Source organism: Chrysemys picta, chromosome 9 (assembly GCF_011386835.1).
Source record: "Chrysemys picta bellii isolate R12L10 chromosome 9, ASM1138683v2, whole genome shotgun sequence".
Taxonomy (NCBI): domain Eukaryota; kingdom Metazoa; phylum Chordata; order Testudines; family Emydidae; genus Chrysemys; species Chrysemys picta.
This window is the reverse complement of record NC_088799.1, coordinates 1124179-1266370: the sequence shown is the minus strand read 5'-3', so window position 1 is coordinate 1266370 and position 142192 is coordinate 1124179. Positions and strand designations below refer to the sequence as shown.

At 50.8% G+C, this 142192-nt stretch overlaps 2 protein-coding genes and 1 long non-coding RNA gene across 5 annotated transcripts; 2 read left to right on the top strand and 1 right to left on the bottom strand.

Annotated features, from left to right (window-relative positions):
• Positions 1–9375: 9375 nt before the first annotated feature.
• LSG1 (large 60S subunit nuclear export GTPase 1) lies at positions 9376–27901 on the bottom strand. Of its 3 annotated transcripts, none has more exons than XR_010590521.1 (14): positions 27361–27706; positions 26127–26253; positions 24004–24124; positions 21691–21777; positions 20651–20737; positions 18452–18512; positions 17416–17592; positions 15939–16361; positions 15544–15645; positions 14658–14801; positions 14152–14275; positions 12637–12716; positions 10456–12008; positions 9376–9997 (listed from the first exon to the last, which is right to left on the bottom strand). XR_010590521.1 is itself a non-coding variant. In XM_005309994.5 (14 exons), the coding sequence occupies exons 1-14, from the start codon at positions 27448–27450 to the stop codon at positions 9818–9820; spliced, it is 1974 nt and encodes a 657-aa protein (XP_005310051.2). In that variant the 5' UTR covers positions 27451–27901; the 3' UTR covers positions 9376–9817. The 3 variants fall into 3 exon arrangements, 1 of the variants encoding a protein (XP_005310051.2); XR_010590522.1 differs by having other exon boundaries at positions 10497–12008; XM_005309994.5 differs by having other exon boundaries at positions 11838–12008; positions 27361–27901.
• Positions 27902–45690: 17789 nt separating this feature from the next.
• Positions 45691–49932, top strand: FAM43A (family with sequence similarity 43 member A). The gene has a single exon (XM_005309996.4). The coding sequence runs from the start codon at positions 45921–45923 to the stop codon at positions 47004–47006; it is 1086 nt and encodes a 361-aa protein (XP_005310053.1). The 5' UTR covers positions 45691–45920; the 3' UTR covers positions 47007–49932.
• A 12642-nt stretch (positions 49933–62574) lies between these two features.
• Positions 62575–126734, top strand: LOC135973614 (uncharacterized). The gene is made up of 3 exons (XR_010590520.1): positions 62575–62659; positions 115706–115834; positions 117477–126734. It is a non-coding gene; the product is annotated as an uncharacterized LOC135973614 (long non-coding RNA).
• Positions 126735–142192: the final 15458 nt, after the last annotated feature.

Here is a 142192-nt window from a genome sequence, read left to right as displayed (position 1 = left end):
CCCAGGGGCCAGGCCGTGCCAGGGCCCCTGTCCCCCCCCGCGTCTCCCGTCCGGTGCTCGGCTTGTGGGCTCTGGGGGCCGGGCCTGTCTGTACAGCGCCGAGCACCAGCGACCTGCTCCAGCTGGGGCTCTTGGCTGCTACCTGCATGGCCACAGGCCAGCGCCGTGAGCTCATCCCAGACCCCCGGGGCCCCCCAGCCTCCCTTCGGGGAACGCACTCCCGGCCCACAGGGTGTGCAGCGCCCGGGGCACATCCTCCTCTCACCGCCCCGAACAGCCAGGGCCCAGACCCGCCGCGGCTCTGGGCAGCAGAGGGGCCAGCAGCACTTCACCCTGCTGCGGGCACGTTCAGGAGCTGACACTATGGCATTAGCTGGAGCAGCAAGAGGATTTCAACATCTGGGAGCCAGGAACAGGGCCAGTCACTCCACAGCTGACAGGGCCCAGCGGTCCCCTGCTCCACTGGCAATGGCTCCTTTGAAGTAGGGTGACCAGACAGCAAATGTGAAAAATCGGGATGGGGGTGGGGGGTGGGGGTAATAGGAGCCTATATAAGAAAAAGACCCAAAAATCGGGACTGTCCCTATAAAATCGGGACATCTGGTCACCCTACTTTGAAGTGTGGCTGCTCCTTCAGCGCAGCCTTGTGTAGGAGCCATCCGGCTTCTACACGCTGGAGAAACCTTCCTGCTCTTGGGGAAACATCTGAGAGGAAGCTCCGGCACCTATTGCCCCACTTGATGGGAGAAATATTTATTAGTTTATGATACTTAAAAGCACATCAAGTGCTTCAATAGGAGAGACCATCCGGCCCCCCAAGGGCTTACACGCCAGCCATCCCCCCGCAGCAGACAGGAACTGCCCCCAGCTCACTGCTGGAACATGGAAGGCAGTGGCAGCAAGGAAGGTTTTTGTCAGTGCGGTCAAGGGATTCGATCAGGGACAGAATCCAGGAGTTTCTAGCTCCTAGCCCTTTGCTCTGCCACGATTCACTGTGTGACCTTCAGCAAGTCACATTCATCCAGTTTTCCCATTTCTAAGAGGGGGATAATGCATCTCCAGCGCCCCTCGGCCTTCGTGTGCTTTAGTATATGGGACACATTGATCGCACTAGTGCAAAACAGGCTGTGTATGTGTCATCACATCCCACTGTGGCATGGACACAGAACTGCCTACCCTTGTGTCACAGGCCCTAGATTAACAGCAGCTTTAGGAAATTCTCCTCAGCTCATGCAGAAGAGGCCTATGGTTTTGGAGCAGGAGGATGTGAGTTCTAGCCCCCCTGCCGCTCTGGAGTTTGTAGTGACCTTGGCATGCAGCACGATAACAGGAGTCCGGCTTCGTCACAGATTTGTGACCTATTCAGGGGCTCGGCAAAGCCTTGTTTCCCAGGCAGACAGTGCCCAGCAGCACTCTGGAGAAGTTACAAGTGTTTAGTTGCAGCATGGTAAGAAATGACACCCACTGCTTAGTAACCGACAGGGCTGAATTTACCTAGATTGTAGAAGCAGCACCGTGTCTCAGGTGCTGTCAGAACACAAGAAAAGGGGCAGTGCCTGCTCTGAAGAGCTCCTGAGACAAAGGGCAGAGGAACAGGACACAGCACTGAAGCGAAGCCATTGGTGGATGACCAGCGCACAGAAATAATACTCACAGATCTCAGTGCACTCAAGAGAAGTTAGCAAGCCTTATTATCCCTGTTTTCTAGGTGGAGAAACCCAGGCACAGAGGTATGAAGGGACTTGGCTAGTATCACACACTGACGCAGTGGCAGAGCCAGGAATAGAGGCCAGGTCTCCTGCCTCTCGCTCCTGTGCCCGATCCACTGCCCCATGGAGCCATGTTGGCCAGAAATCCTCTCCTTCCCCCGTTGATTACAGATAGGCCAGAGGGGTGCCAGGGATTGGGTATTGGCAGCTGTTCCTATATATAAAAGCACCAGATGTGAGAGGCTTGTCTGGGTGTTGCTAGGTGGAATCCAGGCCAGGACCTGGGCAAATACAGTGCTCAGGGTGCCAGCTATGGAGCCAGGGACCACGCGCATGGGTCCGTTGGTGCCCCTGAAAGAAGAGCTATCCCCTGGATGTTTGCTGCCCCATGCAGTTGCCCTTCCTCTGCCCTCACCAAGGACACTGCATGTCCTCAGAGGACAGATGAGCACAGTACAAACACCTGTCACTTTCAGCTATTTTGGGGCAGACCAGTCCCTTTAGAGGAGTGGCCAAAGTTTGCTCTCTACCCCACAGTTGTGCAGGGGGCATGCTGGCTGATATCCTCCCCCAGGCTGGCACGTACAGGGCCACATTTTAAAGTCCTCACTCCTTTACTTCAAGGGGAGCAAGTACGGCAGGGTTTGTAAAATGCTTTGAGATCCTTCAGCCTAGAAGGCACTAGAGCAGTGTACAGTATTAATTTTATTGCTATTTACCAGGGTTTTCCAGCGGTCGAATGAAAGAGCCATAAAAGCTTGTAGCTATATCTTGCATACGGAAGGAAAAGGTGAGGACAGGGTGGGGCCCATTGCTAGGTGGACATTGTGCCTTGAGCAAATATTGCTGCTTATTACAGGTTCCTGCCAGGCTCTTTGTTTTGCTGGTTTGTGTGACGAGCCTCTCGCACCTGGTGCTTTTATATATAGGAACTGGCGCTTGCCCTGACAGCGGCCAATGCCCAATCCCTGGCAGCATGAATGCCCTCACTTCCTGCTTTTCCACCTCCTTAACTGACAGTTCAGACCCTTCTCCCTCAGAAACCATCTGCAATTGCAAACTGAGCTTTTAAAAGACACATACAGGCAGAGGCCTGGAGTGAGGGGAGGCAGAACTCAGATCAGACTCTGCTCCGGAGCCATTCCAGAATGTTCTGTCAGAAAGTCATTATGACAGAAAATGCACTTTCCACAAAATCAAATTTTTCTGCAGGAGAATTTTGATTTTGCTAAAAGTTTTCAGTTTTCCATCAGGAAAATCAAGACATTTTCTTTCAGGTCAATTCAACCCAACTCAGACTATTTTATTTTTTAACTGACTTGAAACATTTAGTTTTGAATCACTTTAAATAAATAAATCTGAATTTCCCTATCAACACATTGCCTCATGGGATTGTAATTCAGACTTCCATTCTCATCTATTGGCTGGAGGACTACAACTCCCATACTGCAACGTGGAGTTCCCTCTGACCGAGCTGAATGGCATAGCATGGGAGTTACGTGTCTTAGGGTACATCACAGGAGATGTAGTTGAACCAGGTAGCCTGGCCTCTAGGGGAAAATGGTACCATCAGGTTCCTAACCATTAACTCTCATGAGGCAATGCACTACTATTGGGAAAAGTGGGGTTTAGTATTGAACGGACTCAAAACACTGCATGGTACGTCAGTTCACTAAACCAAAACACTTCGAGTTGGGGAATGTCAAAACGTTTTGCCCAGAAATGCTGAAACAAAATGTTTCAAGTCAAATTTTGAAACTTCTTTTCCACCAGAATCTTTGCGACGTGCACTTGCTCACAATTTGAGACAAAAACAAGTGTTCCTGTACGGCAAAATCCCAAATTTCACCCTCCCCTACTCCATCCACAGTCCCAGAATAACTGGTGATGTCTGACGCAACAGGCTTCAGAATCAACCCCACATCGTGACTATTTGAGGGGAGTGATGTAGAGCTCCGGGAGTGCTGTGAACTGTCCCTGCCCATTCAGTACATCACAGCATGACTCACACGCAGCAGATTCACTTCACACACCCGGGAGGAATATTTATTTATTTAAAAATGAAAGCAATGGGGGGGGGGGACAGAGAGTCACTGATCTAGCACCATCCCACCCCTCATACATCCACCCTCACCCTAGGATCCATCTTTGCATCACCTCATGCCTGGCAACTGCTGAGAGAAACTAAATCCGAGCTGTCCCCAGGACAAGGCAGTTGTTCTCAGCAAGGAGGAAGGGGACGACTTGGTCCAGCAGTAGAAGAAAAAGATAAAGCAAGAAAAATGTTGATTTAAATTTACTGCTTGTTTGCTGAGCTCAAAGCTGCCTGTTGTACCAGCCCAACAGCAGCATTACGTTAAACACAAGCCTGGACTATCCCCTGTATTCTTTGGGGCATTCTGCGTCTGGACTGTAGTGTCTGGGAAGTCCTTGGGTACGACTGTGCCCGCTCCTGAGTACAGTGCCAAGCCAACATCTGAGGTATAACAGAGCTGGGTAAATAATGCACGCAGCTCTGAACCATTAATAATTCATTGCATTCATTCCGCCCACATCTGCACCTTTTCTGCTCTCATTTACTGTAAATAATGTAGGGATTGCAGTTACTGGCAGGAATGTTTGTGGAAAGAGTGAATTGTTATTGTGTGCGTGCGTGAACATGCCCACCTGTATGTCTGTAGAAGTGAAGCTGGAACTTGTCAAAGTGAGTAGCTGCTGCAGAAATCCGTTTCCAGGAGTTCCAGCTCCTTGATCTGAAGAGTGTAACAATAGCACGTGACCTGTACATCTACTTGTCACAGCCTGAATTTCAGGTATTGAATACAGGTGCGGAACTGCTCATGAACCGTCTACAAAGCAAGATTTATTTGTAGAAATTATTCAGCAAATAACTTTGGCTACTGGATGAATGAAACACACACACACAGTGAAGTTATTATTTTGCTCCAAAAAAGCAGGAGTGTCTCCACTCCCGTGGCCATCAATGACATGGGCAAATCACTGCAGAGGAAGTGCCCTTTGTTCAGCTTTCATCTCTCCGTTAGTAAGGAGCATCTTAAAATAAGCAGCGTGTTCTCCCACAAAAGCCAAGCACGCGGGCATGTCCTGGTGCAACTGCCACACAGTGGTTGTGAAATGAGTCGTAACATCTTACAGCTTCTCTTGTCTTCAGCAGAAGAATGGTCCCACTTAGTATCGGAGGCAGACAGCTGCTGGAGGGGTGCACCTGTCAGACACTCCATTTTTGTAGCTCTCAGGAGCCTCAGAGCCAAGAGAGAGAGAGAGACACACACACACACAGGTCTGTCAGTCTGAAATTCATTGTGCATCTTGTGGTGCATCCAGCAGCACTTTCACTTGGGTTCAAGTTGCCAGCGCTGTGACGTAGTTAGAAGTCTCTTACAGGGAAAGAGGTGGGCTGAAGCCAAAACAGCGTTCCACTGTCAAGTACCTGTGACATTTTCATAACCGTTTGTTTACAATGGGGACAGGATTTGGACTCATTAGCAGGCAATTCACAGTCTGCTCTTTTCCCCTCTTCAGAGCACGTGATTAGCCCCTAGATTGATGTGCTGCACGAAAACCGCACTTCTCTCTTACCTTCTACAATAATCAAACATAGCTTTGGAACACCATGATCCAGAGCACTTCAACCAAGATGTCTGTCTTCAGCTCCCTCCCGTCTGCCTGAGTGGGATCATCTGTTGTTGGCGAATCTAAAGCTATTTGTAATGCGACACAAACACTTGTAACAGGGGCACTTGACTCCCATGCCCCCCTTGTGGCCAGGGATTCCTCCTCCACCTACCTTCTGGGCTCCCTTTAAGTCTTTCTGCTCTGGGATGGAGCTTGGACTCTCAGGCGGCGTCCATACCGTCCCTCTCACGGTCTCAGCCCTCAGGGCTACCTGTCTGTCTTCTATGCTCTGCAACAGGGTGCTGACATCCAGGCTGCTTCCCTGAGTCCTTGCAGACCCTACTTCATGGGCTGCCACAGGAGCTCAGGTTGCTCCCTGTGGTTCCTCCACTAAACTGTGTTTTATTCCCTTTTACGAGGCCCAAGCTTCAGGCTGTCATGTGACACCACTTCGTCCAGCACCCGTAGGCTGGGAGGCGAAGATGGGCCCATTGAACAGGGTGGCCTCTAGCTCCAGGTTTCCTGGCCTTTAGGAGGAGGCCACCCTGTTACACATGCAGTTACTATTAAGCACTCTTTGGGTTCAAGTTGCCAGCACTGGCAAGGGCAGGATAGTTCCATTTTCCCAAGCCGTGATTTGATCGTGCCCTTCACATGCCACAACCGGACTTTGAGAAATCCACTGAGATAGTTCTAGATTCTCCATGACTTTTATGGCACCGTTTATCCATAGATCTCAAAACACTTTATGGAGAGGAGAAGTATCACCCCTGATCTACAGAGAGGGGAAACGAAGGCACAGGTAAGTTACATGATTTAGCCAAGGGCCAATTGAGGCCTGGTCTACACACACAGTTGCACCAGTTTAACTAAAGGTGTGATTTAAAACACCTCTTCTCATATGCAGAGATCAGAGCTCAATGTCCAGGTTCCATAGCAACAGGATAGCCTCTGTATGAAGGGTTAGATCAATGCAGTTGTGTGTGTGTGGACACTTTATATTATAAATTTACAGGGCAAGCTAAACAGAGCTTAGCAGTTTAAACCAAGGTAGGTGCACATGGGGGTTTGCACTGGTTTAACTAAACCAGTTCAAGACTGTGTGCAGACAAGCCCACAGAGTGTGTGTCAGAGCTAGATACACAACATAGCTCTTCTGACTCACAATCCAGTGTCTTGTCCATTGGAACATCACTGCGGCATCAGCAGAGCGTTACAGGCTTCTGTACTTAGCAGATCTTGAAGCAATCACTTGAGAATAGAATCATTAACCCCTTTCACTACGTCTGATTCCCAGATTCAGTTCACACTGGAGGATAGAAAGTTCAGCACCTCTGCTGCTTCCTACTGGAGAAGCCTCATCATGGTCACCCCACATTAACAGATCTCTCTTTCCTTCCCACTCTCAAGAACACATTTGTATTAACAGGGCAGAGAATGCCACCTGTGGAACATAGCTACTCTGTGCTGCTGCTCTCACATCTGCATCGCCAGCATCACCTCTCCTTACATCTCTGACATGGAGTTCTCCACTGCACTTCAAAAGAGCCTCTCCATCCTGGAGCTTGGTTTCTTGGCAATGAAAGCTTCAAGGCAAAAACCTATTTTTAGCTGCTGTCAACTTCTCTCAGGGACCCAAGCCACAGAAATTGCATCTGAAGAAGTGAGGTTCTTACCCACGAAAGCTTATGCTCCCAGTACTTCTGTTAGTCTCAAAGGTGCCACAGGACCCTCTGTTGCTTTAAGCCACAGAAGGCTCTTCCATGTACCCATCTTTCTCTAGGGGATGCTATCTTAGAATACCCATTACACTGTGAAAAGCGACAAAGAGTGCTGTGACACCTTATAGACTAACAGACGTATTGGAGCATGAGCTTTCGTGGGTGCATCTGACGAAGTGGGTATTCACCCACGAAAGCTCATGCTCCAATATGTCTGTTAGTCTATAAGGTACCACAGGACTCTGTTGCTTTTTACAGATCCAGACTAACACGGCTACCCCTCTGAGACTTGATTACACTGAGTTTTACATTTGAGAGAGGCTCAACATACAGGGCCCTGAGCAGTTAGTTCTTTGGCCTCCCTGCACTAGGTAGTTGCTGTAGCGAAGTGTCCATTTCCACAGATGTACAATGGGGCAGTGATACTTCCCTACGTAAGAGGGCAATTCCCCTCACTACTGCCACCAATGTTCGTGAAGGGGTGTAAGATCCTCAGGTGTAAAGTGCCATCAAACAAAGTCCAATTCCTGCTCCTGGGGCAATTCTGTGCTACTGCGCGTGTGTCTATTTAATGAGCCCCACAGATTTCTGTTTTTTTGGTGCAGAAAAAAGCTTCTGCCAAAATGTTGCTGCCGTTCTGCCTATTGCCCACCACAGGGCGCTATGGTGCAAGAACCGCAGCAGCTCCCAGCAGAAAACAACGTCTGCAGTTCTGCCTTTTGCCCACCGGAGGGCGCTGCGGTGAGAGCCCAAAGCTGCAGCGAGGGAAGAGAAAGTGTCTCTTCCTCAGGCCAGGAGCTGTGGGGAGACAGTGTGGGGTGCTGGGGGGGGGGGGGGGTGTCAGACTGGGGCACATAAGGGCTAGTGTGGGAGGACAGACTGGGGCACGGGGTGAATGGGAGCAGAGGTGCAGAGACACACAGTGATGGGGGGGCAGAGCTACATAGGGACAGGGGAGTGGCTGGGTGGGGGCACAGAAACACATGGGGATGGGCAGATGTGCCTGACTGAATGGGAGAGGCTAGGGGTCAGCCAGGGTCTGCGTGGGGAAAGCTCCCTAACAATCCCTTCCCGCCCCCCGCAACAACCCTCCAAGTTCACACCCAGACTCCTTCCCAGGAATTTACTTCCCTCTCCCCATAGCTCTTCCGTTACCCCTGACTCCCCCAAGCCTTTGCTCTGCTTCTGAGGGGGGTGGGAAATACGGTTCTTCATTGTTGTTTAAATGAATTATTACTCAAGAGAGTTCTGTATCAATATGCCTAGTAAGGAATCTATTTGTCAAAAAACATTTCCTGAATCTTTTTTGTTGTCTGTATTGTTACAGACATACTTGCTGACAGGTATTTTGAAATAAATGACCAAAAATAATTGAAACTGGTGTGATTATATTGTGTTATTTTGACAAATAAAATATGCAAAATTTTAAAATATTGTGCGCAGAATTTTTAATTTTTTGGCGCAGAATTCCACCAGGAGTAAATACCTTGTATAATTTCTAGAGAACATCAAGAAACCTGGAAAAACCAAGTACTAGTTAACTAACCTCACAATGCTTTCCAGCCCTATTACTCCCGGCCAGCAGATCAGGAATGGAGAGTAATGACAGATGGACACAGGGAACTCAGTGTGCAAGCCTCGCTTGGATGGATTGCTCTGGCCTCTGACACATACCTTCGGAGTCTGGATTTTTCTCAACTTTGACAGTATTTGTTGAGCTTGTCCTGCCACTGAAGTCACACTGAATTCCTGAAGATTGAATATTTCTGTAACTAATATGGGCTCATTAGTTTGAATTATTTTAGGGCTCAATTCTGGTTTTACATATGATGCTTCTATTTCTGCATATTTTATATCTATATCTGCCCAGTACCAGACCTTCGATGAGACATAGTAAGACATGGCCACCAACAGGACATCAAATCAAATTGATTTAAGAGACTAGTACTCAGTCAGATGGAGATTGTTTTAAGAGAGAAATGAAAACCGTATAGAAGCGTGTTCCTTTCCAAAACCAACGGAACATCAGGGAAAGAAAAGCCACATTTCCTTCCCCACAGCATGTTCAGGCCCAGCTTCATCTCCAGCTCTTTACTTTGCCAGTAAACTGACAGAAGTTTCCAGAGACAAACTCTACTGAATGTTACACTGGCCAAGCAGCAAGTAGGGAGTGACTTTAATACAGATACACCATTCCTGCTGCCAGAACTAAATAGCAAAAAAATTCACGACTAAATTTTTTGAACATTAATTTATGTTCTGCCAGAATTTACCAGAACAGATAAAAAAGGGAGACAGATGAAAGTGTCTCAAATGTAACAAACTTTATCCAATAAGATTCAATTATTCAACTTCTTAGTCAGTTGTACAGGTTTTTGTTTAACCCTCCACGGCTATAAAATAGGTTTGTTTGGAAGCCAGACATACTCCTAACATGACTCCAACCACTCTCGGCAAAAGGACTGACTTTTCAGGAGCAATCAAAAGCCTAAAGTGACCTGCTTTCAGGAGAGACCAATGGCGAGTTCTCTGATGGTTAGCAGGGAGCTTTGTTTCTTTCTCCGAAGGAAGAAACACTGTGTGGCAGAGTCTGACCTCACACACCTGCCCCAGGCAGTCTGTAGCACACTCAGATTTCCAATGTGAAACCCTGATACTGGTTTATCCTTTCTGCTTCAGTGTGCGTGCATAATATGTAGGACACATTGCGGTCTCCAGCCTGGTCGCAAGCGCATGGGGCTAATGCCACAGCTATGCATCTAGGTGCTTGGTGATTCTGCGAACCTTCTCCTTTTTGTTTTTGTTTCCATGTTTTTTCCAGGGCTTTCCTCTAACATTCTCGGAGCTGGATGCAGCCAAAGACACAGGCCCGCTGCCAGGTTTATATCCCATCACGGTCTGGACACCTTTTGTCAGAGCACGGACATTCTCCTAAAAAACAAATATTTGCAAACCTGTAAGCATGGAGGCATTTAATTGTAGATTAAATTACAACATATTAATTTTAACATCAGACATAAGCCAATGGAGATGCTAGGGGGCACATCCAGAGCTGCAGAGGTCCCTCTGGCAAAGGGGGAGTGGTGCCAAGGGACAGAGCCCCAGAGGGCCATAGGTCAGACCGCTACCTAGGGGCACATTGGGATTGCAGTGGTCTACTTTAGTCATTGGGCTGTAATGGCCTTTGCAGAGCAACACTGCAGTCACTCTGCTGGGATTCGTTCGTGCTCCTGCCCACCCGGGAAATGCCCAGCACATGGGCAGCTCAGTTTGGACCTAACTGTGAACTTCTCCTGTACTGCACTGACAACAAGGGAGTTTTGGAGTAGGGTGGGAAAAAAAGAAATTCCATGTCTTTAGCAGGGACATAGTATTTTTTGTCCGCTCACTTGCAAGTGGGTGCTATGGACACAGGAGTCTGCCAGATCACCTTGGCAGGGTCCAGCGAGGCCTCGCTGATCAGGAATGCTATATTTGCCAATGTAGAGCTTGCAAGATGTCAAGCAACTTGTGCTGTTGCTCTCGGACTTCCTCCAGAGGGACCTGGAGCCGAGGGTCACGTCACTGTTGAGGGCTTGCTCGGTGCGGAAGCATTCAAAGTTGTTTTAGTTGAGACAAGTGGTACCAATTTCAAAATTCTTGTAGAGTCCTTCTCGGTGCTGAAGGACAGTGTTTCTGTCTGTGGTCCTGCCCGTTTAGGGTCCTTGGACCTCTCCTCAGTGCCAGTACCGGAGGTGCTCGGATGGTTGCCTCCTAAGTCTCACCCCTGAAGACGCTGAGGCTACTGACCTCGCAGGGGAAGACTTTCTCTGAGGCGGCTCCTTAAAGGGTGAGCTAGTGGCCCACTTCCTTTCGTCTGGGCGAGAGAGAGTGGATTTTCTCTTGGTGCTGCGTGGCAAATGAGGGTAGGCTGATGATCGTGCCGATGGTGACCGCCGCGTAGGAGAGGTTACGACCAGCCTCAGACCCTGGTCTCAATGAGAGCTCTCCATTAGTAAAAGAATTAGCCTCAGTTCCCAGTCCTTTCTGGACCAAGCCTTTCATTTGAGGCAGTGAGTACACTTCTGAGAGACATGTCCCTCCCTGAGACAGTATATGTACTGGGAGTGACCGTCACTGACAGGAATGGTCTCACAACAAGAGAGGCACCTCTTGAACCCATGGAATCTGGGCATAACCCCGAGAAGGGAGAACTTCCCAATTGGGAAGAGCGTAGAAAAAGAAACCTACGCTAAGCTAAAGAATAACGGGGAGGAAAGAGCAACAGATTTTTTTTTTTTTTTTAAAACAGGGGGAAGAAGAAAAAAAAAGGCAATGGCTAAGATATATAATGTTACAACGGAAACACTTCTGTTACTAAGGCTACGGATGTCTGAAGGGCTCTGCTGTGGATTCCATACCAGACCAACAGCGGCTGAGAAGCTCACAGCACGAGATGGGGAGGAGTGCATGTGCGCCCCAGTAGGCACCGCTACTGATCTCCGATCCCCGGCGCAGGGTGCTACCGCATCTACAGTAGGGAAACTACTTAAAGAAGAACTTCCAGAGTTCCAAGACATTAAAAGTCAACATTAACAGTCCAAAGTGCTCCTTCGCCAAGGCTTTTAAAATTCTTGGATGCTAGTTATCCGAACCTGCTGATTTACAAATGTCTAACTTTTGTAGCTGCTGTTTAACATCCTCCATGGTTACTTTTTCTGATTACGTTCTAAAGATGCTGACAAATTGCTACTAGCATAGATGTCTCTAAGGCAACTACTCCAGAACTTACCTGGTGGAAAAATGTTTTGTCCACCACATTCTCAATTTGTTTTGCGTTCAGATTGCTTTCGGACTTTTCTGCATTGCTCTGCATAGCTTTGTGCTGTGTATATCTTTCGTGCCAGTGTTGGAAGTCTTTTGGGTCAATCCCAGGAGGAGGATAGCAATACAACAGCTTACCCTGTAAAATCAAAATCAATCAATCAATGGCTTCCATCCTCGTGGCAAGAATCTCACAGCCAGACCCTGAAAGGGCAAGGGTGGGCTCCATGAGTTAAGAGAGCAAAACTATGTCTAGTGGCTAGGAGCTGCAGACTGAGTGTCAGGACTCCTGGGCTCTATTCCAGTGACTCGGTCTAACTCTAAACCCTTCTGCGCAATGTTTCATTTGCCTGGCTGCCAAATGGGTACAACATAGACCTCCCAATGGTGCCATGAGGGCTAATAAGGCTCATCCAATGAGAGGGACTATAGAAGTGCAAAGGATTATTATTGTCAAGGTTATGGGCACTGCAGCCATCATAAGGCTACTAACCAAAACGAGTTCTCTTTCCAACTATGCGCTGTATATTTGATAGATACTCCTTCCTCTCCAGCTAGCAGGAGCAGCCTAGCATGTCTCTTTCTGCCATCACACACAAAACCACCTTCCTAACTGTCATCGGCAGAGAGCTCATTCTTTTCTTAGACTCTTTTTGAGTAAAAAGCCCAGATTATAGATTTTTGGCTAAAGAAACACTTCAGCGTATCGCACTCCGTCATCCCCCAAAGGCAGAGCAGGATAGAGAACAGCGGTAGTGAGAACTTACAGTGACGTAATCTTTCAACACATAACGAGCTGATCTTGGCTGGTCTGGCTGCCCATGCGCGGTCATAAATCCTCTCATATCTGGGAGAAAGGCAGCAGAAGGTTAAAATGCAGAGACCTGTTATAGCAGACTCTCTGAACAGTCTATCAAGGGAAGAGAGACCCACAGCTATGCAATAGATACTGCTGTCGCTAGCGCAGCCCTTTCTTTTGAGAAAAAGCCCATGTCCTCTCCAAATCCCAGTCTGATGCTAGACTTGTTGGGAAGAGCGGGGATGGGAGATGAAAGCTGTCACCAGGTGTGGGGAATGCTGTTGATTGCAAGGGGCATTGAGAAGCATTCTAGTCAGAAGGAAATGCAGAGATTCGACAACCCCCCCAAAACCCAATCACTGTTAGGCTAGAGAAGATTAAACACACTAGAGAGTACACTCAGTCCTCAGAAGAGGGAGCTAAACAGCTGTTGCATTTAGCTCAGATTGACCCTGCTGACTGATTCGGGAGTGTTGGCATCAGGCACCTAACAGGAGGCGAGTCACAAACTAACTTCCATGTTCAAGATCATTGCCAGGTACCATTCAGATATGTATGTTTTATGTAAATGCCTTCTGATTAGGGTTATTTCATCTGCAGGAAGCAAATTTGCAAAGCATAGCGATATACTCCTGTGGGAATTCTGCACCACTGCCCAATGCAGAATTCCATTTTTCTCTACACAATTTGTGCTGCTGAATTGCCGGCTGCCAGTAGGGGCTGCTGGCCCAGCAGAGCTCGGCTCTCCAGCTCACAAATACAGGACACTGCCCGGGGAAAGGGGTGCTGGGAGGTTCCGGGCAAATGAGGGTTCTCAGTGCAGGAAATTCCGTACAAGCCCAGGACCCAGCATCAGGCTGTTTCTCCCTCTGGATCCCAAGGATATCGGGGGGGGGGGAGGGAGGGAATGTTTGGACTTGGGGGAGGGGGGGGTATCCTGCAGCTGGGCTCAGGAGGGTTGGGGGTGCAGGTGTCTGAGACCAAAGGAGCAGAGTTTCCCCCCCAAGATGTGCCCAGCTGGCACGTGTGACACACCCAGACGGAGGCGCCCAACAAAAGCATAACAGAGAAACAGGAACTGGGTTGTCGTAGGGGTTTCTTTAACTCTCTACTCCAAGGGGAATTTTTGTTGTTGTCTGTATTGTTACAGACATACTTGCTGACAGGGTATTTTGAAAAAAATTACCAAAACAATTGAAACTGGTGTGATTATATTGTTACTTTCACAAATAAAATATGCACAATTTTGCAGAATTTTAAAATACTGTGCACATAATTTTTTGGCATAGAATTCCCCCCGGAGTAACTATAACACATACAGAGGATTAGCCATCTACACATGGCCTCCAGCAAAGGCCTCATAGTCCAAGAAGGAAGTTTTTAGTACCTGAGACACCCAAGTGTGAAACTGAATTTAACCCTATGCTTCAGTGACTAAGTGAATTGCGGGGGAAGGGGGAGGGGTTAGGGTATCATCACTCACATCCATATGCTGTTAGCAGCTCTTCAGATGTTGGTTGGCGATCTGGCTCCTCATCTTCTCTGGGCCTTATGATATTTATTCCATAGGTTGCTTCTAAAATATGTCGTGGGATATGCTGGCAAATGTGAGCTAGTGAAGGAAGCCACAGGCCGAGTTCTGTTCTGCGTGCACGAGATGCACAGGCGAAAGGTATTCTAGGTTACTCAGGGAGACTACTTTGCTTTTCAGAGTAAAGAATGACTTTCAGATTTGATTATATAGGTTGAAAAAGGAAAGACACATGAGCCTCCACAATGAGGATTATCTTAAAAGAACACAACTCAAAAGAACAAAGGCAGAAGACGACAAACACAGGTCTATTTCATTCCTTGGGCAACTCCACTGACTTCAATAAATATGGCCAGACAGCCTCAGTTCCTGCTAGCATACAGTATATTTCACATCTAAGTGTTACCACATGCCAAACACACGTGCAAATACATTTCCAAACCCTGAGCAAAGGATATTAGAGAGATAGGTGGAACATGGTCCCTCATCTGGTCTATAGGCAAAATTCCACAGCAGATCATCTCTGCCTTTGTAGAGACGAAGGATGGCATCACCAGACCGGGACAATCGCAGAGACATAGGCCAGGCTCCACATACAGAGTCTAAATGGACAAGAAAAGCACAGGTCACTGAGAGCAGCCAACGTATGTTCCAAGTGAGGAAAGGGAACGAAAGGCAGAAATATCACAGTAAAGTTGGGTGTGGGTGAGGTGAGGGGAAAAAAGTTAGTGCGGGAGAAGATTCATTGAGCAGAAACTCCACAACACTACAGTGGTGGCATAGAGATGGCCAGCCAGAGCCTACACTCTGCTCAGCTGAAAGAAGAGCAGAAAGCCACAAGAACCCAGCTGTGTACCAGTGACTCCCGGGCACAAAGAAGAGCGACGGCTCGGAAGGCTTTTCCTTGCAGTCTGAAAAGAGTCGATCATCTCAAAGCGGGGGCAAAGCAGAACAGTCAAGGACGATACTCTTCCTTTACTTTGCGCTATGGAAGGTGCTTCTCAACCTTTAGGAATCTAAAGTACCTACTTCTGACTGAGAACCCCTTCTTGCCATGTGCTGATGGAGAGAGGAAGGCCAAGTACCACATTTACAGTGGAATATGGAAAATATTTCTATCAGAACAGAAGCTCTCATGAGTTACTCTCTAAGCTGTAGCCAACTCTATGAAAATGCTTGAGAACCCCATAGATGTTCCTAAACCACACTGGCACAGGTCAAAATAATACATGGCATTCAAATCAGAGACTTGAGAACTCCCAGCGTCTGTCACGGGGGCAAGCCACCTTGCAATCACACTTTCTTCAGCCGGAGGTGACTGAAATGCCAGCACCCCAGTGATACCTGAAAGTGCTTTGTGTGACCTGGCGTGGCAGACACCGACACTTTCTTGTTTCCAAGGATTGTGTTGATTGTTGAGCTCTTACCAACGTTAGGGTAACCCACCTGGAAGGCAGAAAGTGGATTGATAAGACAGTCATACCAGGCAAGGCATTATTAAGCTACTAACAGAGGTTTGGCACAGGGGCTAACCATCAATCTAAGCACCGTTTGAAAGCTGTACTGTAGAAAGCTGCAAGGCTGCAGTGCTTAAAATGAATCCACACTTTGAATCCTTACTGATTTCACTTGCCAGGTTTTTGTCCTCATGGGAAACGGGCCTTCTGGACAAGTGTACGTTTCACACTGCAAGGCTCTTGGACCACGTTAGCCTATTTCGAGTACAAGCTCCAACTTACCAGCCCTACTGTGATCTCTCCCTCCTTCACCTTCTTCCCAGTATGTATCGTTCTGAATATCTCCAGCAGTTCGTTTTTCTGTACCAGATGGCTGAAGTTACCGATGTGCCTGCTCTGCAGTGGCGCTGGGCTCTGCCCTAAAGCCCTATCAGTCCTGCTTTCCATACAGCTTGGGTCACTGGACTTTACTTCTTCCTCACCATCGTCTTCAGAACAGGTCCGCCAGGCCTCCTCCTCCTCTTCACAGTCCTCATATTCATCACTGTCGTCGTCATCACTACCCAGGACTCTGCTTTCAGGATGCAGAGCGTTACCCCGGAGTGTGCTTTCTGCACCGCTCTGCAGGGCTCTGTGCTCTTCCTCACTGGACCGGTCAGCTTCAGAGTCACTTGCCACCTCTGCCGCCTCCTCAAGTTCTAGTCCCTGGGTAAAGAATGAGAGTTGCATGGATGGAATAGAGAGAGGGCAGAACGTAACCAGCAGCAGTGCTGGGGGGAAATAATTATTGTACTGTACAAATCTAGGCAGCCAGATTTAATTCTCACCCCCTTATCTATTTTACAGGATTAGTGCAGACTACCGATAAGCCATGCCACACTCCTGTGTCGGCAGCAGTCTGAGGGTTTGGAGCTCAGTAGAGGTCTTCCTCGAGTGGCTTCACATCTTTGCTCAGTACTTATTTCATTTGTCTTGAAAGAGGCCTGCAAGAGCTGTGCTAACTGAACTGAAGGGGTATATTATGCCATTTCACAACAGCTTTCAGTGCACGTCTCTATCTGCCACTGAAATGCTATTTTGTAACTGTGCAGATCTTCCCAAACTTTTCTTATTGCATACCCCCTTCCAGATCTGCCAGCTGCCTACATCCCCCCCCTTCTCATCACAGATACTTGGTGTGTTCTTAAAGCTACCTTTCTCGAGCCATCTGTCCATATTTCACTGTTACGTACAGACATACGGATAGTGCAACATACAACCCAAAACCCCTAAGTTCGGAGCTCAGTTAGACTGGACAGTTGCTGGACAACTGAACCGGCGCCGTATGGTGATTGGAGGGGAGGGCTCTGTACATCAGTGTCTCTGTGCATCTGTGTTCTCATTGTACATCTTGAAGTAAATTAACTACTGTATTTTTATATAACAAATTCCCACAGAGTTTTAAAACTTTGTCTGAGTAGCCTACTATGAAAATGCAATAAATAAAATAATTAATAAATAAAAGCCACCTTTACCCAATTCCTCCCGCATACCCCCCGAGATATGTCTCGTACTCCCAGAGGCATGTGTACCACAGCTTGGGAACCCCTGCTCTAGAGTGAGGCTCAGGAGTTACCCTTCCTTAAGGAAGAGGGTATTTCCCCTCTTTTTCTGGAGTTCAGTTACACTACTGCAAGCATGACTCCAAGAAAAATCATACGTCTCAGTCTTCACAATTCACCAGACACACAACCACCCGTGAACAAGTGATCTAAGCTACCTTACGTTCAGCACTCAGCCGCATGCCTTCTGCCAAGGCTGACCAGAACACAACTTTAACACCTTCTCTCTCAAAGAACTGCGCCCAAGCCACGCGCTGCTCTCTGCTCAGCAAATCCGCCTTGTTTAGTAGAACGATGTTCTCTTTGTCGCTGCTCATTTCCTTCACGTAACATTCCTGGAGAACACAAAAGGACTAGACAGGATTCTGATTTGGAAACCGCTGCAGTCCAACATCAAGGAAAGTAAAATTAGGTCTGCTTCAACGTACCCTTCGGTAGGCTCACCAACAATTCTACCATTAGGGCCTGATTTACAAAGGATTCCGCACACAGCTGCATGTCTGATTTGCAAATGCAGTTACTGGGACTGCTTGCACAAAGTGGATATTTGCAATACAAAGGGCCAGACACAGCTGGCATTTACGTACACAACATACCCTAGATACTCGTGCGGGTGTGGCACAGAAAGGCTCCAGACCTTGGAGTACCGAGTCCCAAAGCTGAGTCTCTATTTATCAAGTCCGCAATTTTGTTGCTGCAGGACATTTTATTTCAGAGGCTTCTGTTAAATGGCTGCTGTTTCTGTGGGCTTGGCTACATTGGCAATTTACAGTGCTGCAACTTTCTCACTCAGGGGTGTGAAAAAACACCCCCTTGAGCGCAGCAAGTTTCAGCGCAGTGAAGTGCCAGTGTAGACAGTGCACCGGCGCTGGGAGCCCCAACCCTCGTTGAGGTGGATTTTTAGAGCCCCGCAACTACACAAAGCACGTGACAGCACTGCCGCGGCAGCACTTTAGCGTTGCCAGGGTAGACTAGCCCTTAAATTCCCAATATTTCTTTTAAATGTTTAGGAGAAGAGTAATCCACTGGTTTTTGATTCCACGCTGCTTTTGAGAGGCGTATAGAATATACACACACACACCTTATATGCTGTATAATCCATATAATGATACTGTATATAAAATTACACACAGTCAAAGTGAGCACTGAGACAAGGACAGTAGTTTAGAAGGACATTTGCTTCACTTAACTTACCAGATCTTGGCATCTAAATAGGAGAGGATTTCTGGCATCTACTATCTGAACCACAATGTCACTGCAAAACAAAAGGCCAATAAGCACCTTCTGCTGGCTGTTCTCTGTATAAGCTCAATGACTGCCAAGCACTGCATGAGGAGAAGGGAAAGCCCCAGGAGATCAATCATGCAGGATAAGCCCATCTGATCCCAAGTGTCGAACCTGCTCAGAACTCCAACTGAAACAGTTCCTTCACACACACAGTCCTTGTCAGTGTGCCCTTGGGAAAAACTTCCTAAGTCAAGAAGTTTACCACAATGAATATGAGTAAGACTCATGACTGTTCAGTGTGAATACCATTTATGTCAGAGATACCACTGCTATCCAATTCTCCATCCCCGCCTTGGAACCCAATAGTGTAGACTCAACTAAAACTTCCCAGGGAGGGACCACCTCAGAGATGGAGGGATAGCCCATACACGTGTTTCAGCATTGAGATTAGACTGGTTGGTTTGGAATTTTATGACGAAAGATACAGTTACAAAATGATGTAGAGAGAGTCCATTAAACATCACAGAGAGAAAAACTAGCACCAGCTACATCTGAAGGGAATGAAAGCCAGACACAAAGGAATCGTATAACGCATCACATGGGGATGGGATAGAAATAATAAAAGCTGAATATCATCCTGATAGCAATGTATTAGGACTGTGCATAGTAAGGAGAAGGAAATGGGAGACGTCCAATTGCTGAAGACTTTTGGAACAAGATTGAAACAAACACTTCTAGAAAATGCCCGTAATGTGCAAGCCTATATTGCCAGGGATATGGACTGGATGGCGTAATAGGTCTCTCCCATCTTCGAGTTTTATGATTAGACCACAAACATGAGCTCCAAGGAGAACGCACAGATGTGTACAGACCAGCACCACTGTCTAAGCACGTGTAAGGTGTCTGGATACCAGACATAAGGGCGCATACAAAGGAGGATGTTTCTCACAGCATCGGAGCTCACCAACCAAAGCCTCCTGTGACATTGAGACAGTAACAAAGAGGCTCTTTATGAAATGAGCAGATCACTGTGACCTTGCTGCTGAAGTATTTTTCAATTTCAGAAAAATCAGTAGAGATACAATCTCAAAGTTAATTACTAATAAAATTAAATGCCTAAACTAGATTAAACTGGCAGACGGCTTTGCTCCTCTGTTTCAGCTAAGCAGAGCAAACAGAAAGATTATTTCTGTGGTATGCCAGGTTGTTGTTAATGTCCCCAATAATCTTCTTCTGAATGGCAAGAGGCCCTAGACCAGGAGCCCACTCTCCACCTCACCTTAACTTTCAAGTGCTCCACTATTCCAGAACACATCATTTTCCTACCACCCCAGTGCCATGGAATGACTATGTAGGTGGGGTAGGGGTGGTGGTTAAAGCGGATAAAAGACTTTGAACAGACAGCCTAGAAGGCAGGTCCATCAGGGAATCCACTGAAAGAGGGCTGCAGGTGTTGCTGATGTCAGTGGGACTACTTGTGCTGCAAGCAAAGCATGTGCACATGCATCTGCAGCATCAGGGCCTAGAATTGTGTGTGTGTGTGTGTGGGGGGATATTTAAATTGCTTTTAGTGGCATAAAATCTCTCACTTGAAAACAAAATTAATGCAGTGTTCACAATGTGGTCCTTCAATATGTTCACAATCACTTTGTTAATTTTTTTAAATATACACAGGCCAAGATATTAAAAAATAGGAACCTAAAGTTATATTACTAAGTCCATATTTAGGCAGTTAAGGGTGGGGTTTTCAAATGTCTTTATGTGACTTAGAAGTACAAGTCACTGACTTCAGACTGCAAACTATGATTTTTTCAGTTTTCTTGACTTGGGGAAGTTCAATATATTGGAAGGTGGAGTTGGTTGCAAACACAGCACGGGCTATCTGCTTATCAATCATATGTTTCAGTTTGTGCTGTTCTCACAGTGAGGCTGCTAATGAAGCCCTGGATATGTTTTCAGCATAGATGAGCATTTTAGGTCTCAAGCTTCATAGTTACAAAATGTCCACGTTAGCCACTTAAGACTATGAAGTGGGAGTAAAGTAAAGTACTAGCAACAAGTGAATAAAAAACATCTGATTTAAATTAATAACAAAAAAAAGGCAACAATCTCTCTCTCTAAGTCATGATTTTTATCATCCGTGACACAGAAACCGATAAATGTTACCTTCTTTCAATGACTCTCCAGAGCTGGCGCCAAAAGTCTAAATTCCGTTCAAATGGGGTCAAAATCAGTTTCTCTTCTTCCTCTAGCCTAGAGAGAAACAGAGAGGATACTCCACACACAGATCTTGTTACACAGCAAACACAGCACCAAGTCTGCTTAGAATTACACCACACTCGCCTCTCATGGAGTAATCTACAAGGCAGGGACCCAAACATTAAGGTGCCCCTCCTGTGAGGTCTCTAAATAGATCTCAGCTCCTGAAGAAAACCCACCTTAGTGCCATTAGTACACAGATGATGTGATGGCAACAGGTCACAGCAAAGAAAAGCCAACTCCATCAGCAAACAAACTGGGAAAGTTCAGAGCTAGGGTATCAGAACAGATCAAAGAAATTACCCCCGTGTCACCCAGTATCTACACAGCTAGTTGGCATGTGAAAAAAATGCACTTGGGGGCCATTCCTGGCAGCTTACTCTCTGGGCCAGCTGCGCTCGGCTCTCATGGGGGGTGGGCACCTCCCATTTCTCTTGAGCAGCACTAGCCTGTAGAAACCGGAAGTGACATTGACATTCTCTAGAGACACATGCTTATCCCGCTTCCATTAAAGGGGTGTGGGTATGACATTGTGCTTCGGCTCAGAGCGTGGAGTCTGAGGGGATTCTAAATTAACGTCCATTTTTTTGGAAAAAAGGAGAAACCTGCAGTATGTAAACATGATTTATAGGTTTACTTGCTCCTGCCTCAGCGCAGGGGGCTGGACTCAATGACTTTTCAAGGTCCCATCCAGCCCCACATTGCTAGGATTCTAGGCCATATGGTCCAAATTCTTAACCTCAGAATAACCAGGGTACTTTTCGGAAACTTGCCACAAGGATGGGCCAGGATCACAGTGGTCACAAACCACCAAGGGTTTTTTCCGGTATTTACCAGGAGCAAAAGACATGATCCCTGTGTCCTTAGGGCTCTAACAAAGATATAGAAAACCCACCCCTCCTCTAATGTTATTGATTGGTTGCGTTAAGCACGAGTAGCACACTCACCGAACAAGCTGTCGTCTCCACTCCAGAAAGCTCTCTCTCTCTGCTTGCTTTAACTTCTCAGCACTGGTTCTCCTATCCCAGGACGGTCTAGAATGATCATATATTGAAAGAAACATACAACAGTGTTTTAGAATGTTTTCTTGGTTATATTTGTCCAATAAACTTCAGATCAGAAAGAACATTTGCTCTGGACAGTTCAGAGGCATTTTATTGGTTGTTGTTCTTATGTACAGATATCATATTTCTTTGTTCTCTTTAAATATGAAATCTCATTTCAAAAAGTGATGAGTGCATTAAACAGAACAATGCATTCCATGATGCATTATAATCTCTCACTCAAAAGGCCAGTTTCCTCAACTGTATTGCATAGGATGTGGGATTCGTCTCTCCCGCTAGATCTTTTTGAGTTTAAGAGTCTCTTCTATCTGACTGATCTCAAATAGTGTGGCTGAGACTAACAGTCCTCTTTAAAGAACTGACTTTTAAAAATAATCAGTACCTGCATCTTTCTTAGTGTTAAAACTCTTATATTCCAGTCAATCATCTTAACAGTTTATTCTTATGATTCTCAATTCTGCAACTGGTTCAGCTTCTGAAGGCAGTGAACTAACACCGCATGCAAGGAAGAGTTACAATCGGAAGCTGTTGCATAGGGATCCTGTTCTTGGGAAGGTCTTGCACTGCAGCATTGTAGATGAGCTAAAGACTCAATTTTAAACAAACAAGAGTACAAGAAACAAATCTATCCATAGCGTAATAGTCCTATTTGTGTTTCAAGTAAATTGTATTTATCATTTTTAAAGCTTTTTTGTGGTTGTCTCCACACATACACAATGCGCTTCGTGACTACACACTATGGCCTCAGACCAGAGCATTCAGGTGGAGGGCTATTACCCTTGAATTAGAAAACCCAATTATTTTATCATGCGACTATAATAAAAAGACTAAATTAACAGGTTAGTTAACAATTCAGTACATAGCATATATGTTTGAGCACCATGAAGTGGCTCAAAAATAGAGTATTACATACAACTAAGAATTTATTTGGCTGTTTTGCAAGTCAACCTGTTAGCTTAACTTTTTTTTAATATTTGAAGTAGTATTACAGTAGTAATGAAATGACAGAACAACAGGACATGTGTCCTACTAAAATCACATCAACAGAATACTATGTGAGTGAAATCTAAATCATTCCTCTATAAATATAGTAGCTCTGAAGTCAACAGGTTTTCTGAAGAGGGAATAATCCCCTTTTACCCAGATTCACATGATCATGAACAGCAATAATACAAAAAACCAACCAAACAAAAATAGTTCGAAATGTTCTCACTTTCCAATAATACCACCAACATCCTCATCATCAGCTCGTATCTAACCATTTCACCAGTAGACCACAAAGCGCTTTACAAAGGAGGTCAGTATCAATATTCCCATTTTACAAATGGGACAACTGAGGCACCGAGTGGTGAAGTGACTTGGCTGAGGTCACCCAGTAGGCCAGTGCCTGAGTTGGGAACAGAACCCAGGTCTCTTAAGTCCAAGTCCAGTGCTCTACCCACTAGGGCACGCTGCATACCCTAGTATGTGGCTGCTGGACTGCTTTGGTTTCGCCGGGTACATCTACACTGGAGGTGCAATGTCCAGCTCCGGGAGACATACCCACGCTCTCTTGGATTGAGCTAGCATGCTAAAGCCAGCATCGTAGCCTGGCTGCACCACGGTGGGATGGCTAGCTGCCCCAAAACCAGAGCTAGGATTTCTGATAGGACTGTACTCGGGCAGCGAGCCCATCCCACCACCCGTGCAGCCACGGCTGCGAGGTTTAGCATGCTGGCCAATCAAAGGCAGCACGGGTGTGTCTACCCAAGCTGGAAGTTACACCTCCAGTGTTGCTGTACCCTGTGAAAACCTTCCAACTCCAGTGTGGACACTCCCAAAGCGGTATATGGTATTTTGAGTTGCCTGGTGCCTCACCTTATTTAAAAAAGCACACTACCTGCTCTGCTGCTGGGCCTCTGCGCTCCAGCACTGAGCCTGGTATGTTACACCGAGAGTGCACTGCCACCCAGGGGACATCATGAGGTGCCTGGTACCCCTCACAGCACCAGTGGCAGGTTTTCTGTGATGTAACTGGTACATTCAGATCAAAAATTCAAGCAACAGGACAACATTTCAGTGAAGTGCAAATGTTAAAATAAACGTGTCAAATAATAACGGCTGCACTGTAAATCCCCATAAAAGGAAACTTACACTGGAAATGCCAATAGACTCAACGGAGGAGACACTGCAGTATTGCCCTGAGCGGGATCTTACCTTCTTGGTATACACAAAAACTGTCTGTTTTCCTCATGGAGTTTCTTGATATTTTTGGTCTCTTCTGCTGTCAGCAGGCCAGTCCTCGCCTCAGAAGGAACAAACTTGATATTCAGTTTCTCTGTTTATAAAGGAAAAAACCCTGCCATTAACATTCACACTCAGCAAGTGCAGATGTTAGGATCTGGGCTCCAATAAAAGAACGCCCATGTGAAGGTGGTGGGATTACACGCCAAGCTGGTAGGAAACCTTTCCAGTGAAAACCATTCAACTACGTACCAGTCAATGGTTGCTGGGCTCACTTGACACCAATAATTACATGCAAATTCTGACTGTGAATTTGTGCAAACACAGCATATGTGCTTCAGTTTACAGATGCTACATCAGTTGTTGACCATTACGATAAACACAGTTTGAGTCCTTTGGGGAGACTTTAACACTATTGTCAAAGTGAATTGTTTTTAATGCTAATTCAATGTTTGGGAAAGGTATGAGATTAATAGGACCGGGAGACTGAAGACCTCTAACAATAGAGCAGAAAGCACAGATGACAGCTATGTAAGCTTTCCACCCACTCCTCTGCTAGTACGCTTCAACCTTCACCTAGCGGGACAAAGGATTAGTCCCCATTCAATCCTTGGCTTCTTTGCAGATAATGCAAAGTAACGTTCCGTGTGTAGCGTGTATCTGTGCGATGTGCTTCTGGTTCCATTAGGAGATGGATTGATACCATGAGACATTCCACATAAGGCCTGCTCTACACACAAATTTGCACTGAAATAGCCAAGTTGGTTTTAAATTCACATTTTCCATTGTTTTGTATAAGTCAGTGGGTGGGCATGCTCAATATGGAATAACAGTACCCTATTTTAATTTAGCTTAATTCAAGCTTTTTCCAACTGATATTTCAAAATACACATGCCCACCCCCAGACTTGCATCAAAAGTGTTGAACAGCACCAGGGATAATACTGCTCCTTGCAGAACTCAACTGGAAACACACTTCTTCAATGACGATTTCCCATAGTTAACTACTTTTTGAGCATGGTCAGTAAGCTAGTTCTTAAGCAATTTAATATGTACTCTATTAATTTTGTATGGTGCTAATTTTTTAAATCGTAATGTCATTATGTACTAAGTCAAATACCTTACAAAAGTCTATTACATCTATTCAGCTACTTTTATCAACTAACCTTGTTATCGTATTAAAAAAAACAGATTTGTTCAACAATACCTATCTTCCATAAAACCACGATAAGGGGTACGGAACAACTTCCGTATGAGGAGAGATTAATAAGATTGTGACTTTTCAGCTTGGAAAAGAGACGACTAAGTGGGGGATATTATAGAGGTCTATATAATCATGACTGGTGTGGAGAAAGTAAATAAGGAAGTGTTATTTACTCCTCATAACGCAGGAACTAAGGGTCACCCAATTAAATTAAAAGGCAGCAGGTTTAATTAGGAGGGAGGGATAGCTCAGTGGTTTGAGCATTGGCCTGCTAAACCCAGGGTTGTGAGTTCAATCCTTGAGGGGGCCATTTAGGGAACTGGGGTAAAAATCTGTCTGGGGATTGGGTCCTGCATTGAGCAGGGGGTTGGACTAGATGACCTCCTGAGGTCCCTTCCAACCCTGATATTCTATGAAAAGGAATTATTTCTTCACACAACGCACAGTCAACCTGTGGAACTCCTTGCCAGAGGATGTTGTGAACTTCAAGACTATACCAGGGTTCAAAAAAGAACTAGATAAGTTCACGGAGGATAGGTCCATCAATGGCTATTAGACAGGATGGGCAGGAATAGTGTCCCTAGCCTCTGTTTGCCAGAAGCTGGGGATGGATCACTTGATCATTACCTGTTCTGTTCATTCCCTCTGGGGCACCTGGCATTGGCCACCGTTGGAAGACAGGAGACTGGGCTAGATGGATCTTAGGTTTGACCCAGTCTGGCCGTTCTTATGTTCTTATGTAATCCTACAGCAGCTTATGCAAAATCACAGGGAAAGCCTCAGAAGCCGCATGCTCCAGCTTTTAACATACCTAATGCCTATTAATACACAACGTATCTTTACATTTCAAATCCTCATATCATGATGGGTCTCTAGCATGGCCAAAAACTTACCAGCCGCAAATTCAGTTCCTGCAAGCTCTGCTGTAGCAAGGAATTCCTCAAGCGAGCTTTGTTCCGTCACTGACTGAAGGTTGAGGCGGCCCCAGTCATACCCATCATTTAACTCACTTGTATGTAGCTGCAAAGAAAAGCAGATGTGTTGTCAGGCTGCTCTGTAACGCCCGTAAGCACCAAGTCAGAGGCCATCTAACAGAGCCCCCAATGGCATGTTCACGCTGGGCCTAGAGGATTCAGGGCATTGGCCTGGCAGGTGGCAGTTGTTGCCAAGGACACAGACAGCACAATGGGGCCCACACTGTGATTCTACCTGTGTTCACCACACTGACCTGCTGAGGTGCAGGCTAGGAGAGACCCAACGTCACGGGACCAAGGCTCTGAGCGCTCAGCTAGTCTGGGCACCCGGGTGGGAGCACGCCATGGAGATGGGCACACCGGGGAGGGGGCTCCCCGTGGGGGGGATGGGCACACCGGGGCAGGGTAGGGGACTCCCCGTGCCCGGGGGGTCGGGGGCGGCTGGGCACACCGGGGCGGGGGAGGGGGCTCCGCATGGGGGGGGGATGGGCACACCGGGGCGGGGGAGGGGACTCCCCGTTCGGGGGGGGGGCACACCGGGGCGGGGGCTCCCCATGGGGGGGGGATGGGCACACCGGGACGGGGGAGGGGGCTCCCCATGGGGGGGGGATGGGCACACCGGGGCGGGGGAGGGGGCTCCCCATGGGGGGGGGGATGGGCACACCGGGGCGGGGGAGGGGGCTCCCCGTGCGGGGGGGGGTGGGCACACCGGGGCGGGGGAGGGGGCTCCCCGTGCGGGGGGGGGGTGGGCACACCGGGGCGGTGGAGGGGGCTCCCCATGGGGGGGGATGGGCACACCGGGGCGGTGGAGGGGGCTCCCCATGGGGGGGGGGATGGGCACACCGGGGCGGGGGAGGGGGCTCCCCGTGCGGGGGGGGGTGGGCACACCGGGGCGGGGGAGGGGGCTCCCCATGGGGGGGGGGATGGGCACACCGGGGCGGTGGAGGGGGCTCCCCATGGGGGGGGGGATGGGCACACCGGGGCGGGGGAGGGGGCTACCAGTGCGGGGGGGGGGTACACGTGTGGGGGGGATGGGCACACCGGGGCGGGGGAGGGGGTACACGTGGGGGATGGGCACACCGGTGGGGATAGAGTCCGCGGAGCCTAGTCTGGGCCTAGGCCGGCGCCCAGCGCTCCGCGAGGGGCCCGTTACCCAGGAGTCGGGCTGCCGGCTGCCCCGCTTGGCCTGGCTCCTCTCTTTCATGAGGGCCCGGCCCAGCCCCGGGCTTCTCTTCTTCCCCATGCCGATGCCTCCGCTGTCCCAAACGCTTTTCTCCTGGTCTGGTCTCCACCGGCACCCGTCCCTGCCCCGGAAGTGCTCGTATTGGTGAACCGGAAGCCAGGTAGGTGAGGAGAACCTGCACGGGGGGGGCGGGAGGGAAGGCTCCCAGGGGACCTCTGTCCCCCTTGTCCGTCCCGCGGAAAGGAAATCGGGCTCCCCGCAGCCTCAGCAGGGCCCGGCCCGGCGCCGCTTGGCAACGGTACAGGCCGCCGCGGCCGACTTCCGGTGTCCGGTGGAAACGCGTCCCCAGAGCGAAGCGTTCCGGCTTCCCATCGGTCCGATGGGGACGGTCAGTCAGCACCTCCGCGCCGGCCTCCTCCTCCATCCATCCACCCCCCTGTGCAACCTCCTCCATCCATCCATCCATCCCCCTGTGCAACCTCCTCCTCCATCCATCCATCCCTCCCTCTGTGCATTCTCCATCCCTCCCCCTGTGCAACCTCCATCCATCCCCCTGTGCAACCTCCTCCTCCATCCATCCATCCACCCCCCTGTGCAACCTCCATCCACCCCCCTGTGCAACCTCCTCCTCCATCCATCCATCCACCCCCCTGTGCAACCTCCATCCACCCCCCTGTGCAACCTCCTCCTCCATCCATCCATCCATCCCCCTGTGCAACCTCCATCCATCCATCCACCCCCTGTGCAACCTCCTCCTCCATCCATCCATCCCTCCCCCTGTGCAACCTCCATCCATCCATCCACCCCCTGTGCAACCTCCTCCTCCATCCATCCATCCCTCCCCCTGTGCAACCTCCATCCATCCATCCCCCTGTGCAACCTCCTCCTCCATCCATCCATCCCCCTGTGCAACCTCCTCATCCATCCATCCATCCATCCATCCATCCATCCCCCTATGCAACCTCCATTCATCCATCCATCCATCCATCCACCCCCCTGTGCAACCTCCATTCATCCATCCATCCATCCATCCACCCCCCTGTGCAACCTCCTCCTCCATCCATCCATCCCCCTGTGCAACCTCCTCCATCCATCCCCCTGTGCAACCTCCATTCATCCATCCATCCATCCACCCCTCTGTGCAACCTCCTCCTCCATCCATCGATCCATCCATCCATCCCCCTGTGCAACCTCGACTGAAAATCGGTGCCAAGAGATGTGGCAAAATCTCTGTTACTTTGAGACACGTCCAGCTAGGCTGGAGAAAGCACTAGTGGACAAAACGTCTCTTGCACAGCCAAAAGGAGGCGAGGGTGAACTCGATCTCTTTCACTTACCTGTTCACTTTCAATGAGTCATTTTTGATGAACTAGTAAACTATAATATAAATGCTAAGTAGAGCAATCATTCCTTCTTGGTTTTGTGTCCTTAGCAGGGGAGCGGCTAATAGAGTTGGTGTCTGGGAGAGTAAATGTTCGTGATGTAGATTGCTCGGTTCTTGGGGCAGGGATTGTCTTTTGATCACATATCTGCACAGCGGCTAGCACAGTGGGGCCTTGATCCCTGATGGGGCCTCTAATCAGGGCCAGCTCCAGGCACCAGCTTCTCAAGCAGGTGCTTGGGGTGGCCGCTCCGGAAAGGGGCGGCACGTCCAGGTATTCGGCGGCAATTCGGCAGACGGTCCCTCACTCCGCCTGGGAGCGAAGGACCTCCCGCCAAATTGCCGCCGCAGATCGCGGCTTTTTGTTTGTTTTGGCTGCTTGGGGCGGCCAAAACCCTGGAGCCGGCCCTGCCTCTAATACAGGTAATAATGATGCGGAATAACGGTGATGATTTTGTGAGAATGAACTAGGTGACTGAGTACTTAGATTTTTCCTCTCGTTTCCACTACACAAAATCAAACTAAGAAAGACACTAAGTAGAGATTCGGGCCCTGCTTATCCCATTTAGAAATAGAAAACGAACCTTACTGGCTCTGAAATAGTGACTCTAGCAACAGGGCCGGCTCTAGGATTTTTGCCGCCCTAAGCAAAAACAATTTTGGCCACCCCCCACCCCCGTTTTTTTCTTACCCCACCCCCGGCCCCGCCTCAACTCCGCCCCTTCCCCAAATCCCCAGCCCTGCCTCCTCCCCCCAGGCTCTCAAACCTGGGAGGGAGGGGGAGATCCCGAGTGGCCACAGCGCACGAAACAGCTGTTTCGCGCACCACGGCTGCTCGGGATCTCCCCCTCCCTCCCGGGTTTGAGAGCCTGGGAGGGAGGGGGAGCAGCGGCGCACGAGCGGCAGCAGTGGAGGTGAGTTAGGGCGGCCGGGGCACATTTTTAGGGGTGGCATTGCCCGCGCCAGAATGCCGCCCCTAAAAATGTGCCGCCCCAAGCACCAGCTTGTTTTGCTGGTGCCTAGAGCCGGCCCTGTCTAGCAAACAGAGAGTGCAGATGAGGTGGCTGCCAACATCTGATGAAAGTGAAAGCCCTGGGCACAGGTTGGGACAGGGACAGGCAGCTGGCCCAGCCAGAAAGGATTATTCAAATGGACTTTAATAGCAGCCGTTGCAACAGATCCATATCGAGATGAGAGTAAAGGGTAAATTACTAAACAATTTGACCTGTTCTTTTGCAATGAATTGATTAATGAGCCATTTCTCTTTTTACATCTCCTGGACTGAATCCAACCATTACTTACTGCGCCAGAGTCATGTGTGTCAGGTTTAAATAGAGATCATGCCACGTTAACTCTTGAATGCACAGTCACTGGGCATGCGCAGGGGCCAAGCTGTTTCTTACTGTTGAATGTTGATCATCAAAGGCGCATCAGGATATGTATCCGTCAGGTCAGAGTGCTCCCAGCTCTCAATGTACCTGGTACAACCGTGTTATAAAGCACGTCAGGATATGTATCTCTCAGGTCAGAGTGCTCCCAATGCTTGACATACCTGGTACACCCGTGTTATATCACGTCGGGATAAATATCCATCAGGTCAGAGTGCTCCCAGCGCTCGACGTACCTGGTTCGCCTGTGTTATAAATATATATTTCTTCTTTTGTTTTTTGTGTAAAAAGTGGGCAGGTGTAATACAGGTTTCCCAGAGCACAACTGTGACTTGCAGGAACCTCTGCTGTCACTGCTGTGGTGGTAGGTTCCTCTACCACACAAACATCTTTCTTCCATCTCTCCTGCCCCCTGGAAAAAGCAAAGGCTGCTTCTTCCCAGCAGAGAAGGAAGAAAGAGAGATCACTGTTGTCATTTTACTTAGGGAAGGTGCTCAGACATTCTGGTGATGGTCCGTGGGTAGCTTTGTATGGTAAGGCTTAATTTATTCATCTTTGGAATAAGCAATCTAAGGTCCTCATGCGCCAATGAAGGGTGCTGTATTAGGCCAAAGTATTCATTTTTATATTTCTTTAATACTTTGGTTAAAAAAATACACTCGCCCCACTTCTTATTCAGCAGCCAGAATACTGACACATCCACCAGTGATTTCTTCACTGGTTGCATCTGGCAACTCTTGTAACTCAAACATCAAAGGCATGTGCAATCCAGGAAGCAGAAGAGAACCATCTTCCTGCTTCCTGAAGGTCAGCTCTGAGGTTGTGCAGGGAGAGGTGCAACTCTTTACCTCTTGCCATGGAAGAATGGTCACCTTGCATCCTCCACTTCTTGGGTTCTTCCTTTAAAATATAGGACAGAACAATATAGGAAAAATATAGGACAGTCACTCCAGGATAGAACTCAGCTCCTCCTGCCCCAAAAGCACAAGTCCCCCCCACATCAACTGAAGGAGAATCTGTATCAGCCATTAGAAGCATAGGGCCCATGGTACGAGTTGACCAGATCAGATTCCACCCAATAGAGGGTAGTGGTTCTCCCTCTCTCTCCCACAGTCACACACACCAGTTCTTTACCAATTGCTCATGTATATTGCAGGACATGCAGAATAAATGGAATGGAATGCATGAATTACAAATATGTATCTTGACAGGTTTCAGAGTAGCAGCCGTGTTAGTCTGTATCCGCAAAAAGAACAGGAGTCCTTGTAGCACCTTAGAGACTAACACATTTATTTGAGCATAAGCTTTTGTGGGCTACAGCTCACTTCTTCGGATGCATAGAATGGAACATATATTGAGGAGATATATATACACATACAGAGAGCATGAACAGGTAGGAGTTGTCTTACCAACTCTGAGAGGCCAATTAAGGAAGAGAAAAAAACCTTCTGAAGTGATAATCAAGATAGCCCAGTACAGACAGGTTGATAAGAAGTGTGAGAGTACTTACAGAGACTGGGAATGGCTGAGCCATTACAAACATTGCATCTATCTCCCCATGTAAGTATTCAAATAAATTTGTTAGTCTCTAAGGGGCCACAAGTACTCCTGTTCTTTTTGCAAATATGTATCTGTGACTGTTGAGAGGAGGATTTAGCTTCATTTAACTTTGCGGTGGCTTCCAGAGCCCCACCAGGCAAGGGCTCTGTTGGGCTGAGTCTGTGAAAACAGATGGTAAAATACATTCCCTGCCCCAAGCCCTTTCCAGTCGAAGCATACATCAGCACGTTGATCTTCAGGGGTAATTCCCAGCTTGAGGAGACATACCCACAATAGCTCTGCTCGAGAAAGCATTCTCAAAACAGCAGAAGAGTGGCTAGCTGCCCTGAACCCATAGCCATCTGAGCCCCATGGTATGTACTTGGGTAGCTAGCCCATCCCATTGCTCGCGCCACTGCAGTTACACTCCTATTTTGACAGGTTTCAGAGTAGCAGCCGTGTTAGTCTGTATCCGCAAAAAGAAGAACAGGAGGACTTGTGGCACCTTAGAGACTAACAAATTTATTAGAGCATAAGCTTTCGTGGACTACAGCCCACTTCTTCGGAGGCATATAGAGTGGAATAAATATTGAGGAGATATATATACACACATACAGAGAGCATAAACTCCTATTTTGAGTGTTAGCTCAATCAGAGCTAACGGGGGTAGGTCTCCTCCGGCTGTAAGTTACACCACCAGCTTCCAGTGTAGGTGTAGCCTAAAAGACAAGATGATAGCGGATGAAACAAGCAGACCATGATGGAGTTGGGGGAAAACAGGTTAAAAAAATAATAGGATGTGCACAATGCTTAGCCAATCTGGAGTAGTGATCACAGCTGGCCACCGGCCTAGCCATTATCGGGTTGTAGGATTCTGGGCACATCACAGACTAGGAGAGTTTGAGGAGTGACATGAAGGGGGATGAGGTGAGGGCTTTGTGGATTTTGACTGGGAGCTTTCCCAGGCATCATCAACAGGAGCTTTTCTGCCGTCCTAGGCGGTGGAAGGTCCCACCCCGAAATGCCGCCCCCTACAGTGGCGGCAGAAGGTCCTGCCACCAAAATACCGCCGCAGTCGCCGCCCCCAAATTGTAGTGTCCTAGGCGACCGCCTAGGTCGCCTAATGGGTTGCAATGGCCCTGATCATCAATTTGGGAGAATGAAGTGTTTCCAGAGACTTGCGCATTGCCAACATTTATTGCATTATGTATTACGGTTGCTGGAGAATTGCCTGGAATTCTCCCAGTTCTTGAGGCAGAAACTGTCCTGGGGGACCCATAAATAATAAGAAAAGATTTGCATCTGTGGATGTCAGCAGCAAAATGTACCAGTGTGCATTGTGCTGAGCAGAACCATGCCAGCGGAGTTGCTGGTGGGTGACCCGTCGAATAGAGACACTGGAGTCTTCTGCAGATTCTTAAGAGCATTGTCTGTTTTTCAATGCAGGATTTCTAATCCTGTGCTCATTTAGTTGTTTACAGACCCCACCTGAACAAAATGTATTTCTTTTAGCATCACCATAAAGCAGCAATCCCCTCTTCTAATGCCGGCTGTGTGTGAATTCATGTGTGTGAACTCAGCGTTTGTGAGAGGTGCTGATTGGCAAAGAACATTGTACCGAGAGCTGAATACAAAAGCAGTGACTGTATATATGAGTGTGCGGGGATAGCTAGGGCAGCCAAAGAGCATCATCTACTGACAGGATGTGTCGTTCTGTCCGTATGTGGGTCGGTTCAATAAAGTTGTTACATTCAAATGGCTTCCAGGCTGAACAGCCGTTAACATGGCGCTAGAAGTGACCTGGATTAGAATGTTGAACCTCATTTTTACAACTCATCGAATGATGGCTTCTCCAGCGGCTTGGCCCCCTTTAAGGGCTTGTCTACACTACCCGCTGGATCGGCGGGCAGCGATCAATCCAGAGGGGTTCAATTTATCGTGTCTACATCGACCACTGAGCGGTCTCCCGTCAACTCCGGTACTCCACCAGAACGAGAGCGCAAGCGGAGTCGACGGGAGAGCGTCGGCTGTCGACCTACCGCAGTGAAGAGTAGATCTAAGTACCTCGACTTCAGCTACACTATTCACGCAACTTCAGCTACATGATCTGAGATCGACCCCACACGGCAGTATAGACAAGCCCTAACACTGGGCTTGGGTTGGGTTCGATGCTGACCCCAAGAAAAAGTGCCCCCTACTGAATCACAAGCCCCACTTCCCACAGCACCTTTTCCTACCTGTATATTTCTATGGACTCCTTTCTCTAATTCAGTAGCCATCTCGGTCAGTTTGCAGAAGGCAACCGTAGCAAATGGCATTTGCACTTACAAGCTATGCTGAGTGGTAGACAAAGCATAAATCTGCATCTCTTGCACTGCAGTGTGGAATCATCTGTTCTCTCTGCATGTGTCCACATGACTGGGTCGCTTTCCAACTTATTTTGCCTTGGAGCAAAACCACTGTTCCAGTTTTTATGCAAATCCTGAGAATTATTTAGTAGCAGCAGCTCATTTTCAAAAGCCAAGGACACCAGGGCATTTTGCTGACAGGAAACACGGTTCTTTGTAGCAGATTTTTCTTCCATTCTCCTCCGGGACAGCACTGGGAGATCTCAGTACTGTGCTTCTAAAATATTCGTGTAACAACTGCTGTTTAGTCATGCAGTTGTACAGTGCCCGAGTCAGTGGTATTACCAGGCCTGTTAGTTACAAACGGATAGATTAAGAATCTCCGCTTCACCCCCCACAACCAGAACTCAAACGATAATTTAGCTCTATGCAAAATTGCAGCTGTTTTAATTCCAGCCAGCGCAGCAACTTTTCGGGGATAATCAGAGGGGGGTTCTACCAAAGGCTATTTTTACATTTTAGTGACTGCATCAAGGCAGGAAAGGGATCCCCAAAACATGAGATCAGATTTTGGCTCAAAGAGTTTATCAGAGACAGGAATGTGCTTCAATGGTAAGTATGGGCACCGGTTGTTCCTCCCAAGTACCTAGCTGCGCTCACACGCACCCCAAGCAGCCAGTGTGGTGGAACATCACTACTCGGAAGGGGATTGTTCGTATGGCGCCGTAGAAAGAGAATAATAAAAAATCCCACAAGTGACAGCGAACTGTTATAAAGCTGCCTGACACTAACACTCATCTCGGGGTGACTGAAGCCCCGAATCTGACTCCCCCACGTGATCCTCTGCTGAACAGACAAGTGTGGAGGGCCCCAAACATGTTCAGAAGCACTGTCTGCTCGCTCCTGCTCCTCAGAACTGGCTGAGGCATGGGGCAGCCAGAGGTGGGACTAGGAACTCAAGTGGGGGGCAGGGAATGACCAAGCCCATGGATACTGGCCGGCTGCACGGAAGCTCTCTCTCTGTCCTTCTCACCAGCCTGGCCGACACTCTCTGCCAGTCCCTGCTTACTCTCTGTGACCCCTTCAGACAGCGGAAGTCACAGCACGTGCACAGGGAGTGATTGATGTGCATTTGCCACATTTCTGAGGTCGGGGGAATCATACTGCTTAGAGCAGGGGTGGGCAAACGACAGCCCGGGGGCCGCATCCAGCCCTTCAGACGTTTTAATCCGGCCCTGGAGCGTCTGCCGGGCAGTGGGGTTGGGAGCTTGCTCCGCACGGCTCCCAGAAGCAGCGGCATGTCTCCCCTCCAGCTCCTATGCGTAGGGGCAGCCAGCGTGCTTTGCACACTGCCCCTGCCCCAAGCGCCGCCCCACACACCTGCCTTATTGTCTCAATGACAGTCTGAGCCGAGGAGAGTCTCGGAATGTGGCTCTCACTCACGCTGCGCAGCGCAGCGCCCGACTCCACAGGTAACCCCACTCGTGGAGTAAGATGCCAGTCAGCGTGAGTAAAGGCAGCAGGTTCTGAATGTCATCTAGCGGCTGTTCTAATTATAGCTGTCGGTACAGGAAATGCTGCTTGGACGACTCGAGAATCCATCCCGCACAGGAAGCAGGGTGTGTCTGTGCTTGGTGTTCGAAAAACAAACCTGGGTGGATGCGAGCAGCAAACCTCACAGACAGTATCTGATCTTATAAAACAGCGCAGTCATGTGCCCCAGAGATTGTATATACCACATCCGCACCCCTGTGTCTGCCACAGGCTGTATGTACCACAACCGCACCCTGTGTCTGCCACAGGCTGTATGCCACAACTGCACCCCTGGGTGTGTCCCAGAGACTGTGCATAACAAAACAGCAGCCCGGGGTGTGTCCCAGAGACTGTACATACGATAACAGCACCCCTGTGTGTGCCACAGTCTGTATGTACCACAACTGCACCCTGTGTGTGCCACAGTCTGTATGTGCCACAGCAGCACCCCTGGGTGTGCCCAGAGACAGTACATACCACAGCAGCACCCCTGGGTGTGCCACAGGCTGTATGTACAACAGCAGGACATGGCCTAGGCCACACAGCCCCCTGAGCACAGCTGGTCACAAGTCAGAATTTCCATTCTGGGGGAAATTCGACATTTTGAAACTTCCTCTCGTCCCAGATCAGGACAAAGACTCTCGATTTTTGAAGTGAAGCCAGTGGAGGAGCTGGGAGTGGAAGCCGAGGTGTCTGGCCTTCAGCCCACAGAGCTGTCACTGGCCTGAGTGGTAGTTTCACAACACAGTGACAGTAACTCCTCAGTCCTATTTGCTGGGTGTGATTTTAAACGGCCCTGAGGCCCATCCACTCCCAAGAGACGCAGTCATTGCACAGGGTGGCCTGCTCCAGTGAATGCCCTACTACCCACCCACCACCCTCCCATAGTCAGCGCTCCTGTCTGCAAACGCCAGGCCTCATCTGGAGAGCATTAAGCAGCTCTGGCTCCGTGTCAGTCCCCGGGAGCTGTAGGGTGGCAGCTCCTCGCAGGCCTGGAGTCTTCATCTTGTGCTGTACTCGGTGTTTAATAAAACCTGCTCCCACAGGAGGGTTAAATCCGGCACTAACAAATCCCAGGACACTCTTTCCCCCAGAGTATTAAATGGTTTCATTTTACCCAGAAGCCCAGCTGACTCATTCCATGCTAGCACTGATCAGCCGTCAGCTGGAAACACTGTTCGGCACTGCAGACTGGGGCTGCAGCGGGACCAGCGGCCTGGAGGTCAGAGGGGCCCTGGTAGCAGCTCGGAATTTCCAGGCGGTGGGAACTTTCCCTTCATCCTGAAGTGGGACAAAGAGTCGAAATTTCTAACCTGACCCCAAACCTCCAGAACATTTTCATTTTCAAAATATCAAAACTACTTTATCGAGGTGCTTTGCTTCAGCGTTAGCATTTTGAGGATGATATGAAATGCCGAAATTATAAAACTGAAACAAAGTGCTTCAACCTTATTGAAATGTGCAGCAGTTTTTTGTTAACCACTGGGATGAAGTCGATATGTTCCCTGAGACATTTCACTTTAGTCAAACCAGCGTTTTCCACAGAAAACCGTTCAGCTGGAAGAACTCTTCTGACCAGCTATCCCCAGAGCCAGGCAATCCCCTGAGTAGCTTCATTTGCAAGTGGTTGTGAAAATACCACCGGAGAAATGCAGCCTCTCTCCATCTCGGTTTTGCCCTTTTCCCTTGAGCAGATGTTGATGTTTCCTGCAGACCAGAAGCCAGCCTGGTTACCTGCTATTCACTGCTTTGTCTGGGCTAGCGCCACACAATGCAATAACCAGATGGCCCCACGACTAGCGTGTGTGGCAGGGCCGGCTCCAGGCACCAGCCCCGCAAGCAGGTGCTTGGGGCGGCCAACGGAGAGGGGCGGCACGTCCGGGTCTTTGGCGGCAATTCGGCGGCGGGTCCCTCACTCCTTCTCGGAGCGAAGGACCAGCCGCAGAATTGCCGCCGAAGACTGAAGCTGTGGCAGTAGAGCTGATCGCGATCGCGGCTTTTTTTTTTTTTTTTTTTTTTCTGCTTGGGGCGGCAAAAACCCTGGAGCCGGTCCTGGTGTGTGGGTTAGTCCCCACTTCAGCCCAGCAGCACCAGCTGCACCAGCCCTGGCCTTACCTGGCCAGTCTCATTTCCTGAACACAGCAGTTACTTCAGTCCCACTGAAGTCACTGAGAGCGTTTCCACTGGCTTTCCTGCGGGCCTAGCAGAGGCTCTACTGTGGGAAGGCAGAAATCAGCAAGAAGGGAGCAGAGGCAGCGGGAAGGAGGGTGGAGCAGAGGGCTGTGCTGTCTGCAGAGGGAGCGGGTTGGGACATTAGGGAGACATGGTCCCACGGCTCATGAAAGCGCTGAGGCTGCCTGTGCAGAGGCAGGTGATTTTCAGTAAATGGGGGTTTATTCCATGACTGAAGTACAGGCTGGGTCAGGTCTCAAGGGCTATCAGGGTCTCGTCAATCTGGGGGAGAAGCAGGACCATGTCCATTTGGCGTTTGGAAGGGATTTAAACACACGGATCTGAACGTGACGTCCTGAGCGCACGGGAGCCAGAAACCTTCTTCCACAGCAAGGGTGTGGCAAAGGCAGCAGCACCGCTTGCTCCCACGCCAGACTGCTGGGGCTGGGGAGGGCCCTCTGCTGCGCACCTCCACTCACACCGGTCCCTTTCTGCCCCGCTGCCAAGAATCTCCACCACGGCGGCAATTCTGTGCTGTGGATGCAGGTTAGATTTTTGCCATTCACCTTCAGCCAGGGCTGTTTCCCAGCGAAGAAATGGCAGTTATCTGGGCCAGACCAAGGACCCCGCAGGCGTGATCTCGTGGTGGGCGTCGAAGGAGAACTCCTATGGGCTGGGGGAGGCAATCTGATGCCGGGGTGGAGCCTGATTTCCACAGCAGGTTTGACCAGGGTTGGGAAGGCAGCAGCCCTGCTGGATGCCCGTCTAGCAAGGCGAAAGGTGAGGTCAGACCACGAGCAAAGGCTGCGGCCAGGGCTGTCGGGCGCCATCAGAACGCCTGGCTGGATTTTAGTGCCAGCTGTTCCCCGCTGGACTGTGCGGGAATGTGATTCTGTTCACTTCAGGGGCAAATCCCATTGGCATGAATGGACACAGTGGGCTGCAGGTAGAAACCAATCTCTTTAATTACTGCCAGTCCCAGCCATGTTGATTAGATGTGTACTAAACGAGCTGCCAGTGCCCCTGTGTGACAATGCCCTTGGGCTGGTGGGCTGCAGGGTGGCACAAGCACCTCTTATTGGCCAAGACATGGGCAGACAAAAGCTCAGCATCCGTGCCCAGAGAGAGGGATTTCGGTGACAAACGGTGGACAGTGGGAACCCACAAGGGAGCCCAAGGAACACCCTGATCCGGCCTCCATTGGGTCAGGCAGGAGCACAGAGAGACAAATACCTACCTAGCCAGAGGGAATACTACCACCAAGGGAGAGGGAGGATGGGCTGGGTCTTAGAACATGGGGGTGGGAGTCAGGACACCTGGGTTCCCTACCCTGCTCTGCCACTGGCCCATGGTGTGACCCTTATTTAGGACTCAGTTCTGCACAGTGCTGAGCACGAAGAACCCCGTTGACTTAAATGGAGCTACGCACATACTGCAGTGCATTGCTGGGTCAGGCCCAGCGTGCGCAGGGCCGCATACAAGCAGGCCTTGAACCGCTGTGTTTCAGTTTCCCTACCTGGGAAACAGGGAGTAATAATACTAAGCCCCCAGGGATCCTGCAAAACTGGATTAATGCTTTGAAGGTGCTCTGGGATCCTGACCGGTGAGTGGGGCTCTGTACAGCCAGTGCAATGGGCTATTGGTACTAGCCCCCAAACGACCCCCCCATACACTGTGCCCAGTTTATAACCCCGCGCTGTAGGCCAAGAAGTGTCCAGGGGCCAGAGCACTTTACATTTTTTTTTTAAATATAGACATATAATGAAAGTACACTTTAGTTCGGGGGTCGGAAACTTTTTGGCCTGAGGGCCACATCTGGGTATGGAAATTGTATGGCGGACCATGAATGCTCGCAAAATTGGGGGTTGGGGTGCAGGAGGGGGTGAGGGCTCCAGCTGGAGGTGCAGGCTCTGGAGTGGGGCAAGAAAGGAGGAGTTCAGGGTGCGGAAGTGGGATCAGGGCTGGGGCAGAGGGTTGGAGTGCAGGGAGGGGTGAGGGCTCCAGCCTGGGGTCTGAGCTCTGGGGTGGGGCTGGGGCTGAGGGGTTTGGGGTGCAGGAGGGTGTTCCAGCCTGGAACTGAGGGGTTCAGAAGGCAGGAGGGGGATCAGGGCTGGAGCAGGGGGATGGGTCGTGGGAGGATGTCAGCGGTGCAGGCTCCGGGCGGCGCTAATCTCAAGCAGCTCCTGGAAGCAGTGGCATGTCCCCCCTTGGCGGCAGGAGCTTCAGAGCCGGCACTTGGGGCGGGGGCAGCGTGCGGAGCCCCCTGGCTGCCCCATGTGTAGGAGCCGGAGAAGGGACATGCCGCTGCTTCCGGGAGCCACAGCACGCATGGAGCAGGGCAAGCCCCTGACCCCGCTCCCCGGTGGGAGATCGAGGGCCGGATTAAAAGGTCTGACGGGCCGGATGCGGCCCCGGGGCCATAGTTTGCCCACCCCTGCTTTAGTTTAATACTTTTCACATCAGTAATGGGGTACCTGCTGGGGTACCTGCAGTTCCAATAGAATCGGGTAGATGGCGCAGTGTCACAAAAAAGAGACTGGCTTTAGATTTGTTTTAAGGTAAACCAAACTCCATCCATTGTTTGGCAAATGAGTTAACCATACGCACGTGTTTTCTGTTTGATGAGTTCACATTGCTCCCCTTTTTGTGGTGCATGTATCTAAAGAACGGTGAGCTGCTATTTTCTGCCAAAGGCTGTTTTTCTATCTGGGGATTTGATGCATAACATGAAAACCGGTAACTACTCCATGATACATACAGAGATGAACCAAACATCTACAACGATCTCTCTCTGTCTATATGTGTGTGTAGCCCAAGCAAAAAGTTAGAATACAGCTTGTAATCATGCTGCTGCATAGAAATAAGAAACAAAGCATTACTCATACATAATCGCATTTTCCCTTGCTGCAGGACTTCTGATCTGAGGGGTGCATTAGCCAAATCTATTAAAACAACATTAGAGGACTGAGATGTTAAGCCACAGTAACAAGAGAATCCACTGTGATGTGCCATCTTTAACTCACCGGGTTTGCCCTCCCATGCGGGGCCTGGGGACCTATGGAAAAACCGCAGGAGTGTGCAGCGACCCACAGAACCAGACTCCACGTTGGATGGCCTCCCCTGAGGATGGGTCCCTGGAGCTGCCTTAGAAGTTTAGTATTATTTTTATTTTGAAAAAAAGTCTATTGAGGGAATCTCAGATACCGGCCACATCCCCGCACTGGTGAGGCCGCTGCACCTCAGTGCACTCACTCCTCTCCTTGGTGCGGAGCATTAATTAGGTGATGCCTGTACAGCACTTAGACAGCTTTGGATGAAAGGTTGTAGGTAAGCGCTACCTACAATAATGATGATGATGATTACTACTTGGGCAGATTTAATGACTGTTCTAACAACACAATGCAGGCCCTGATCTCACAGCCACTGAGTCACTGGGAGTTGCTTAAGTGCAGCAGAACTGGGCACACACTGAGACAGTTCAAGCCCAATTCAACCCCCACTGAAGTTTATGGAAACACCCCAGTTGACTTCAGTAGAAGCTGAAGGGGGGCAAATGAAAGCCAATCAGTTCCAACACACTCGACTAAACACTTCCAAACCACACAGAAAATATTTCCTGGGACACCTGGGCCGGTTGCAAACTCCCTTAGGTAAATATTTTGGCCCATCTCCTTTGAACGTCTTCGCTCCAGCAGTTTGTGAACACGGTCAGCCCACTAATGTTACAAGCAGGGCTGTCAATTAATTGCAGTTAACTCGCGATTAACTCAAAAAATTAATCGCAATTAATCGCAGTTTTAATCGCACTATTGATCAATAGAATACCAATTGACATTTATTAAATATTTTGGATGTTTTTCTACATTTTCAAATATATTGATTTCAATTACAATACAGAATACAAAGTGTACAGTGCTCCCTTTATATTATTCTTATTACAAATATTTGCACTGTAAAAATGACAAACAGAAATAGTATTTTTCAATTCACCTCATACACGTACTGTAGTGCAATCTCTTTGTCGTTAAAGCGCAACTTACAAATGTAGATTTTTTTGTTACATAACTGCACTCAAAAACAAAACAATGTAAAACTTCAGAGCCAACAAGTCCACGCAGTCCTACTTCCTCTGCAGCCAATCGCTCAGACAAACAAGTTTGTTTACATTTACAGGAGATAATGCTGCCCTCTTCTTATTTACAAGGTCACCTGAAAGTGAGAACAGGCATTCTCATGGCACTTTGTAGCTGGCATTGCAAGGTATTTACGTGCCAGATATGCTAAACATTCATATGCCCCTTCATGCTTTGGCCACCATTCCAGAGAACATGCCTCCATGCTGATGACACTCGTTAAAAAAACAATGTGTTAATTAAATTTGTGACTGAACTCCTTGGGGGAGAATTGTATGTCTCCTGCTCTGTTTTATCTGCATTCTGCCATATAGTTCATGTTCTAGCAGTCTTGGATGATGACTCAGCACATATTGTTCATTTTAAGAACACTTTTGCTGCAGATTTGACAAAACGCAAAGAAGGTACCAATGTGAGATTTCTAAAGATAGGTACAGCACTCGACCTAAGGTTTAAGAATCTGAAATGCCGTCCAAAATTTGAGAGGGACGAGGGGTGAAGCATGCTTTCAGAAGTCTTAAAAGAGCAACGCTCTGATGCGGAAACTACAGAAAACAAACCACCAAAAAAGAAAATCAATCTTCTGTAGGTGGCATCTGACTCAGATGATGAAAATGAACATGCGTCGTTCTGCACTGCTTTGGATTATTGTTGAGCAGAACCTGTCGTCAGCATGGATGCATGTCCTCTGGAATGGTGGTTGAAGCATGAAGGGACATGTGAATCTTTAGCGCATCTGGCACATAAATATCTTGCAATGCCAGTTAAAACAGTGCCATGTGAACACCTGTTCTCACTTTCAGATGATATTGTAAACAAGCGGGCAGCATTATCTCCTGCAAATGTAAACAAACTTGTTTGTCTGAGCGACTGGCTGTTTTGGGCCCCACACTACAAGAAAAAGGTGGAAAAATTGGAAAGTGTCCAGCGGAGGGCAACAAAAATGATTAGGGGGCTGGAGCACATGACTTATGAGGAGAGGCTGAGGGAACTGGGATTGTTTAGTCTGCAAAAGAGAAGAGTGAGGGGGTATTTGATAGCTGCTTTCAACTACCTGAAACGGGGTTCCAAAGAGGATGGAGCTCGGCTGTTCTCAGTGGTGGCAGATGACAGAACAAGGAGCAATGGTCTCAAGTTGCAGTGGGGGAGGTTTAGGTTGGATATTAGGAAAAACTTTTTCTCTAGGAGGGTGGTGAAGCACTGGAATGGGTTACCTAGGGAGGTGGTGGAATCTCCTTCCTTAGAGGTTTGTAAGGTCAGGCTTGACCAAGCCCTGGCTGGGATGATTTAATTGGGAATTGGTCCTGCTTTGAGCAGGGGGTTGGACTAGATGACCTCCTGAGGTCCCTTCCAACCCTAATATTCTATGATTCTATGAAGTAGGACTAAGTGGACTTGTAGGCGCTAAAGTTTTACATTGTTTTATTTTTGAATGAAGTTATTTGTTGTACATAATTCTACATTTGTAAGTTCAACTTTCATGATAAAGAGATTGCACTACAGTACTTGTATGAAGTGAATTGAAATACTGTTTCTTTTTTACAATGCAAATATTTGTAATAAAAAATAAAGTGAGCACTGCACACTTTGTATTCTGTGTTGTAATTGAAATCAATATATTTGAAAATGTGGAAAACATCCAAAAATATGTACATAAATGGCATTCTATTATTTTTTAACAGCGTGATTAATCACAATTAATTTTTTTAATCGCTTGACAGCCCTAGTTACAAGTGATGCCTGTTGGTCTGTGGCCTGGTAGCTTCCCTTCCCTGGACTCTGAAACACTGTTCAAACATGGCTTACTCAGTCCCAGCTGCACTGCTTTGCCTGTGGTCAGAAGGTAGTTAGTGACTCAGTGTTAAGGTCGCCTGCTGTCTCAAACAGATCTTTCCATTCCTGTGGGCAGAGCCAGCCCCTGGGGGAAGGTGGCCAGGGGGAGAAGGAAGAGTGGGGAAGTCCTTTTCATCAGTCAGTGGCAGCAGTGCACGGCCTCCTTCCTGCTGCGGAGAGCAGCCATCCTGTGGAGCAGCCAGTGGCACAGGTGCATCCCTGTGCCCACATCCAGACAGACTGAGCCCAGCCCTGAATTCCCAGCCTGGCGCTGGGAGCAGCTCAGCTCTGTAGCCATTTTTACGACCCATTTAAGGGCCATTCCTGCCACCCAGCCTGTGAACTCAGTAGACTGCAAGGGGGGGAAGCCTGGGGCATAAGACTCGGAGGGCAGCACCTTCTTCCAGGAAAACGTTTTGAACTGGAGTTCCTTGGGGGCAGGCATAAAGCCAACGCTCACGCTGCCAAAGCAGCCACATTAGGTGGGGAGAAACCCCCTCCCTCCGGGAGTGCCCAAAGAAGGGCCTGATCTCTCTCGGTGCGGGAACATTCTCCATCCATCCCTTATTTATGATTTATCCAGGCAGCCGTCCTCTGCTGCAGCCGGCAGCTCCCCTTCTCACAGAGCGCATCAGCCGGACATCCTGAACATGCTCAGTGGAGTTCTTCCGACCCCACAGATCAATGCAACTGAGGGGGCAGGCTCCCAGGGCAGGCTCCCGGGGCAGGCTCCCGGGGCAGGCTCACACGACAGGGTCACAGGGCAGGCTCACACGGCAGGCTGGCTGCTATCAGCTGGTGGCTCCCTCATGGAGCCGTGAGCACGGGCCTGTACTCGGCGCAGCTCACCTCCCTCCCCATCTGTGGTGTAGGGAGACCCTGGCACACATCTACCTGGAGTGCGCCAGGTCGCAGCCCCTTTTCCGGCTCCTCCAGAACCTCGTTCGTAGGTCCTGGCTGCACTGTCCCCACCCTCCTGATCCACGCACACCCCATCCGGGCCCCACGAAGTCATGAGACCTCCTCATCAGCCCCCTCCTGGCGCTGCCCAAAGTGGCCATCTATAAAACCAGGAGCAGGAAGCTAGACGAGGAGGTGTTCTGTGACTGTGGGGCCGATTTCTGATCCTCCCTTAGGTCACGTCTCTGGGCAGAGTTCCTCTGGGCCACGTCCACTGGCTCCCTAGACACCTTCGAGGAGCAGCGGGCGCTGTCCAGGGTTCTCTGCTCGGTGTCCCCCTCTGGTTCCCTACTTACCCCTATGACCTCATGCCTGCCCAAAGTTGTTCCACCCCTTCGACTGGGCAGGGAGGGGCCTTGCCCACCTCCCAGAACTCAGTAGGCAGACGGCTGACTGCATAGCTGCATGGCGTGTTCTTGAAGCCGGCTGCTGGCTCAGGGCTGGCGGTCCCAGCCGGGGTGCAGGAGCGCCCCCCCCTCCCACACACAGCTGCAGGCCAGGGCTGTGGAATGGGATTAGTGTTGAATCAAGCTGCAAATGACCGAGCCACTGTCAGAACTGGGTCTGGCACGAGCAGCCCCCGCTGGAGGAGGTCCCACCCCCAACTGGCCTGACCGCACGTGTCAATCCCATTCACACCCCTCCCTTAGTCCCCACAGGAGTGCCAGCCCTCAGCCAAAGGCCCTGCCCATGGCACGGGACAGCAGGTAAAACCCCCCTCCGAGGCTAAGCCGGAGCTAAGCACCCGCCGGGCGGGCCGGCTCCCCGGGGATGTGAATGGATCGGGGCGCCCCCCGCGCGGACGCGCCCCGGCGCGGCCCCGTTAACCGGGACTTGGCTCCGGCGGAACCGCCGGGAGATCCGCGCCCCGGAGAGCGCCGCTCAGCCCGGCCTGTCGCTGCCCTGGCCGGGCCGGGCCCGGAGTCGCGGGGAGGGCGGGCGGGCGGGCGGGCGGCTGCAGACGCGGCGCCGCTCTCCTCCCCCTGCTCCTCTCCGCCCCTCGCCAGCGCCGCCCCTGCCTGGCGCCAGCCTATATCTGCGGCGCAGCGGCCCCGGCCCGCCCGGCCAGGATGCCAGGCGGGAGGCAAGGGCGCGGAGCGGCGGCGCCTTTCCCGGGGGATGCGCGCCCGGCCGGCCGGTGACTGAGCGCGGCTCTGCCCGGCGGAGCGCCCTGGCCGCCCGCCCCTGCGCGCCTGGCCCGGGCCGTGCGCTGCGCGGGGCCCGCGGGCGGGCTGGCGGGGAGATGCTGCCGTGGCGGCGGAACAAGTTCGAGCTGCTGGCGGAGGAGCCGCGGCAGCCCAGCAAGCCCAAGGGCTACGCGGTGAGGCTGCACTGCTCCGCGCTCGGCTCGCTGGCCCGCGCCTGCCCCGAGGGCGCGCTGCACCGCGTGGGCAGCATGTTCCGCTCCAAGCGGCGCAAGTTCCGCGTCACCAGCGAGGACCCCACGTACACGGTGCTGTACCTGGGCAACGCGGCCACGCTGCAGGCCAAGGGCGAGGGCTGCACCGACCTGGCCGTGGGCAAGATCTGGGCCAAGAGCGAGGCCGGCCGGCAGGGCGCTAAGATGAAGCTGACCATCGGCGCGCAGGGCATCCGCATGGCGCACGCCGAGGAGCGGGCCCCGCGCCGGCCGGGCCACCTCTACCTGCTGCACCGCGTCACCTACTGCGTGGCCGACCCGCGCCTGCCCCGCGTCTTCGCCTGGATCTACCGGCACGAGCTGAAGCACAAGGCGGTGATGCTGCGCTGCCACGCCGTGCTGGTCTCCCGGCCCGAGAAGGCGCGGGCCATGGCGCTGCTGCTCTACCAGACCTCGGCCGCGGCGCTGGCCGAGTTCCGCCGCCTGAAGAAGCGCGACGACGCGCGGCACCAGCAGCAGCAGCTGGTCGGGGAGCAGAGCATCCCGCTGGTGCCGCTGCGCAAGCTGCTGCCCGGGCGCGGCTGCTACAAGCCGCCGGTGGAGCGCAGCCGCAGCGCGCCCAAGCTGGGCTCCATCACCGAGGACCTGCTGGGCGAGGCGCAGGAGGAGCGCGCCCGGCACTTCGAGTGCGAGGACATCCTGGAGGCGCCCGGCGGCGCCCCGCTGCTGCTGCGGGCGGGCCCCGGCCGCCTGGACGGGCCGGAGCTGACCCAGCTCATCAGCGACCTGGGCGAGCTCAGCATCGGTAACGACCTGCAGGCGCTGCGGGCCGACCTGCGCGTCACCCGGCTGCTGTCCGGGGAGAGCACCGGCAGCGAGTCCTCCATCGAGAGCAGCGGCCAGGACGGGGGCGCCGCGCCCTGCAACGGCCAGGAGGAGGGGGGCGGCCAGGAGCCGGAGACCGGCTGAGCCCCGCGGCCGGGGGACACCGCCTGCGCCCCAGCGGGGCTCTGGCTGAACCTTGATCGCTCCGAGAAGCCGCCAGCGGACGCGCCGGGCTCCCTGCCCTTCCCCGTGCACCGGTACTGCCTGCCTGCCTGGGGGACGGCGGGGCTGCACGGGACGCTGCGGGGGCCTCTGGGCGGCCGGGTCCGCAGCCCCGGGGAGGCAGGAAAACAGAGAGGCAAAGGGCAGCCTTTGTACAAGTCCAGGGGAGATATGTGCAATGCTTTACACAACCCTGTGCGCCCACAAGATGAGAGTCCCTGGGGGTCTGTCACTGGGCAGGGGCCGGGCTCGCTTGGCCCCTGTCCCAGTTCGCCAGGGATCATGGCACAGGAGCAGCGTCTCCGTTTCATTGGCAGTTTCCACCTCTTGTTAAAAAATATTTGTTCGTTTTCAAGTAGGACAGGAACAGTTTGGCTGTCTCGGTGCATGAGTTTTGGGTTGTTGACCAGAGACCCCTGAAGATCTGCCAAATTCTCCAAACAGCTGTCTTGAGGGAGAGATGTTGCGTTTTGTTTACAATGAAAAATTTAATATCTGAGAGGGAGTTTTCTTCCTTTTTATATATTTTAAAAAAATTGTTCCATTCCATGCTGTTGTGTAAGATATTTTTGCACTGTTGTGAAATTTTTTTAGCCTTTTTTTTTTGTACCTGATCCCATGTTCTCCTATCTCAATGTTCTATATCTTTTGCTATGCAAAAGAAAAATGTAAGTGTGGATGTTCACTTGTACATATGGAAAAAATGTATGTCGAATACATTTTGTTATTTTTAAGGACACCACCGTTTCCGTTTGCACACAAGTGGAGATAATAAAGATGACAATAATTTAACAGAACTGGACCGGGTATGGCAATTTGGCATCTCTTGTGTCTTTTCTTGTAAAGAGCAGGGGGGAAGAATAAACTCCAAAATCAGACCAGTTTTCAGTATAGCTTTAGTATGTTGGAGTGTAGAAAGGCAGTTAGGAGGTGTCAGCTAAGGCAATGCACTGTCATAGAACGCACTCTGATGTGCGCTTTACCTGCCCATGCCCAGTATTTTAAAACATGCTAATAATGGGAATGTGTATAAGGTCTGATATCTGCAAAGATGGCTTCTCCTGATAGCTTTAATGCAGAAGGTTTAAGAGATGTTTCTAGCTTGTTTGAAGACTTGTCACTCTGGCTGGCATCAATCTGTTGTATGTGGGAGGCACTTTATCCATGTTTGCTCTGTGTCCCCTCCTAAACTCAGCAGGGTGGGGATGGGAGGGACAGATTAGCAGGATGCTCCAACCCACGGGGGTCTAACAGATCAGAGGAACCAAAGTGGAGCTCTAACTGGTCAGCAGTGCTAACCTGGGCAACGTCCCCTGAGCTTGCAGAATGTTTTGTTGTTGTAAATTCCACACAGCTGTCCCTTGTTTAGGCTCCGGTTTCAGGCTGCTGCGATCCCTCCCCTGATCCCCCAAACCCTTGCAGATTTCGTAAGCTACCAGGAGATAAGCAGCGAAGTCAATTAGCCAGATCCCTCCAGGACTGCTGGGTTATTTTTAGCTGTAAATCTGTTTGTAAGCAGCAGCTCCCAAGGTAGGAGAGATCTTCCTGGTGTCATTTGTCCCAGAGTGAAGGTATCAATTAAAAGGTTAATTAGTAAGACATTTCCCATGTATAAATATTTTCCACGGTGACTGTGCCCTAACTGAGGCAAATGCAGAAAGGCCAGTGATTAGAGGAGCAGGCTGGCAGTGTCCATGCCCATAAACTGCTGGGTACAGTCTGAAATCCATGTGCCAGGAGCCAGGCTGTGAGACTATTAATACCTGGTTAAAACACAGTGCAAAATCCTTAGCCACACTAGTGAGAGGTTTTTAAAAGGGCCTTGAAATGAGCCAGTCCTACGAAGGAGATCTGGTGAGCCTTGTTTGTGCAGGAAGAGATGATTTTTAATGATGGAGAGAGGGAGAGCGACTGCAGATGTGGTAGTTGAACGAGTTTCCGTCGCTAAGGGATGGTGTGTGCTGATTGATTTAAGGTGACCAGATGTCCTGATTTCATAGGGACAGTCCCGATATTCAGGGCTTTGTCTTATATAGGCTCTTATTTCCCCCCCCCCCCCCCCACCCCGTCCTGATTGTTCACATTTGCTATCTGGTCACCCTAGATGGATTGTCCAATATGCAACTAATTTAAATGATTTTTAAAGGTATTTGAACATAATTGGATAAGATTATTTGGAGCTACATATCCCTTAAGGCCCAATCCTGCAGCCCTTAGTCAGGCAAAACTCCTGCATTTAATTTCCTCGGAGTGCTGCCTGAGTGAGGACTGCAGGGCTTGGACCGTACTTCCAGAGAGAGAAATCTGGGGTGAAACTGTTTAAAATTTAGGGAATTCGGGGCGGGGTTGTGGGCCCTTCACTCCTGACAGCTGCTTTCAGGGGGGAGGGGCGGCTCTGAATTACAAGGGCATCCAAATACTTTTGAGAATGCCTCTTTGAAATCTGACATGGAGGCTCCACTTCAAATCTCTCTCTCCCAGGGAGGACACCACTGCAGGAAGAGATTCGTGGGGCATGAAGTGAAAAATCAGGGAGAATAATTTTGTATTGATTCATTCCAAATTTCTTAAACATAACCCTAGACACTCATCCTCTGCTGGGGGCTCCTGTCCTGTCAATGGCAAATCACAAAATAAACAAAGGACTCCCCATAAAATATATCCATCTCCGGCTCCCCGCCCCTTCTCAACAGCCTGAGAGAGGAGAGAAAGATGATGGGCTTTGCCCTGTTAAAGCAATAAGAATCTGTTTCTTATTAGGTCTGTACTAAGGAATGCTGGTTGAAGAGAGCTCGTTAATAGCCTGATTTACCCGCCATCCAAACACCAACTGCAGGGAATGATAAAATCATGTTTACTTTTACATAATCTGTGTTTGCTTCAGTGCGTTTCAGGCCATCAGCTCCTCTCCCCTCTGAAGAACAGCTTGTGCGTCTGCGGCAATAGGGAAACCTTTTAATCACATACTGGGCAATGCTACCGCTGCTGTGGAAGCAAATCCACTCTGCAAGGCTAGCAGCACCAGAGGCACGACCCAGTTCCCGCTGACCTGGATGGAAGGGCTCCCACTGATCTGGTTTCACTGGGAGCAGGAGCAGGCCCCCTGTGTGCCCAGGAATCATTTGCACTAGACAGAAGGCCCCAGTTTGTTATTTTGCCTGTGTTAAAACAAGCTCATTAAAGCATTTTAACCGGATTTATTAAAACCTCACTTGTGACTGGAGCAAAGAAGCGAGCTGTGTGTGTAGATTTGCTGAACGCCTCCTCTGGGCTGAGGGTTCCTGAGCGGGAGTGAGTTGGAGTGCAGGCACGGTGAGGAGGTGGGCGCGTTTCCCACCCAGCAGGTTTGAAGGAGCATCCCTGGAAGAAGGGCGGGGGGAGGGAAGGAAGAGCTGGCCCCTTTTTCTAGACCTGGTTGGCATAACAGCCTGAGCGGCTCATTATTTTGCTGTGCACATACAGCCCTGGGAGCGTTGGAGTCCACTGTGCATGGGCTAATTTGCCAGGATCTCTAAGCAGATCAAAGGAATGTACCTAGCCCCTGGGATGACACTTGGAAGGCCTGGGGTGAGCAGGGGGCTCCAAGTACTGGACACAGTCACAGGGCTAGGAGGCTGTTCCTGCCTCAGACAGGAGTCTGCACCTGCTTAGCTCTTCAGTGACTGCCAGGGATCTATCCTTACGCCGCCTGCGCGCTGGGTTTCGACCTCCGGCCCTGGTGCTTCAGTGGGTGTGCACTGGATACGCCCCCCTTCAGCGTCCTGAGAGACAAACAAACAACTCCGGAGCAGCACAAGAAAATAAACAAAAAGTTCCATCCAGGACACTGGCTTCTCTTCCCTCAGCGGCTCCATCCCCGGCACGACTTGCAGAAACAGCGGGGTGGGGGTGGGCTACTCCTTAACCCCTTCCAGGCTGCTGCAGGGTTTATGCAGCCCAGCACTGTGACCAAACACTGGTGGTCTCTGGGCAGTTTTGGTGGGACAGGTGCCCCAGCCACACACACCACCATCTCATTTGCATGCTTGTTCTCAGCCTCGGCAAGAAGCCAAGGACTGAAAGGGGCGCGGAGGCTGGACTCTGCTGGTCCCCACAGGTCTGAGGTGAGGCATTTGGACAGGCAGGTGGGGGAGCGTGAGCAGCCTCTGCTTGGGCTGTAGCAGGTCTGTCAGAAACCCGAGCCTGGCTTTTCCTGGCTCAAGTACTGTTTGCCTGCGCTTGCAAACACCTCTGCAATCCCAGCGCTGCTTATGTGTGTGGGCTGCAAAGGGAGCCCACCGTTCCCTTAGATTCCCCTTGGAGATACAGTGAGCATCCCGGGCATGGCTTCCCAAGGGCCACTCTGCAAAGGGAATGTGAAGCCAGGATGGCTGGGTCACTGGTGCTCCAAAGGGGGAGCAGATGTTTGTGAATTTACCAGTCAAGCATCCCTGTTAGCCACTGGCATGAACAGCTTCCCCGGCTGTATACCTCGGCCTGGATAGATCGGGTCAGTGACAGGTTTGGTCTGACTGGCTTTCCGCCTGCCCTCGGTACATGCAGCCAGCGAGCCTGGGTTGGACAAGAAACCTGACATCTATCCATCGCTAACTGAGCTTGAACATAGCAGCCACCACGTAATCGACTGGCCAGGAAACAGCCCTCTCAGGTGATACAGTGACAGAAAGGGTAGCAATCCTGCCCAGTGGGCATGATGTAAAAATGTGGTTTATAGGTTTTCATCTACTGGCTAGAGCATGTGACTAAGAACCAGCACGCCTGGGGTCTGTTTCTGTTTCTGCCACTCACTCCATGAGCAGCCTTTGGCAAGTCAACTTACAAATTACACATCTGTCTGAATTATTTTTACCCATATAATTTTCCAAACGCTGCCTACGATGCCTGTAATTGAAAGAGAGGAGACAAAAATAAAGACTTGCTTCTATTTCTTCCCGTTTGCTGACTGGGCATTGCCAGCCTCTGTTTCCCCTGACTGCACACACGCAATATGGCTGAGTAAAGTTACCCACATGCAGAAATGTTGGAAGGATTCAGCCATTGTTACTCAGTTTTCCCTGTCCTTTGTATGGGTCCTTCACACAGCAACAGGGGAGAACAAAACATGATGTAAACCCACAAAAAGTGGCAGGGGAGAAGTGGCAGGTGTGGGGCCTTGCAACAATTTTGAACATTTTGTGGAATTGGCTGCAGGATTTAGACTTCAGAATGACCATTTCAAGTTGATGGAGCCCTCTGAAAAATGGTGTAATGATATTTACCTGCCTGCGAGGGAGGTTGTAAAAACTAATGTTTAAATTAAAAGGTGCTTTAAGATCTTCAGATGCCAGGTTCTGTTTAAGTGCTTGGTGTTATTACAGGGTCAGTCAGAGAGCACACCAGGTAGGGGAGAGGATCTGATTGGCTAGAATGGGTGCAAGCTGGTAAGAAATGGATTAAAAAGTGGCTAAAGTATTTTGTGACAGCCCCACCTCCGAATGGAACTGATGAATACGTTGTATTCTGTACAACATACAATGGGAGGCCACAACCTCCCAATCGGAAGGCAGCAACGCGAATGCTACGGTTCTTTAAATATATGTCAAGATGAGTCAAACTCCCTATCTGGCAGTCTAATTCTCTTCCATTAGCTTGTGCTGGAAAACAGACGGTCTCCTGGCTGCCCTTTCTCTGTTGTTGCTGGTTGGTCTCCGATACGTAATACAATGTAATCATCCCATTTTCCAGCCCTTGGGCATCAGCCAAAACCAGCATTATTGAAAAAACAACCCCCCAAACAGTCTTAGTGGAGGCAACCTTCATCTAGGGGAGGAGGCCGGATGGCTATGCAGGGCGAAGAGATTAGCTTTACATGCTACCAAGTATTTCACAGCAAACCCCTTAGCAAACCGTTTCTGAGGGCGCAGGTGGGAGCGAACGGGTGCCTTTGGTGCAAAGAGTTGTGCTAGTTGTGCAGAAGAATCTGCTCATTGGAATGTGCCACCCCACTGCTCTCCCCCGACTGTGATAGCAAACCCCGTGGGGATCCGGCCCGGGGAGACAGAGCCTACATGACGGTGGGGTGTGGTGAACAATTTTTATTGGCACTCACTTGGGGTGACCTGCATAACACATCCCTGGCTCTGCCACTCATGAGCTATGCAGGTCATCCCAAACAACACCAGGGCCAAAGAAAACTCTCTACCCAGGGCCGCACTGCACTGCGCTGTGGCAGGGTTTGCTAAGGCCCCAGACTCAACACAGGAGACTATTTCAGAACGGGCTTCGAGAGTTTTCCAAATGTGATTGTCTCCTGTCCTGAGCCCGTCCTGCCGGGCCCCAGCATTCTCAGGCACCTGACTCCGCGGGAGTGAGGAAACAGGCCAAACACAAGCCAACACCAGATTTTTTGCAGAGCCCAAGGCTGGAAAGCCCCTGCCTGCAGCGCACTGGGCCAGTGCCCTTCTTAGCTTCTGACCCGCCTGTGATCCTTCATGGCTCCCCAGCAGGGGCCACTGCCAGCCATCCGGAGGAGACCACAACCCCCCGCCTGGCAATGTCCAAAGCAGCACAACCTCCCCTGCACTGCATTTTTCCCTCTTCAAGAAAAAGCCGGGCGGCCCTTCTTTCTACATCCCGGAGAAGCTAAGCGGGCATGAGCCCAGTGCCTTCCCCCTGTGCACTCACCTTTCCGCACAGCAATACGCCCTCCCGGGCAGGGGGAACACGGCGGGTGGATGTTTGTGGATACTGGCAGCGGGGTGGGTGAGCTGGCTGCACAGGAATGCTGCAAGGAGCCCAGGAGGAGTTAGATGACTAGGCAGCATGAGGTCAGTTTATTCACTGGACGGCAGTTCATTTAGCATCCTCTGCCATCCTCTGCTGTAAAAGGCAAAACCTCAGACCCTGCGGACTGACAGTGTTTGGTTGTTGGTGACTGAAATGGGGCTGCTTACGCGAGTAACGTCGTCAGGATTGGCCCCAGTTTGTGACGGGTCTGGGATCTTTCAGGATGAAAGGCCCAGGAACATAAAGAAAATCAACCCCCTGCATTACAAACCAAACGTGGATGTGCCCTCAGCGAAGAACAAGGCAGTCGGGATGCCTGGGTCTCCTGTCAGCGGGCAGGCAGGGGCAGGGTGACTGGAGTCATGGGATAGTAGTCACCAGTGGTCACATGGAGAGCAGGAAGTTGGCTGCAAATTGTAAAACCTTTTCTTGCATGAGGCTATTGCTAGTGTCGTCTGACAACACAAAAAAAGGCTGCTCCCAATCCTTGGTGATGTGTCTGGGAGGCCAGAGCATGCTGGGCCATGCCCCTCCCTGGACTCAGCCCTCCCCAGCCTTGCAAGGCACTGGGCAGACGCGGGGCTGGGAGGCGCTTGGCTCAGAAAGCGGGTGGGAGAAGGGCTGTGGTGCTGGTGCTGGAAGGCTGGGTCCTGCTCCCGCTGAACTCTGAGTGATGGCAGTGCCCGCGGGGGCTGATGCGTTTTCCCTGGCCGCTGGTTGGGGATAGATCATGATTGACTCTTTGAAAACCCCGCTCGCCAAACAGGCTGCAGGCGACACTGCCCACGGGAGCAATTGCTATAGGATTGCTGACACGGGCCCAATCCTGCCTCCAGCCAGCCAGCATGACCCCGTAAGGTGCTGAACACACACGAGTCCCACTGAGGTCAAGGGGAGCTGAAGGGCCTCAGTATGACAGATGGCGATTTCCTGCAGCACCCTGGGAAACCTTCACTGAATTCAATGTAAGTGTCTCTGGGGTCCATTGTATTGAGTGGGAACATGCTGTATTATTGTGGGGCTGGAAGATCTTCAAAGAACTCCACTGAACAGTGTGGCAGACCACAACAGTCTTTTGGGATAATGTATATGGAGTGGATTTCCTGGGAACTCTCTAAGGGGAGGTGAATGGAAAAACCCACCTGCCCCTCTGGGTATGCAAAACCACAGCCTTTTCCAGCGATGCCCTGAGGAGGGGACCAGCATCTGCTGATTACTTGTGCCTGGTATCTGAAGAGAAGAGCCTGCGCTGTAGAGAGGAGTGGGTAACCTACTCATGGGGGTGCTTGTTCTGAGCAGAGGCTGTTATGCCCACAGACAGAGCCCTGTGGGGTTCGAAGGACTGACTCCCACGAGTTGCCGGAGCTGGGCTGAGCTCTGGTAATCACCACGTCCATCTGCTTTGCCTCCTACACGGGCTCGTTTATTCTCCTGTCACACAAGGGCAAGAAATATGGAGAAGTGAAAGTGACAGTCCTGCCCTGGACGGACCCCCTCAGCCCTCCCTTCGCCTTAGGGGCACCACAGGGTCTGCCTGCCGGTCAGGGGAGTGTTTGTCTCTCCTGACCCCTCGGACACAGCTGGGTCCTCGCTAGAGCTTCCAGCTGGGAGTCATTGAAGGGAGCCAGTCATTAGCTGCAGCTGCTTAGCTGGACCCACTGATTCCCACCGGCCTGCTGGGCTGCGCCTCAGGCCAGGGCTTGCTGCTTCCTGGCTCCGCAGGCCCGTGCAGGGAGAGGGCACTGCTGCGGCTGGCTGAGAAAGGCTGGTGTGGCAGCTCTGGCCTACATCGGCCCTCTGCGCAGCCTGGAAACGCCCGACCAGCAGGAGAGCGACGCGGGTCTCTGCTAAAGAGAGGTGACATCTGAGGAGCCGCGGCGGCACCGTGGAGGGGAATACAGGTGCGGTTGCCCTGAGCGGTGACTCAGCGCTGTGCAGAATCAGGCCCCAGGATAGCGAGCTCCAAGGCACTCCAGCTCCTGGTGTTTCTCAGGAGAGAGTTGGGAGGAGGGCGACTACAGGGCAGGGGAAGGGAAGAGGGGGAGACGGAGGTCAGAGTGCTGCTGCGTCCCATTTCCTTCTCTCCAGGAGATGTCCTGAGCGGCCTGGTGCTGCCATCTCCCCAGGCTGCAGACAGAAAGCAAAGGCCCCTTCGGGCTCCAGCACGCTGCCGGTGCTCCCTGGAGGAGATGTGCTGTGTGCACCTGGCGGGGCCTTGCCCTCAGAGAAGAGCTCAGCAGTGGATCACTGTTGCTGAGGGAAACACCCCAGGCCTGGGGAACAATGGGCTGGTGCTGTTTGGTTTGAGTTAATTACAGAGTGCGCTGCTGGAAGCGAGATGAGCGTCTCTGGCACGAGGAGGTAATTATGGCGTGTGGCAGAATCAGCCCAGACTAAAATAGCCCGGCCCGGGAAGCACAGCACGCAGCGTCACCGCCTGTCTCCAGGATTTCATTTTCCAAAATGGTGCCTCACTTAGAGATGGGCCAATCCCCAGCCCTTGGCTCTGGCCGACCCTGACCCTGGAGGAGGGGGCAGGTTCCTCGTCTGGATGGGAATTTCCTGGCCAAACTCGTGATCAGAACGGAGCTAATGGTGCCTGTCTCCTTTGCCCCCAAAAATGAGCCAGGAAGTAAATCTTAGCAGCACTGGTGTATAGGGGCTACTGCACATGCCCCTCACAGCGCTGGGATAGCAGCCCTCACAGCGGGTGCCCCAGTGGGGTCGGGGGGAGGGGAGGAGAATTGGGTTTGGGAGAATGGCGCAAAGGCAGTGGCTCATGTCAGGGTGGGCAGGAGGGAGCAGGACAGGACCGATGTTCATGACGCAGGTAGGCCTGGGTTTAATTCCACAAGCCAGGAGGTGCCGGGCTACGGCCCCTTTGATCCCAGGTGGGCCAAGATCTCCACCGAAATGTGAGGGTCATTCCAGGCACAGAGCGGTGTTATGAAGAATTAGCATCCATTGGCAAATGGGTCCTTTCTAAGAGTTCTTATCTTCTTATCAGACAACGAGATTAGTCAAGATCTGGAGTGCCCTGGCCGGTTTGTGTAACAGTCTTTAATTTCTGCTCAACTTTACAGACTATTGGAACTGTCGGTATTATTTACTTCTTGTGTGATCTTTGTCCTAGAGCATTTGTGTGTCTTGTAGAACACATCCACAGAAGGCTGTTCAATGGATATTTATGCCTGTTGTTCCTTGTAGGATCTTTGCAAGTAATGCAATAGAGAGAGAGCTATTTTGGTACCCAACATGACACTCTCAAATGTCAGGTCTAATTAGTTATTTCTTACAAGAAAAAAACGCGTCTCACTAAAACCTGCTCTGGCAGAACAATGACATTAAGCAGTGTGTGCTGCTCATGTTGGCTTCATGAGAAAACTCTGAGAGCTAAACATAGCCCTAGAAAGATGTAAGGAGGCTATCGCTACAATCCGCTGCAGATGATTGTTCTCCAAGGGAGAGCCTCTTAAGGAGGTTTGTTCCTGCAGGTAGGGTCACTTCTATTTTGTTATCCGACCTTCTCGTCATCTGCGTCTAAATATACTGTGGGCCAGAGCCTCACCCAGCAGCACTCGATTGACTTCAGAGGAGCCACACCAGGGATGAATTTGGCCTTGTGTTTGTAGGACCAATTTATCATCTTCACTCCTGAACATTCATCCTGATCTGCACAACAGCAGCTTATTGGCTAATGGGCAGGGAGGAGGCAGGCTGGGAGATCCGTTAGCTTCATTCTCTTTTTAAAATGCCAGCTAAAGTACCCTTATGTGGGTGCATTCTTTATCAAGCTGATGTTGCTTGCATGGAGTGACTGGGACTGGCCATGTCCCCCAGTGCACCCTGGTCAGAGAGTTCTTGGCTCCACTGGGGTTTCCAGGATACACAGGTTGGGAAAAACAAATTAGTCAAAACAGTGAGAGACAGAACATATTGGGCATGTAACATTTTCTTTGTCCCCTCTGCCCCTGGAATGTCATTCTCTAAATATACATTGAGTCAAAGAGGTAACAAACTCTCTGCTGCCCCAAAATAGCCCAAGGGAAACAAATAAAGGAAGCTAGGGAGGGTACATCTGAAGCTGTGGTTTAACAATTGGAGTTAACTGTCGGCTCTGCATCTAACCAAACGCTTAGATCTGAACAACGGAGCTTTGCCGAGTGCTGGATCTAAATCTAGGGTTTCAAGGGTTCATTTGTGTTTGTTTCTGCTGTCCACAGGCCTTCCAGTGTTTCATGGAGCCATCTATTAAGCTGAAATAAAGCCAGATTCAGGGTTTTACGGTGGTGCTGGACTCTCCTCCCAGTATTTCCATAAATAGCATTAAAAAAGCCTGTGGCAACCTACACGCCAATATAAATATCGAGCTATTTAGGTTCCTGTGGATCCTGAATGCACAGCCTCAGTCTGAATCAAGAGCTAGGTTGCAACCTTGACTTGTGCGAGTTGTCCTCACTCGTGCAAATAGTCCCACTGAACTTGCTGACGCTGGGTAAGAGTGAGCAGGTCTGGGTCTTGTGGGCGCCTCACGGAAGGACAGGGCAGGGAATGGTCTGTAGAGGTTTGCACAGTGGCAAATGCACTTCCAGTGCTCTAACACAGTAGTAATAGTGACGGATATAGAAGCGGTACCACAGGGACACACTTTCAGCGGTTGGGTCCCTGCACTGCGACTTGACGATCTGAAACCTTCCAAATGCTGTTAGCGGCATGTCCACAGGTGCACTTCAGCTCTGAGTCCCACACTCTGCAACGGGCTGGGAAGTTATTTAGCCAGATGGCTCTGGCTGGGTCTTCCTGCGGCCTGCTACCACGTGTTTTCATTCACAGGGGTGCAAAGTGGATGCAATGCCACATTTTGATTTGGCGATATTTTACCCTCCCTGTGCACAGGAGAACCTGATGACCCACAGTGCAAGGCAGCAGAGAATCAGGCCTGTAGCATCTCTGGGGCAGCCTAGCACCCTACCGTAGCAGTGGGATGCCGGCAGTCTGGCTCCATGGAGTGAGGGGAGACTGCATATAATGTGCTGAGCTTTAACAAGCAGGCAGAGCTGGCGGTGCCACCTCTCGTTCAGGCTGCTAATGTGATCTATTATAAGAACCTGTTTTCAGTTGCTTATAACTTTGCCAAACTTTAAGCTGGGCTGCAATTTCCGTCGCAGGGTGTCTGGTTCAGACTGAATTTTTGGAAGGTTTTAGCTAAAACATTTCAGCTGTTTCTGAGACAAAATTAGGAAAAAATAGTTTCTTTTACCCCGTTATACAATTTGGATCACTATTTATTTGTATAGTTTTAGGATCTCCAGGCTTTGGGGTGCGGACTCTATATTTGGCAGAGGGGTGTCTGCAGTCGGGGTGCTTTTTGCTGCCCTTGTGAAAACCCACCCCGATTTGGCTGAGTTATATGCCTCTGGAAAAATCCCCATTTGCCTGTGCTCTGTTAGAGCTTGTTACAAGACAGGCACTAAAATCTTTGAACATTTTGTCTGCAGCGAGCGTGCTCCATCCCCACAGAGTGCACTGAGCATGCTCCCAGCCCGGCTGTCTCAGGCCCCCCAAGCCCCCAGCTCTCTGCTCTCCCCCACAGGCTGCCAAGAGCCTAGGTACTCCGCCCCCCCCCCCCGGTCACCCCGGGCCCACAGACCATGTGTGAGGGGCAGAATCCCACCTTCCACCCCACTCCCGTCCCATTGCGCCCCAAGGGGGACTTAGAGTCCCGGGCCCACTAGCAAGAATCCTCACGCAGAGCCGCCCAGGGCTTGGCAGTGGTGCCCAGGCTGAGGGGAGGCTGGGCAGACGAGAGGCAGAGCAGGGCTGGGCTGGGAGCCAGCAGGAGCCCAGAAACTCTCGCCCCAGCACTGCCACTAATCCTGTGCCCCTCACACCCTGTTACTGAGCACGGCCGACGTGGCGATCCGTATGACGTGTGGCTTCTGGTCCATGTGGGCTCCACATGTTCACTGGCAGGGGCTGGAGCACGTCTCTCCCAGACCCGGGACAGTGGAGAGTTGTTAACCTAGATGTTAGGAAGCCTGGGCTAGGAGAAGGAAAGAGATAGGCATGCTTTTGAGGCGGTGGGGTCTGGTTTAAAGGGGGGACCAGCCCAGGTCGCAGAAGGCACCTCTAGTTGAGCCCGAAAGACTCCATGATTCTGAGGAGAAGCCAGGAGCTCTGGGAAAAGATTCTGGACATCCCAGAGGACTCTGCCCAAGCCCCAAAAACTCTCCAGGGGGGTGAGGAACCCGAGGCAGCGAGATGCATACAGGCGCACGGCTTATTTTGTATCGCTACATGTATCGCTCACGGAAAGTCAAGAGCAATGGTGTTTCAGAATCCTGTGCAAAATCTGTCCATGCATCTGTTAGCATCACTCTGGCTAGCCCGGAGAGGGGGCCTGTATACCAGGACTCTCGCCTTTGGTGGGAAACGGGAACACGCAGGCACTGCTGGGAGGCAGCACTAGTTTCAGGGTCGAGGCATTTGCGCTGCAGAGTCCTCGCTGCCAAGAGGGGTGTGCGACGCGAGCTCTGCTCCCGAGTGCATTCGAGGGGCCCCAGGCCCGGGACAAGGCACAACTCTGCCCAGCCCCAGCAAGCTAAGGGCACGTGGGATCCCCTCTCGGCAGTCTGGCACGTGTCTAGTAGGGGGAGCTTGACCCGCTCGGCGACAGCCTCGTCCCCCCACTTTGGGAGGCAGACAAGTATCATTCTCCCATTTTACAGATGGGCTAACAGAGGCTGCCCGAGGCCATATCAGGCAGGACCAGGTCTCTAACACGGCAGAGCCAAGACTCAGCCCTCCTCCCGCCAGAGCAAATGTGCCAAATCGATGATGTGTGTCTGGCGAGGCTCTCTGGGGCCATCAGGCCACAGGAACCATAATTCAGGCACTTCCCAACTTTTGAGGGCTTGACTTTTGCCTTCTTAACATTCTTTTCATGTTGCGGGGGAGAGGTAATTTCTAATATAATTTCCCTTGGCCATGAAGGCACCGCTACCTCAGCTCTTTGGAAGTGCAGTCTCTAATGCTCCTTAAAATGGTGAGCCACATGCACACTGTCGGGGCTTCAGAAAGTTCCCCGGGTGGCTATCAAGATGAGTATTTCATGAGTGCATCAATATTTCATGACCCTCTCTCTGCAGCTCCTTCACTCTGCCTGCTGTGCTGCCTTCCTTCCTTGCTACCCCCTGCACTGGCCGGGGTACCCCGCTGCGCTGGGGAAGGTGGGCCTCAGACAAGCACTAGAACAGATAGGGTTTCGTGTGCCTTAAAAACACAGGGCAGTTTCATTTCATACCTACATCAGCAAACGGAGCCCTACTCCCACGGAGAGCTCGATTTAAGGATCATCTGACGCCACAGTCAAACGTGAATTCTGCTGAAATATTTAAGTGAACATGAGCTGCTTCAGTGGCAAGCTTTCCTTCCAGAGACCGAGGGGAAGACTCAAAGGGTGAATTGATGCATCCAGACCTAAGCCATGCTCTGGAAACGCCTGCTACAAAAGTTGTTTGCAGTGTTGTTGTGGCCGTGTCGGTCCGAGGATATTAGAGAGACAAGGCGGGGGAGGGAATAGCTTTTATTGGACCGACATCTGTTGGTGAGAGAGACCAACTTCTGAGTCCCACAGAGCTCTCCCTCAGACAGACATTGGTCCAGTGCAAGGTATCACCTCACCCACCTTGTTTCTGCTGCCAATGGTAGCACCTCTTCCCTTACCTAAACACGGCGTTAATTGCCTGGAAATGCACCAGGCCTGGCCGGAAAGAGCAGAACTCTGCCTACCCCATTTTGATACTGGACAGCGACTGCGCAGGGAGCTGGAGGTCTGGGCCCACGGGCTCTGTACTCAGCTCCGTCCCTGACGTGGCGTGTGGCCTTGGGGAAGGTGACAGAGGTCAGCGTGCGTCAAAGACCCCACTTGCCTTGGGGAGGTCTCAGACTTGGGATCCCAGATTGAGCCCGGCCTAGGGCCTGATCAGCAGAGGTGCTGAGCGCTTGTGGCTCCTGTTGAAGTTGTGGGAGCTCAGCACCTCTGATAAACAAGTGGAAAACTTGGGCCTTATCCTCGTCTCTGCCTCGTTTAGCCCTGTGTGAAATAGCGAGGAGGATGGCCAGCACCGTGCGGGAGCGTTGCGAGGTCTCATTTGTTATTGGGTGTAAAGTGATCTGAGGGCCTTGGACCCGATCTTCTAGCCAAGGCCCTGCTCCTGCGCTGTGACCTGCCTGGGCGGAATCAGGCATTGAAAGCAGAAGGGTTCCAAGCGATGCTGAAGTCCGCCCATGTGAATCATGGTGGAGGAGTGGGGCCTTAATGCAAACCGTGGTTATTGTAGCTGAAGTGACTGATTTTGCTGGAAGAGCATTCAACTCTCCATCTCCAGGGAATGGCTGGCCAGTTCTCTCCCATTGGCAACCCTTTCATTGACCTAAGCGAAGGAGAGGTGTGAAAGGCAGGAATATTCACAGACACATACCCTGTGTGGTAGTGCGGCATTCTGTGGATCTTAGTAGTGGCTTTGCCTGGCCTCTGACTTTAAGGTTGATCGTTGGCTGTGGCCACAGAGCCTAGTAATGGTGGGTGTTATTGATGCTCGTGGTGTAGCATCCATTACTTCTGCTACAATCCCTTTGGGGAAATTTCTCAAGCAAAAAAGTATAATATATGGAGATGGCACACTGATAAAAATAACCCTGGCATCTCTCTCCGTCTGTTCCAGGGTTATTGTCCTGTCAATCTGTGGTCCCTGAAGTGTCATCTGGCTGAGCGAGCACACAGCTGTCGTTCTGCAAAGCCCCATGAGGTACATTGCCAGGACGTTGTCATTTCATAGCCCTTTCTGCTGCAGTCCTTTGCCCCCTCTCAGGTTCAGCAGGGTGGGGCTGGCATGTGGATGGGAGACCTCGGAGGACACGGGGCTGGCGCCAAGGTCTGCCTCTTCCTGCGTCAGTGCAGACCCATCCCCCCCAGCCCGATGGTAGAGGTTCCCCCATCGGCAGATGCTGGTTTTCAGATGAAGCTGTAAACCCGAGAATCTGGCCAGCTTGTGGGCTTTAAGGATCTTGTGGTGGCTGTGTCAGAGTGTGAGCCTGGAGCCAGGCCGCCCCCGCCTGAGCTAAACCTGGGGAGGGGAGTATGGAGGGGGCTGCCCTGTTCCATCTGGAGCAGGGTTGGGAGTGAATCAGAGGCGCCCTTCCCTCCATGGAGGCCTTGTGCCAGCCCCACATCCCCTCGCCCCTGGCTGCAGCTGCCACCAGGCTCCTGCCTTTAAAGGGGGCGGGGGCGGGGAGCTCCTCAGTGCAAAATGGAAAACTCACTAACACCCCAGATTGGGGGATGGAGGGTGGACTTCCCTCTGTCACCCCACGTAGCCCTCCCTCCCCCATGTTCTTCTGGGGTTTATTCAGGGTTCTGGAAGTGGGGGCACTGCCAGGGAAGTGGCTGACCGTCACCCCTTCCTTTCAGAAAAGGGGAGAGTCCCCTCCCCGCAGACTTAGGCTAGGACCAAACCCAGATGGTGGTGATGACGACAGGCACCGTGCGGGAGTGTTGCGAGGTCTCTGTTGTTGTTGGGTGTAAAGCGGTCTGTGGGTCTTGGACACAATCTGCTATCTAAGGCCCTGCTCCTGCGTTGTGACCTGCCTGGGTTGCTGGGCGGACTGTCGTTTAAAGCAGCAGGTCTAGATCGTGATCCCAGATTATCATCCCGTTCCCTGTCAGTTCACTGAACAGTGGGGGTTCCAGTGCCCTTTTGCAGGATCTTGAAATAGAAAAGAGGAAACAAAGTTGCTCTGTGGTTAATAGAAAGGCAAGGCGAGAGCATCTGAATCAGTGCCTGTCTTGTTACCAGCAGAAGTGTTACCACATGCACAGGTCTAAGACTGGCTGCAACATGCCTGACTGCTCAGGGGAAGCCCCCTTGCTCCATAAATAACGAGCTCACTGACGGTTTCAGTGTTACACTAGTGCCCCCTCCCTTTGTTTGCCAACCACTGAAGAGTTAGAAGTCAGGATGTTCACTCGAAGTTGTTAAAGGATGTAATTCAGGACAGGAGACTGACAGCAACAAGCCAGCTTTTCGGCCCTTACCCTTCGACTCTGCTTGCCAGTCTGAGTGACAGGGCACATGCAAATATTGCCACATGAAAGATGCTGCTTTGAAGAGGTTTGTGCAACTATTTTCTTTAGTTTCTGACCAACTGGGTTTCTTCACTCCTCATCCACAAGCTTCACTTGAGTTTCTTGTTAGAATTAATTCAAAGTTCAGCTTTCATCTGCTTTCATACTGAACCCACACAAAATGGAGAGTGTTGCATGACTTTGATACCAAACCAAAAACCATCAGAGTTGGCTTGAAACTGGGTTTGTTCAAAGCTCCCAGAAGGGATTGCAGACTGTTGGGTCAGAGATGGGCCCAAGTTGCAAACTTGAATCTGGATTTTGAATCCCCACAAATTGGGACGTTTGGATCCAGGGGTTTTGTTCAGCCCCTTAGGGATTAGCTGCCAGATTGAGGTCTCAATCCAGGTTCAAATGTAGGGGTGTTCTTGTGCAGGGCTCTGGTTGTGATTCAGGCCCACCTCTGATTTTGATGAACCTGGTCTGATTTTGGCACTAACACCAATCACAGAAAGTTGTCTTTCCAAAAAATAAAGTACCCGGGGAACTTCGTAATGCCATAAACAGCAAGAATTCTCATGCAGGTATAAGAGTAGCAGCCGTGTTAGTCTGTATCCGCAAAAAGAAGAACAGGAGTACTTGTGCAGGTATAGTTATTCTTTCACTCTCTAAGGAATGTTATTATCTGAAAAAGTGCAAATGCAGTGAAATTGCCCAATTAAGTAGTTTGGTAATTGTCAAAAAGAAGAACTTGTTTTCTTTGGATTGCAACACAAAATTGCGTAATGTGACTTGCAGCATATTCTACTCGGCAGTGTTTCAGGCGGAGGCTTTGGAGCAACTTAAAATTCAGGCTGTAAAAAGAAAAATAATTCTGAGACTTTTGGACAGTTGGGGGATAATCTCTGTGAGAAACAGACAACAGTAAATACGAAGATCAGAGCTTGGCTGCACACTGGTGTGCGGCGCCGTTATTACTTCCGTGGATATTCTCAGAATAGCAAGCATGGAAACCATAGCACCCAGAATACAAGAATTATATTAGAAAAAAACCAGAGGCAATTTGCATACTAATGCCCACAGGACTGAATGCTGAAGCCTTTCTGATCTTCTTTGAAGGGAGTTTTGCTGGAGTAAAGGGGATTTTGTTTGCTGGAGATTTAGCCCACGGTACAGTTACTTTTGCCAAATTGTGAGCATGTGAGTGGAGACAGTTGTGTCTAGCTCCGTTGTGCATGTGTGAGTTGCAGCCGTGGCACAGATCCCATTTCATTGTTTCTGAGTTTAATTTCCAGCTGCAATGTCTCATGTTCTGAAAAATAATCTCCTTTGCTCAGAGGGGACTGAGGTCTTCACGATTATGGCGCATAGAGTAAAAGCTGACCTGTCCCCTTGCGAAGGGGATCTCTCACCACAGGCGCCACTCAGTGGTCAGGCAGGTTCTCTCTTTTCCTGGCACCTCCTGTTGACCGCCACTCTGCTCCTGTAGTAATCTGCCCCTTCCATGACTCAGCCCTCTGGCCAGGTCACGTGTCTTAGGTCTGCCCCTTTCAGGGTATATTAAAAAGTCTAGCAACAGGGAAGCCCTCTGAGTTAGACAAGGAGTCTCCAGGTCTGGCTCCTGGGTTGAGTCTCAGGATCTTGACCCTTCTGTCCTCAGGGCCTTCTTTGCCTTAGACTCTCTAGATCAGGGGTTGGCTTCTGCCTTCGACCTCTCCTAGGGGTTGGTAGGGGAACCCGGGCCCACCCTCTCCACCGGGTTACAATGTAGGGCCCAGCGTAAGTAGCGAAGTCCTGCACCACTCCAGGGCTACACTGCTGCCTCCTTATATCACTTCCTCCCAGACCCTTCTTTCCCAGTGGGTAATGTACAGGCATCAGATACCTGGCCTCACAGATACAGTCTCAGACTCACAAGTCTCTTCCCTTTGAGTCTGGCAAGATTGTTACAGCCAGGTGCTGGAGCTCCTTCCCCGTCACTCAGAGTGCAGGTCGCTTCACTTCCACTGCCTGAGCTGGGCTGCTCACCCTCGGAGCTCCTCCTCCCAGGCACGATGCTTTGCGGGTGTGGTGGCGTGGGGCTGCCTGGGCCCAGAGCAGCTTACTTAACCTGGTGCAGGGTTTGTATGCCCTGTCACATCCCCCTTTTATACTGATTCATTAGATGAGAACAAGGGGTCACTTGAAGAATTGAGCAACAGGGGAATTGAAACAAGTAATAAGGAATGTTTCCTCAAGGAGCAGGGCGTCAGGCTGGGAGCTTTGAAAGTTAGTTGCTGTAGCTGGAGGGAAGGCTGGTCCTGTGGTTAAGAGATGGGACCGGTACTCAGGAGACCTGTTTCCAGCCTCTGCCTCTGCTACAGATGCCTTGTGTGACCTTGGGCAAGTCACTTTATGTCTGGTCTGGATTCTGTGCCCATTGAAGTCAATGGTAAAGCTCCCATTGACTTGAATGGTACAGAAGCAAGTACCTTGAGCCTCAGTTCCCTCTCTGTAAAATGGGGCTAATAATAGTGACTGTGATGGGGTGTGAACCCCACTCAGGCCCTGACTAGATGAAGGTGGGTCTGAGGGCAGTAATGTTTGACTGACACATCTGGAGGGAGAGCCGGGCTCAACTGATGGTGGAGCCCCCCTGGCAGAGTCGGCAGCTTAGGATGAGGAGAGGAGACGTGTAGCAGAAGGGAGCCGAGTGCTAAACTAGGCTTTAGCTGTGATCTGGCTGCTGGGGCCCCCCTGTCCGATTCCTTATCAGGGCTGCAGGCAATTGGCAGCGGTGGGTCTGGCCACAGACATGATATTCCTGCGAACAGCCCCAGGGGTGCAGCTGGCTGTCCCCATAGTAATAGCAGGGATCCTGGCGCACGCCGGGCTAGCAGGCAACGAACTGGCAGACAAACAGGCAAAAAGTGCTATTCATCACGGGCAGGTTGACCTAGGGATCCCCTGAAGCAAACTGGAATTTAAACACCTAATAAAAAATGAGCTAAGGAAGGAATGGCGAGACCTGTGGGCAAGCAAAATGAATGGGGAAAAATTCCGAGAAGTATGCTCAGCAGTAGAAAATGTTGCGGTAATCCAAGGCCCTGCGAGGAAGAGTGAAGTGGCTCTATTTGGAATTCTAGCAAGGCATTGTGGATTAAATACTAATTTATTTCTAATTAACAAACATAAAGATGGATTATGCATCGCTTGTAAAGTCCAGGAAATGATAGATCATCTCCTCTGGGATTGTAAAGACTGTACCAGTGACAGGAGGTGTTTGTTTAGACAGAAAACTCAGAGGCCTTAAAGTAACAATTTTCCTTGCAGCATCTATAAAGAATACAAGGAAAATGGGGCCCAATAAAAAAGGATTTCTGCAATTCTTTAGGAATATCTGGAGAGGAGCGAGGCTGTCAGTCCTGAACAGGTCACGAAGTCCCGGGCGTGGCAGCCTTCTCAAGAAGAAGAGGGAGGGAGTCTGCAGTCCCTTTCTGCTGGTTATGGGGTCCCGGGCATGGAACCCGGGGTAGAGGGAGGGCCTGGGTTCCCCAACCAGCCACTGGCAAAGTGGCATGAGCCCAGAGTCTGGGCTTCTCATGAGGGCTGCTGGAAGAGTCCCCACCAGCACTCAGCATCTTGTGCAATGATCTGCACCATTTCCCCCCCACATTTAGCCCAGTTTTTAATAATACACACTCTCAAATGTTGTCAGCATCCCTTTAACATCCCTGTAAGCGAAACTGGCAGGCTTTAGTTAGATGTTATTGAAAGAGAGAGAAGTGTCTGGGCTCCAGGTGGATTTTTTTTTAGGCTCTCAGTAGTTCTCAGACTTAGTGAGTGTAACACACTAATGCATCAAACCACTGAGCTGTCCAGTGTTTCGAATCAATACGATTTCAGTATTTCTGTGACAGTGCCTATGCTTAGCAATTGTTATAGATCAGATACTTTCTGCCAGCCACTTTGTCTGGAGTATGGCACTTTAGCCAACTGAAAAAAGGCTCCTGTAAAAGACACAGAAAACGTATTTCTGATTTCAGTAAAGATGTTGATGATCTCCTGACTGAGATGGTAGAGATTTCTGGTGAATTTCCAAGTGTGTCCCTTTAACAAATAGTGACCTGATCAGAAGTAGAAGATACAAACTCCTAACTGCATCAGTGATTTCCCACTGCTTTTTGCCATTGTGTGGTGTAGGGCTCCAGTCATTAATGAGCCGTGCTCACCTGTGTGTGTAATTGACACGGGCATCACCCTGCCCGGCTCCCCTGGGTGGATTAGAACATACAAGCAGGTGACTCGCCGGGGTTCTCCTGCCCAAAGGGAGACCGGCTCCGGCACCTTGTAGCTGGAAGGGAGGAGATAGCAGGAAGAGGTAGAAATGGAGTGACTGATTCAAGAATGAAGCACCGAGAAAATGGTCTGTCTGCAAAGATGAGTATAGACATAAGATTTTCCCTTGGGAAGGTCAAATTTACTGAGCTGGCACTTACTATATGTGGCAGATAACCCATGATCTGGAGCGTAGCAGCATTACAAGAGTAATGGGGCATGTAGTGTCTCCCCTCTTCCTATCTTATTTCTTTAACATATTTATATTGCATGGAAACCCAGTTCTTGATGTAAATTTCTCATCTTTCCTCTTAAAGGACCCCACAGCTTTTCAGTGTCTTTATTTTTAAAAAAAATTTTTCCAGTGACTGTAGTGCTGGTGAAAGGTGCTGGATTGGCAGCTCTGTTTATGCCCAGAAAGTGTACAGATGGACACTGGCAATGCCAGCCTCCTCCCCACCAGCCTGCCAGTGTGCCTCATTGCGGTTCCCATTGGCTGGGAACGGCGAACCGCGGCCACACGGAGCTGAGGGGCTCCGTGCCTGCAGACGCTACAGGAAAACAAAACGTCCCGACCCACCAGCGGCTTACCCTGACGGACAGGAGCCAAAGTTTGCCAACCCCTGAAGTATAAGTCGGCTTATGAAAGGGTCATACCGTTTTTGCTATTTTTACCTAACAATCTTGGGGGGTCGGCTTATAAAAGAATGGGCTAATGAACAAGTATATTTGGACGGTAATTGCGAAGGCGAAAGTGGTCGGGAACTTGGGAGGAAGTGATCATGATCTGATAGAATTCAAGATGCTAAGGAAAGGAGGACATGAGAACAGCAAAACTGGACACTAGACTTTCAAGTGACTCATAGATATAGCAGGCATGTTCCCACAGATAGACTAATTAGGAAGAAAAGGAGTTGAAGGGGTCTGGCGGTTCCTAAAAGATGTAATACTAGAGGGTCAACAGCAGGTTATTCCGATGCAGAGGAAAGTTAAGAGCCACAGGAGACCGATGTGGCAGCTCTATCTGAAACCCAGAATGAATACACACAGGAAATGGAAGGAGGGGCATGTGACCAAGGACGTATACATGGGAATAGTGCGAGCGTGCAGGGACAAAATCAGGAAAGCCAAGGTAAAGGAGGGGTTACAGCTGGCAAGAAATGCTAGAGACGACAGGAAGGGGTTCTACAAATACGTCAGACAACAAAGGAAGATCAGGGACAGTGTGGGTCTGCCGCTCAATGGAAAGGTGAGCTGCTAACGGAAGATGATAGGAAAGCAGAGCTGCGCACTGCCTACTTTGCTTCAGTCTTCTCACAAAATATAAGATGTGACCGGACAACTAGCGAAGTGACCATAGGCAATAACGGGGAAGGGAGGCAGATCGGCATAACTAAAGAACACGCCAGAGATCTTCTGACCAATTTGAATGAATTCAGATCAGCAGGGCCTGATGCTATTCACCTGAGGGCATCAAAGGAATTAGCTGAAGAAATCTCGGCGCCACTAGCAATAATATTTACAAACTCATGGATGACAGGAGAGGTCCTGGAAGACTGGAGAGGGGCTAACGTGGTGCCCTTTGAAAAGAGGGAAAAGGAGGAGCCGGGGAACTATAGAGCCGTCAGCCTGACCTCAATACCTGGGAAGCTACTAGAGCAATGTATAAAACATTCAGTTTGTGAACTGGAGGATGAAGGGGTGATGAGGTTCAACAAGGACAAGTGCAGAGTCCTGCACTTAGGACGGAAGAATCCCATGCACTGCTACAAGCTGGGGACCGACTGGCTAGGCAGCAGTTCTGCAGAAAAGGACCTGAGGATTACAATGGATGAGAAGCTGGATATGAGTCAGCAGTGTGCCTCGTTCAGGTCTGGCTCCAGGCACCAGTGCAAGGAGCAGGTGCTTTGGGTGTCCAATGAAAAGGGGCGGCACGTCCAGGTCTTCGGCGGCAATTCAGCGGTGGGTCCCTCGGTCCCCCTCGGAGGGAAGGACCTGCGCCAAATTGCCACCGAAGAATGAAGCGGCACGTTAGAGCTGCTGCCGAAGTGTCGCCAATCGCGGCTTTTTCTTTTCTTTTCTTTTCTTTTTTTTTTTCTTCGCCGGTTGGGGCAGCAAAAAAGCTGGAGCTGGCCCTGCCCTCGTTGCCAAGAAGGCTAATGGCATATTGGGCTGTATAAATAGGGGCATTGCCAGCAGATCGAGGGACGTGATCATTCCCCTCTATTCAGCACTGGTGAGGCCACATCTGGAATATTGTGTCCAGTTTTGGGCCCCCCAATACAGAAAGGATGTGGAAAAATTGCAGAGAGTCCAGCAGAGGGCAACAAAAATGATTAGGGGGCTGGAGCACATGGCTTACGAGGAGAGGCTGAGGGAACTGGGCTTATTTAGTCTGCAGAAGAGAAGAGTGAGGGGGGATTTGATAGCTGCTTTCAACTACCTGAAGGGGGGTTCCAAAGAGGATGGAGCTCGGCTGTTCTCAGTGGTGGCAGATGACAGAACGAGGAGTAATGGTCTCAAGTTGCAGTGGGGGAGGTCTAGGTTGGATATTAGGAAACACTATTTCACTAGGAGGGTGGTGAAGCACTGGAATGGGTTATCTAGGGAGGTGGTAGAACCTCCATCCTTAGAGGTTTTTAAGGTCAGGCTTGACAAAGCCCTGGCTGGGATGATTTAGTTGGGAATTGGTCCTGCTTTGAGCAGGGGGTTGGACTAGATGACCTCCTGAGGTCCCTTCCAACCCTGATATTCTATGATTCTGTGATACAGCTTATGTTGCTTCAGCAATTGGTATCCACTATAGCAGCAAAAGCTCTCTCTCCGCTAGGAAGGTGTGCGGCTATAGCTACACCCGTCACTCTTTCTGGTAGAGACTATGGCAGACAAGCTCTGATTCTGTTCCATTTCCTTCCTGTAGATGGTACAATTGATAATGATGCAAATAATCCCGTTGGCAACAGCCTGCACTCCACCAGAGACAGACTGGCTGAGTTACAGCCAGGCTGCTAGGCCCAGACTCGTCTGTGCAAATCCAGAGCCTCAGGGCTCTGAGCAGAGCCTACCGTCTGCGAGCAGATTCCCGACTGTCAAGTTATTAACACCTTCTTTTTTCAAAAATGGGGAAGAGTGTTGAATTCTAAAAGTCCCCAGCACATATTAGTCTTCAGGTGCCCTTCAGGCTTATAGAATCTGACGTTTCTGGGGTTTTCTGGTGGGAAGGGCAGTGGAGGAAGCTAACAATTCCTGGTAAAAAATGATTTGAAGTCTTAGTTGGTAGGTGCTTCAAATGTGGCTTGTTAATAGAGCAGCGTGGAAATTTCTGATGCAACAGAGTTTTGTTGGATTGTCAGATCTGAAACCTCCCATGAAAGTAGGGTTGGGTTGCCAGCAGTCCTTTGTTACAAGGGACGTCCCTTCTTTTTCATCTCTGTACAACAAGATCGGGAGTTGTTGAGTGCTCCTAAAAACAGCAAGAAATAACAAATGGGGCACATGGAATTCCATCAGACTTGGTATAGATACAAAACTGTGGGGTATTTTACTTTGTTTCACAATCAAAGACCAAGCCAGAACGAGAGACAGGTTGTGGGGCTGCTCGCCTAGGTAAGTGCTGCGTGGCAGGAGTCAGGGCTGTGGGTGGAGCTGGGATTTCAGAAGCATTATGTTTTATACCCTGTGTCGGAGAAAAACGGAGTTCTCACTCTCAGGTTGGGTGCAGCAAGTCAGAAACAAGAGGATTGTGAGCCTGGCCCTGCAAGGTTCTGGGAGCCCTTTGAGTGTGGTTCTCAGTGAAGGGTCTTCCCTTGGCCCTGGCACACCGCTCTTCACAGCAGACCTCTCAGCCCTGGGTTTGAGCATGCTGGAGGCTCTGGGGAGCTCTATGGAACTGAGTACAGATGTTGGTCCCTTGTCCATGGATGGGAGAGCACCCACCATTACCTTCAGTGACACGTCTGTTCCAGTGCTCACCTGCTTTTGTGTGGACAGCACAATTTACAACGTGTATGTTTGCAGCAAAAGCATCTCATTCTCCTTGTAGTTGCTTAGAGCTGCAAACTGCTGGAGCCGCTACTAAGGAAAGAAAGGTGGATGGGTTCCCATTTTACTGGGACGCATTTTCTTGTTTGTTCTTGACCAACAAGAGACACACAAAGGGAGGCACAGATATGAGGACAGGTTCTGCACAGCCTGGGCCTGCCTTTAGTCAGTCAATTACAGGCGCTTATCACCATGGGCATGAGAGTAGTGCTGGCTCTGTGGCGCAGGACGGTAATAGTGGAGTATCCAGATATTCCAAATCTAACTTCTTATGCGCCTGATTCTGCCTTTCTTACCTCTCCTAATGTAACACTGACAGACCCCTGTCGTTGGCGGGCAGAATCGAACCTGGGACCGCGGGAGCTTAGTGCATGAGTCTCTACTGCATGAGCTAAAAGCCACGTGGCTCTTAGCTAAGGCTGTGAGCAGACTCCTAAACATTTACCCTCATTGTAAGTTTAATTGTCAGACGTATTTGAAAGTTCACAAGATGTGACAATCACCTATAACAACAAATGTTAATGGACTATACGTCAAGTTGTTTTCTATAATGAATGTTATAAACGGGTGCAAGAAAAGGAGACAGAAAAACGAAATTGGAGTGCACTGAAAGGCCTGCTGGTCTGGTTTAAGGACTGTGTTAAAATTGTGCTTGGTTAAAAACAGAAAATGTGGAGCCAGAAATGAATGAGCCAAAATTGGTGTGTTGGATATTAGGCCAGATTGGTAGACAAAATAATAAGGGAATGGACTGTTCCACTCAGCACTGCCTTTGTAGGGTCCTTAAAGGAAGAGACTTTAAAGGGGGGGGGAGAACGGACAGAGGCTACTGAAGCAAGCTTAACCAATGGCTGCCACCCCATTGTCTCCTGGGACTTTGGACCTTCTTTGCCCTAATCCGGAGGGATGCCCTCGCCAGACCGGGCCAGAGAGAGGGACCCACACGCCATCGCCACCTCTACTAGCTCCGGCTGAATCCCAGACACCACCTGACAGCCAGGCAACAGGATCAGACATTCACAGCCACGTCTAGCTCATCTCAGCTAACTTCTTCTCTGTTCCCCAAACTGACGGTTATTCTCCCTCAGAGACTGTCACACAAGGGCTTTCTCCTTCGAAAACTCTCGCCAGCTGAAGGGGACAAGGGATGATGTTAAAATGAAAGCCTTACTTAAAGCATTTGAAATACATAGTATTAACTGGTTCCTTCTTTTCTGTATCCTTAATAAAAGGTTAAAAGGATTGTTAGCAGTGTTTGCGCCATGGTGCTGAGTAGGTGGAAGACTCTGGATGCCAAACCCTGAGCCTTGTTTAACAATGAGAGGGTAACGCTAACACCTTTGGCCCGTAGATCCCATCTAAATTAATAGAACTTTTCCCAAACAGTGCAGTGTCTGCATGGTCCATGTTTGGATTGTGTCACTGGAGGGAGAGGGGGCCGTGTTTGGCTTGTGAAACAGCCACAGTTCACTTTATGATTAATTCATTTCAAAGTAGGCTACTGGGCGTTTAAAAATAGAATAAAAAATATCAACCCTCCAGCTTTGTTCCAGCTTTAAATTGTAAAATCTGTGCTTTGTGCTCAGCCATTGTTGGGAAATTGAAGCACTCACTGCATATCGCCTTGCTGAACCCAGGGCTAACAGTGCAGTATTAAGTGCAGCTCAGAATCAAAGCTTCTGCTTGCCCTAGAAACCCGAAGTATGTGAACATTACCAAAAGGCAGGTAACTAGGAGACCTGTCTTTGAAGTAGAGCAAGGCTATCAAAATCAAAAGCCAATAATCCCCCAAAGAATTGCCTGGATGTGCTGCTTCCCGTGCTGATAACTACACCGTTCAGCTGGGAGATTGTTGTATTTTGCATTTGTGCACTGCTTTCCGACTGACGGATGTGGCCTAGAAATGACTGGTTCCTGCCTGTTGCTCTTGGCAAGATAATGATGTTTTTGAACTGGTGGGGAGACGCCAGGAAGCTGGATTCCACCTGGCAAGATCACCCAAAGCTCACTGGAGCAGGTTGTTTTTACTTAGTTAAAACATCTGCATCATCCGTGTCTGATTGGTATTTAATTGAGATTCCCTGGTCGTGCGAGCCGCACGTCACTGGCAATGGAGATAAAAGGCCCAGTCCTGCACACACTCAGTGCATTGACTTCACTGGGGACTCAGTGTGTAGAGATCCCCAGGGATCAGGCACTACCTTCTGTTCGTCTTTTAGGGTGCTATTTCCATGTCACATGAGATCACGGGGGCATTAACGGCCTGACCTGAGCGGTCCCTGCAGCGCCCGTGACCTTTAAGTACGCTGCCTCCAGCAGCGGTCAATATCTGCTGCTTTAGGGAAGGCACTCCCCCACTCCAAAAATCTTCACAGCGTTCCCTGCCGATTGTGCAACTCATCTCGGGGGAGCAAATGCAATGGGCCAATTGCCTCTGACCTCAGCCCCTGCAAGTAGCGGTGCGATGCCCTGCAGCTTGGGATTTGATTATCCTTCTCTTGCCTGGGGCGTTCGGCCAGGGGCAGCACCACAGGCACAAGCAGCTTGTTTCTTTGGCGGGTTTCCTGGATTTTTTAACCCTGTAAATTCACTCAGGTAGAAACGTCAAGAGCAGAATAAATTCTCCCCCAGGCAGTGTCCAAATGGAAGCCACTCAGCACCATGAGAAGAGGGGGAGACGAAGTCCTGCGCATCTCTGACAATTCCTCTGCCAGGATCCACTAATCCGGGAGCTCTGTTAGCCCTACGGTAGATGTTATCTACCCATCTAACGATAGCCACAGCGCTGACAAATTCTGCAGCCTGGAGTTACGCACTAGGACCATCCCTATCGCAAGCTGTGGTTATCGCCTTTTAACCCTCAAAGGCATCAACATTTCTTCAGTGAGCGGAATTGTTTGGCCCGGCTTGGGCTGTAGAATCTGTATTTCAGCTGCTCAGGGAGTACGTTTCCATGTAAATGTCTCCAGGATCCGGATCCGGAGCTGGGGCGAAGCTGGGCTCCGTGCCGCTCAGGAGGCATCCATGTGTCTCCTGCAGGCCTTGTCCACACTGACCTATCCCCAGCCTGAAGGGTGCTCTAACTTGTGCTGGGGCCAATCCAGCCAGGGCTCACTGGGGCATCAGGCCATGCCCCCTCTGAGCCGGTATCTGATGTGGCGCGTCTATGGCACCTCAATGCCACCCAGGGATCCTCTTACAGAAGGGACCCTACGGTGTTAGCTTGGTGTGTGGCTAAATGAGGTTGGGTTAATTACATTCTGCCTACTTAATTTCTCCTACTGTCATCTGGATACATGTCCTCAGCTGTTGGGTAAGATTGCTGTGCAGTGTTCACAGCTGCCACATTTCACCCCAGAGGCGGCTGCAATTTGTTGGTGGGTGAAGTGAATCATGTGTTGTTTGTACATGGGATGAAGTCATTAATCAAGTGATTCTAGATGGTGAAACTCACCCTGCATGAGAGCCCTCGCTGCCCTGTCCATTGTATTTCCCCACAGAGATGGTCGGGATGGCGCTGCTGGCAGGCAGGTAACAAAGGGAAGATAATTCACCTGTCAAACAGCTCTGCTGCAATTATGTCTCATTATTACTGTGTTTTCTATTTCTGTCAGGCTTGGAGCAATCTGTCCCAGCCCCTGACTCATGCTGCCAAGAGAATCAGGCGTGTGAGGTGTTTAACCAGGAGCTGTAAATAATGAGTTATCCAAAATCTTGAATTTTGATACCAGCGAGGAGGAATTGTGACTCCCCCCGCTCCTGCCCCCAGCAATGCCGGGGCATTTACCTATGGACTTTGCCTCTTTTCAGAAGAGAACGAAAAGCGTTGACAGCAAAGTTCTGGGCCCGGCTGCATTTAGACCCTCCTGGGCCTGGCAAACTGATCGCTGGGCACCCGAGCTCTGGTTTTGGGAGGGCTGCGTGGGCCCATAGCCTCTCACTTCCCAGGATTCGGGGCTTCCCTTGTGGTTAGAGGTAAGGGAGTAGGCATAGATGACATTAGAGCCAACCCAACCCTTTTCCCACTGTCGGCCAGCCCATTGGGCGTACTGGCATCGCGAGGAGGGCCCCGTGCTTTACATCATTCGAGTCAATAAAGCAGGTCACTCAACTCTTTCTTTGAGACCCCTCATCTCTTGTTGAACCTCCTTCCTCTGCCTCCCCCTGCAGCACGTGCCCGTGGGGATGGGTCCCCCAGCCAGCTGGCCTCCCCCCGCAGGGAACTCTCCTCTGACATCTTGGGCTGCCCCCTGTCCAGTCTGTGCCCAAAGCCTCTCCTGCCAGAGCATTTTGGGGATCAAATCCCCCCACTCCTCGGCATGCCTAGGTTTGGACAGAACTGGAAGCAGAGCGACCAGATGCAGTGAGACGGGCTCCTCCTACGTACTACTGTCTGCTTGGAAGTACCAGACACTCCGGGAGTCGCTGGCTTGGCCTGCACCACTCCCGCCCCGGCACTCCCGGCAGGGTGCTGGCCACGGGAGAGCCCAGACCCTGCAAGGTGCTGAGCACTTCCCGGGAGGTGCTGAGTCTTGGTAGCAAAGCTTCTTTACAACACTCTGCCGGCCTAGGCTCCTAAAACGGTACTGCCAAGTTCAGAATCGGTGCGCCCGGGCCCGTCTGCATTGACTTCCGTGGAGCAGCATCTCCTTCAGCCAAGCTGGCTGCAGTGAGAAACCGCAGGCAAAGCAGTTGGGTTTGCCAGCACAATGGAAGGCAAGAAACAAGGTTGGATCCTGGCCCCGGTTGCTCACCTGGCTGGCTCAGTAATCGGTGCTGGACGAGGAAGGATTCAGTGGGGTTGTTGTTCAGCTTTCTCGTTGTGGAGAAGGTCACGAACTCCATGCTGCTGATGGCACTGCAAGAGTCTGGAGTCTAATGCTTGTTTATAGAGCTGCAACACGCCTCGGCAATCAGAGAGGGTTAGCAATATGTTCCGTCGAACAAACAAAGTGCTATTCTCAGCTCCCTGGCCAATTTGGCCTTGTTTCCTGGTAAACACAAATGTAACACACTGACATATTTGGATTCATTCCAGTAACTGGGCTCTTGCGTCAGTGACTTATGATTTCTTGACCTACCATAAGTACTTTGCCAACCTAATATAATTAGCTTAGAGTTGTACAGTCTGGTGGATCCAGGGAGCCCCCCAATGCCAAATGGCAGAGGGCACCCCATACCATAACGAATATCGGACTTCATACACTCAGTGTTGTCATAATCTGTATCTAAAATGTGTCAGATAAGGTGCCAGAATGGGTCAGACCAATGGTCCATCCAGCCCAGTGTCCTGTCTTCCGACAGTGGCCAGTGCCAGATGCGTCAGAGGGAATGAACAGAACAGGGCAAGTATCGGGTGATCCATCCCCTATTGTCCAGCCCAGGCTTCTGGCAGTCAGAGGTTTATGGACACCCAGAGAAAAAATGTTTTTCTTAACCTCTGAGGATCGGACAAGAAGCAATGGGCTTAAACTGCAGCAAGGGAGGTTTAGGTTGGACATTAGGAAAAAGTTCCTAACTGTCAGGGTGGTTAAGCACTGGAATAAATTGCCTGGGGAGGTTGTGGAATCTCCATCATTGGAGATTGTTAAGAGCAGGTTGGACAAACACCTGTCAGGGATGGTCTAGATAATACTTAGACCTGTTATGAGTGCAGGGGACTGGACTAGACCTCTTAAGGTCTCCTCCAGTCCTACAATGCTAGGATTATGATATTTTCTGTCTTATTATCTATCCCTTTCCCAATGGTTCCTAACATTCCATTAGCTGTTTTGGCTTCTGCTGCACATTGAACAGATGCTTTCGGAGAACTACCGGTGATGACTCTACGATCTCTTTCTTGAGTCGTAACAGCTCATTTAGACCCCATCATTTTGTGTGTAAAGCTGGTGCCTCCAAGACTCCCCAGGGATGGATGAACTAATGAGAGCGAGGCATTGCATTTAGGGTGTTCATTGCGTTCGGTGTGATCTGTATTCTATTTCCCATGCTTAAGTAAAGAGCACTAGTGCGCTAGAATCTTGTGCAAAGTGTCCGTGCGTTTCATGTGTTTACACTTACGTGTGCTCCTTGAGAGAGTTCACTCTCCCACGGAGGGCTCCCAGTGTTGGTGGGATTCCGGGAGAAGGCGTGGTAAGTTATAAAGGGGGCCGGAGGGTTCAGCACAGGTACTAGGGTGTTGGGCAGTGGACCATGTGGTCTAAGCTCTCAGGACAGGGTGCTAGACCGAGGATCTGCGCCCTGGGAATGTGCCTGTTGATGCCAAGCCAGGGGCAGTGCCTGGACTCTGCTCAGACTCCAGGGCTTTAAAACACCTGGAAATTCAGGGGCTGGATCCCTTCATGGCAGCCTGGTGAGTGGCCAAGAGGCGTGCTCAGCTGGCCCTGTGACAGGAACTTACAAGATGTTTGCTGCCATCTCATTGTTCTCTCTGCTTGTATGTTATCCCCTGTCCCCATGCTGCATGCATCTCGTCTATTGCAAGCTCCTTGGGGCAGGGGCTGCTGACAGGAATGGTTTGTACAGTGCCCACAATGGGGCCCCAGTCTCGGATGGGCCGTAGACACTGCCAGGCTAAACACGATTAATAATCAAATCCATGAGACACTCCCTGCCTGTCCGCACAGAGCCCTGTGCACATTACTTGTGCTCTCAGCAGGGATAACCTGTGCAGTGGAGTGGGAGTTTGGGGAGTGGTGGGGAGCTGCCCAGAGCTAGACCTGAGATGCACGTTGACATGGATCGGGGCCCAGGCTCTCCCCAAAGCAGCCGCGCGCAGTGGGTCAGTGAGGCAGTCACTGGGCTGATGGGATCTCCCGACGCTTTGACTGGCGCCACCCCCATGTTCTGGATCGGCTAGCGCTGTAGAACTGAGAACGGAGCCAGGAGCCAAAACAAAGGCAAGGGAAAGCATCTGTTAAAAGGAGCCCGCTGGCTGATTTGTTTCTCTGCCAGTGTGCCTGGTGCTGTACATGAGACTGCCCGACCCACAGGGCGTCACTGCCTTTGGGGAGAGAACTCTCACAAGCGTTAACATTCCATGGGCAGGATTCCCCTCTCGCTCACACTGTGTCCTTCAAGAGCAGCTCGGAAGTCACGGGAGCTCAAACCAGGGTACAGCTGGTGTCAGAGAGCAGGCTGCCTGTGAGGCCATAATACGAGCATTTTCGCACGCTTGGCAATGCCTCCTCCAGACCCCCTGTTTGTGTTCCCCTTGTTCCTACGCTGCACATCAGGGAGCGGATTATACGATTAGTCCCTGTGCTGGGAAGATGCTGCCTAGCTGGGCTCTTACAATGACTCTTAATTCAAAGGTCTGAGTGGTTCACGTATTTCCAGCTCTACTGAGCTCCTGTTCCAAACCTTCTCGGGGTGCAAGGCTACTTTGCTTTAATGAAACGGCTTTTCCGCGGGGCTGTGACTGTAACGGCCGGGGCTCCGGAGGGGGTTACAATATTTACAAGTGTCTGGGGTGAGAGGCTTTGATGTCAGAAACCTTCACGTCTGCCCTTGACCAGGGGGAGGGTCAGTGTCTTGCAAAGAGGCCGCACTCGTCTCACCTGCCTTGTCAGTCCGAACTTCCACCAGCTTCAGTTTCGAGGCCTTGCATGACCTAGGCTGGGCTCTCACCTTCTGGGATACACTCCAGGCTCTTCCGCGCTGCCTTTTCCTCCTCCCACACCTATTCCCTGCTGCTCCCCTCCCACACTCTCCTTGTTCAGATATTTCCCAGATCCGTGTCTTCCAGGAGGCCACAGCAATAAAAAATAAACCCCATTCTCTGATCTGTCTCCTTCCTCTGGGCCACTCAGGCACTGTGGCTTTCTCTGCCTGACTTCTCGATTGTAAGCTCTTTGGGTCAGGGCACCGTGGGATTTGTGCCTTGTTCAGCTCCATGCAGATGGTCAGCACTTCTGTAACAGTGAGAACAGTGAGTTCCCAGCCTTGTCGATAGTGTCTGCAGCTCAGTTTGCATGTTAGCAATGAGGACAGCAATGCATCCCCCACCCCTTGGATAGAAAGCATCCTGCCTATGTTACCTGCTGGTCTTATCACAGAACTCGTTTCAAGTAGTTTACCCTCTCTCTAATTAGAGGGCCTTCCATCTTGGTGCTTGGCACAGCAACCATGCCTCAGCAAGAGAGAGCTTTCCTTTCTTCGTCCGGCTCACCTGCTGAACTGATCCCCAAAGGACCAGTGTCAGATTCATCGGCAGTCTGGATAGGGTGCGAGCTGTATGGAACCTGCTCTCAGAGTCCTGCTGGGCTGAGGCTACCAAGCCAGCTGGTAGAAGGAGAGTCCGCTCACTGGGTCACGGCAGCCAGTCCCTGGAGCCTTGTCTCGCTGATTGCGTTGTCATCAGCAGACTGAAGTTCCACAATAGATGTTGTGGAGATCTTACTCTTAGCTTTCAGCCTGCTAAGCCTCCCGTCCATTCTGTGTGCGATTTCAACGCCAGCTGTAAACTTCCCAGCAACTAGGTAAAGAATCACGTCAATAAAAACCCCAAACGTGGTTGGAGTGCTGATACAGCCCTGTTTGATCCCTGTTTGTACTTTGAAAGGTTCACTCTGGGAGCCAGTGCTGCTCAGAACAGTCACTTTCGAGTTATCATGAAGCAATTGTAGGACATTGATGTATTTAGCAGGACATCCACTCTTAGAAAGTCCTGTGCTTGTAGCACCTAGCTAGCGTAACGGAGGTGTGAACCATCGTTGAGGTGTGAACCAGGCAAAAATGTAAAGAAGCAATAATACTAGGAGCATCTCCTGGGAGGCGCCCAGCACCGGGTCCTACTGGGTCTCTGTCTGTTCCGGGAACACTCACAGAAGGGAAATTTCTGGGCATGGCTAGCACAGAACATGCTCCTCGTCACAGTCATTCCCCGGGGGTCCGATTAGCAATTGTCCCAGTGCTCAGGGGTTCTGGAGGTGGGACCACATTGCATGACACGTCATGAGCGGCTGTCAAAGAATTACGGAAGAATCATAGAGCTCTGGGGTTAGAATGGCCGCAAGGATCTCTAGTCTCACCCCCTGCCAAGATGCAGGATTTGTTGTGTCTCACCCATCCCAGACCGGGGGCTCCAGCCTCCTTTTGAAAACCTCCAGGGAAGGAGATTACACGACTTCCCTAGGCTGTTTGTTCCACTGTCCTGCTGTTCTTACAGGTAGGAAGATTTCCCTGAGATTTAATCTAAATCTGCTGTGCTGTAGTTTGAACCCACTGCTTCTTGTCCTGCCCCTTGTGGCAAGAGAGAACAACTTTTCTCCATTTTTTATGGCAGCCTTTCAAGTATCTGAAAATGGCTGCTATGTCCCCCTTTAACCTCCTCTTTTCCAAACTAAACATACCCAGTTCCTGCAGCCTTTGCTCCCAGGGCTTGCACATGAGCATGAAAACACTGCACTGGGTAAACTGGACCCTCCGGCAGCCATAGTCTTTGCCCTTCTGCAGGCACAGTGGAGCAGGGGGCGGCATGAAGCTGAACCACAGTCTATCATTGCAGAAACCCTCGCTAGCTCCTAGGAGATGGCCCCAGACCACATCAGCTGTGCCAACGGGCACTGTCCATTGTTCCGAGCACTGAAAGGCACTGTGCCGAATCGGCACAGAAACAACTAAGGGGGGATATGAGTGAGGTCTATAAAGCCATGTCAGGTGTGGAGAAAGTAAATCAGGAAGGGTTATTTACTCTGTCTCATAACACAAGAACTAGGGGTCACCCAATGAAATTAATAGGCAGCAGGTTTAAAACAAACACAAGGAAGTATTTCTTCGCTCAACACTCAGTCAACCTGTGGAACTTGCTGCCAGGGGATGGTGTGAAGGCCAAAAGTATAACTGAGTTCAAAAAAGAACTAGGTAAGTTCCTGGAGGATAGGTCCATCAATGGCTACTAGCCAAGATGGGCAGGAACACAACCACATGCTCTGGGTGTCCCTAAACCTCCGACTGTCAGAAGCTGGGACTAGACGGTAGGGCGTGGATCACTCGATAATTGCCTTGTTCTGTTCATTTGCTCTGGGACACCTGGCATTAGCCGCTGTCAGAAGACAGGACACTGGGCTAGATGGACCTTTGGTCTGACCCAGCCTGGCCACTCTTCTGTTCTCATTTAGGATACATTGACGGTTTGGTCACCCAGTGCAAGTCCCTGGTTAGCAGCACCCCACGCCTGCCAGCCTGGATAGCATTGGGGTGAGACGGGCGTTCTGTAGCACAAGGCGCTTCACAGCCCGCTGCTGAGGCAGTTAGAGCAGGGAACTGGCCATTCAGGTTTGGCAGCCACTAGCCCTCATGTGTCCCACCCTGCCCATAGTTGGGGAGATCCTGTACCTGCGGCATAAGCTTCCCTTGCTCCTGAATCTGCAGAAATCCCTCTGTGGGGGCTTCATGGACTTGGACTCCACAGACCTGGCTGCTCCAGAATCTCCTTCCCCAAGAACTGTAGGGAAAGCAGCACAACAAAGGACTGTGTCTCCCTGACCTGCATCCCCCGCTGTGCTTTGGAGAAGTCTGGGTGCACCTGAGCTCAGGGCAGCCCCCAAAGGCCACAGTTCCTGCAAAAGCTAATGGGCACTAGTGGGACCAGGTGGCAGAGCAGAAGCTGAGGGCTTCTGTGCAGATGCTCCTTGCCTCTTGCAATTGTCGAAGATCCATGAGGATCCAGGGGGTCTATGTGGTAAAGGCCAGGGAACCTTGGCTTATTCCTGGGGAAGCAAACACCGCGTCCTGGCAGAAGGCTGAGCTGGGAACTCTGAGTTCTTTCCCCTCACAGATGAGAACGGGGGCCTAGGGTGAAACACAGCAGTGCGCAGTATCCAGACACCACCTGGGGAGCCAGCAGGGACGGAAGGGTGTTTGAAGCATGAGAGATACACGTGGACTCAGGGGCCTTGTCTGCACTGGGTTGTTTTGTGCCAGAGTAGCTGCTCCAGTGTGGACGTGCTGTGCTGGTGTCAGACTGACTTGCACTGTGACCTACCCAGGAAGCTACCAGGGCGATTCACTACGGTGTAAGTCTTTGCACTTTGTACCAGTGCCGTGTGGTTCGCCCCAATGTAGCAACTCAGTCGGTCTGCACCGGAGCTGGAGGTGGAATTTCCAGCTCAGGGAGACGTACCCGTACGAGCTTTGATTGAGCTAGTGCGCTAAAGCGACCAGTGAAGCTGCAGCTGCCTAGGAGGTGGGACGTGCTATCTGCCCGAAGCCAAACCCTTCGGAAGCCCTGCCTACGTTCTCAGGTGGCTAGCCCATTCTGCGGATATTTTTAGCACACTCGCTGGATTAAAGCTAGCACAGGTCTGTCTGCCCAAGCTGGAAACGACGCCTCCAGGGTAGACATAACCTTGGCACAGGAATTCTTCATGACAGTGAGCATCTCTTTATTCCGTGTTTGCACAGTGGTTAGCATACTGGGGCCGTGGTCCATGGCGGGGGCCCTGCGCTATTACCATAACACGTGTAATAAATATAATCACTGTGTGCTCACACCAGTGCTAGTGTAAGGGGACTGTTGCCCCTGTACTAACACTCAGTGGGGGTGGTTTGGTTGCTAGCTTCCAGCACTAAAAGGGGAAGGGTCGATGGGAAATCAGGACCCTGAGACTGACAGTCCCCAGGACCAATGGGGAGAGGCCAATGCTCCAGGTCAGCCTGATTGACAGGGTGGGCAGCTAATCAGGGAGTCAGGAGGCCGGGGGGGGGGCCGTCCCCCATGTGAACTGGAATGGCCTGGGTCAGACTGAGTGTGGCTGAGCTAAGGAGAGAGCAGGGGCCCGAGCTGAGCTGGGGAGCAGAACGGGGCCAGAGCCCGAGGGGCCAGAGCCGCAGCCACAGAGCCAGAGACGCAGCCCAGGGAGAGCAGATCCGGTGCTGGGAGCGGAGCTGCAGCCACAGAGCCGGGTGTGGTGAGCAAGTGGGGCCAGCCAAGGGGGGACCTGGGCAAAGGGCCCAGCACAGAAAGACTCCCCCAGCCAAGGGCCCTTGCAAGCCAGACCGGGAAGGGACCGTAACCTGACGGGGGGCTGACGCTGGGAAGAAGGGTCCCACCACTCAAAGCCTGGAGGTGTGTGGCCATCACCATTGCAAGTGTCCAACCCGCAGCATCCCTGCAGCACGGCCAGGGCCTGAGACTGTATGGATCTGCTGGGGTGTGAGACAGCGGCCGGTCAGAGCGCCACGGAACTGTTACTGCCCAGCAGCCGGGTCCACATGGCCAGTTAGGGCGCGGCAGGCTGCAGATTCACACCCCAAGTCTCCATAGAACAGAGGTTCTCAAACTGTGGTCTGTGGATAGTTCCCTCTAAGGTGCACACTTGGGCGGCTGCACACGAGAGAATGAAGGGCCACCTACCTAATTAGTGAAGCCATGCAGGTGTGGCTCCACTAATTAGGTGCCAGGACCCTGGAGAAGATGCACATGTAAGGTGAGGTGGTGGCCTTGGGGGGAATAGGAGGTAGGTGGGAGAGGGCAGTGGGGTGAGAAGAGGGGGTGGGGGGAATTTGGGACGTGCAGGGCTGCGGCGGCCAGAGAAAGAGGCGACTTTCTCCAGCTCCAGGGCTGCGGCTGCTGGGAAGAGACGGCCTCCTTCCCAGCCTCAGCTCTGTGGCTGCTGGGGCGGGAGAGAGACCCTACCTTCCTAGCCCCCGCTCGGGGGCTGTCGCGGCAGGGGAGAGAGGGCACATCCATCGCATTAGAAAGGTTAAAACTACTGATATTAAAATATGAGTTGTGTGCTTTTATGTGTAGAACAAAAAAACGTTAATTATTAAGGTTTTTTTATATAGAACTTTTATCCAAAGTGCTTTACAATACTTAACTAATGGTACGAACAACAGTTGGAAAGATCATTAAGTGGTCCGCCGAGACCCTCTGCAATTTTCAAGTGGTCTGCCAAAAAAAAAAAAAAGTTTGAGACCCATCAGGGAGAAGAGGAAGGAGAGACTGGTCTCCAGTGACGGTCAACAGCCTCCTGCTGAACCTGAAAACATCTGCCCTCGTTGGAATAGAACTTGTGGGTCAAGGATTGGCCTTATCAGCCACCTGAGGACCCATAACTCCCATGGAAGATGATCCTACTCGGTAACGAGTGATCGCCATCATCATCATGCTAGGGGATGGACAAGGCCCCGCCAGGAGAGGTGCCGTCTGAGACAAGCAGCACGCAAAAGGGCCCAGGGTGTGACTCTATCCAGTCGGTATCCTTTGCACATACGCAGCAGTTGAATTTCGGTACATAAGGAGATGTTATTGTTGTTATCTGCCCCAGCTCTTCCTGAGTGTGTCCAGCATTCATGGCTAATTTCTTAGCGTTGGCTTAACACCAGATTTTCAGCGTGGGGTGTCTAGAGTTAGGAACCTAAATCCACATCTAAAAGTAATGGGCTTGATTTCCAAAGGTGCCGAGCTCCCCGCAGCTCCCATTCACATCAAGTTGCTCAGCACCTCGGAAAATCTGGCCCCTTCATTAGATGTCTAAATGTGGGATGTGGGCGTCACACCCAGGTTGGACAATTTGGGCCCACACTCCCGCGGGTCCCCTGGAAAGCGGCATGCAGGGCTGAGGACTGGCTGGGGTTACAAGTTGAGCTTTATTTAAGTTGCATCACAAATGGTCCATAAACGTTTGCTTATAAAGGAGCCAGGGGACCTCGTGATGTTCCAACCCTCCAGTGAACCCTCTGTTCATGTGGCTGTGGTTGTTAAAAGGGTAAATTATCTGGAGAAATTGGAAGCCTGGCAGTAAGTAGAACATAGCGTCGCGCTGCTCGGGGCTGAGGAATTAGCGATAGGAAATGTAGAACCATGTGAGAGGGAGCGCTGAGAATGTGGGAGGACTGGGGCTTAGCCATGGCCTTAGACCTGACTGACTTACTGACACTCCTGTGCTGCCTGTCGCTGCAGTATCTGTCCTTCCTTCCACAGCCCCCCTCAGCCAAGCCGCTGGCAATGGGGGAAAGGCCTAGCCCGCTGTTTCCCACAACATGCCAGCATTGCCCCCAGGTCGGGGGGGGGGGGAGCAGCATGCTCCCCTCTAGCATGGACTGCAACACTGAATCCAGAATGTTTTCTACGAAAAGCCGGGGGGGGGGGGGGGAAGGGGGATCCGGTTTGCACAGTGCCACCTGGAGTCGCCGCAAAGCTGCAGGACGTCTGCATCCCACCGTGCTGCTGCCCGGATCCTCCTGCTTCCCCCCATTCTGGCAGCGGCGGGTTAACAGGCTGTCAAAGGGTGACTCTGGATTTGGGAAATGTAAACCCTCTCGAGTGAGGTTGGAAACTCCATGCAGCAAGAGGGGGAAATTGCCTTTAAAATGAATCAAAAACAGAGTCTCCCCTACAGGAGTGAGATTTGCCAGGGTCTGTTTTAAAGCCTTTGCTTTTCATTGGTCGTAACGGCCGCACATGTTCCTTTGGCTGAACTGCAGGCAGGGCTGTGAGTCTGCATCATTTTACTTCCCTCTCATCCCCTCATTTCCCCCCACGCCCCGGGTGGGCTGGATGGAATGAGGGTGTTAGCCAGGAGCCTGAATTCAGACTCCTGGAGAAGAAAACCCTGGCCCGTCACACCGTGTCTACACAGCCACATCAGTGAGCCTCTCGGGGCTGCCAGACTTGGGCTAGCAGGGCTAACACCAGCGCACTGAGAGCACCCCTCCCCAGGCTTCAGCGCCCGAGCGCCAGCCTCAGCTTCTGCACGGCTACTTTCGCAGCGCTGGCCTTAGTCTGGCGACCTGGGCTGGCAGGCTCACCGCCACGGGCTGTGTAGAGACCCTCAAGGTCTCTGCTCAGGCTGTCGTCGCTCCTCCTGTTGTCCCCAGGTGCCACCGGAGGGTGTGTGCTCTTTTTCACTGCTGTCAATCTGATTGGTTTCTGGGCTGAAGCTGTGTTCTGGTAGATAGCCCAGTCTAAGAACCCGTCTCAGCACTGCAGAGCCATGGAAATGCGTTCCAGCTGGTTGGAAGATAAGGTCTCCGGCCAAGGTCTTCCAATCTGGGAGCCTAAATTTAGCCTCTTCATCCCATACATAAACCCTGAAATCGGAGGGGCCTGATTCTCAGGGGTGCTAAGCGCCCGCGTCTCTCACTCACTTCAGCCCCCCTTTTGTGGCGATTTGCTCTCCTGTCTAATCCCACGAAGGGATTCCATTCTCTCTTCTGTTAGCCTGGGAGTTTCCTTTCTGCCCATTATCAACCTCAGCCTTTATCAGTCTCTTGCAATTTCTGCCTTTTTTCCTCCATCTCTCTGTCTTGCTTTTCCCAGCATGGGAGACTCTGCATTTCCTCCCGTGTGTTTTGAGGGTGTTTTTCACCTGGACCGAGTTAGTAACTCCTGGTTCTTTGGGCAGGGCGTGGGCTGCTTCATTATCATCTTATGTAATAACATAAGATTGGCCACACTGGGTCAGACCGATGGTCCATCCAGCCCAGTGTCCTGTCTCTGACAAGGGCTGGGAGAGGTGGCTTCAGAGGGAAAGATTGTTTTGTACAATGATTTGCCGGAGAGCGAGAGCGAGAACCTCTTTTCTGCTAAACGCTCCCGTTGGCGGAGGGAAGCTGCTACGCTGCTGTGATTGGCTTTCTGTGCCACGCGGCCCTCACTGCCCGACCTCTTGCCCCTTCGCCCACTTTGCCTGCCTGCACCAAAGCACCGAAGGGCCCTTCTTGGCCAAGCCTCAGGGCCTCTTCCCCTTCCCTTCCATCTCGAGCTATGTTCTGCCTTTGACCCTGGCTGCAGCTACACTGAACAATTCACCCAAATGCCAACAGCGAGGCAGCTGCCCCAGTGCAGAGAGGGCTCAGGTGCAGGAGGGAAGGCAGCTCGCGCGCTGTCCGCACTGCCTGCTATTGTTCCTACCAGTGCTGCAGCTGCACCAGTATTGGCATTGCTGAAATGTGGGTCCATAAGGCCCTAGCAGTGGCTCTTTCCCAAGGCCTCCTGCTCTGCCAACTGATCCATCTCCTCCTCTCTCGGGCTGGGTGCTTGGCCCGCTCCGCTTCTCACTCTCCTCTTTCTACCTGTGCGATCTCGTCTGGTCCCGTGGGTTCAGCTGCCCCTTCTCTGCTGGCTGGTCCCAGATCTCTCTCGCCACCCCCTCAGGACAGTTCCCCAGCTTCCTCGCCCTCAGCTCCTCCTGGACGTTCTGCCACCAGCTCAAACCGCACGTGGCCACAGCTGTCCGTGGTTTGTCTGTGGAGCGCTGTGTGCATTTCTGACTCCGTCTGAATACCAATGGTCTGGCCAGTTCAGGGGCCTGTGTGCAATGGGTAAATCGGTTCCGAGTGTGATCCGAGTGCGGGCCAGCTCCTAGCGACACCCAGGTGTGGCCAACACGAAAACCACCCTCACCACAGCTGGATGGGAATGGAAACTCCTTAGGGGTGGCTCCCCCACGTCACAACAAAGGCAGATTGTTAGCGGGGGAAACTCGCTCTGCGGCTAACTGCGCTGTACCCAGGTTCTCTGCGCAGCAGGGATCAGCCTTCCCTTGTCCTACAGAGGAGATTGTAACTGAAGTACCAGGGATCTGTCTCTGGGCAGGTGGGCAGGTGGGCAGCTCGAAGTTATCGTTCCTATGGCGATTTCCCAAGAGAACAGGAAAGGATGGTATCTCCTTCCCAGGAAAGAAACACAGGCCAAGCCAGGGGGTGAGCTACTGTGGTGCATATACTGGTGAGACGTTTGCTTTCATAGTTGGTGAGCGACCGGACTAACTCATTGGCTAGCAAAGTGCTTTGCCAGGGACCCGGAAAGCACTATAGCAACAACTGAAGTCTATTTTTGTGGATTAATCATAGGACCTCAGCATGCTACCAGAGACCATCTCTCCAGTGAGTCATACTCTTGCAGATTGACGGGCTCAGGAAAGCAGTATTTCTAAACTGAACGGTCACATCCGTTGAGATACGGACCTGTCAGAACTGCACCCTCGGCGTCTCGGAGCAAGGCTTAAAGAGAGAACGGCCGCTTACAGAATGGGGCCCTGGGGATGCACTTAGAACCCTCCGGAGCTTTCCTGGGGCTTGGGCTGAGGGAGGCTGAAAAGGAGGAAGGTGGTTTGCACACTTGCACACAGCCACTGCTGGCCAGACCTGACCTGCTAGAGAGGCGAGGGAGATGCCCGCTCGGTGCTGTACAGCAACGTGGGGCCTGCAAGGCTGCAAATGCTGCCTCTAGCCATTTGCTTCTGTTTTCCATTGGTCAGAGCCCTGGTGCCCCAGAGACTGTATGGAGCTTGGGCTGATAAACGCAGGAATTTATCCCTCTGACTCACTGGAGAGTTTGAATTTGATCCTGTGGCCTGGTAAGAATGTCGCTGGGAATCCAAGCGTCTCCGTCCCAAGTCAGGAGCTGTTTGGTCTGGGTTTGCCTGGCGTCTTTCTCTGGTATTGGTCACCTGGTCTGAGCTGTGTGACAAGTGAATTCTAGTTGAGACAAGCTTAGCACAACTGCCAGGGGACAGGCCAGACAGATCTCCCTATCCTCACTGGCAGGGCTTCTGCCTACAGACCACCAGGTCCATCCTGGTTTGATCTTTGAACAAATAGGAGAACATGCAATTTTGTACCTGTTTAAAATCAAAAACTGATCTGTGGCCAAATGAAACTGTGAAATGCAAAAATGGTGAGGTTTTTCTCTCTCAAACTGGTCCAATTTTAATCAGGACCATTTCTGAGACAAAACAAACTGTCTTCAAAACTCCCCAGAAATGTCCCAAATTTATCATAAACTTTGTCCGTCTTTGTGAGTTCAATTACATGGCGAAACCTCAGACTTTGAGGTTTTCAGATTTTGCTGTAAGTATCTCACACAGCCCCAGAATCCATAAAGACGGGCCCCAATCCTACAATCAGGTCCATGTGGGCGTCGGTCCACCCAGATGGATCCAGCTGCAGGTTCAGGGCCATGATGAGCAAATCCTAAAGACTCCTGCAAATGAGCTTGAATGGAGAGTGCAAGGAGTTAAGGCCACGAGCAGCATTACCGAGGCCTTGTCTTTTTGGGGAATTGGCCCCAAAAGCAGCCAGTGATGTGGCTGCGCCCAGGCACGTGCCCCAGGTGTAGACCAGGAAAGCCGTGGTTCTAATGCTGCCTAAAACCAGGGCAATCGCCACGTGTGTAAATCACAGCTTTTCCTCCTCTACTTCTGGGGCTTGCAGCAGTGCAGCTAGAGGGTGACCAGGATGATGGCTGGATGCAGGCCCCTTCCAAAGCAGACAAGGCCTTAGCCTCTGGCAGTTCTGAGGGAGGGAGTTACTGCAGCATCTCTGGAAAAGCACGGAGCTTAGCTTCTGTCAAACAGAGCCCTGGTTTAACACATTGCAGTTCTGCGTCTCACCCATGGAATGAGATGGGAATCTATGTTGAGTTGTTAACTCCTTCAAATGCCCCCTTTTCAGGTTCATTTATCCAACAAAACATGGTTTCTTTGTAATGGAAATTGAGGAATCCCTGGGAGGAAATCAAAGCAGCCAGGGAGTTGTAAGGACCTTCTCCCTGAGCCTTTTCATGGCACACAAACGGGAGAGACAAGGACAAGTTGGCAGAAACTGTTTTGCTGCAAATGTCGCAGCACTTCTGCTGCTCAGGAAGGCTCGAGAGCAGACATCGCTGGAGCGCTATTGTTTTAACGTGTTTTGGTGCATAACCTGCTTTCCCCTTCAGTGCTGTTATTACCAGAGCTACCGGCTCCGACAGCGTGAACAGAACAAACTCCCGTTAACAATGGTAGTTTTTTAACAGCGAAAGTGAAACCGGATGAAAGGGAGCTGGCTGGAGTGGTTGCTTCAGGCCAAAGTTCTGTGCACACAGATCCTGCCAAATCGGCCGCTGTCCTGCTCGTGCCGTGTTAGACGCAGATAGGATCGGCTCCCGGGAGTTACGCTGTCCATTCCAAACAGCCCGTTATGTTTCTGGCCTTTGTGGAGACAATGAAACCTGCACTAAGAACCAGCTCCCAGAAGCAACCTCGAGGAATGGTCAAGATAAAGTAGAACCTCAAGTGCAAACCCCATTTGCACGTCATCAGGGTCAGGTTTGAATCCACACTCTCCAGGTTTGATTCTGGTTCAGACCCCACACCAGCAAGGGGCCTGCTTTTTGAGCTCTGGTCACAAGATGGGTGAACATGTGAGATTTCTGCCCTGTTGGGCCAAAGACCTGCGAGAACAGCTTGTGCGTCTTTGGCACCTTTGAATCGGACCTGGACCTTATCAGCCCTGAGTCAGCCTGGAACCTGATCTCCAGACCCGGGTGTGAACACCACTGTCACACACCACCACCCGTAGTGTTTCCAATATGGTTGTGCTTGGCCTTGAGTTACATACGTATCAGTCCTAGGTGACTGATTTCTACTGGTCCATCATGTGCTCCTTTAAGGTGAGATTCCTGGTGTATAGCGAAGAGTCATCTCAGCAGAGCAGAAATTGCTGCGAAACTGAAGGTCAGTCCTTGAGCAAACCGCTACATTTACAGTGTGATTACGCCCTGGGAGCCATGTCGTGTGGCTCCGTGTTCATTGCCTCTCAGTGGCGGTTACTTCGGTCCCCTGCAAAGGGAAGGGTGGGGACCAGGTCACAAGTGCCACTGAAAACAGAACTCAGTTGGGTTTGCACAGCCTTTCTGGACGCTGTCATACAGTCACACCGAGCAGCAGAAGCTCTAGGGAAGGACAGGGTCTGCCTTTACCTGTGGCATGTACCTTGGTATTGTAGAGACTGAAGACCAACCTGGTGTGTGTGATCTGACACACATTCAGGTCTGCAGTTCCCGGGAACAGTGGCAGGAGTAACAGACAGACATTTAGCTCTAAACTTCCCACATTTTCTGAGCTTGTCTGATTTACACATATTTTAACACCGCCTTTAGCACAGCTTTCTGTGTAATTAAAAAACAAACCTATAGATAGACTAGCTCCTTGCTTTCGTAACGTGTAATTCAATTGGATAAATGGAGCCAGTAAGAACTATCTTTGAAATACTTAATTGGCCAAGCTTGTCAAGGCCTTACATTCGATTTGATGGCAACTCTCTGTCTGTCTGTCTGTCTGTAATGTGATAACTTCTGAATGCTGCAGCCAATCAATTCCAAAATTGCAGAAAATATTCAAGGCATCATTCCCAGGAACCCTATTGACTTTGGGGGGAAATGGAAAACCGAAAGAAGGAAAATGGGGGACACATGGAGCCCCTGCCATCTGATTAGCACAGCCACAGCTTCAAGCACCTCTGCAATTTATACATCAAACAAGTGGTTGATGGCACCGAACAGCTCCTTCCAGCAAACCCCCCCCCGGCTCCCCCTCCTCCCCATAGAGTTTAAGATGGTGACAGCCTGCATGAATTAGTGCCCAGATGGTTTACACACAACAACTCCTGCACCCTTGCAGGGGATTAGACTAGATGATCCTTGCATGTCCCCCCCTCCCCCCATGGGTCTATGATTGTAAATCCTACTGGTGGGGAGGGGAAGGGGGAACGGAGGGGCCTGGTGGGAAGAGGGGCATGGGGTGTGCACACAGCCCATAGCATGTGGGGGCAATGGGGAACTGGTGTGGGGGAAGGGGACAGGCAGAGCCCCTAGCATGAGGGGAGGTGGGAATGGGGGCAGACATGGGGTGGGGGGAGAGTGTGGGACCCTGGCCTGGGGGAAAGGTGGCATGTGGGGAAATGGGAGGATGAGAAGCACCCAGTTGCTGGCGTAGGGAGGAATGGGGGACCCTGGATGGGAGGAGCGGGGAATGGGAGGGTCACTCAGAGTGGTTGCAGGGATTCCTGGACTAGAGGGGGTAGGAGTGTGGCACACAGGGAGCTTGTGGGGCGGGAGGGATTCTGGCGTAGGTGGCTCCACACGCAGCATGTTGGCTTCGGTGTCTGACTCTCCCCACGCATCGCCTAGGGACCCGGGGCACCTGACTCGGGGCTGTGGCTTCCTCTCAGTGCCCAGGCACCTAACGTCAGGCACTGCAACGCCGAGTCCCTTTGTGGAACGCTGCTGGCCGGGTTTACAGAGGCACGGAGCAGCCGCAGGACTGGCGTGTGCCCAGAGCAGTGCCAGCAGCAATGGGGCAATGTATTCCGGGCTGGCCTGTGGCTCAGAGCACTCAGGGGACAGGGGACAGGGCAAACTGACTACACAGGCGTGGCCAGGGGACTGAACTGGCTAACTGATAGGTCTCAAATGTAACTGTGAGCATGGAATAGTCCTTGTGTGGGTCTGTTTCTTTTGGGGTCTTGCAGGGATTAGTTCTTGGTCCTGTGCTATATAAACCTCTTTAACAATGACCTGGAAGAAAACATAAAGCGTCACTGATAAAGTTTTCAGATGACACACAAATTGGGGGAGTGGTAAATAATGCAGAGGACGGGTCACTGGTTCAGAGCACTCTAGATCACCTGGTAAATTGGCTGCAAGCAAACAATATGCAGAGGTTTTCATCTGCGGGGCCATGTCATGGCTCCATTTCCTTAAATGGTGCATGTGAACATAGCACCTGCACTTCCTATGCCTTGATAGTCACACGCAGCGTCTGGGCAGGAGCCTGGGAACCTCTGGGCCTGCGTGAGGCGTGTGGGGTCAGTTCAGCCAAGCAGCAAATCAAGGCCTGATTCCAGCCTGCGTGCAAGGAGCTGCCCCACCAACCCTGCCAGGCACAGCGCACAGGGACCCAACAGGCGCAGTCCCTGTGCTCAGGGCACACAGTGAGGGCTCTCGGCTAGTGCTGCTGTGGGCACAAGTCACACCTGAGGGCAGGAAGGAGGTTGGGGCACTGCCCTGCTCTCCCGTATGGCTGGCACAGGGGCACAGGCGGCCCCACCCAGAGCGATGTTGTAGTGCGCGCGCACCCCCAGGCACCAAGGAGTTGGGGAAAGGGCAGTGCGGTTTTGTGGCCTCTGGCCCGTAATGAAGTAGGTTAGTTGGTAGCTTGAACTGTGACTTGGCACAGGGTGTAGGGTGCTGTCTGTATCTGGCCTGTCTCTCCAGACCCTTTCCCCACCCCCAGTGCAGCCACCTCCCTTGCAACCAGCATTCAGAGTCTCTTAATGATTTATTAGCCTCTGAGTTAGGAGGCCAAATGCCGCTTCCAGTGACAGTGGTGTGAATCGGGGTAACTCCATTGAAGGCAACTGAGTTACTCCAGGTTTACCCTAGCGGTATAAACCAGAATTTGGCCCAGCCAATGCCTCTTCTGTGGGCTCTCTTTCTATTATTTGTTGGTCTGGGTTATGAATTTCAGTGATATAATTTACTCATACTTTTCCCCATAGCCTCTGCATAGCTCCCTCCTCCAGGGACGCACAAATAATAAATCACTGACCATAAGAATGGCGATACAGGGTCAGACCAATGGTCCATCTAGCCCAGTATCCTGCCTTCTGGCCATGGCCAATGCCTGATCCTTCAGAGGGAGTGAACAGAACAGGGCAATTATCGAGGGACCCATCGCCATCATCCAGACCCAGCTTCAGGCTGTCAGAGGCTTAGGGACGTCCAGAGCATGGGGGCTAGTAGCCATTGATGGACCTGTCCTCCAGGAACTTCTCTAGTTCTTTCTTGAACTGTGTTAATGTAATTGGGTGACCCCTAGTTCTTGTGTTAGGTGAAAAGATAAATAACAGCCAAGGCTGGCTCCAGGCACCAGCGAAGGAAGCAGGCCAATAGAAAAGGGGCAGCATGTCCGGGTCGGCGTCGGCGGTGGCACTTCGGCAGCAGCTCAAGCGGTCCGCTTCAGTCTTCGGCGGCGAGTCCTTCACTCCCCGTCTTCCTCTTTGGCGGCATGACAGCGGCAGCTCAATCGGTTTTTGTTGGTTTTTTTCCCGCCGCTTGGGGCGGTAAAAAAGCTGGAGCCGGCCCTGATAACAGCTCACTATTCACTTCTTTCTCCACACCAGTCATGATTTTATAGTCCTCTATCATATCCCCCTTAGTCGACTCTTTTCCAAGCTGGACAGTCCCGGTCTTTTTAATCTCTCCTAATAGGAAGCTGTTCCATAGCCTTAATCATTTTTGTTTCCCTTCTCTGCACTTTTTCCAGTTCAGCTTTATTCACCTTTTGGACCAGGGTCTATGCGCCACTTAGGACTAAATCAAAAATCGCTTCTCCCCTGTGGGTTCCAGGTCCAGGTCAGAGCCACTTGCTGATGGATCACATTCAAAACACTCGCTAGAACTCTGGTTATCACTTGAAAGAGAAAACAAGAAAAACACAGGGTGTACTTAATGCATGTAGTTAATGCATTACCTTGATTGAATGGATTCTGGGACCCAGTCCGATCGCCGTTACCCTGTATAAAATCCACCCCCAAATCAACTCGTTGGAGTTACTCTGAATTGGCAGAGGGGTAATCGAGAGCTGAGTTGTTAAACACAGGAGGCCTGATTCCCCTCTTGCTGACACAGATGTGAATTGGGAGTGACTCCACTGAATTCACTGGTGCAACTGGGAGCAGAATTGGTGACCAGCTGGCAGCTGTGAAGAGGATTGGTCTCTGGAATGCTATAATTAGAGGTGGTGACATTATTTTTTCCAATATACACCTCTACCTGGATATAACGCTGTCCTCGGGAGCCAAAACATCTTACCTCGTTATAGGTGAAACCGCGTGATATCGAACTTGCTTTGATCCACAGGAGTGCCCAGCCCCGTCCCGCCGGAGCACTGCTTTACCGCGTTATATCCGAATTCGTGTTATATCGGGTCGCGTTATATCGAGGTAGAGGTGTACTAATTTTACTGAAATATGCATTTTTCAGAGTCCTGAAAAGATTTGCAAATTTGGGTTGAATTCAACAAACAGTTATGGGGGGAAAAAATTAAAACAAATTTTTGAAAAAGTCCAAACCTTTTGTTTTGACTGTCCATTTTGAAATGGCATTTCATTTTCACATTTGGCCTATAAAAAAACCGACTAAAGGTCAAAATGTACCCCAAAATGGACAAATTGAACCAAAATGTTTTGGCCAGCTTCAGAAAAAAATGGTGGGGTTTTTTGGTCAATTCAAAACAACTTTGATTGCATTCGGTTTGAATTGAACCAGGTGTTTTCCAGCTCCCTTTGCTTAGCTCTAGCTGTAACCTTGTCCGCCTCCTCACTTCTGCTGCTCAAACATGGACCCTCCTGCCAGCGGATGAGCCAGGCTGCTGGCCGTGATGCGTGAGGTGACCGAGATGTGTCACATAGGGCTGCCCCGTTCCGAGTTTGTTTCCACCTTGCACAGTGTAGGTGGGTTGTGATGTACACACACGGGCTCCTCACTTGCTCCAGGACAAGGCTCACTCTGGGGTTGGGAGCTGTCCAGCGGAAGCAGAGGCAGTTTCAAATCTGGAACCAGCTCGGGTGAAGAAGGGGATGGTGGCAGGTCATTCCGCCTTGCTCCAAGTAGGATGAAACAGGCTCAGCCGGATGCTGCATGAATATGATAGAAACCCGGGGCCCAGTTCCCTGCGGGTGTGAGCGGGGGAGTGGAGGCCATTCAGCCCATTGGAGCTGCTGCTTTTTTGGCCAGTACTGGCTTCGGCACAGCCTCTGGTGCTGGCAAATCATCCAGCCCATCTCCTGCCAAGGTGGGAATGTGCCGGCTATGGGGCTCCCTCCCCTTCCACTGTCTAATGCTCTGTCTCCTCTGGGGAGCTGGAGCAGTTGGTTGGAACCAGTTTAAGAACAACTGGTTCAGTGCGTACTCGCCACCCATACTGATTCTCTTTAACTCCCTATCCAGGCTCGCCCTGCGTCCATGCCAGGACTCTCCTGGGCAGCGTCAGTGACAGTGCCCTCCGTTCCCAGCACCAGTGGGTTCTGGGAGATTTGGAAGGGCCATCTGTGCATTGTGGGATGATAGAGACAGGATTAGCTGAACCCATTTCTGCTTGTCGGCACCCCTGGGCACTAAACCGGGTCAGACAATATGGTTCAGCCCAAGCCAGTTCTGAGCCCTGCTCCAAGCCCGGTCTCCTCCAGCTGCCTTGTAGAAGGTGTGTGAAATGGTTCAAAGTCCTCTACAAACATGCTGTGGGATTAAAGCTGGTCTTACAATGGCGAGTTCCTCCACCAAATCCACAGCTCAATACACGTCACTCTCAGCGTGTTTTCTCTGATATTCAGCTTAAACCTTCCCTTCCTTTGCTTCCGCCTAGTTCTGCCCCTTTCTCGTTTGTACTCCCTGCCCGGGGGTGAGCATCTTCATGTTCCCAGCCTTGCCTTGTGCAGACAAGTGACAGATTCTACTCTTCATCTTCCCTTGTCTGCCAGTCCCGCCGTCCTTCCAGGGCTGTGGTTTTCAGGGTCACAGACCTTCGGGAACAAGAATGTGGGAGCCGATGTCCCACTGCTAGCCCCAGCTGCTGCGGGCACGCTGCCATTTTCAGCACGGTAGCTCAAACAGAGCTAATGCTTCTGTGTCTATCTGATCTGAGAATCACATCTCCCAGCTGCTGTGTAGACATGCCGTGTGTGTGAGAGAGAGAGAGGGAGAAGTGGTTCTAAAAGGTATTACTAGTTATACGGTATAAAGCCTCAAAAACGCTCTGTGCTTTTTACTCAGCGTGATCTCACGACGCCCCGACCCCTTTCATTATATTTAATGATCTTTCAGCCAAACCAGCCGCCCTCGGCTCCATCGTACAGCATCTTCCATTTGTGCATCTCAGAGCTGTTTACAAAGGAGGATATTGGCACTTTAAGTAATAGCAGGGAGCGGGGGGGTATTGGGTGTTAAACACTTTTAAAGCTAACCGTTTAAAAACAAATCAACACAGCCCGGGGATCTGAGGCCTGAAAATAGAAACGGAAGGCGGAGCGGGCTGCATGAGGGAGAGGGGGAGGGAATAGACACGTTCTTGAAGTACAGAGATTTAGTCCAAGTGTTTGTGGGGCCTTCTGTGAAGACAGTTACGCAGTGTCTCATCCAGCTTGCCCCCCACCTGCAACTGGGCCTCCGCCCACTCACTCCCCGGTGCACACACCTGCTCACTGTCTGCCAAGGGAGTGTGGGACGAAGGCTGAGGCTCTGCAGTTGGGGGCTCACCCCCACCAGTGGGTTACAAATGCGAACGCTGCTGGTGTGTAGACAAGTGAGCCAGCGAGAAAGGAGCACACCTGGGACACGATCCCGGCAGAGGGAGTTTTTCCAGTGGAGCGGGATTGGGTTGTTAAGTGAAGCAGAGCCAGAAATGAACAGGAAAAGCACTGGCTCCTTGTCAACAGAGTGGGGAGGCGCACAGGCGCACGGCACAGGCACTCCATCAGTCGCCCTTACTGGAGCTGTGAGCTGGGGAGTGGTGGGGTGCTGGCACCCAGGAGCTACAGGCCTAAGGTCATCACTCGCTGTGCCAATGAGACACGGCGTAGTGTCCGTCTACACTGCAGGCGGGCGGTGCGCTTGCAGCACATGTGGGCATACCGGAGCTAGCTGTGATATTTAGCGGTGTCTGGTGGCACAGGTGGCACTGCAGGTGCCAGGGTGCGGGTGGGGCTCAGCTGGGTGTATGCCGGGGCTCAGCTGGGTGTCGCCCATGTCACCATGGCTATGCTGATACTTTTAGCTCGATCAAAGCTACCTCAGGTATGTCTGCACATGCTGTAGCCGCACCTCCTGATTGTAGTGTAGACAGGGACAGACTGTGATCTCCACGGCACGACAATCTGGAGTGACCCCAGAGTCAGCTGATGGAATCTGGCCCAGTGGCAGCCGAGAGGAAATGGCATTACTAGCAACAGGTAAACTGAGCTGATTATCCTTTTCGCTGTAGTTCGAAAGCCAGGCTCTTGTCAGCTCTTCAGGGTTACTAGTCTTTGGTGGTTCCCCTTTGCATACAAATAGTCCAGCATCCTGCACACGCAGGGATGTGGGATGAAACCCTCCGGGCACTGAGAGGCAGATAAAAGGCATCTGCACTAGAGGAGTTTCCACCTCTCATCAGTCGGACACTGGTGCATGAGCCATGGGGGCCCCGTCAAACAGTGCGAGAGATTTGATGTGTTCTGAGCTGCACCTCTTCACCCCCCGCAGCCCAACAGGATCACACACACGGCAACAGGAATCCCCTTTGTGAGCACTGGCTGTCGGGGATAACAGACAGCTCAGCGTGTGGCTGCCACGGTAGGGCCTGGCTCAAAGGAGGCATTTGTACTGCTTCAGCTGTCATTTTATTTAGAAAGCACTCAAGCCTGCTTGGGGGGCCACGCAGTCGTTCATCTCTAGATACACCTGCATCACATAAACCAGAAACCCAGCCTGCAGGCTAGCGATAAAAAGGGTGGGGGAGAGGGCCAGTTGCAGGAGCTGGCAGTGATTAGCAGCTCATTCAGAAAGAGCAGTGCTTCTAAACCTTTATTAAACCGGAGGAAGGATGGGCAGAGGCAGATGCCCAGATGTGAGCGGCCGCCTGGTCGAGTGGCCAGAGGAAACCAGGACTGCTGTTCTTTGACTCTGCCAGACACTGGGTCACAAAGGCCCATGTTTTCGAATCTGGGTGTTTACATTTTCAAACCTAGACGTCTGCGGTCAATGGAAGTTTTGGGTGTTCTGGATCACTGAAAATCAGGGCACTTATATTCGGGAGCCTGAATATGGAGGTGAGTCTAACTTTGGACACCCAGGTTTGAAAATTTTGGCCTAAGTGACTTTCTCAGGGTCTCACAGCAAAGTGGGAGGTCTCTTCCAACCCCTCATCTTCTATGCTGCTCTGAATTCTGGTCTCCTGATGCCCAGTCATGTATATTAACTACTAGATTATGCTCTCCGAACAAGCGTGATAAAGGCAAGGCATTAGGGTACCTGGCCCCATGGTCAGAGATGTTCTGTCTCTATGGTCGGAGTTAGAGGTAGCTGTATGGGATGTCTCTTTGTTTTGTGTTTGTAGAGTGGAATCCTGGCCCATGACTGGGGCTGCTGAATTCTATGATGATACGTTATTATTTATTATTTGTATTTCTTCCATTCTTGGTCTACTCCCATGTCGTTCGAAGCTTGTACAAGATATTCAGATGATACAACGAACAGGTTATCTTTCAAAAATTGCAGGAGTTCTGGTAAAAAGTAACTTTGATAAGGTACACATCAAGGGGGAAAGCCAACTTCATTAATATACTGGTATCTTTGCCCTCTGAAATTGGATTTAAAATCCAGATTGCTCCAACGCAGTCAACGACTTGGCACTGCGAGAGCTGATGGAGCCCGGGCATTAGCTGTCACTCACTTCTGTGCAGAGAAACAACAGGATCCCATGCAGGTGGCTAACTCTAATTATGGTGAGGCTTCTTCCCAGGATGTTTGATTAGCTCATAATGGACCAAAATTCACCCTCAGAGGCAGAGTCAAGGCAGTTTCTGGCTCTCAGCATGGCTTTCTGGGACGCAGTCAGGCAGCCTTGCTAACAAGTCGGCAGTGGACATCAAAGCAATCCAGAGCTGGGTTTAAAGCACTCCTGGGGTGGAGGGTCTCTCATGCCCTGCCATGCCTGTGCTGTTAGCCAGAGAGCACATGCCTTCCTGTGCCATTTTCAGATGATAAAGTCTTGGAGAAGCCAACACCAGGGAATTGTGCCAACTCTCTGAATAAAACCTCCCCCTGCCCTCTCCCCCAAGTAGCCAGAGCATTGTGCTGCATCATGTCTGTAGCACTGTCCATCTAAGGGTCTCAGACCACCCTGCGAGCATGAATGAACTGAGCCCGTGAGGTAGGACAGTGCTGTTCCCCGACGGTACAAATGGGCACGCTGTGGCACAGAAAGGTCAGTAAGTGTATGTCTGTAGGATCTCTAAGGGTTTCTCGGGGTAACAGTATAGACCCCTGTTCAGCTCCCTGAAGAGTGAAATCAATCTGCGTTAATATGTAATGAAACACTGGTGCAGCTGTACTGTGCAGGCACTGTCAATACATTGGATAGTATAAACCAACATGGGAGTCACAAACTGGCGTCAGGGAGTCGCGACCACCTCTGCCCTTTTTATATTCTGCTAACTGGCTGGATTGTGACTTGATGATGGGGCAGGATCCCAGTAGGAGACACGCTATGGACCACAGGGGAACACTTGGAAGCCAGCAGTTGCTAGAAGAGTTTTTCTTGTACCATCTGTGATGCTGTAGCACTGTCTTCCCGCATATTTCAGAAGAGACACACCTTGACACTGTGGCCAGATAGTTTTGACTAAGCTAAATTTGGGAGCTAAAAGTTTCCCAAATTCTAGACAACAAGGTAACAGACCCATCTGAGCTGTTCTCCAGGTGGCCACGGCATCTGGGCTAGCTGGCCCATGAGCTACAGCGTGTGTTGTGCAGGAGGCATATAACGGGAACAGATAATTAGCAGTGAATAATGTATTCTGGGAATGGAACCGAGCATAAGTTGTCCGTGAACAGACTGTGAAATTCTCATATGTACTTGTTGTTCTGAATTATTTATTAAGTCCTTCAGCAATTCATTCTTGGGCTACGGATTCTGTGCTTGACACAGTCGGAGACATGCAGTCAGCACCAGGGGCGGCTCTATGTTTTTTGCTGCCCCAAGCACGGCAGTCAGGTGGCTTTCGGCGGCATGCCTGCGGGAGGTCCGCCGGACCCGTGCCTTCAGTGTACCCGCTGCCGAATTGCTGCTGAAGCCACGGGACTGGCGGACCTCCTGCAGGCGCGCCGCCGAAAGCCACCCGCCTGCCACCTTCACGGCGACAGGCAGGCTGCCCCCCGCGGCTTGCCGCCCCAGGCACGCCCTTGGTGCGTTGGTGCCTGGAGCCGTCCCTGGTCAGCATGGTAACACCGCTAGCCCACACAGCAGGAGTTTCTAACGGTATTGGAACCAATTCCCTCTTGTCCAGAGAGGCCTGAGCCTGAGGCAGGGTGAGCAGTGATGCCCAGAAACTGGTTAGTGCCCAGGGTGGTGACAACTGCACTGTGGAGGTGAATGCCATAGATCCCACAACTCGCAGTCACATGGGCGTCTCAGAAAGGTGCAACGCTCCTACTGACTGCTGATACCAGAGGCACGTGGTCAGCAGACTGGCTCTGCAAAGCAGTTTCTAGACTTATGTTGGGAGGAGCTGTCCAGGTGCCAAGAACTCTGAGCAGTCCCCTGCCACCGGGGCCGGCTCCAGGCACCAGCTTAACAAGCAGGTTCTTGGGGCGGCCAAGGGAGAGGGGCGGCACCTGCGGCAATTGGGGGCAGCAGGTCCCTCACTCCCTCTAGGAGCGAAGGACCTGCCGCCGAATTGCCGCCGCTGATCGCGGCTTTTTTTTTTTTTTTTGCTTGGGGTGGCAGAAATGCTGGAGCCGGCCCTGCCTGCCTCTGATCTTCTCTGGGCAGAGTTAACCCAATCTTCCTATTTCCGGACACGGGGATTTCCTGTTAGTGGCAGGTTAACTACATGGTTGGTAACATTAGTAACTACCAAACTCCGGGGTGTGTGGGGAAGGAATGGCTAATTGGGAGTCAGGGTTTGTGTAGTGAGAAATCAAATGACAAACATTCGATTGTGACCGTTAGGAGATAAAAGCTAGTGGTGATGTGTCTCTATTCACAACAAAGGGTTCACGAAATTCCAGCAGAGCCAGAGGTGGTGGCTGGAAGATAAATGCACTCAGAGATTGTCTGGAATTGTAACCAGCACCACAGAGAACGGTTTGTATTCCACAGGCCAGCAGGACGGGGCCCCTCGGGCTGAAGGCTGCTCCGTCCCATGTAGGCACCAGGTGCTGCAGTATTTTTAACCTTTCCTCATAGGTCAGGTTTTCTAAACCTTTGATCATTTTTGTTGCTCTCCTCTGGACTTTCTCCAATGTGTTCACATCTTCCATGAAGTTTGGCAGCTAGAACTGGACACAGCACAGCTGAGGCCTCACCAGTGCCGAGTCGACATATGACACTCCCATTAATACACCCCAGAATGAGATTAGCCTTTTTTGCATCTGCGTCACGTTGTTGGCTCGTGTTCAATTTGTGATCCACTAGACCCCCCAGATCCTTTTCTGTGGTACTGCGGCCTCGCCAGCTGGTCTCCATTTTGCAGTTGTGCATTTGATTTTTCCTCCCTAAGTGATGTACTTTACACTTCTCTTTATGGAATTTCAGCTTGTTGATTTCAGACCAATTCTCCTATTTGACACGGTTGTTTTGAATTGTAATCCTGCCCCCCGAAGTGCCTGCCCTCCCAGCTTGGTGTCATCCACAGCTTTTCTAAGCATACTCTCCACTCCACTATCGGAGTCATTAGGAAAATATTGAATAGTACCAGACCCAGGACAGACCCCTGCAGGACCCCACTTAATACGTCCTCCCAGTTTGACAGCAAACCATCCAGCCATCAGCGTAATCGTACAAGGCAGCAGAAGGAAATGGTTTTTGGAGGTGAGGCTGTAACTCAGGACCCTTGGTCTAAGGACCCCAAATATGGATCACTAACACTACCCCCCCCCCACGTGGCACACCACATTTCAAAACTATCCGAGTAACTAAGTGAGATTTTGGCTTACTTACAAGAGTTGAGTTTTAAAGCATATGCCGTGGTGGGAATGGGAACTTTCTAGCCATTTTTCTATATTGGCACATGCATGCTGTAAAAAAATAATGTTTTCTTAAATCCTCTTCTCAGTTTGGGTTGCCCAAAGATTTATTGGGTGTCAGGCACTAGCCTGGGTAAAACGTGACCAATTGAGACCATTTTGACCTGCATCACATCAAATAGTTTGATCTCTATGTGCAAGAAACATCCCACCGAGAAAGGTTTTTAAATGGGCATTGTGGGGGGCTTATCTCTCTTCAGCTCCTCCTTCAAATGATTCCAAACTTGGGTCACTAGCCCTCCCCTGCGCCCGCCTGAGGCACACCACATTTCAAAGGGATCTGACAAAGTGTGCCAGGAAGCCTGTCAAAGAAGGAAGATAGGTAGGTCTGACATGATTTGTTCCTGACAAATCCATGTTGGCTATTGCTAAACACCGTTATCCTCTAGGTGCTGACGAATCGGCTGTTTAATAATTTGTTCCAATATCTTTCCAGGTATCGAAGTCAGGCTAACTGGTCTATAATTCCCTGGTCCTCTTAAATCGAGGTGCTATGTTTGCCCTTCTCCAGTCCCTGGGCCCTCAATGAGCTCTCAAGATAAGTTCCTTAAGTACTCTAGGGTGAATTTCATCAGTGTTCCCTGTAAACTGGGCATATGCACAGGTCACATGGCTGGGGGCACGGCTGGCACCTTGGTCCCAGTCTGCATGCTGGGCTATCAACCTGCCAGAACCTGTCGTGACTCCTGGCACCAGGACCAAGACGTGGCAGGGACCTGAGCCAACAGGGAGGAGTAAGGAGCAGAGTAGGGTGCTGGGGGTCCATGGGGGGGCTCCCTCGAGGGTTGAGGCTCCTGGGAGGGGTAGGTGTAGGAGTTCCTGGGGGAAAAGGCAGGGGCTGATGGGTGGCGAGAAGGGAGGGCTGCGGCCCCAGCTGTGGGGAAAGGGGCCCCGGACTTCGCAACCTGCCTCACCCTCTTGCTGCTTAAGGGGCTGTGCCCCCCCACAACCACATTGCGCCCCCACCATGTGGTCTGTGGGTTTCCCCTACCCAGCCTGGCGAGAGACTATTAATAACACAGGCAGGACTGAGCCTGATTATCACTGGTCCTCGCAATTCTCTCCCATTCGTCTTGCTATTTATTGATTCCAATTTCCCCAGATCTCGAACTGTTCACAGTGACGTCAGAGGCTTTCGCTGGCTCCCATCCAGCACTGCCATTTAATCAAATACTTGCCTCGTTCTGTAAACGCTTAAGCCTGCGCTGGAAGAGTGTCATGGGTTTCTTTTGTAAGGATTGATGCTTGTCCCTCCCTTCATGGCATGGCTGTGTGCACACCCAGAATCCTTTGCTTGCTACTGAAACAACTGGTTGGAAGCAGGGTGGCTGCTGACAATAGTGTGTGTGTGTGTTTTGGCCAGAGGCAGACAGAAAGGAAAGCCAGGCTGCAAGCAACAGAGCCACAAGAAGGTGTAACAGAGAGGGCACTTTTCAGTCTCCCTCCGGCCTGGCTTCTTGGAACAGTGCAGGGAGCATGCATCGTAATTTAATTTCCCAGGAGGAGAAACTGGAGAGCAAGAAGCAACTTCAGCAGGTCCTCGTAGGGCAGGGAAAAAAAGCGGTTGCAGCAAACTAGTACATAATAAAAATGTTCCATTCTGTGGCATTTGGGGAAAATGACAGCTGCCGTGGCTGCAGAATCACAGTGTCCACAGGGCTCTGATTGAGGTGAATGGGGCGGCTCACCCCCTCCGAGCCATTGTTTCAGGCTGTCTGCAGATTCAGGCAGGGAGCACTGCTTCAGTTTATGCTAGATTCACTGTTTTGAGGTTATCTCCACAACCATAAGGGCTGGACACATTTTTTAAATGAAAGGGAGACAATTGGAGGGGAATGCAGGACTCCAACAGTCAGTGCATGACCCCCAGGGGCTACAGCCACCCAGTGAGATTCCCACTTTAAACTGTTCAGATGTCTAGTTCTGAGCTTGTGGGGTATCACCTGCAAATAGAGCCCCGGTAACTAAGTTGTTTGCAAGGGATTTCAGGGAGCTGCCATCACACTCCAGCCACACGGTTAAAAGATTTAAAAAAACTGGGCATGTTTATTCTTGAGAAAAGCCGACTGAGGGGAGATCTGAGAACAGTCTCAAATACGTTAAGGGCTGTTCTAAAGAGGCTAGTGATTAATTGTTCAGTTGTTCTCCATGTCCACTGGAGGTAGGACAAGTAGTAATCTGCAGCAAGGGAGATTGAGGTTAGATATTAGGAAATACTTTCTAACTCTCAGGGTGGGTAACCTCTGGGCCAGGCTTCCGAGGGAGGTCGTGGAATCCCCGTCACGGGAGGTGTTTAAGAACTGGCTGGACAAACCCCTGTCAGGGATGGTCCAGGTTTACTTGGTCCTGCCACAGCGCAAGGGGCTGGGCTTGATGACCTCTTGAGGTCCCTTCCAGCCCCACATTTCTGCGATTCTATGATTCCTGTATTTCTCTAGGGTGACTGGTGAGTTAATAGCCCAGCTTTCAGAAGGGAGTTTGACTTAGAGCACACAGAGCAAACTCTCTTAATATCAGAGGGGCAGCCGTGTTATTCTGGATCTGTAAAAAGCAACAAAGAATCATGCATCCAACAAAGTGGGTATTCACCCATGAACGCTTATGCTCCAATACGTCTGTTAGTCTATACGGTGCCACAGGACTCTTTGTTGCTTTCTCCTAATATCATAAGTAAAGGTTCTAGTAGCTAAATCCCAATGAACCCATGTGTAGTGCTCTGAATCCCAGCCCAGCATCTGTATCATCTCATCAGGAAAACCCAGCCAATCCCTCATGGTATCTGTGGTCAGATAGTAGCGTCATTCAAGTTCTGCCTAATGAAAAGCTTGAGTGAAATTACACAGAGTGCATTTGGTGCCCCAAGAGTGTTTTTCTAAATAAATCGGAAGGTTTACGACTGCACTTTAATACACTCTAAATGTAAGTCTGTTATGAGTGTAGCCTCGAGCGAAGCAAAGGCATAAAATACCTTGTTCAGAATACAGGCGCAAGCTGAAGGAATTCTCCTCACGTGGTTCCTGGGGCTCAGGAATGGCTTGTCCCTTCTGGACGCGAGGAATTCCAATTCCAGCAGCCGGGCTTCATACATGATTCAGTTGTTTGCACGCGGCAGAAGCAGCCCTGGGTTTGCTAGTGTGAGGGCCGTGCAACCAAGCCAGAGCTGAGAAGCGGCAGTTCAGCTGGGTACGAACTGTGGCCTTTTTATCCATCTCGAGCCCAGTTGTGTTTTTATTGTAGGCGCATTCTCAGAAGTGAGAACTAAGAAATGTGAATTTACCAGTTCATGCCCAAGCTCTCTCCAAGAGCCACGTTCCTCGTCTCATTAAGGGCCTGATCCTAATCAGGGGAAATGAAAGAACGGAACTAGGGGTCCAAAGCTGGACAACAACATATTAGAGGCACAGGAGGGTTCCCGTCGGAGAGAGCAAACCCTTTGGAATACAGTACTGAGATCCCAGCACGACGCCAGCATGAAAAGCAGCCGCAGACACAGACGTTGCAAACCTGTAAGCTGCTCGTGCAAAGCGTGCACATGGATGCTTATTTGCACACATGCTACAGGATGAGTGCTTGCAATTCCCAGACGGTACACGCCTGGCGAGGTGGGCTCAGTGCAGTCCTAGTACTGAACAGGCAGCACGACCGTGCTCAGAAATGCACATCTACTGCCCCCTTGAGAACCAGTCCCTGTCGATAGAAACGTGGCCGTAGGCCTGATCATGAAAAGTCCGGAGCACCCACAACTCCCTCTGCTCAGGATCAGGCCCCATACCCAGCCTCCCATCTGGGAGTTGTGTGTTCCTCTGTGCAACATGGACCTAGTCCTACTGACCCATCGGTTACGTGTACACCACGAGCTAGGGGGGTGACTCCCCGGCTCCCGTACACACACTTGCGCCAGCCCTCGCTGAGCTAGCGAGAGTGTAAATAGGTGTGTAGCCAGGCTGAGCCGGGCCGAGTCTGTGGGTGGGTATGTCCTGGGCACAGCTCAGCCCTGCCTCCCCTGCACCTACCCGAGCTACCACAGGTACACAGCTATTGATACTCCCACTCGCTCTGCGAGGGCTGGCGCGAGTGTGTGAACACCTGCCAGGGAGGCACCCCCTAGCTCGTGGCATACACCTAGCCATAGTCACACCCGCTGTGCTAATGAGCCTGTGGGACTCCCAGCGGGACCGGTGTGCGGGATGGATGGCTAGGGCTGCTGTACACTGGACGTATACAAGGGTCCAGCATGGGCGACTCGGTTCCTTTAGGCTGCAAAAACGATATTCAGGAAATCTGTTCAGCAAAACCAAACTCTTTATGGTGATTTTCTGAACCTAAAAGAGCAGCTGATTCCAAGCTGTGTAAATACTAACGTGCAGTTACCCCATGAGAGCCACGCAAACAACACGAGTGTTAATAAAGCCAGGATTAGTCAGCTTTCCATGCACCACAAGTGTTCACTCAGGCATTCTTGCAATGAGATTTTGAAATTAAGATTGATGATCGCTTGATGTAATAAACTCCATGCTTTCCATAATGGGCCCTTCATTGCATTAACTCCTGCCTCTCTAACAGGATGATACATTCATTCCATTCACTCAGTATTTGTTGATTGGCCTTTTTTCTTGCAAAATATATTTTCCACAGATCCATTCTGTGCGATGCAGACCGCTCTGGTGGCAAGAGCATTTACCAGAGGTCTGTCCTGTGGAATGGAGGTTTAATGACAGAAAGGCTGATTGGTTTTGCTGTCAGGAAAGTTTTGTTGCCTGAGATCAAAACACATGGGATACATCTTTATGTTTCGCAGATCTGTGTTTTGCCAATTCTTTTTCATGTTGGATAATTGACTAAGTCACCAGGGAAGCCGTGTGTCTGCGCTGCCGGCCCATTGCTCACTATTGACCTGGTTTCATTTCATTCATCTCATGTCATTTACGCTACACTGTTATATTTACTTAGCATTTCCTACCATCTCTGTCACTGGAATAGACTTTGTTTAAAGGATCATTGTATTTAATTAGCAAGAGTTACTAGTTATGAAGCTAAGCAGTGACCTCGTGCTGCTCTCACACCTGCACCAACCTGGATGCATTTACCCGGGTGTGACAGAGCAGTGTCAGGCCTCTGTATTGCAAACTACTGCTGGGCCTGAACCCAAATCCTGGAAGTGAACACCTGACTCGGGCCGCTTCCGAGTCTGGGTCAGAACTCTGGGTCTGGGCCCCATAGTGGGCTGAACCAAACCCCCAGATCCAAACACCCTCAAACGGTGGAACAACACTGACCTGGGCCTGGGCTGTGGGCCCCATCTCTAAGAACGCTAGTCTTTGTGTCCCTTCTTGTTCCCTTGAGGGGGGTCACCATCCATAGGCCTTTTCTCTCCAAGGTCCTGGAAAAACTTCCCGGAGCCCTGGCAAACCAACTTTGGACATCATCTGATTGAGAGAAGCCAAGGCGCTAAGGCAGGGGGGATGGCTGGTAGTGCAGTCCGGAGACCATTTGTAGGGGCTCTAGGCACTCCCGCTAGGCGACATTATCAACACTGTCAGCACACAGCCACTCTGCACTGGTGGCAGGAGAGAACCCTGCACAACAATGCAACATTAGGGGATGAGGAAACCCAGCCAGCTATTGCTAAATGCAAAGGTGGCCATGGCTGGCTCTAACAAATAACTCTCCCCATCTTGCCTGTCGTTAATCATTTCCCTTAAGCACGTCTAGTGCTGCAGGCGGGATCACTCCTGGCCAGAGCATCCGGCTCAGTTCTGAAGGTGCCTCCCTTGCTGAAGAATGGTCCTGACATTTGGGGCTGGGAGATGCGCAGGGAGCCAGGCACTGAAATGTAAAACTTTAGATCCTACAAGTCCACTCAGTCCTACTTCAGGAGATAATGCTGCCCGCTTCTTGTTTACAACGTCACCTGAAAGTGAGAACAGGCATTCTTGTAGCACTGTTGGAGCCAGTGTCACAAGATATTTACATGCCAGAGGTGCTAAAGATTCATATGTCCCTTCAGGCTTCAACCACCATTACAGGGAGCATGCATCCATGCTGATGACAGGTTCTGCTAGATAATGATCCAAAGCAGTGCAGACAGACACATGTTCATTTTCATCATCTGAGTCAGATGCCACCAGCAGAAGGTTGATTTTCTTTTGTGGTGGTTCAGGTTCTGTAGTTTCTGCATTGGAGTGTTCTCTTTTAAGACTTCTGAAAGCAAGCTCCACACCTCGTCCCTCTCAGATTTTGGACGGCACTTCAGATTCTTAAACCTTGGGTCGAGTGCTGTAGCTATCTTTAGAAATCTCTCATTGGGACCTTCTTTGCGTTTTGTCAAATCTGCATCAAAAGTGTTCTTAAAATGAACAACATGTGCTGGGTCATCATCCGAGACGGCTATATCAGGAAATATATGGCAGAATGAGGGTAAAACAGAGCAGGAAACATACAATTCTCCCCCAAGGCGTTCAGTCACAAATTTAATTAACGCATTTTTTTTTTTTTAACAAGCGTCATCAGCATGGAAGCATGTCCTCTGGAATGGTGGCTGAAGCATGAAGGGGCATATGAATGTTTAGCATATCTGGCATGTAAATACCTTGCAATGCCGGCTACAACAGTGCCATGCTAACGCCTGTTCTCACTTTCAGGTGACATTGTGAATAAGAAGCAGGCAGCATTATCTCCTGTAAATGTAAACAAACTTGTTTGTCTGAGCAATTGGCTGCACAGGAAGTAGGATTGAGTGGACTTGTTGGCTGTAAAGCAGTGGTGGGCAACCTGAGGTCCGCGGGCCGCATGCAGCCCAGCAGGGTAATCCGCTGGCAGGCCGTGAGACAGTTTGTTTACATTTACCATCCGCAGGCACGGCTGCCTGCAGCTCCCAGTGTCCGGGATGGTGAACCGCGGCCACTGGGAGCTGCTGGCGGCCGTGCCTGCTCTAAAGTTTTGCATTGTTTTGTTTTTGAGCACAGTTATGTAACAAAAACACCCTACATTTGTAAGTTGCATTTTCATGATAAAGAGCTTGCATTCCAGTATTTGCTGGAGGTGAATTGAAAAATACTATTTCTTTTGTTTATCATTTTTACAGTGCAAATATTGGTAATCAAAAATAATAATATAAAGTGAGCACTGTGCACTTTGTATTCCGTGTTGTTACTGAAATCAATATACAGTAACTCCTCACTTAAAGTCATCCCGCTTAACATTGCAATGCTCCACTCTTATGTTGTTTGGCTGCCTGCTTTCTCCACAGCAGACCCCACGGATCAGCGCCTTCCCCCTCCTCCCTCCACCTCCTGCTCACGGCAATCAGCTGGCTTGTGGCGTTTAGGAGGGAGGGGGGAGGACTCGGTGCGCCTCCTCCCTGCCTCCGGAACTCGGCAATCAGCTGACTTGCAGCGTTTAAAAGGGAGGGGAGGGAGGAGCCAGGATGCAGCATAGGAGGTAAAGGGTGGGGGGAGGAGAAGCGGGTCGGGGAGGGCTTGGGGGAAGGGGTGGAGTGGGCAGGCTGAAGGTTGAACCCCCCCATCCCTGCAGAGTAGGGGAAGCTGCCCTGGAACCTAACCCCCCCTATTTACATTAATTCTTATGCGGAAATTGGATTCGCTTAACATCGTTTCACTTAAAGTCACATTTTTCAGGAACATAACTACAACGTTAAGTGAGGAGTTACTGCATTTGAAAATGTAGAAAAACATCCAAAAATATTGAATACATTTCAATTGGGATTCTATTGTTTAAAAGTGCGATTAAAACTGATTAATCACGATTAATTTTTTAAATCTCAATTAATTTTTTGGGGTTAATCATGTGAGTTAACTGCAATTAATCGACAGCCCTAATTACAAACACAGGTTTTAGTCACAAATGTGCAATTGCAGTGGGATGATGTTAGCACAGCACCGTTGCCCAATGACAAATTTCATCTATTTTTACAGAAGGGCTCAGAGGTGCCCCCCCTGCACTTTCTCTCACACACACACACACACACACACACACACACACACACACACACACACACACACACACACACACACAGCTCATCCCATGCAAAGGAAGTTTGAAGACAGAGCCCTGCTTGTGCCCTCGAGGGCCACACGGAAAGGAGCAGGAACAACTCAACCAGGTCGTCTCATCTGCTGTTCAGGATCTTCCACTATGCAAAAGGCTCCTTTACAGCAGCCATTTGGTTCAGAGTCACCCCCCATTGAGCAAGCTACCCAGCTCTTCCCGATGCTGCACCCATGAAATCGGTGGTGCAGATCTGTGTAGAAGACATACAAGAAAAGGTGGATCCATTGTGCAGGGGCTTTTGGGAACTGCTATGGGGTGGCATGAGGCCTAGGCCCTCCTGGAGTCCCACCTTAGCCCCCACAAATACAGTCTGGGCCCTGTGCATGGGGGTGGTTTTACCCCTGATGATTGGGAACTTGCCGAGGGAACTGCAAACACCTCGAGTCTCCGAGACTGAGCAAAAACTGGAGTAATGTTTTTGAATTCTTTGGAGTTATTCCAAATTTACACCAGTGTAACTGAGATCAGAATCATTCTCACATGGTGTAGCATGTACTAACAACAAGAAAAAATAATTGGGAAGAGCATATCCACTGAGCTTTAAAACCTACATTAGGGGCCAAGTTTAAGCTCCCAGGGTCCTTAGAGCTCAGTCCTATCATGTATCATTGATAATCCTTGACAATTTTATTCCTCCAGCCTTAACTAAACTGTCTTGAAAACCCCATGTTGTGAGCTATGGCATACAGCAAAGCTTCACAAAACACTGGGGCATTCTTTGCAGCCCACAGGCCAAAGTAAATCCAAGCCGCTCGTGAGGAGGCTGGCTGCCAGCCACAGGAAATGCCCGCCCAAAGTGCTTTGTGTGCTCGTGGTAATGTTTGTGGCAGGGAGGCACAAGAGCCAAGGTTTCGGATGCTGAGAGATGCACAGAATGACAGGTTTCAGAGCAGCAGCCGTGTTAGTCTGTATCCGCAAAAAGAACAGGAGTCCTTGTGGCACCTTAGAGACTAACAAATTTGTTAGTCTTTAAGGTGCCACAAGGACTCCTGTTCTTTTTACAGAATGACAGTGCAGCATCTCCATGGAGTGGAGTTGTTTTGCCTGGAGGAGAACCTCTCTCCTGATTTCATGCAATCTAAGCATTTGGTTTCAAAATAAAAGCTCTTGTGCCTCGGACTACTCTCTCGCTCTGTCCTTTGAATAGAGAGAGAGGCCAGATTTCCATCCTCTCAGGCGGAGCAGCAGAATTGTGTCTGTGCCTTTCCTGCTGCGTTGGGTGGAAGAAATGACCTTGTAAATGTTATTTTCCAAGCAACCAACTCTTTGTGCTGGATTGGTCGTGTCCTGACTTCCCTGTTTTGCCCGGGGGATTTTGATAGTCCTCGGAGGAGCCAGAAAGCAGCATGGCAGCGAGGTTGAAAAACAAGCCATGGCTCTCCCAGACCCCAAACCAGAGCTCTTAGGCCCTTGTCTTGCAAACATTTGTGCACGTGAGTAACATTACTTAGGAGTAGACTCGTGCTAACATGAGTAGAGTTACTCACATCCATCTTTGCAGGTTGGGGACTGTAGGTGTGTGGGACTCACCCCTGTGGTGCCTCCTGCTGGTCGTCCTTGGGAATTAGCTCGTCCCAGCTCCAGAGCACCCTCTGCAGGCCGGTGAGCTGCTTTACCGCACTCTGGCCCCCGTGTCCTTCCCAGGACTCGGTGCCCCTTTCACTGGGTTTCTGCCCCCCCTTGCAGAACCCCCTCAGTCTCAGGGTCTCCCCCTCTCAGGGGAACCCCCACCCACTTTCCCCACTTCGCCTCAGTCTTGGCTACTGCCTCATCTCCATCTAGCCCCCGTTCATTGGGGCAGACTGCAGTATCAGCCACTCATCACAGGCAACGGGGTTTGAGCCTGCTGCCTCTGCCTACCAGTGGGCTGCCCCCTGCAACCCCAGTACCCAGTCGGCCTTACCCTAGGCCTGCAGCCTGGGGGGTTTCCAGGCCGGAGCTCCCCAGCTCCTCTTGCCTTCCCCCAGCCCTGCTCCACCTTAGGTACCCAGGTACGCTCCCTAGCAGCCAGGCCCTTGTCCCTCTAACGGCAGAGAGAGTGTCTGCTTCAGCTCCAGGCTCAAGGCTTTATAGGGTCAGCGGGGCCCTGATTGGGGCGTGGCCCCAGCTGAGCCTGCTTCCCACCCCAGCCTGGGCTGTTCCCCCTGCCACAGCCCCCTCCCAGGGCTGGTTTAAGCCCTTCCGGGCAGGAGCGGGTGATCACCCGCTACAGGGACTCATTCCCCATAGCTGCAACTCTCCCAGTCAGACCTGTCTCCACGTCCTCTACCACCATCAAATGGGCCCCGGGTCAGAGACGTAAGCCAGAGCCGGAGCTCCCGAGTGTCAAATACAAGGAGAGAAAAGCTTTTGGAATGAACTCCGGACTCTGCAGGGTAAAGGAGCAGCAGTGGGCACACGCAAACCTTGCTCTGTATGCCCACTGCTGCCGAGCGGCCTGTCACACTGCGCCACCACTTACGCTTCTTTCCTGATGGGTCTGACTCTGCACTCACCCGCGGGGCTGTAAACCAGGGGTAGCAGGGAAATGATGACATGGGATACACCCCGACGATCCTGGCAAGTGTCCCGCACCCACACGCTGCTGGGGCAGGCGAACCCCCCCCCCCCAAGGTCACTGCCAGTCTGACCAGGGGAAATCCCTTCCCGACCCCCCATGAAGTGATCAGTGAGACCCCGAGCAGGTTGGACAGATCCTCCTGCACTGGCAGCAGCCAAGGGCTCTTTGTGGACAATTACATCTGTCCTTTGGCTGAGGGTTGCACGTCAGTTGTCTGGGCCAGAGCCTCAGCGGGTGTAAATCAGTGGAGACACCTGATCGGCCCTAGCTGAGGATCTGGCTGTTCCATGTCTTCATCACCTGGCAACTAAATTTGTGCTCTGCACTCTCGGGGGCGGGGAGGAACGGAGCCCGTTACACCTGTGCCCTGTGATCTGTGTGGACATCCAGCATATTTCCAGGTTGATACAAGCAGCTGGTTCTAACCTATAACTAAGGCCCTGTCAAATTCACTGTCCATTTTGTTCAACTTCAAGGTCATAGGACTTTAAAAATAGTAAATTCCATGACTGCAGCTATTTTTCATGGCCGTGAATTTGGTAGGGCCCTGCCTATAATGCCTAGATGGCTTGGACCCTAGCGATCTAAGAAACTGTCTTCTGCCCATATGATACCGTGGCAGCTGCGACCAGCTGAAGCCTTCGGTTGGAACATATCATTAAATTGTTTGCGTTGTGATTGATTCCGGCCCATTATCTCTAATCTCAGTCAGCAGAGCACGTCCAAGCAGTTTTCATTCTGCAGGGCTGCAGCCATTCAAAGCAAACTTCTTTTGCACTAAAATGTTTTTCTGTGCCAGGGACAACATTGTGATTATTGTGTTAGCGATCACGCTCTCTCCCTCCCCCAACTGCTTTTAAGTTTGGGGGGGGGGAGCAGGGGAGGAGCGAGTGTAGAGCTGAAATACTGGCTTCTCTAAAATCTTTGTGGAGGTTCTGAATCGCCCAAACTAGTCGATTTAGTTTATGCTCCGTGTTCCATTTGCCCGTTGCTGGTGATCTAAAAAAAGCTCCCGATGTAGTTAATGTTCTGCTGTCATTTTGAGAAAGATGGAACATGACTGTTCAACGTACTGTTAACACATTACAAAGAAAAGTATATCAAATAAAATAGCACGACTGGAGGATCAACCTGGATTCCATTATCTGTCGTTTGACTCTTTCGAAATGATTTACCCCTGGCAGGTTAACGGGATTGTCAGTGCAGCAGAGAGACGCAAGCCCGGGGCTGTTCGTTTCTTGCTATGCAGTGAGATCGCTGGGCAGATTCCAGCGAAGTGTTTGCAAAGGAAGGAGCAGACGAGCGGATGCAGGGTAGGTGAGAGGACCGACCACACCATGTAATAAACCAGGGGCAGATATCAGCTGCCCCAGCTGCCCCACTAGCACTCGCTGGCGGACATGGGGCTGAGGAGGGAGCCGAGGGGGCGACGGGCAGTGGCTGTGTTGTGTAGGGCCCTGTTTCAGCACAGTGCTTCAGCGAACAGGCAGGTCCCATTGGCTCGGCTGAGACTCCAGCACACGCGGGTGTGCTTTGCTGAGTGGGGCGGAGTGCGGGAGGCGTTCCCAGGAGGGGACGTGGCGCATGCTCTCGTGCCGCAGAACCAGAGCACAGCAGGGCGTTACCCAGCTGAGGCAGCTCCACCAAGGGTAACTGTGCTGCTGGCCCTTCACCCACACTCCTGCCAGCTGCCTCGCCCCTACGGATCATGCTGTGCCCCGAGAGATCCAGCCCATCTTGCCCCTGATCTGAGGAGGGCTCTGAACCCGCTATGGGGAGACCGGGCCACATGCAGAGTCCCGCGTGAGGTGCTTCCATTGACCTGCTTGCTTAGGAGACCGGTTGTGGCACATGTGCAAGTGGCAGTTTTCCAGTCAGGCCCAGGCAGGACGTGCTGCAATAGCCCAGCACTGTGGCTAGCTCGGAGCCTGCAGGGCAGGGGCTCTGGTTCCTGGCTAGCTGTCCACAGAAGGTGTTGGTGACTGCGGGCCCAGGAGTAGTGATGAGCTCTGCATGGCCCGGAGACCCGGCACCAGCTTTCAGCCCGGGGGCAGATGCCCTCTGTAGATGATGCGGCCACAGATTCTGCCAGTTCCTCTGAGTTCTTCCCCTCCGCATCCCCTCCACATCTCAGGGGCTGGAGCTAGCGTCCGCTGCTCTTCCTCCAGAAACTCACTTTGCCCCGTAGCATACGAGGGGCAGGATTGCATAGGGTGGGGTACAAGTGAGGGGCATATCAGGAGAAACTCCCTAAGAATCCCAGGTTGGGGGGGAGGGGGGAACTGGCTGACCAGGGTGGTGGCACGAATGGGATCTGGGGCCTTTCCCCTCAAGGGAAGGCTGTGGGGACTGGCTGGGTACCTGTTGAACTGTGGAGATATCGGTCCCAAAGGGAAGTGATGGGAGGCCCCGCTGTGCCTCAGGGAGGAAGAGCCCAAATGCTGCTGAATTTCAGCCCCTTGGCTCCTTTGAAAATCCCAGCAGTCACCGGCTGTACCAGAGAACACAGGGCCCCAGGCGGGCTGGAGGAACTAATGGGCCTTGCCCAGCTCTGATTTCTACAATTTCATGACACCATGAAAAAATGCAAAATCTGAAAGCCCCGGGGTTATGGGAGACAGCACAAGGTTTGCAAACACATGGGAAGAATCTCTCTTCCGAGCCTCCGTGTGCACTTCAGGTCGGCGTGGTGTTGGCTTTTGTATTTGTTGTCCTAAAACTGATATTATGGCCTCTTATGAAAGTGTTGCTTGAACCGATATTACACAGATCTTTATGTGAATCACTCAAAGCACAACCACTCTCCTTGGCAGCACCAGGCATAACTGCCGAGATGCTTGCAAGCACAGGGCTGCATGTTAATATTAATCATCCTTGACCTAATGTTCCTGACTAACAGTTTGATGCTAGATGCAAAAATTACCTATTTGATTCACTGTGTTTTTTCCACCGTAGCTGAAAGTAAAGCTCTGTCCTCCGACACTGCCACTAATTCTCTGGGGATGTTTGACTCAGAGGATGAAAACAGGCAAACCAGAGAGATTGCAGTTCATTCAGCCAGCGGGATTACAGTTCATTCAGCGGTGAACCTGGGGGCGTTGTTCATCAGAGAAGCATTTCAGCTCTTGGCAGTTTGCTGCCCTATTTCTGCTTTATACATGTGTGACTGTCACATGATGTTACATAACTGATCACGTTACATCACGATCCGTCAGCCCCACATGCAGGAAGAGACAAAGTGTCCTGGAGAACTAATGCTGGGGAGGTGATTTCTCTGCTCAAGGGTTGCTGGCCACCAAGCGAGCCAGAACCCCAAACTCCAGCCACTCGCTGCCCTGCTCTCCCCCCGCCATCTGAGACCCAGCGCCCTGTGTAAACAAACCTGGACATTTCCAAGTGATTTGCCTCCATTTTACAGCCAGGTCACAGAGAGACCAAGTGCCTTGTGCAGGGTCATCCCCAGGGAGGCAGAGCCAGAAGTGGAACCTGGCTTTCCGGCCTCTGCTCCTCTTACATAACGGCTTCCCCGCCCAGCGCTGCATTTCACACAGGGCTTGGGGAAGGGAGCCTGGGTACAAGACGCTCTGAAAGGGAAACAAGATGCAGCAGGACAGGAGGGCGGGTTCCTCACTCTCTCAGTGCCGTGACTGAACCTCGACTTAAAGGGGAGACAGCACCGGGAGCCTCACGCTCTGTAACCCCCTCACGGCTGGGCCAGACCCCTAACTGCAAAGTTTTTCTGTTCATTGAAGGCACTTACACACACACCCCTCACCAAAGTGCCTGAGCACTGCACAGTCTTTACTGTATTTACACACACACACACACACACACACACCATGAGAGAGGGCAGCGTTGTTTTCCCCACAGTTCGGATCAGGACTGGAGCACTGAGAGACACAGAGACTTGCTTGAGGTCCCACAGGAAGTCTGTGGCAGAGAAGGAAATGAAACCCAGGTCCCAGGTGTGCACCCTAACCACGGGGCTAGCCGGCCTTCCTTCCTTAATGCCTCACCACCATTCAGCAGCTGAGCCTGCGATGTCATTATCCTCGCTTACAGCGGGGTAACGGACCGTGGGCACAGGTGTGCCGCCCCCGCTTACCCCAGCACTGAAGTAGGCCCCGAGTTTCAGGCTTTGCCCCAGGTCAGTGGCAAAGATGAGAATAGAGCCCGGGAGCCCTGCCTCCCTGTCCCTGCCCTAACAGCGAGATCTCTGCCGCCTCTCCAAACTCCCTGACCATAAGCCACCAGGGCCCGACTGTGGAGATGAGGAAGGGGGTGACCAGCTCTGAACAGTCCCGTATTCCCTGCACTGGGCTGCCCGGTACAGTATCAGCGTGCGGATGGACGGGCTGAGGCTAGTTAGCTGGGGATGGGTTATTCGAGGTAGAAACACACAACTACACAATGAACAGACACTCCAGCCAGACGGCGTCCCCCAGAAGAGTAGCAAGTACTGAGTGAGGAGCCGCTAAGACAGGCCAAGGGCTGGAGCTGCAGAACAGCGCCGGCCCCACAGCATTTACAGCAACAAAAAGCTTCATGGGGGGGGGGGTGTCTCCTCTTGCAAAGGCTCCCCCCCCCAGAGCTGGAGGCCTCCCCAGGGAGCATCCCCGGCCGGGCCAGACGTGCATGGCCCATCCCCCCATGGCACAGTGCTGCAGACTGCCCGTCCCGCTCGATGCCCGGCTCCGCAGGGCTGTAATTTCTAAATCCTGGGCACCTGCTTTTCCTGGCCATGCATGCCGGAGTCAGTCCGAGCGCTGGGAGTCTGTGAGCAACGGGCCGTGGGCTTTCCCTCCCCCCGTGGGTCTGTCCGGGTGCCCTGCACTCCCTTCAAGCCCAGCCCTCCCAGGGACCCTCCCTACCATCTCCTGTGGGACCCCCACCCAGCCCTTCTTGAGCTGCTCTCCCGGTCTGTCCTGGGCCCTAGGCCAGCTGCTGGGGACACTCTGCAGGGCTATGGGACAGGACGGAGGGGCCGATGCGTAACTGGGGACAGTGTCAATGACATCAGAGAACAAAGAGGCACTCGGTGCGAGTCGCTGGGCTCTGCTGCACCCCTGCACAGCGCCCCAGCAAGCCCTCCCCCTCCCCAGGGCCACCGGGTGCTGGGGATCCCAGCAGCCCATCTGATCCTGCTCTGTCCTGGGTGACTGGAGAGGAGCGTCCCACCTCACCCCCAGCCCTGCCTCCCTGTCCTCAGCGCACAATTTAACTTGGCCGGCCCAGCTGCTCCGGCTCCAGTGACCTCTCACCCTCCACGCCAGCCTCGATGTGCAGCCCGGCCCAGCCCGGCCCGGGCGCCTGCGATAGCCCTGAGCAGGAACACAGCTCAGTCGATGGGTGCTGCATGAGAAAAGGCTGGGGTCTAGCCAGGGTGTGACGGAACATCCCGAGGCCCCTGGACCAAGCTCCCTGGGTCAGACAGGGTGGTAGCCCAGGGCAAGCCCAAAGGCCAGGCATTCCCCTGCACGGCTGACCGGCCAGGCCAACAATGCGCAGCCAGGCTCAAGATTTACTCTGCCTATTCCAGACCAGGCCTCTCCGTTCCATTTCCACAAAGTGGATTCATCCCTGGATTGGGCGGAGGGCTCTGCGCACACCGGCAAAGAGACGGTTAACACCCTGCCCCAACAGGGAATTTCTGCAGGTTCCTGTTCTTGCTGAAAGAGGGCCAGGCCTGGGAGGCTGGGCTGGGCGCAGCTGGTGTGAGTGAGGCTATCAGGAGGCTATAAAAGCAGTGAGCTAGGAGGGCAGGTGTGGGATTGGGAGGGGCTCTCTTGGTTATTCTCCCATGACCTCCCAAGCTCTGGGGGTTTCCCTGATATGCTGTGGGATGATCGTAGTTTTATTTAGCAGGCAGTGGAAAGAAACCCTTGGAGTGCTGTTCAAGGAGGAGATGGGCAGGCACTTTCCCCACAGGTGTGTTAGCCCTTGCACCCACCACACTGCATGGTGCTTTGTAAAATCTAAACTCTTGGGTGGGGGATAGCAATGACTGAAAACAGCATTTCAGGGCCTTGGCTGCCAGTGACCCACAGATCCCAGGGGATTCTCAGACCCTCCCCCCAAGTTCCTTCCATAGAAAGGGGCATCGCTACATACACCTGCTCTGCCATGGGAATGCAAGCAAGTGAAAGTGCCACATGCTGGCACTAGCTGATTCAGCCCCGGGGACGCTGGCTGGGAGCTCAGCTCGTTCGTGATAACGCTTGTATCCATGAACTAGAGTTCTAGGCACCCCTGGAAATGTGCAATGCCTGGTGTGGGCTTGCCAGCACCAGGGGCTGATGTGATTCACTCCCTGCTGTGAGCAAATTGCACCAGCCTTTCCCTCTGGGAGGGCGCGCTGCTGAGTGAGCCAGCGGGAATAGTCACAGCTGTTGGAGAAGCCTGGCTGGGAATTCATGGTGATGGCGCCGACGCTGCCTCCTCCTCACCTCAGCACAGTTGTGCTGGTAAAAATGTTTGCAGAGAGGTATTGCCTCTGGCAGTGCCTGTGCAAATAGGGATTGTTGCTAGCAGAGCTTGTGTGGCTGCTTGGAAGCTGGTTTGGGGAAAACCAGCTTCCAAGCTACAGGCAGGGAGCAGAGACACCGGGTGACTTAGCATGTCCAAGTACACCAGAGAAAGCTCTGAGTGGCAGGCGTGTTAGTCTGTGTCAGCAAAAACAACACGGAGTCCTTGGGGCACCTTGGAGACTAACACATTTATTTGGGCACAAGCTTTTGTGGGCTATAACCCACTTCATCAGATGCATGGAGTGGAAAAAACAGTACCAGGTATAAATACACAGTACATGAAAAGATGGGCATTGCCTTACCAAGTGGGGGGTCAGTGCTAACGAGACAATTCAATTAAGGTGGAAGTGGGCTAGTCTCAACAGTTGACAGGAAGGGGTGGAAATCACTTGTGTAGTTCTAATGAGGCCAATGTAATCAAGGTGGCCCATTTCAAACACTTGACAAGAAGGTGTGAGTATCAGCAGGGGGGAATTAGTTTTTGTAGTGACCCATCTTGAACAGCAAATTCTCAAGAGTTGCAATTGTCAGGTAGCTCACGAGTGAGCCCTAGGCAGGACTATGTTTGTAGGGACCATTTCTCCAGATCATTTATGAATAAGTTGAATAGGATTGGTCCTAGGTCTGACCCTTGGGGAACATCACTAGTTACCCCTCTCCATTCTGAACATTTACCATTAATTCCTACCCTTTGTTCCCTGTCTTTTAACCGGTTCTCAATCCATGAAAGGTTCTTCCCTCTTATCCCATGACAACTTAATTTACATAAGAGCCTTTGGCGAGGGACCTTTTCAAAGGCTTTCTGGAAATCTAAGTACACCATGTCCACTGGATCCCCCTTGTCCACATGTTTGTTGATCCCTTCAAAGAACTCGAATAGATTAGTAAGACACGATTTCCCTTTACAGACTTTTGCCCAACAATTTATGTTCTTCTCTGTGTCTGACATTTTTATTCTTTACTATTGTTTCAACTAATTTGCCCGGTACTGACGTGAGACTTACCGGTCTGTAATTGCCAGGATCACCTCTAGAGCCCTTTTTAAACATTGGCGTTACATTAGCTATCTTCCAGTCATTGGGTACAGAAGCTGATTTAAAGGACAGGTTACAAACCATAGTTAATAGTTCCACAATTTTACAGTTGGGTTCTTTCAGAACTCTTGGGTGAATGCCATCTGGTCCTGGTGCCTTGTTACTGTTAAATTTATCAATTAATTCCAAAACCTCCTCTAGTGACACTTCAATCTGTGACAGTTCCTCAGATTTGTCACCTACAAAAGCCAGGTCCCACTCGCGCCAGAGCTGATCACCCTGCACCGACCCAGTCTGCAGGTCAGAGAAGAGCTCACCTGCCGAGGTACAGCCCACCCGGGCCCAGTCACAGCAGTGTCTCAGAGGAGCTCTCGGTGAACCCCGGCTGCCACGGTTCCAGAGCCATCTGTGCTCCTAGGCTGCGAGCCGGCTCCAGGCAGAGCACTTGGCCTCTGTTTAGTCTCACAGGTCTCCAGAGCAGAGGATCCTTAATTAACAAAAGAGCAAGGGTTTTAATTTAATTGTCATAACTAAGTTAGAATTTTGCTGTGCATAAAACATGTGCAGTGCAGGTTAGAGGGACAAAAGACAGTATTTTATTCTTTGTGTGGCACAACTAGAGTGTCTAGGTGCTCGCGAACCAGGCGAGGAACGTACCGTTGCTGCACTGTCAGTCCAGTGCATGCAGTGAGGAGGGGCTGAGTAGTCGTCCGTCAACACGTACAAAGAAACCTCAGCAAACTTGGCCCATTCAGACCCCTCAGTCTGCTCCGTGTTTCCTTGAGTTCTAAACTCGATGGGAAAGTTACTCCAATGGGCTTGGAGGAACGTCCCGCACCAAGAGAGGTGGCAGAAAGCACACGGCAGATTTTAATGACAGGCTTTGTTCTGTCTGCCTTCAATGTCTCTATGGCATCGGTCGTCTGAGTGTCTGTCTAGCTTCTGACTGTCTGAAGCTGGGAGTGAACACCAGGGATGGCTCACTCAATAATTGTTCTGTTCTGTTCACTCCCTCTGGGGCACCTGGCATTGGCCACTGTCGGAAGGCAGGATACTGGGCTAGATGGACCTTTGGTCTGACCCCGTATGGCCATTCTTATGTTCTTCAATATCTCCCCAGCATCCATCACCTGGGTATCTATGTGCCAGTACACGGTAGTGTGAGGAGCAGTGAGATGAAAGCCCTGCCCCAACACGGCCGTGTTTCAGTGCCAGTAGGAGAGTGAGAGGGTTTCAGTGAGTAGCGCATACTGGGCGCTGTAATTCTCGATTCTGGTCCCGGCTCTGCCACGGACTCTGAGCTCTTGGTCGCTTTTATAAACCCAACTGAATCCCTGGGTTTCTTGGTGGTTTTCTCTGTTCACCAAGAGCAAAAGGTAACTTTCAGCATAAAGCAATAACCAAACAGGACAGACACCCCCAGGAGAGAGAGGGCGTGGTGACTCCAGCTGTGACATTCTGCATCTGAAGTGAAATGCACAATAGCGGCTACCTCCCAGCTCCCCTGCTCCAGCAGGGAGATGGCGCCATGTGGAAACGGCAGTCCTGTTACCTTTTCTGAGCCAGGCATCCACCAGCATTCAGGATATTGCAGGTTGTGTCTGCAAGGAGGAGAAAATGATGCTGGAGTCAGGTGTTGCGGGTGTTTCTTTGAGGCAGTCCTCAAGGAACCAACGTCCTGTTACCTGCAAATAGCAGGAATCGAACAGGAGGCAGTTTCTTTGCTCATGGTTTCATGCCTCTGCCCAGCAAGCGCTCTGCCAAAGGGTCTCTTAGCTTTCGCTCAGGGCCACGTTACCAGTGTTTCTCCAGCTGTCTGACTTGGCTGTTCCTGCCCACAGACACGCGGCTTCACCAAACAATACCTGAGTCCCTGGCATTTGCAGCCCATCCCCAGCGAATGCCCGCTGCCCAATGGCTCAGCCACTCACTGGGCTTGCATGTAGCCTGTGTGTTGGGCGGTGGCTCCTGTTGACTCAGCTCTCTTGCTCCAAAAAGGAGCTGAACTGCTACTCACATTTACCCTGGGTGAAGGATGACTGTCAGACTCCCAGCTTCAGTGAGCTTTCCCCCAACCTCCAACATAACAGCACCAGCCTCTGCTCTCCGTTACCCAGCTGCAGGCATCACCACTTCCACCCAGAGCCAGAACCCGGTGGCATAAAGTCCCAGGAGATCCCTAGAGACCCCAGTAATCAGTACCTTGGTGTTACACCTCGTCTGAAAGGCAGCACGTCCAGCAGCACTGCGTTGCTAGCTCAGTGCAAACGCACAGGGAAGAGTGTCTCCCGGAGAATCACCAGCAAGTCGGGCAGCACCCGAGTTTTCCCATCTAGTGACTAGGCCCTGCCCGGTACGCATTAGCCAAGAACTGCCCCCTGCTCAGGTGTCGCTCCCCTCCTCATGCCTGGGTCAGAGAACCTGCAGTATTTGGGCTCCTCCCCAGCCATTTCTGTGGTGATAAAGGCCGACAGGAATTTGCTTTTTCTCTCCTATTTGGGGCAAGTCATGAGCCAGTCACGTGAGTGAGTGACACCCCTCCCCCTGCATGCACTGCACTGGCAATCGAAGGCTGAGGGAGAAGGGGGCCTGGTCTGGTTTCAGATGGGCCCGAACCAGACCTCCAAAGCTGACATCCTTGAACACTTGGGAGATTCTTGATCTGGGTCTGCACCGAGATTGTGCACGTAGCCCCTGCCTCAGGAATGGGCTGATCCAAAACGCTCACTCCAAAGGGAGCTTCTGAGATGTTCAGAATCCAGACCCAAGCCGGGCGGCTCAGGAGCGAGCGGAGTGACAACTGGCATTTCGCTTCTGGGCCCGTGAGCCCTTAATGACGGGAACATGAACTTTCACATTCACGGTTATGTAACGTGATCAGCCAGAGGACAAGTTTCTCCCACAAGCAGCTTTACCTGCTGGGAGACATCCTCTGCATCTGTCATTCAGACAGCCTAAGAAAGGCACAGTGCACAGGTTATTTCAGTAGCAAGATCTGACAAGGAATGAACTGTGAATCCCACCCAGCTGCGGTGTTAGGCGTGAGACACAGACACGGATGGACACAGTCATGGACGGTCAGTGTGACTCATGAGCTCACTACGCCGGGGTCGCGCCGTGACCCTGAGGGCATTACTGCTGATTGACACCAGCACAGGTGGAGCAGATTCAGGCTAAGTTCAGTTTTTTACCCCAGGGTTTTGCAATGCAGTGCTGAAATATGGTTATAAAACTGTGCTGAAAGAGGCATATTTAACTTGCTAAGGGCTGAGGTCTGTAAAGTTGGAATCCATGACTGGAATTCAGATCCCTGCATATCCTGGGGTTTATGAAGCTCTAACTATGAGCTGTGCTACAGGCATGGCTAAGAATTCTGATGAGGCCATCAGATTACTCCATTTCTCATATTTAAGACTTTAGAATTGTGGTTTTCAAAAGACCGTAAAACCGGCAGTTTGTCCTGCAGTGTCTCACTCAGCAGATCGTGTGGGAAGGGCCAGACTGGTGGGTATTGTTCCCCTCCCTTTCCCCAGCCCCCATGCTGCAATTCCCATTGCTTGGCTCTCCAAGCACTTCATTCTCAGGACCGTCTGCAGGAGCGCTCTGCAGCCCACAGCCTGGGCCCACGCCTGAGAGCCACAGCTGTGGCGTCTGGAGTAGAGAGAGAGCAAGACTCCTGAGACCTACTTCCAGCTCTCCTCCTGACTCACTGTGTGACCTAGACCGAGTCAGTGGTCCTCTAGCCATCCAACCGTCCCTCTGTCCTGTAAAATGGGTACAATAATCATGTTCTATTTTTACAAAGGGGCGCTGTGCGGTTTCATTGTTTCATTCAATTGTTCAATGCCCTGATATTCTTGGATGAAATATTATGGTATTAATAATAACAAAGTTATATTTATATAGACAGAATTGTAAGAGAAATATGAAGCCAAACCAACTGCAGCCTACAGAATCCTCTCTCAAGCTTTCCTGCTAACCTGTCTGACTGGGTGTGGCACTCTGCACCTCAAAGCAGCACCCTGGCACCCCCATATTCACCACTATCATATAATTATGATATGTTTTGTACAAAGTATGCCTTGTGAGGTGACCTTTCAAAAGTCCTGATCTGTTTAACATTAATATCCTGTTGGATTGTATGTGCTGTCATTGCATGGGAAATTATGAAGTTTTTCTATGTGTGTGTTACTGAAATATGTTGTAAGGTTGGGAACACCCACAACCAGCCTTTCAGGTATGACAAAGGAGGAGCCAGACAGCGTTAATGGCTCATCAACACCCATCAAGGAAAGAATCCACTATCTGTACACAATGGAGACTGCTTGACCCACGTCATAGCAAAAGATCTTTCCAGCAAGCTGGGAGAAACTATAAAGAAGGGGAAGTGACATCATTGCCTGGCCTCACGCCCCCCACAACTCAAAACCTGGAAACACGTCTGGAGGACAAAAACGTTGAGCTGGGAGGGTAGGCCCAGGCTGGAAGAGTCCCAGCCTGTGTATTGAAGATCCGTGACATGTTTGTACCATCGATCAGGGTGAGACATTGACTCAAACCCTGTTTAGTTTATAGAACTCAGACTGTGAATTTAGTTTTGTTACTTAGGTAGCCAGCTTTGATCTCTGCGCTTGCTAATTATAATCACTTAAAATCTCTCTCTGTAGTTAATAACGCTGGTTTATATTTTACCTAAAACAGTGCGTTTTGGTTGAACTGCTTGGGAAATCTCAGCTCAGGTTACAAAGGCTGATGCACGTCCTCTCCACATCGAGGGAGGGGTGGACTGGGTAATGAACTTGCACTGGCCAGGCTTCTGGTGCGGGCAGGACAGTACAGCTCTGGGGTGCAAGGCTGGAGAGCTGGGGGGGGAGGGATTGGCTGGAGCCTCTCTATTGTTGGTGCACAGATGATTCATGTAACTCCGTTGGGTGTGTCCCACCTGCGGATGTGTGTGTAAGTGCCGTGCCTGGAGAGGTTTGGGGCTTAGCACAGCATCACAGTGTGGGGGGACACCCCAGGTTGGTGGGCAATGGGGACTCAGCAGTCCCACAGTCCAGGTTGCGCCCTGGGGACCCATCACACTGGGTTTCCAGGGTCCCAAGACATGTTGCTCTCCTGGGTTTGGTTCTTTCCTGTGTATCACATACCATTTGGGAGGCTCATTACAAACCAGAATTCAGGAGGATCCAGTCTGTGCTAAATGCTGGGGCTTGTGGATATATGGGCATATTCATAAGATCCACCAAAGCTGGGCCTTCTATCCCATAATCCTACATCTGGGCTATTGCCATGCAGTCTTTGAACCCAATAGAAATCCACCCGTGTCCTCTCCCCTCCCAAAGCAACGTGGCTGGGAGTGAGCGTAGCAGCATTAGAAGCCACTAACTGGCTGATCTGTCGGTGTCACTATAGCTGGGAATCTGGGGTCCACTCACTTCAGCTGGTGCCCAGATAATTCTGTGCTGACTACACAGCCCTTAGCTTTGCTGTGCTGGGCTTGGCAGAGGTGCCGGGTGGTGTGTGTAGGTTTTCATTCCCTTCGCTATGAAGGGATGGCGTTAATTCTAAACATGTTGGTCTCTTGCTGCAGCATGGCTCAGGGCCATCTGGAGTCTCGCTTTTCTTAGAAGTACAAAATGTTAATGGATGCAGAGAAAAGCATGTAGCAGAAATACATCTCCCTGCACACCCCTTGTGGGGAAAGCGTTGGTGTTGCCTATAAATATTAACATAAACACACAACTGCAGGGAAGAAGAGCCTTTGAGGAACCTTGTTTTACAACTGGACTCCCCCCCAATAGCCAATACATGCGCCTTGCCATTTACATGGGGAAAAAACATGCTCCGGAGGGATCTGGTTTTCAGCATGATCTGACAGGGGCCTGTCTGTACGCCTGAGCTGTTCCTCTGAAGAGCGCTTGCCCTCTGACAAGAAGAAACAAAAGGACGCTTGGTTGATTGATTCGTCTTCTCAGGCAGATGTATTAGAAATAGAATGTGTAATTAACAGGCCCAATATTAATGCTTAATTAAAGAACCATGAAGGAAAACCAGAGCTGTGCGAAGAACTGAAAGGCACTGAAAGCAAAAATTGAACCAGGGATTAAAGACAATTATCCTGATTGAGTTCTGTGCAGAGGCTAATGGCGTATGCACAATCCAGCATGTCACTTTGAAATAGTTATTCAGAATCTTTGATCAAACAAATCCCAAACACGATGCCTGGAGTATCGGCTCAGCTCATTTCCCTCTCCTTGTACATAGGAACTCCTCGTAAATCTCCTCTGACGTGTCTGGGGGTGAAGGTTAAAGCGACCAAAACGTTCCTAGCGTGAGCACATGCAGTGTAGCTTCTGGGCCACGGCAGACCGCGATTTGTGATAGAAGCTAACCAGGGCCAGGCCTGGGCAGCGTCTGCAGGAGAAACACCTGTTGCACATCTGGAACGTGGGCAGCACCGTCTCTCTGGGTCCACCATACTTCTCCCGAGTGTGGTATTGTGAGCCCAGGGTCCTGCTGTCATTCCCGTGAGGATGAGCCCTCCCCTTAACTAAATCGCAGCTGCAGTTTGGCTGCGTGTGACATCCCGCTTTGCTTCCTGCCCTAAGCCAGTGTTGTGGTGCATCGTTCAGCGTCCGCACATTTCACCCAGAGGCGGCTCCATTTGAGTCGTGGGTGGGCTGAGCTCTGCAGGCTGAGGGCCTGTACCTAGTGGAGTCAAGGTGAGTTTTTCCATTGACTTCAATGGGAGCAGGGTTGGATCCACCATCTGCCCAAATCTGGGGGGTTCATTCCAGGTACGAAGCCCTGCATAAATGGTACTGGCACACCAGACCAGCTTGCTTTATTCAAACTTCTCCCGTCTCTCCTAATGGGACAAGGAAGAAAGGAAAATGCCATATTCCAGCCACTGCACGATATTAACCTTGCTCCTGTAAAGTGAGCAACTTACCCATTCCCTGCTGCTCCCCCTGTCCTGCCCGTGCTGCAGGCGTGTGATCCATTAACACGCCACCAGAATCAGTGGGATGTCTTTAGGCCATGCCTGGTATCTTCAGCAGCCTTCGCTGCCCACCACACTCAGCAGCAAGCAATCAGCTTGATGGAGCTGAAAGCTGGAAAAGGAAAAGTGAAGCCAAACCAGCCCCACAACTGGCCCCATATTGACCATCTCAGCGGAGAGGGAATGAGACTGGAGACTGAACTACACTCCCATCCGTCAGTGGGCATCCCTCTCCCTCCGGCTGAGCCACGTCTGCCGGGCACGCGGTGGCTGCCTGTGCTGCGGAGGAATAACGGGTTTTGGTCGCCAGGGACGTCTCACCTGCACCGTGCTGACTAAATTCATTGGTATGTTTCCGTTCAGAGCTCCTCCCGTTCTCAGTCCAGCCCCGCCCACTCCCTCTGCAGGAAATAACCGGTGATTAGCGGGCAGGTTCAACGGGGGTCCAGCAGGCTGTCGGGGTGTCTGTGTTCTGGGAGCTCCCTGCAATGCACCGGGGTGGACGGCCTTTGCACTAGCCGTGGCTGTGGCAATGATGCTCCTGGCCATCTGGCTGATTGCTGCTGGCGCTCCCGTAGCAGGAGTGGCTGTCAAGCCCCTGCTTTGGGTCATGGGGCTTTTCCTTCCCTCCTCTCCTCTCCCGACTGCCGTACTTTTAATGCTAAAACTGGGAGTGACCGAGAGTTAGTAACAACGTGGGACGGGGCTAGCGCTGGCTGGAGACAAGATGGAGGCAGGTGCTGTGCAGATTCCAGCTCGCCACGCTGCTCTGCCAGTCACTGCAGTGCCTGCTGCAGTTCCCGGCCTGGGCCATACGAGCTGTGCCAGAGACCCTCGCTCCTGACCAGCCGCAGCACCTGCTATTCCAGCCCAGAGACCCCTCCACAGTTCTACTGAGGAGCCTACCACACCCTGGCAGTGCAGAGTCTCCATTCCTGCTTCTTTCCTGCCAGCACAGACATTGGTGCCATCTCTCCCCGTGGCACACGGATGGTGCCCCTGTGTACATGTGCCAACGTGCGTCCCAAGGTCACCAGAGCTCGCTCTTTTCTTGTAAAACGTTTTGGCGGGAGCTCCTTTCTCGCAGTGGGAGCTGTCCCAAGCCGCAGATGCACATGCTGCTTTCCCACCAGGCTTGGACAGAGACGTGACCTTTCCAGTGTAACTATGGGTGTCTCCTGAGTGTCAGTGGTGCTTTATCTTCTCCAGAGTTCCCATCGAGCGGCACTGCTGCCCTCACCCAGGAACTTCGGTTTCAGTGCGGCAGGAGTTGCTGACCCATGCGTCGTCGTTTCTCGAGGGTCGATGTGCCAGAGTCCTGCTAATGGCAGTGGTTGAACCACACCCAGAGAGTACCAGTGGCTAAGAGCAGAGGGCTGGGTTTCATTCCTGCCTCTGCCACCTACACAGTGTGTGACTGTGCAGGGCACTTAACCTCTTCCCTGTCCCAAATTCCCTGTTTGCAACGGAGAGATCCTTCCTGCTGTGCCGGCGCTCTGGGATCCCCGATGAAAGGCACTGCGCGGTGAAAAGAATTCCAGGCCTGAGCCCGATGCTTTCACCTTCCCCAGTCCCAGCTGTAAAGTTTTCACCCATCACTAACGGCAGAGCGGCGCTGTGTTAACTCCAATGCAGTAAGTGGGCCCAGAGAGTCAAACCAGGGCTAGACCAGCGAGGCCCCGGTTATTCCAGCAGCCGCCCTAGGGGTTAAGGTTCACGGGAACTCGCTGTTGACAGATGCACGGCAGAGTGAATTCTAAACCCCTGCCTTTGTAATGTCTTTGCTTTATGTCTCCTCTCTTCTCACCAAACCTCCCTCCCTTCGCTGCTGGATGATCAAACAAAATCTCCACCCACCTCACTAAAATGAAAAGCTTGCAACAACCACTGTCTTGTTTTCCTTTTAGGATCTTAAGAGCCTTTAATTCCCTCTGATGGCTTGACAGACACCGAGTAAGAGAACACACAGCTCTGAGCGGTGAAATGCTTAAATGGCAATCCCCGAAAACCAACAACAGCCTGTGGCGATCAGGGCATCCCGGGCTCCCACACTCACCAGAGCATCTGGAGATGCTTCCCCCTTCTTGGCTTGTAGACACAGCGCTCCCTGCTCGGCCACGCTCACTCACGTTCCCCTGGGTCCTTCCCCTGGACATCTGGGGCAAGCCTGGCTCTCTCAACTTGCCCCAACCCAAGCCAGGGACCCTGCGGCGCCAGCCCAGTGCAATTTTTATTCCTTTCTTTGGTAATTAGTTCTCTATTGAGTGGGCATAAAAATGCACAAAGAAAATGTCAGCCAGTTCAACCCCTTCTGTCTGAGATCCAGCTCAGGCAGCAACTGAAGTGTCTCAGGGACCTCTTGGAATCCAGGGACAGTCCCTAACTGTACAGAAAACTGCACCGAAGAAATGAGTGCACAGCTCTGCTGCAGAGTACATTGGCCATTCAAGAACAAGAGACATCCCGAAGGAGAGGAGGCAGAACAAAGAGAACAAGACAGAAACCTGCCCCACAGGACAAATGAGAAAAATAGCAGAGGCAGCCCTGACTATTTGGGGGAGAATTTCTTACCCCGGCGATCAAACTGAGAAGTCAAACAAGCAGTTTTTCCTGCAAATGTCGTGCTTGTGAAATTGCTGAGCTGGCAGTCCTGTGGACAGGCCGATGAACACAAGCAGGGCATGAGCTGGTGTCCCGAGCCTCTGTTTGCCAGAGGCTGGGAATGGTCGACAGGGGATGGATCACTTGATGATTCCCTGTTCTGTTCATTCCCTCTGGGGCACCTGGCATTGGCCACTCTCAGAAGACAGGACACTGGGCTTGATGGGCCTTTGGTCTGACCCAGTGTGGCCGTTCTTATGTTCCTACGGAGACTGAAGCTCTTTCGTGTTGACACGGTTGTAGTCATTGTTATGTTCTGATGGTTTATGGGCTGCATTCTGGTCTCCGTTATGCCAGTTTACATTTGTGTAGCTCCATTGACTTCAGTGGTCGAGAGGAGAATCTGGATCTACAGATTTTGAGACTGGTTCTTCTGCATGCAAGGCAGTCGCTATGGCCCTCATAGGAGTCTGTAACGACCATTGAGGTCTCCTCCCTGGTGAGGTTCACCCCGGGCAGAGGCCCTGCCCAAGGCCCAGGCCCCCTCCCCCCAGTCCTGTTTAAGCTTTGTCCAGGGGTGAGTTTCTCCCAGGATTCCTCTGGCTTATGGCTGTGGTTATTGGCCTGGGAAAGCTGATTCTGAGACTGTGAATATTCACCAGGGCCTACATGCTACCGTGAAGAGAGTTCGCTCCTGTATTTTATTTTCTTAAAGGGATTCACAGCATCACAAGCTGTACTGTGAGAGCAAGTGTGACTCCCTCCCCTCAGCATGCCACTCGCAGCAAAGAGAGTGGATGTAAGTAATTGTCTGGCAATCATTTAATTCAGCCCCCCATGAAGGCATTGCTGGTGCAGGGCGGCAGGTAATCCGCGATCTATACTCATAGCCAGTGTGCTTTCTGCTGGGGCAAATAGTGCTGTTCACTTGGGGTAACGGTGGTGGTGGGTGGGCCCTCGACTGACATCAACAAGCACCACACAGGGCAAATATGGACTGTAGATGGGAACAAGTTCACACACCCATCTCATGGGCCTGGTTCTCTAATATCTCATTAATATAGTTCTGTGAAACCCAGGAAGCAACAAAGGAAAACAGTCCTTGCATAGGCTCAGTTTTCATCACTTCTACTCTCCTAGTGGGTGGAAGACAAAGAATAAAGTCATCAGGCACCAGGCAGAAGTATGTGACTGTAATTGACTTCTGGGCTGGTTCATATTAGCATCAACTCCAAAAACAGGGGGCAGATCTCCACTCCGTGGGATTTCAAATCCCTCTTTCGGGACATACGGTTCCACTCTCCATGATTAACCACTTCCTGAGCTAGCTGCTGAGATAATCCTTCCTTTACTCCAGTGGAAATCACTAGAGCGGTGTCAGCGCTTTCATCACTGCGGTTAGAACATGGCTATAAAGAAAGAAGCATCCACTCTAGGCTGGAGCCTAGCACATAAGGGAGGTTCTGTGGTCCCTGCAATGTAAGTTGCACTAAAGGGCTGCAGCTAATGGACAAATGCAAGAAACTTGCACATTGTTGTGCTGTGTGAAGTGCTAACAGCTGTGGTAGCTGCACCCTGGGCAGGACTGCATCCCTGCACAGTGCGCTGACCTGGAACCTCCCAGAAATAAAGAGACCTGCAGCCCCGCTCTTCATGGGCTGCAAAGGGCAGCCGGGGCAACGGAGAACTATTCATCCAGGCAGAACTGGAATAACAACAGGAAGCAGCTTTGTCTCAGCCCGGCCCATTCTCTTGTCATAGGGAACAGTTACAGCGAGAGCTGGAGGGCTTTCTGCAATGTTTAGATGTTCTTATCCTTTGCCCTCTGCCAGATCTGGTCTCGCTGCCCAGCTCTCTGCTCCGAGGCCATTAGTTAGTGTGGAGTCTACACATAACGGCGTCTCAGCTGCGTGTTTGCAGACAGGTCTCCTGTGGTCAGGATTTATGGTCCCGCTAGGCTGGGAAGAGTTGAGACATCCCAGAACTGCGAGTGTTCAGACTCTCACCAGTCTGAATTCCCCACAGATCTGGGGTCAATAACCAGGGAGTCCTTAAAGCACCCACTGGGCTCCATTCATCTGCCTCCAGCCATCCAACGGAGCATGGGGGTCTTGTCGCACGGCTGAGACGTGTGCTGGCAGATGGCCTCATCTTGGGTCTTACTCCTGTTTGTGACATCACCCTCATCTCCATGGCAACTCATTGTGACATCACTGAGTTCTGGTGGGACGTGACAAGCAGGAGCAGATGAAATCCTACAGGTCAAACCCCCTGCTCCGGGTTCTGCTGGGGCTCACACCAATGCAAACCAGCCCAGATGGAGTCCCCCCCACCACAGAGTGGGGAAGCCACAATATTGTATTTTGAAAATGTGTCTTGCCCAGGCTAGAGGAAAATACACGGCACAGGCAGGGGAGACAGAGACGCTTCTGGCTCAGTTTTCAGCAGCATTTCAGCTCCCATGGAAGGAGCCCAGCTCCTCTGTAAATCAGGCTCTGAGATGCTGCAGGCACCGGACAAGCATCAGCGCATAAGAACGGCCATACTGGGTCAGACCAATGGTCCATCTAGCCCAGTATCCTGTCTTCCGACAATGGCCAATGCCAGGTGCCCCAGAGGGAGTGAACAGACCAGGGAATCATCAAGTGATCCATCCCCTGTCGCTCATTCCCAGCTTCTGGCAAACAGAGGCTAGAGACACCATCCCTGCCCATCCTGGCTAGTAGCCATTGATGGACCTATCCTCCATGAATTTATCTAGCTCTTTTTGAACGCTGTTATGGTCTTGGCCTTCACAACATCCTCTGGCAAGGAGTTCCACAGGTTGACTGTGCGTTGTGTGAAGAAATACTTCCTTCTGTTTGTTTTAAACCTGCTGCCTATTAATTTCATTCGGTGACCCCTAGTTCTTGTGTTATGAGAAGTAGTAAACAACACTTCCTTATCTACTTTCTCTACACCAGTCATGATTTTTAGACCTCTATCATATCTCCCCTTAGTCGTTTCTTTTCCAAGCTGAAAAGTCCCAGTCTTATTCATCTCTCCTCATACAGAAGCTGTTCCAAACCCCTCATCATTTTTGTTGCCCTTTTCTGAACCTTTTCCAATTCCAATATATGTTTTTTGAGATGAGGCGACCACATCTGCACGCAGTATTCAAGATGTGGGTGTACCCTGGATTTATATAGAGGCAACATGATATTTTCTGTCCTATTTTCTATCCCTTTCTTAATGATTCCCAGCATGTTTACCAATGTACCATACGCTGCAGCCTGAAAATGGGAGAGCGGCCGGCTGCCATGCCAGCATTCGCTGCAGACCAGGGGTTCTTTTTAGTGACTGCTGCTCCCATCAGGGACTGGGCAAGATGTGTGCTGAGTGCAGAGCTGCCTGCAGAATTTCTTGTGGGAGGAAGGCGAGAGCAGGAAAATGGCTGGAAATCAGGTCCTCCGCCTGTGTGTCCATGCCAGCCCTCTGTCTTCCCCTCCTGGAGCCAAAGGTCGTGCTTTGGAAATCAAACAGCAGTGATGGGGCGGTGTGGGGGGGTGACTTAAGCACATCTTATAGCAGCCTGGGGTAACTCAGCAAGATGGCAGCTGGCAGCACTGTGGCCACCTGTGCTGAGGAAATCTCCTTGCTGGGCTCTGGCTTGGCAGCCAGGGTTCCTGGCAATACAGCGAGGGTTGGGGGGAGGGCGCAGGGGCTCTGTCCCACCAGCAGCGTGCATGGTGCAGGCTCAGCCCACCTGGGCTGGTCAAAGCTGTGTGCCACGGTGCGGCTGCGGCTACAGCTCCGGGTGCCTTGATGCGCGGAATGGCACTTCCTCTCCCTGGCCCCCATTCCTGACTGAGTGCTCCTCAGACCATCTCCGCCTCTTGGCGTGGGGCTGGCTGGAGCAGTGGAGCAGCGGCGACATTGGCTAGCACCTGCCAGGAGCCGCTGGGAGCTAGGGCTTGGGGGCTTGGGACATCTGTGTGACCCATGCTGCCAAGATGGGGCATTCGCTCCCCTGAGGGCTGGGACTGGCTTCGGCAGTGGCAAGGGAGCATTGGGCCTGCCTGGCTCATGCGGGCTGGGGAGAGGTGGAACCCCTGGTGTAGCTGCCAGTGGATGGGGGAGGCCACAGTGATCGCTGGCGACGTGGGGACCTGCAGTCGGACGGGGTGGGTAGGAGGAGGATGCCTCCCCAGCCCTGGGGCTTCGTGGCCTCACTGTGAGGTTCAGGCTGCAGCCCCACCCGGCTGCGCTGTGCCAGGCCGTCTGCACCCCTTCCCCTTGCACCCCCCAGGGGTGGTACCGGGCCTTTCTGAGACTGAGCAGACTCCAGGTGCGGGGCTGATGGCTGCTCTCAGGTCAGACTGACAGATAGACCAGCGTTAAGATGCTCTGTGTGTATGTTAACCACGTAGCTAATAAAGACTGTTGTTAAGTCACTAGCAATGAATTGTTATTAAGATGAGTGGAATATCTGAATAGAAAACAACACAGAGTACCAGGCCTAGGGGAAGTGATAAAAAAAACCTGGAAGAAGTTAGAAACCCTGAGGTAAAAGTTACTCAGGAGTGAAAAACAAGTTTGGATGAAGTAAGATGGATCAATTAAGAGTTCACACATTTATAAAAGTGTCAAGAAATGCTGCAGAAAATTGGAAAAGATTTAAGCAAGAATTTGATTTATTTTTGAGGGCGTTGGGAGATGAATTAAAGATGGCCGTCTTTTTGAATATTGCAGGTACTGAGCAATTTCATTATACAATTCATTTGAGCTTAATGCTAGGGAATGAGCTGTCTGTGAGTTTGTCTTAAAAATTGAGGAATACTGTTTATCAAAAAGAAATTAAACATTAAGGGACAGATAATAAGACAAAGTTTCCTAATGCCACTATATAAATCTATGGGACTTCCATACCTTGAACACTGTGTGCAGTTCTGGTCACCCCATCTCCAAAAAGAGAGATTAGAATTGGAAAAGCTACAGAGAATCATAGAAGTGTAGGACTGGAAGGGACCCCAGTAAGTTATCTAGTTGAGTCCCCTGCACTCAAGACAGGACTATGTAATAACTAGACGGTAGTAACTAGAAAGGCAATAACAATAATTGAGGGTCTGGAACAGTTTCTGTATGAGGAGAAATTTAAAAGACTGGGACTTTGCAGATTGAAAAGAGACGACTAAGGGGGGATATGATAGAGGTCTATAAAATCATGACTGGTGTGGAGAAAGTAAATAAGGAAGTGTTATTTACCCCTTCACATAACACACGAACTAGGAGTCACCCACTGAAATTAGCAGGCAGCAGGTTTAAAACAAACATAATGAAATATTTCACACAAGGCACAGTCAACCTGTGCAACTCATTGCCAGGGGATGTGGTGAAGGCCAAAAGTATAACTGGGTTCAATAAAGAACTAGATAAGTTCATGGAGGACAGGTCCTTCAATGGCTATTAGTCAAGATTGAAAGGGATGCCCCATGCTTGGGGTGTCCCTAGCCTCTGACTGCCAGAAGCTGAGAGTGGACCACAGGGGATGCATCACTTAAGAACACACGAACTAGGGGTCACCATATGAAATTAACAGGCAGCAGGTTTAAAACAAACAAAAGGAAGTATTTCTTCACACAACGCTCAGTCAACCTGTGGAACTCCCTGCCAGAGGATGTTGTGAAGGCCAAGACTATAACAGGGTTCAAGAAAGAACTAGATAAGTTCATGGAGGATAGGTCCATCAATGGCTATTAGCCAGGCTGGGCAGGGATGGTGTCCCTAGCCTCTGTTTGCCAGAAGCTGGGAATGGGCAACAGGGGATGGATCACTTGATGATTCCCTGGTCTGTTCATTCCCTCTGGGGCACCTGGCATTGGCCTCTGTCGGTAGACAGGACACTGGGCTAGACGGACCTTTGGTCTGACCCTATATGGCTGCTCTTATGTGAAAGATTTCAGTTTCACTCAAGAAATCGAGAGACTTCTGAATCATTTGAACAGATCTAAAGATAAGAGGTCAGACATGTCATTTCCAGCATCTATCTGAGTCAGTGATAAGAGATCAGATTGTGATGAGTATAAACGATATCAGTGTAAGAAAAAGACCAAGGAGAGACAGATCCAAATCTAGAAAAAGCTGGGAGAATTTGCCAGCCTGCTGAATTGAATCAAATCAACAATGATTGCACGTTTTAGAAAGGAAACAAACTGCTGTGACTATAGACGTAATAAGGAAAAGTAAATACTCATCTATCTAGGAGAACAGAGTGAAAGTATTAAAGTTAAATTTAATATGAGCTCATGAAAGACTGTTCTAGATGTGGAAGGAGGCAGCAGGCTAGGCTATGTCCAGCATATGTCCCATCTGCAAGAAACAGAATAATTTCACAAGCGTTTGTAAACAGAGACGTCTGGAAAACCTTAGACGTACATTACACTGAGTTCAAAATTCAAGTGTCTCAGAGAAGATCCCGAATAAGGAGCAGAGAGCTGACATTACATAGTACGAGAACAAATACATACTAATTTACAACTGTATAGTGATGGAAAAAATCCTGTTATGGGTATTTGTGAGCGACAGGTCATAGTTGAAGGTAATTCGGAAAACATAAGATTTGTGGTAGTTAAGGGACGAGATATTTCTATTTTAGGTTTAGACACATGTTTAGCATTAAATCTAATTGATAGAATTCAGACTATTCAGGATTCTGAAACACTGGAAATAATACATCAATTGACAGAGTTATTCGTTGGCATTGATAAATTGGGTACAGTGGATAAAGTAGAGTTAAATGAAACAAAGAAACCAGTTATACGTGCAACTAGAAAATATCCTTAGCTTTAAGAAATAGGGTACAAAAGAAATTGGAAAGGGTAGTTAATTTAGATATAAGTAAGAGTGGAAGGGCCAACTGAGTCGGGAATTCATTAGTAATAGTAGAAAAGAAAGATGGATCCTTATGTTCATGTTTAGATCCAAAAGACTTAAATGAGTATATTAAAAGGGAACATTTAAAAATACCTGCTAGAGAAGAAATATTTGGACAGATGTCAGGAGCAAAATACTTTCTTGCTCTGGTGGTATTTGCCAAAATTTGCCATCCCGCAGTGTGAGAGAGGTGTACAGGAATGTGTGTGTGTCACCCCTTCCTGTGTGAATCCTAAAGCCTTAAAGATAAGAAGATAAATAAAAAAAGACTCAGTCAACTTGATGTTAATTTGACCGTTTGCACGGCATAGTTCTGATTGATTGCTATTGAACTCGCTTGAATACGAGTAATTTTACCAGGTTTCCCGTATTCAGCCTAGGGAAATATGGTCACCCCAATTTTGTAGGAAAATATTTACCTAACATAGAAGAAAAAATAACAAATTTAAGGGCTTTACATTGTAAAAATAATAAATGGAAATAGGAATATCAACATCAACAAGAATTTAAGCATTTTAAGCAACTAATAAAAACAGCTCAAATATTAAAACTATTTGATAGTAACAGACTTACAAAATTGTCTTCAGATGCATCCAAACAGGGTCTGGTAGTAGTTCTAGTACAACAGTTTGGTGGCCCATGGAAACCAGTTGTTTATGCATAGAGCCATGTCAAAAATGGAATGTCAGTATGCTCAGATAGAAAGAGGCTTTGACACTGGTTTTTGCATGCAGAAAATGTACCATATTTCTGTATTGTAGATCTGCACTGGCAGAAACAGCTCATAAACCATTAGTGAATATTTCAGAAAGGAACATGACAGACATCCGGCCTCAGGTACAGATTTTTTTCAGTTGTAGTTATCTAGTTTACATTTAGAATATCAGCCAGGCAAATCGTTAATTGTTGTGGATTCTCTTTCTAGAGCTTATGATGTGACCAATGTAATTGAAGATGAGGAGGAGGAGGAGGTACAGGTAAATGTAATTAAAAATTGTTTCCTGTCTAAGAAAGAGTATGGGAAGAAATTGTACAAGCATCTAGACAGGATGAGAATCCACAAAGGGGTTATTACAGTTATTGCAAAAGGATATAGTTAAAAAAAAAAACCCAAAGCCATGTAATCAATTTATTCAAGACTTATCAGTAATTGAAGAAGTTCAGTTTAAAAGTAGAAGAGTAGAAATTCTTTCAGGGTTAACAGCAGAGATGTTGAAACACATACATGAGCCACATGTAGGCCTAGAAAAATGTAAATGTAGAGCAAGAGAGGTTCTATATTGGTCGCAAATGGGCCAAACCAGAGGCCTATGTAAAAGAATGTGGCATATGTCAAAACTATAGAAATGCTGAGTCTAAACAACCCCAGACATTTCTTCAAGAAAATGTAAGACCTTGGAGTAAAGTCTGTTTCGATTCCTTTGAAATACAGGACATGGATGTGTTATAGTTCTTGATTATTTTTTGCTTTTTCCTGAAATATCTATGCTAGAAAACAATGTGCAAAAGAAGTCATGAATAAATTAAATCAATGTTTGCAAGGCATGACATTCCCAATACGGTAATGACCGATAATGGAGCTCAATTTCCCAGTCAACAGTTTAAAAGTTTTGCCATAGCCTATAATTTCAAACATATTACATCTAGTCTAGGTTACCCGCAATCTAATGGGCTATTTGAAAATGGCGTTAAAATAGTAAAGATTACTAACAAAAGCTGAAGAAACAAATACAGATTTATATTTGGCATTAGTAAATTATAGAACATCCCTATTACAGCGAGGTTTATCGCCCACCTAGTTGTTTAACAGAAAGCTTAGAAACAGATTATCTATGTTTCTTCAAGACGGATATAAGGAAAGGAACAAGTATAAATATCAGTCGAGTGTGTATCAAAAAAATTATTATGATAGAATCTCACAAACTACCTTATTGGAAACTGAACGATAGAGTTCGTATCTGGAATGGTAGGAACTGGGCTCAGAAAGCCACTGTAACAAAAGCAGTAGCACCTCAATCTTATGAGATCATGAGTAATAATGGGCAAGTGTTTAGACCAAAATGGAGACATTTGAAATTGTTTCCTGCAAGACCAGACTCAGCGGAAAGAAGAAATGACATAACACAGCACCCAGAGCAGCAAGAAAATGAAAATGGCGTCACTCCTCGAAGTCATCGGAACAACTTCAATCATGCAGCAAATAGAGACGTGAGACGGTCATTGTGGCAACGGAGACCTGTTAAAAGATGTATAAAAAACTGTGACTATAATTCTGGTGTGTGCGCGTCTGTGTGTGTGCGCGTCTGTGTCTATGTGTGTATGTGTGTGTGTGCCTGTCTGTGTGTGCACGTGCACGTGCATGAATACATTTGTGTTTAAACAACAAAACTGAAAAGAAGATGATGGTGTTCCTGTGGCTTTAAGAGACCAAAGAGAATCGTTGGGGTGTGGGAGCCGCTGGCTGTTGGTTTTAGGTTAGACGGATCCAGCGTCTGAGTTCAGATGCTCTAGGTGAGTGGTCACTGTGTATCTAATACAGACTGTTAAATTACTAGCAATGAATTATTCAGACTAGCGGATTACTGGACTATAAAACCGCACACAGCACTGTGGCATTGGGATGCCCCCATCCCACTTCCCGCTCCCAAGGGTGCCTGGCGAGCTGTGTGCTGCCCTGTGCCCTGCTCACTGGCACAGCCCTTTGGTGCATTGCCATCAGTTGTGCGCTTTTCCCAGGCACAGCAGGACTAGAGCGTGAGGAGTGGGAGCTGGTATAACATACCCCTCAACACCCACCCAAGTGCCCTCCCATATTCTGACTGACTCAGATTCACACCCACTCCCCAACATGCCTCACGCCCCCTCACACTTCACCTCTGACCCTGGCACCGTCTGGGCTGCCGTCATGGAGCAGGAGGGGGTAGCAGACGAAGCAGGGAGCAGAGGGCGCAGAAGGTGTAAGTGATAGTAGGTCACCATCAGCCAGCCTCCATGCTCCCCGGAGCCTGCTTCTGCTCACACACAAAGCGGCTCTGCTGGTTTTCACGGGTGTAACCAAGGGCAGAATTGGGCCCCGTGGCACAGAACCAACTTTAAACAGCTTTCCAGGCTCCCTTCGGCCGGGCCGCTCTCCAGGATGCGGACTGGGGTGTAGCTCTCACCCCTGGGAACCTGGCTGCAGAAGGAGCAGCAGCAGCCACATTTGAGTTTCATTAGCTGCTCCTGGGAGCGGTGGGGAGGGATGGAGGCGTGAGATGAGCATTTTGTTCCCTGGGCCCGGACAATTCAGGAGCTCCCCGAGGAGCAGGGTGGGAGCTCTCTCCCACCGATCGGCTTGTTTTCTCTCACACCCAGGAATCTGCTGATCTTAACTCTCCTCATTTTATAAACACACTCAGCTGCCTAATTTGGGCAGGCAAGAAAGTCAGTCCAGCTTAACCGACACTGAATTCTGCTGAGTCAACTCCTGCTAGCGGCTCACATGTGGCTCCCCGACTGGTCAGGAATGTAATAATAATCCAAAAAAGCTCTGGATTGCGTCGATTTGGTTTTGATGATTTGAAAACATTTCACTTTGATTTGGACCCTTAA

What these genes read in the sequence shown, in the direction of transcription:
- LSG1 (XM_005309994.5), bottom strand. Translation starts at nt 27,450, where the DNA reads ATGGGGAAGAAGAGAAGCCCGGGGCTGGGCCGGGCCCTCATGAAAGAG. An exon ending in GCTGCTAACAGCATATGGAT is followed by an intron (nt 12,717 to 14,151) that starts GTGAGTGATGAT and finishes CCTTTCTCCCAG; the next exon opens with ATATGAGAGGATTTATGACC. An exon ending in ACAAAACATTTTTCCACCAG is followed by an intron (nt 9,998 to 11,837) that starts GTAAGTTCTGGA and finishes TTTGTTTTTTAG; the next exon opens with GAGAATGTCCGTGCTCTGAC.
- FAM43A (XM_005309996.4), top strand. Translation starts at nt 45,921, where the DNA reads ATGCTGCCGTGGCGGCGGAACAAGTTCGAGCTGCTGGCGGAGGAGCCG.